Source organism: Alosa sapidissima, chromosome 11 (genome assembly GCF_018492685.1).
Source record: "Alosa sapidissima isolate fAloSap1 chromosome 11, fAloSap1.pri, whole genome shotgun sequence".
NCBI lineage: Eukaryota > Metazoa > Chordata > Actinopteri > Clupeiformes > Clupeidae > Alosa > Alosa sapidissima.
The window spans coordinates 2,286,236-2,400,343 of NC_055967.1; the positions used below are offsets into that span (position 1 = coordinate 2,286,236).

General features: G+C 40.9%; 1 protein-coding gene across 3 annotated transcripts; it reads right to left on the reverse strand.

Moving 5' to 3' along the window:
- Positions 1-29,519: 29,519 nt before the first annotated feature.
- On the reverse strand, positions 29,520-92,850 carry snx1a (sorting nexin 1a). Of its 3 annotated transcripts, XM_042108752.1 has the most exons (16): positions 92,683-92,847; positions 71,819-72,074; positions 70,748-71,767; positions 54,892-55,019; positions 54,705-54,765; positions 53,060-53,103; positions 42,503-42,644; positions 42,335-42,413; positions 37,844-37,919; positions 34,550-34,663; positions 34,305-34,398; positions 33,957-34,162; positions 31,394-31,537; positions 31,127-31,207; positions 30,889-30,960; positions 29,520-30,800 (listed from the first exon to the last, which is right to left on the reverse strand). In XM_042108752.1, the coding sequence occupies exons 1-16, from the start codon at positions 92,794-92,796 to the stop codon at positions 30,750-30,752; spliced, it is 2,682 nt and encodes an 893-aa protein (XP_041964686.1). In that variant the 5' UTR covers positions 92,797-92,847; the 3' UTR covers positions 29,520-30,749. The 3 variants fall into 3 exon arrangements, with proteins under 3 accessions (XP_041964686.1, XP_041964685.1, XP_041964684.1); XM_042108751.1 differs by having other exon boundaries at positions 54,705-54,762; positions 70,748-72,074; positions 92,683-92,850; XM_042108750.1 differs by having other exon boundaries at positions 70,748-72,074; positions 92,683-92,849.
- Between the last annotated feature and the right edge of the window lie 21,258 nt (positions 92,851-114,108).

A 114,108-nucleotide genomic window follows, 5' to 3' on the forward strand; every position in this document is an offset into this window, starting at 1 on the left:
AAGTTGAAAAATACATAGCACCCATGTCCTAAGTAAGACCTACGTAACATAGTTTGAATGAAGTTTCTACGTTAAACGGTTGAAGCTGCATTAACTGCGTTAGAAGAAGAAAAATAACTAGAAAAGCATTTCCTGAAGGAAATACAGTGCATGAAAATGCAAAAAATATGATGTAAAATATCAAACAGAGTAAAAACAAACTATATTGGTTGCTAGGTAGATGAGGTTTAATATAGTTGGAATGACTGAACAGTTAAATAGGCGGATAGTTTATATAGTTAAATGATTTGCTTGGTAGATAAGGTTTAATATAGTTGGAATGATTGAACGGTTAAATAGGTGGATAATTTAAATGGTTAAATTATTTAGGTAGATAATTGACGATAACTGACAGTTGGAATGGCTCTAATGTTTGCTAGCAGTTATGCTAACTATGTTATCAAAGATAATAATGTTAACCAAGTTACTTAACTTAGCTAATGTTTTCATTTTTAGTAGTTATGCTAACTAGCACATAGATACACACAGTTACGGTTCTTCACCCACCACCCTGTTACCACATACCCCACCCACATAGATGTTAACAGCACATATACAGCACATATATCACTACAGCACATATACATCACATTACACCGTGTGACGGGTGCATACCCACCGTCACGGTAGCGAGGCGCTACCTTTAGTATGCAAACAGAGACTGAGTGTAATTGTTACCTGTGTGTGTTTGTCTGACATGTCTATGTATTCAGTTCACCTCCATACTGTTGTAAAATCTTTTGTTAACATTGTCATTCATCATACACCTCTGCCGTGATCCCGTAGCTGTTTAACTAGTCGACATACCATCAAACACTACGGTGATTTATTGCATGCTACCAACCACTATCATTACATCGCTTACCGTTTACAATCATTTACTATTCACGTCACATTTTCTGTTAAAATAACCACGCAACACAAATGTCTTTGTCTTAACTGTTCCGTTTATTTTTAGCTCAATAGATACATGTGTTATCACAGCGTTATGTTTGTCTTACCGGTGTTTCGTCTTGTCTCGTCTTGTTTGTATAAAAGAATGTGTGCCGCGAATGGCCAGTTTAAATATCGTTAATGGACAGAGGTACTTGTTAACCGTCGGTGTTTTAGATAAATGCCCTTACGCGGTGATTCTAGGCCAGGATGTACCTATTCTTACCGATCTTTTACAGAGTGTTAACACGGCTACTGCTTACGTCACAACTAGAGCACAAGCCAAAGTGAAACAAGATCAGGATTGGTCTGAGTTACCGTTTGGTTGCTGCCCGGGTGGCAAAACCAAAAAGTCAAAGGCAGAAAGGCGCAGAGCAAAAGTGAGGGGCACGGCAGTGCAGGAAAGTCTGGACTCCCCACCTCTAGAGGGCAATGAAGTCTTGGTAGAAGATTTCATACAATTCCAGCAAGTCGACCCAACACTTAGCTCTTGTCTTTCTGCTGTAAAAACCCCAGATGAGGCTAGGGAAGCCATTGAGGAGGGTGACACGTGCTTTGTTTTAAATAATGAGAAGCTGTACAGAGTGAGTGCAGACATAGAACAGCTAGTGGTTCCTGAACATCTCAGAGCCAAAGTTCTACATCTGGGACACAGCATTCCTTGGTCTGGCCATTTAGGGAAAGAGAAGACCAAGAGCAGAATTAAGCACAGGTTTTACTGGCCAGGTTTTCAGAGAGACATAGCAGAGTTCTGCAGGTCATGCCCAGAGTGCCAACTAACTGCTCGCTCTAAGAGAGGTTTGAAAGCACCTCTGATCAGCCTTCCCATTATTGAGGTACCTTTTAGTCGAATCGCCATGGATGTAGTAGGGCCCCTAGAAAGAAGTAGGGCAGGTCACCGCTACATTCTGGTCATATGCGACTATGCAACGCGTTACCCAGAGGCATTCCCCCTCAGACATACCAAGGCTAGACAGATAGCCAACTGTTTAATCCAGCTTTTCTCCCGTGTGGGGATCCCTAAGGAAATTTTAACAGATCAGGGTACTAACTTCATCAGCAAAACACTGAGGCAGGTGTACTCCCTGTTAGGGATCCGAGGTATCAAAACCACACCCTATCACCCGCAGACTGATGGCATGGTTGAAAGGTTCAACCAGACCTTGAAATCAATGCTGCGGAAGTTTGTGTCTGAGTCTGGAGCTGACTGGGATCAGTGGCTCCCTTACCTGTTCTTCTCCTACAGAGAGGTTCCGCAGGCATCCACCGGGTTTTCCCCCTTCGAGCTCCTGTACGGACGGGAGGTGAGAGGCCCGCTTGACATCCTTCGTGAGAGCTGGGAGGGGGACGCTCCTCGCCAGCTGACCAACGTAGCGAGCTATGTCATTAGGATGCGGGAGAAGCTGGATCAGCTGAGCTCCATGGCCCACGATCAACTGGCCAAGGCCCAGGCACAGCAGAAGACGTGGTATGACCGCAGTGCACGCAGCCGCACCTTCTCATCCGGACAGAAAGTACTGTTGCTGTTGCCGTCAACTGAGAGCAGTCTGCTGGCAAAGTGGCAAGGTCCTTTCGAGGTGCTTCGCCGAGTTGGTGAAGTTACCTACGAAATCGCCATGCCTGGCAGACGTCGCTCTAAACAGACCTTCCACATCAATCTGCTCAAACAATGGATAGACCGACCATCGTCTGACATCAAAGACCAGCTGTGGGCGCGGACTGTCGAGGAGGAAGAAGAGCCGTTGGAGCAGTACTTTCCCACTGCGTGCGGTGAATCGACCTACCCCTCCGTCACCCACCTTACACCTGAACTTCAGGAAGATCTGCGCAAGATCATCCCCAGAGGCCTGTTTAGAGACCGACCAGGGCGGACTGACGTCATCACACACGACATCCGACTGATATCTCCAGGTCCCATCCGGCAGACGACCACCAGGGTTCCAGCACGACTGATCCCCGCGCTGAAACAAGAGGTGGAGGCGATGCTGGAGATGGGGGTGATTGAGCCATCGCACAGTGAGTGGTGTAGTCCCGTGGTCCTGGTACCGAAAAAGGACGGGGGACTCCGCTTCTGTATCGACTTTTCCAAAGTGAACAGCATATCTGCATTTGACCCTTATCCCATGTCCTGTGTGGATGAGCTGGTGGAGCGTCTGGGGAAGGCTGAGTTTCTCAGCACTCTCGACTTGTGTAAGGGGTACTGGCAGGTACCACTCTCCCCCCGAGCACAAGAGCTGACTGCCTTCAGAGCTCCATCTGGCCTCTTCCAGTTCCGGGTCATGCCCTTTGGACTACATGGTGCCGCAGCAAGTTTCCAGCGCCTCATGGACCAGGTGCTAAGCGGCGCTGAGGACTACGCTGCTGCATACATTGACGATGTGGTGATTCATAGCTCTTCATGGGAGGCGCATCTGGAACACCTGGGAGACGTTTTCCGGAGGATTCATCGGGCCGGGCTGGTAGTCAACGCCAGCAAATGCCAGCTTGCCCGGTCCGAAGTGTGCTGTCCTCAAGTCAACAAGATGGACGCCGTCCGCAGCTGCCAGCCACCCACAACCAAGAAGGGCGTGAGATCCTTTTTGGGACTGGTCGGCTGGTACAGGCGCTTCATCCCTAACTTCTCCAGTCGAGCTGTTGCTTTGACTGACCTCACTCGTAAGACCAGTCCTAACAAGGTGGTCTGGACTCCCGAGTGTGAGACTGCTTTCCGGGATTTGCAGGAGAGCATGTGCCATGAGCCGGTGCTGCAAAGCCCCGACTTCTCTTTGCCCTTCACAGTGCCGACGGACGCTTCAGGCCTTGGCCTAGGGGCTGTGTTGCTGCAAGGTGAGGGGGAGGACAAAAGGCCCGTGCAATATGTGAGCCGCAAACTTTTCCCTCGGGAGACCCGTTACTCCACCATAGAAAAGGAGTGTCTCGCCATTAAATGGGCACTAGACACTCTTAAGTACTATTTGGTGGGGAAGGAGTTTGTCCTAGAGACGGACCATAGGCCTTTGCAATGGCTCCATCGCATGCGGGATTTTAACTCCAGGATTACTCGCTGGCACCTGTCCTTGTAACCTTACAAATTTACTGTGAGGTACAGGGCTGGCAAGGACAATGTAATAGCTGACTTTCTGTCGCGCCACGAGATGGACGCTCCTTCTTAAGGAGGGGGGTGTGTGACGGGTGCATACCCACCGTCACGGTAGCGAGGCGCTACCTTTAGTATGCAAACAGAGACTGAGTGTAATTGTTACCTGTGTGTGTTTGTCTGACGTGTCTATGTATTCAGTTCACCTCCATACTGTTGTAAAATCTTTTGTTAACATTGTCATTCATCATACACCTCTGCCGTAATCCCGTAGCTGTTTAACTAGTCGACATACCATCAAACACTACGGTGATTTATTACATCGCTTACCGTTTACAATCATTTACTATTCACGTCACATTTTCTGTTAAAATAACCACGCAACACAAATGTCTTTGTCTTAACTGTTCCGTTTATTTTTAGCTCAATAGATACATGTGTTATCACAGCGTTATGTTTGTCTTACTGGTGTTTCGTCTTGTCTCGTCTTGTTTGTATAAAAGAATGTGTGCCGCGAATGGCCAGTTTAAATATCGTTGAAACCTCCGGTTCAACCGGAAGTGATTCATAGTTTAGGTGAATTTATATTTTTAGCTGTTTCACAAACGTTTTGACTATGTCAAATGGAGCATGATGACTAATGATATTTTATATGTATTTCTAGTGTAATAGATTGATTGGGTGATGGCTGTATTAGCTTTTTCATGATGGATTACCTGGAACACCCCTGTCTTTTGGTTTAGAGTTGGTATGCGCCAATCTTAGTGGTGATTCACAGGCCTATTTATACTGTGTCAGTCAGTTTATAGAGAGAGCAGTAAGTGACAGGACATGCATCCTATTTGCTCTCAGTGCTGTGGTGACTTGACAAGGTCAGACATTAGTGCCGGCTACAAATTATTGTATTGTTTTTTGACTATCATGTCAAATTTTTGTTTCGTTTATTGAAAGTATTTTTTTCTATTTTTTTTTCTTTTGTTTATTTTTTATTATCTTAATTGCCAAAATATTGGCCTTATTTGGGAAAAGTAAAAATCCCATCCTCAAACTTACTCCTCTGCGTCCTCCTGAGTGTGATCACCTAGCTCAAGACTGCACTTCCACACTTTACCCTTCAACACACCGATACAACAGGAAAACCATCACCAGTTGGCATTACAGAGGAATGAGGGCGGCACAGTGATCCATCACCGCTGTGTGTTGTTGAGTGCTGCTATTGCAGAGGGCACAAAGCTTTTCCCAAAGCGTACTCGCTTCCACCCCATAGCCCTGTATCTGCGTCTTGATGGAAGCCGAATGAAGAAGGGATTGAGGGGGTGGGTGGGGTCATGAGCGATGGTCTGTGCTCTGTTCTTGGTGAATTTACTGTTGAGATCTGATAGATTAGGGGTGGGGAGGCCTATTGCTTTGGCTGCGGTATGAGTGATGCGTGTGAGTCTGTTTCTGTTGGCAGCAGTTAGCATGTTGAAAAAGCAGAGAAGGCAGTAGAGGAGGATGGGCTGGACTATGCTTTTGTACAGAAGGAGCAGGTGACAGGGGGCAACAGAAAGGTTGACCAATGCCTACCCTGCAACGTGGTTCGTTTGTACACATCACTTGAATTCATGACTTCACATGTTAATAGAAAGAATTGTCAGTGTGATTTATTAATGTGTTCCCTACATGCATTTAAAATAAATGATTCATCAATTCAGTATCTGAATATATTTGATTGCTATTTTTCAACTGGGTCAGAGTTTGTGGAAATTAGAAAATTGTAGTTCTGGATGGTCAACATTAATCTCAGTTTAGCATTATTTTTGTGGGGATGAGTCATCAGGTAGTAAATAAACAGTACAAACCAGTGGTCCATTTTTCTGGCTGGAAGATAGTTTGACTTAAATAAATAAATAATATCTCTGATTATTATTGCATTTGATATAACCTCAGCTAACAATTGGTGTTGGGAAACGGCAACATTGCTAAATGACCATAGGGCCACGTTATGGCCACATTGCTCAAGTCACCAAATGGCAACGTTACCAAATGACCATAGCGTCACGTTGCGGCCATGTTATTTAGACCACTGAATGGCAACGTTGCCAAATGACCATAGGGCCACGTTATGGCCACGTTGCTCAAGTCACCAAATGGCAACGTTACCAAATGACCATAGCGCCACGTTGCGGCCACGTTATTTACACCACCAAATGGCAATGTTACCAAATTACTATAGGGCCACGTTGCTCAAGTCACCAAATGGCAACGTTACCAAATGACCATAGGGCCACGTTATGGCCACGTTATTTACACCACCAAACGGCAACATTACCAAATGACCTTAGCGCCACGTTCTGGCAACGTTGCTCAAGTCACCAAATGGCCACTTCATAGTGGCAACGTTGTGGCCACGTTGCAGGAAGGTTGCCAGAAGGTTAGTTGGCCACCAAATGGCAACGTTACCAAATGACCATAGGGCCACGTTATGGCCATGTTATTTACACCACCAAACGGCAACATTACCAAATGACCTTAGCGCCACGTTGTGGCAACGTTGCTCAAGTCACCAAATGGCCACTTCATAGTGGCAACGTTGTGGCCACGTTGCAGGAAGGTTGCCAGAAGGTTAGTTGGCCGTGACCAACTGGCAACTTATAGGCAACGTGGCTGTTTAGTTGTGTGTTAGCTGGGATTACATTTCTTCTCCCGAAATAACTATGCTAGTGTAACATTACTTATAGCTAAGACCAAAGGACTGATTAACGTTGTTTTCATGAGAGGAAGTGATAGTTGTGTAACTTCAAAAAAGTTATGGTAAATTCAAGTAATTCATGTACTTACCTTGATCGGTGGAGAGTTAGCTGGAGGGTGGTGATCTGCTGTTTCCCACGACAAGGTGATATCCAAGAGTCGTTTTTCAGAAAATATAGCTTTTGGCTGAGGATTGCTTTTGACAATGGAAGTGCTACTCTGAGAGCGGCAGGAAGAATAAACTTCTGCTGCAGTTATACTTATATGATGTTTCCACTAGCATATGAGCTAGTTTACAGTTGATTTCACTACTGTCAAACAGCAATACAATAGCATTAGCTAAATAACTCGCAAATATGAGCTAGTTTACAGTTGATTTCACTACTGTCAAACAGCAATACAATAGCATTAGCTAAATAACTCGCAAATATGAGCTAGTTTACGGTTGATTTCACTACTGTCAAACAGCAATGCAATAGCGTTACACTTAAGAAACATAAAAATAGATCAAAGTTAGCTTATTTTCCCGCGATTACAGCAGGGTTAATCAGACAGCGTTGTTTGCAGTCGTAGGTGACGTCACACAAACCAGCCAATCGCACCACTGTTGCTGTGAAAGGGTCCACTTTAAATATTAAAACTTTTACCTCAGGCATCGCTTGAGCAGCTACGCTTCAAACCCCGCCGAATTCTACTCTCGACTTTGGACGAATGAGGTGGCAACACATCATCTATTATGACGTAATCATGCAGATCTGGTAACCCGTGCAGTCCCACCCTCCTTAGTTACTGTTGCTATGCCTGACAAGCTTTAGCACCCTGCACGTCTATTACATAGGGGGAGAACCGGAACTTTTCAATGAAATGTAATTTACAAAGACATCGTACCACACTGAAAGCTAATATTTTGTCACTAGCAACCTACATCTATCCTCTGTCAAATACAGTTGGAATTTCATCTCTGAACAAAACCGTTCATGAGTTATTTAAGCAGAAGTCGAATGTGCGTTTTGTTTCATTCGACTCTCCTGGCCAGAATGAATGGAACAGGCATGGGGGAAGAAAGAAACATACCATTTAAGCTATGTACTTCCCACAACTTCAATATTTGACAACATATCATGAATGGTACTTCAAATACATGTAGGTGTTATTTTTAATAGATTGCTGATGGGCTATACATCTTGGTGAACGTCTGTTAACAACTTCTTGCCGTTATCGTGAAGCGTGTATCTCGCGGTTATGGAAATATCATGCAATATGCCATTTTTTATAGTTAGAACAATATGTGTTCCCAATTATATTATGTTTCTATAGTGTAACATGTTATTTTACTGTGTCTTTATGTGGGTTAGGGCACCACACATCCAAATAAGTGCCCTTCATGACCCACAGGCCTTCAGTCTCCACAGGTTAACATGCCAAAACTCGAAAAGCTTGTCAGACCTCCCGTGCCTAGTGACGGGTTGTGTGGTGATTTTATTAAAGCATCATGCTTGTATGTATTGGTTTATCAGAAATGATTCCATTTATCATAAGAATGTTGTTTGTGCAACTGTCATGCGACATTTACTGGAAGTCATGGGACTGGACTGTCAGAGACTAAGAGTGAAAGTAAACAAGACAGGGCCTGGGAGAGAAAGGTACTCACCAGAAGGGCATAAATAGAAGGAGCTAGCAGAAGAGGAGATGCAGGGACTTTCCAGAAAGAGGAAGCGAAACCAAAGTTGAAGTGACACAGAACCAAACGAAACATACCCTGCCTGGCAACAGCTTACACATAGAACCTGGCTACATGTATTCTGCCTAGCAACACACATTTTTTAATGTTTAGATGAGAGGGGTTTTCCACCAATATCTCAAGTCCAAAAACGGTCTGATTGGCTAAAAGGGGCCTGGTGATGTTCCTGGTGATAGGAACGCCTCCCAGGCCCCTGAGAGCATAAAAGAAAGAGCTCAGGCACATTCAGATCAGATCTCATCGGGGTAGCAGCTGCAACTCATCACTCTATTGCCTGACGGTCCAGTCCTGACGCTGTTTGGATTGTATTCTCACTGCAATACGGTGAATAAAGGATCAACAGTCTTCAACGTTTCTCGTCTTGGTGTTCTCCTGCGGGTCTTTGACATCAGAGTGCTAGTTGGATTGGAGGTTCGGGAAGTGGATAATTTCCACGACAGTTGCTAAGCCACGATTGGCCTGTGGCGGTTTTCGGGTGTGACTTAGCGAAGGGTAATTAACATAAGTACAAGTGTGAAATTTTTCTGCAACACTACTGCAGTGAGCAAATTATCTGCATCTTTAGGATGCAGATAAGGGCCAGGGGAAAGGGGGTTGATATGGATGGCGGTTTAATGAAATCATAGTCATAGACACATAGTCATCCATGAATACGACTACATAAGGAACTAGATGTACCGCATAGCGGTACAAAATATGACCGCCGCTCAGTCCTGTACATACATTCCGTGAAAATAAATCACACTTCAATTTGTCTCCATATTTTACTCCATCCCCCACTCTTGAAACTTTTGTGTATGCTTGTTTGGCATGCCTGAGTGTGTGTGTGTGCGGCTGCACAGAAAGTAGCCTACTGGTGCTGAAAAGATGAATAGATTGTAGAATAGCCAAAGAAGATGTAGCATTGTTATAAAACCTTTAAAATCTCTAAACAATCACAAGTAGGGCAGTTCATCACAGTTCATCCATTGCAACTGGATTGATGAATGGTCACTTACACCTGTAGGCTACATTGTATTTGGGAAAAGCAAAAGGTATCAGCATAATGTTATTTATTTATTTATTTTTTCTGTATTTATAAACAAAAACATCTCTGTCAGTTCCATGCCGTTTTCAACAGCTATCAAAAACAAAGGTCATTTTTGGATGGATGGATTTTTTGTGAATGTTTCTTCTTCTACATAAGATCATAGTCATATTTAGTTCATGTAATACTTTATTGTCAATGCACAAATTAAGTAACAGTAGTCTGAAACGTTATTGTTAATGCACAAATTAAGTAACAGTAATCTGAAACGAAATGCTGTTTTACATCTAACCAGTGGTGCAAATAACTGACATGTCCAAATGGGCCTTAATGAAATGCGTCGCTAGACTGTTCATACACATTTTAACGGGCCAAAGTTGAAGAGCTGTTGTCCATTATGTTTCGCGCAAATATAGGCTGATTCATGTTCCCTTGCATTGTGTAACTGAAGTCCATGACTAGTCTGGCTTTCATCAGACCAAGCTCAATCTTTTAAGAAATCAAAAATTAAATAGCGGGCAGATCAGGCTGGGTTCACCCAGTCCATATGGCACCCGATATTGTTTAATTTTCCGATTGAAATATCCACGCTCTGGCTATTCTAAATGCAAAAATGCATCAGGGAGTTATGACAAAACTGTAACTAACAAACTAGATCCTAATAGAAAGCTGTTAGCTTCCCTAAGCTACAGGTAGGCTTACATAACATAAATTGTCAATAGGCTATGCTGGCGACACAAATAAAATCTCCTTTGGAAACCAATGGTTTACGCCTTACAGTATCAAGCGGACTTAAACTGCCATATCGTGGCGAAAAGTTGTAATAAAATTCACGCAGCTCCATGAGTCAAGGAAAGCGCGAATGAAGCCACTTCTAAATGGGATCCACTACACAGTAGCTTAAGGTGTGTTGCTAAAGCAGCCATAATGAAATGAAGGTGTCATTGTTTGGATACTTCACACACACATGCTTTTTAATTTCACAGACTACAACTACCACATCGATTCCCCTCTCACACCCTGCACGCACTTAAAACAAAATAAACAGGCGCCTCAGTCTCACGCATGTATAGGCAAAACTGTATCAAACCGGTGTAACGTTGGTAAATCTTCCATTGCACAGAATGATTTTGTAGCACGTGCAATAAATGACAGTCGAAAGATACAATTATAGTGCTGCTATCAATTTGCTTGGTATAACCACATTTATAGTTTTCTACAAATGCAATCAATCAAATTGGCCTCCATCACTCAACCAACGCTAACGGTAACATTACCTAGGTCCTTATTGATATTATAAGATTAACGTACCTGCAGTAAAAACTAGGGCTGAACGATTTATTGCATTTGCGATAATATCGCGATATGATGAAACACGATTTTCAAACCGCAAAGGCTGCGATTTGTAATATGTGACGTCACCAAAACGCATTTATACTTGCGCTTGCTGACGCGCCACCGACTCTTCTCACTATGGCAAGCCGTTCAAGACAAAACGTCTGTCAAAATAACGCCTCCACGTGTAGATTTTTTAGTTCTTCAGCAGTAAAAAATAGACGTCTGAGCATCAGATGTCAAATTTTTACGTGTGCCACGCGCAAAAACTTTGCGTCTGACGTCAGAGGTAAAAAAATGACGTCTGGGTGATTTGCTGCAATGCCAGAGCCTTTGTGCCAGAGTAGACACAGCATTGGCTGGTGAAAACAGGAAATGCAGCCGCTATAGTTGCAGCAGAAGAAACAAGATGCCAGAGCAATGTGCAGCATATTCCTGCTCAAATCGGCGCACCATCGCAAACAGGGCTCGGGGGATTACTTTTCACAAGTAAGATTTAACATTATCGTACTATTGGTTGTATTTTGTGAATGCAATATTACCAGAGAGTTGAAAAGGAGCAAGGATCTTTGTTATTGTATGTAAATCGTAGCCAGCTAGCTAGGCTACTTGCTAGATGTTCACCCGGCTATGAACTGAGACTTGATGAGTCATATTCCATAACACTGACTTACTTAAGTTTCCGTGGAAATGCATCGATTCCAGTTGCTGCTACTGGAAGAAACTGGAATCCATGCATTTCCACTGAATTATTTTTGAAATCTGATCCCTTATCATACCTGTTCATTCTTACTCGTCGCTCGACTTATCGTGACTAAATTCAAGATGGCTGCAAACACTAAACTTCGTGAAGATACTGTCTGCATAAATCGTCTTGTAAGTAAACTACCAGTGCTTTTTCAAAGTTCTCAATGTCTCGTTTTAAATGTCAGGGCCCTCGGAAGTCTACCAATGAAGTGTGGAGATACATTGAGCCTCGTAAATGGTGTAAAACAGTGATTTATTTGCATGGCTAGCCCGATGCCGAAGCACCACCATTGAAAAAGCTGTTGGTAGCATCGGCTAACTAGCGCCAGATTTTAGAGTGCAGGGGACAAGCCCGAGATGGGCTATGAGACATACGTTCACACTCGGTATCATGTTTCAACACACTTTAGGTCAATATCACACCGGAATTCTCCTTTAAAGAAGCTTCCTATGTAGTGAACTAGCCTACTGCTGTGTTTGTGTACTAAGCTTGCTACATTTGACTGGGGTGGTAGTTTTGTGTAGTGAAGTTTTATTCATGGCAGAGTAACTGATAGTTTTGCTCACTACAATTCCCAAGTAGCTTGCCCAACACTGTATTATTCACATGTAATTCACTCTAACAAAAATAAGATGCATCTCAAATCCCTTTTTATTCATTTATTTATTTTATATCTCCCCAGAACAACTGCCTTGCTCAAGGACTACCACGAATGACCTGAACGGTCTCCTCACACCCCTGGAACTGAGGAAGGTGTAGCTCTACATTGCATTACTGCAGGGCATCTGCTAGACTGTGACTGAATATTTGATTTATGAGCTCCACCTTCATCACCTTTTTGGTAAGGCAACTGCTCTGCCCATGACCTGAAAGCACTGCAGAGGGTGTGAAAACTGCCCAACGCATCACCGGTTCCTCACTCCCCTCCATCGAGGCCATCCAGGGCAAGCGATGCTTGCGTAAGGCGCGCAGCATCATCAAAGACTGTTCTCACCCCAACCACAGACTGTTCACCCCACTCTCCTCAGGGAGGCTTTACAGGTCTCTCCGCACCTGAACCAGCAGGTTCAGAGGAAGCTTCTTTCCTGCGACTGTCACCCTACTAAACTCTAGCTCTGAATCCCGGTGACATCCAACGAACTTAAGCCCCCATCACCCCCCGCCCCCGCCTGATGCCTCCTTGTCTGTGCTTGTTGAGGTGACCATGACCATGGGGACTCAAGGCTGCCATGGTCATAGAGTATATATGTGACAGAGTGACCCACACTGTCACTATGTTTATAGTTAATTATGTTTTTTGGCATGTTTTTTCATTGTAGGTGGTATGTTCCTTTGGCAAAGTGCATAGATTCTGTTACTGTTATTTTTCTGCCAGTGATGGTGTTATTAATTCAACTGCAGGTTCTTTAATTTAGTTTGTGTAGTTGTGCTGGAGGCGCAAGAAGGGGCGTGTGCCCCTGGGTACCCAAATTGGCTGATTAGCCTAATAAGGAGCAGGCCTGTTTTTTCAATTAGGGGAGGTCACCTGATCACTTTAAATCCCTGTGGAGGGAGAAGGTGAGTCCTCTGGATTGCACATGTTGTGCGTACCTGACACTGCTGTGAGTGTTTAGGAAGATGCGGTTATTTACAGTCAAATGTTTGACTCCGCGTTTCTTTGTATTTTGTCTAGTCTAAAAGTCATTGTTTCTTTTTGTAATTAATATAGGTTACTTTTCACGGGTGTTTTCGGAGTATATCCGCTGATGCAATAAACCTTTTTACACCAAAACCTGTCTGCTTCTCCTGGACCACGAGGCTACATTATCACAATATACTTATACTATATACTATACGACCATGGCAGCCTTGACAGGGACAACAAGGAGACGGACATCCCCCACCCCACCCCCTCACAACTGGACTACCCTATCCCATCCATAGTGTCTATTTATTTACAAACTTATCCATAGCCATATTCTACTGCTCTTCATCCTGCACATACACTTATTCTTAATACTATTATAATGTTACTGTTTCTGCACTACAATGGTGCTGTTACCACACTGCACATATCTGTACATACTGTACATATCTGTTTATATGGTTTATACTAAATATCCATATTTATTCAGTTTGTCTGTAATATATTCACTGTATAATACACTGCATATATCTAATATTTTTCTTACTACTACTATAATGGTACTGCCACTACATTGCACATATCTGTACATGTTGTTTATATTACATGGCCATATTTATTCTGCTCTTCTAAGGTTACTGCTAATACACTGCACATACTTATTTAATTCATACTACTCTAAACCACCTTCTGAAAACAACTGTACACTGTACTATATCTTTTGTCTGTCTATGCACCAACTACTTTGTATATCACATTGCACTTTTCTGCTTTTTTGCACTTCTGGTTAGACACAAACTGCATTTTGTTGTCTCTGTACTTGGACTCTGCACAATGACAATAAATTTGAATCTAATCTAATCACCTGCATTCGCCACTCTGTCTGCCATTTTCCCACTGTTTGGATGACTCGGTCCTCTTTTATGGAGTTTACCCAGTTTCATTATGTACTGCCACCTGCTGTCTGTAGCACTTTTGTTCTCAGTCTAAGTGTATCTAACCAATTTTAGCAAGGTGGACTGGGAACATACAAAATTACATGAACCAGTTGTGCATGTACTGTCACCAGCATGACAGTAACCTCTGTCTCACTGAGCCTGTGAAGACACTCCCAGATTCTTTACTGATTGCATTGAACAGGGCTGATCTCAGCCGTTTTTAAAATGTTTCTTAATTCCTCTTTATTTGATCTCTTCATTGGGGCTGGAACCTGTGAACTGTGAATAACACATGCTGGCCTTTTTGTCTTGTATTAATGAACTGTTACACTTACTTATGCCAAAAACGTTTTTTAACGTTTTTTAAAACGTGTTTTTTAACGATCAGCAACAAACCTACAAACTTGCACTTTTCAATGTTTATGGAACTTTTCTAACAGATATTGAACCCAGTTACACCATTTCCTTTACTTATTCCAAACCAATGTCTGTTTATCCAACTTTATTTTTGATGGCACTTAAATATGAAAACACTTGAAAATGTGTATGGAATTACAACTACATTTAACTCATTAAAACTTGTATCAAACCAGTTTTTGTCTATGCTGTCAAACATTATGGATTATGTTCCCAGTTTTGATCTGGGATGTCATCACTTTATATGATATACAGTATCAGAATATTCTATTACTGTTAAGCCACTATGAATATTAAAATACACACAACCATGTTTCCTGTATCAACTCTTCTACTCTGAGTCAATTTACTCAGGTTTGTCACTCAACCACGTAGCCTACTTGGAATAGCCAACCCCTCAGGTGTCTGAATGGCTGATCTCACACTCGATCAGTAGGAAAAATGTGGGCAGGGGAAGTGGTTGAGCACTGCTCTTCCATGCCCACATCCATGGCTGAAGTGCCCTTGAGCAAGGCACCTAACCCCCTTACTGCTCTCCGAGCGCTGCTGTAGCAGGTAGCTCACTGCTCGGGGTTAGTGTGTGCTTCACCTCACTGTGTGTTCACTGTGTGCTGTGTGTGTTTCACTGATTCACAGATTTGGATAAATGCAGAGACCAAATTTTCCTCACGGGATCAAAAGAGTGTATATATACTTATACAGAAAGGTTCCATAAACATTTACATGAGATCAGCCATTCAGACACCTGAGGGGTAGGCTATTCCAAGTAGGCTATGTGGTTACGGGTGCAGAGAGACCTGTAACGCCTCCCTGAGGGGAGTGGGGTGAACAGTCTGTGGTTGGGGTGAGAACAGTCTTTGATGATGCTGCGTGCCTTACGCAAGCATCGCTTGCCCTGGATGACCTCGATGGAGGGGAGTGAGGAACCGGTGATGCGTTGGGCAGTTTTCACACCCTCTGCAGTGCTTTCAGGTCATGGGCAGAGCAGTTGCCTTACCAAAAAGGTGATGAAGGTGGAGCTCATAAATCAAATATTCAGTCACAGTCTAGCAGATGCCCTGCAGTAATGCAATGTAGAGCTACACCTTCCTCAGTTCCAGGGGTGTGAGGAGACCGTTCAGGTCATTCGTGGTAGTCCTTGAGCAAGGCAGTTGTTCTGGGGAGATATAAAATGAATAAAAAGGGATTTGAGATGCATTTTATTTTTGTTAGAGTGAATTACATGTGAATAATACAGTGTTGGGCAAGCTACTTGGGAATTGTAGTGAGCAAAACTATCAGTTACTCTGCCATGAATAAAGCTTCACTACACAAAACTACCACCCCAGTCAAATGTAGCAAGCTTAGTAACACAAACACAGCAGTAGGCTAGTTCACTACATAGGAACCTTCTTTAAATTGTGCTAATTTCACATGACAAAAGTGTAGCTTGTTTGGCCAAGCTACTTCATATAAAGAAGTCAAGCTATTGAAAAGTTACTTTATTCAGGAAATAGTGAAGCTACCACCAACACACTTATTACTAGCTAAGCTACAAGTAGCAACTGCCCGGTAATAGGCTACAGTCTGTGCCACTTGTGTAAAATTCGCCGGCCAATGTTATATTAGTAATATTTGATTCATTTCTACAATAGCATTCTTGTGTCAGTTGTAATGTAAGTCAGTGTTATGGAATATGACTCATCAAGTCTCAGTTCATAGCCGGGTGAACACCTGAACACCTAGCAAGAAGCCTAGCTAGCTGGCTACGATTTACATACAATAACAAAGATCCTTGCTCCTTTTCAACTCTCTGGTAATATTGCATTCACAAAATACAACCAATAGTACGATAATGTTAAATCTTACTTGTGAAAAGTAATCCCCCGAGCCCTGTTTGCGATGGTGCGCCGATTTAAGCAGGAATATGCTGCACATTGCTCTGGCATCTTGTTTCTTCTGCTGCAACTATAGCGGCTGCATTTCCTGTTTTCAGCAGCCAATGCTGTGTCTACTCTGGCACAAAGGCTCTGGCATTGCAGCAAATCACCCAGACGTCATTTTTTTACCTCTGACGTCAGACGCAAAGTTTTTGCGCGTGGCACACGTAAAAATTTACTCCTGGGGGATATTCCATCAACCTCGCTAATGAAGGCGGCGCTTAACAGAAATAGCCTGGGTTGAACTAGCGTAGACTTCCACTTGGGGCTAAAGCCGTTCCATTAACTCAAGTTAGCGGCATCTTGGCCTCGTTTATTCAAGCGAGGTTAAAGTCAGCTTCATCTCTGCTCGTGCACGAGGTAGAACAGTAGACCAAAACAGTAGATTGACGAAAAGAGGATATATGTCGTAAAATTAATACTAATACATTAATACTAGACAATTTCTGTTCGATTTGGCAAGCGCCATCTACAGGATTTTCATCAAAAGTCATCAAATTTAACATCGAGAAAAAAAAATAGATTGCCTACAGAAATGGGAGAATAATGAAAGCATACATTTAAAACAACAATGCTAATGGTTTTGAAATCAATTGCGAGTTTGATTGGCTTCACTCTTGAACACATAGGTCTATACAGTCTATGCTTCAACAAAACGAGTGAATGAATAAATAGTATTAACTCAAAAACAACTTATGGATATGCATATGGATATTCAAAACTATCTATAGCCTAGCTTATGTTCTTAGATTAAAAGAGTTCACTCCAAATTATTGTCTAGGTGTAGGTGGTCATACAATAAATTAGTATCAACATAATAGCCTATTGTCTCCCATAAGTCCCAAAGTGTTTTGAAATAAAATTATCTGAAATGCAATGGCTTTCAATTCAATTTATGCCTAATATTTCATCTGTGTAGCACACAGTTGATTTGACATTCATGAACAATCGTCGACACATGAAGCAGTTTTAATTATTAGCTGGCTGCAGAATTATCCTTTGGCTTGCATCAGATAGGCTATAGCTATAGCCCACTGGCAAAGCTGTCACTGAACAGCCTACCAAAATGTGCATGACCCTTTATCAGCAGTAGACATATGTCTTTCATCAAAGATTATAACTAAAAATGCCATTATCAAGGTGATAAACTATGGAGCCTTAATACTTTGAATGGGAAGCGAACCTGCGAACACGCAAGAATGTAATTCCTTTCCTATGCCGTCTCGTTGCACGTTACACCACCACGTAAGTGACGCAGAGTAGCAAGATTGCTAGAACACGTATGTGAAGTTAAAACATTTTTAATCGTATAATCTTCATACATTCCTTGGAGCTAGTGAATGTGTAAATCCATGCTTGGTGTACTGTCGGAAAAAAAACATTTCTATAGGCCTACTTCTATTTTTTAAGTTGTAGGCTACAGGTGACGAGAGCACAGGTTGACGGAACCATCTTTTTGGACTCGTTTTCCGACTGATTGTTTTTTTTTGCAACACAGCTTAATTTAGCTTGAAAGTTAACCTGCCACGGAGCAGGTTAGTTCTGTGGCATAAATTCCCATGGTTACCAAGCTGGGATTCACATTAACCTCATTAATGGAACGGAATTCTCACTAAAATTAGCGAGACTTATCGAAATAAGCCAGGTTTGGCCTTTAGCGAGGTTGATGGAATACCCCCCTGAAGAAGTATAAAATCTACACGTGGAGGCGTTATTTTGACAGACGTTTTGTCTTGAACGGCTTGCCATATCTCACCGACCACTGAAGAAGCAAAAAACGTAAACTATAGGACCAGCTAACAGTGTCAAGAAAGGTCTGATCAGTAGAGCTACTTTGGTTAAAAATAAACCTCTTCATTACCTTTTGCCCGAACCTGCCATGTCCCTGGTTCTAGTTCATAATTCCCCTGTGCTGCTACTCTGGCTGATAACTTCGTTCACTTGTCCAGCTGACGATTAAAACTCCACGACTGTTTAGGCTGCACAGCAGCCATTCACCTGTGCACTGGGGACTTTGTTTACTGGAGTACAGTGACAGTGGGGGCATTTGCGATATCCAAGGGGGTTGGCGGCACAAACATTTAATCTCACAGGTAATGATGAATTGATGCATAATGTTATCCGCAAGTAGTTGACACAGCTAACCACCAAAAACCCAGCTGTTCTAACATTAGCTTACCAGCTAAGGCTCTAGGCTACATACATGCTGCTAACTGCTGATAACTTTGCCTGTTTAAAGAGTTTTGTCTCCGCAATGGGCTTTGTTGTGATATGAACAAACTAGTTAATTTGCATGCATGCGTATTGCGCTGCGGTGTTGATGATGCTAACCTTTAGTTAACACCGAGCTGAACGGTCATTCGGCCGCATTTATTTGCGCTACAACAATCTACAGTAGTTTCTTCCGATTCACGTGCAAGTAGCCTACAGAGGAGAGGAGCGGATCTGTGTGTGTGTGTGGGCGGGGGCGCGCGCGTGTATGGAGCGCACAATGGAGAAGTTTGCCTCAAACGTCGACTACTAGGCTGCAGCCTTCCATGCCGCGGTCCATCCCTCCAATGAGCGTCGTCAAACAGTAAACGTCATTGACAGCGCCACAGTTTGTCTGAAAGAGCGACAAGATACTTGAGGTTGGACCGCTGTAAAAGCCGGCGTCTTTGGAGCTAACAGTGCCAAAATCAAGGATTTGACAATAAAAGAGTTACACATGTACACCGATGTTTGGTATTAATGTATCTTACAACCTATTAGCCTACTAGATCAATGGAAATGGGCCTGTGTTGCGCTGTATCAATGTTACGTTATATCCTCAGAAACAGACGATAAAAAAAACGTAATTTCATGGATGTTTATGTGTCTGATTGGTGGGCAGTTGTTTATTCGATGCTAATTGGATGTGATAATGATGTCGTATCTTTCTTGTCACTCAATCTGTGAAATTGTCACTCTGAGGTAAATTGCAGGAACGGAACACCCAGATCAATGCAGTGATTAATTTGACCATCATTCAAAAGGTAATTGACTTGTCAATGTAGCCTGAACAAGTGCAGACGTTACCTGTATGTTACTTACCTATGTGTTGATATTGTGTGGCCCATGGGTTCATCTTTGATCAATATTAAGGCTAAATAAATAACTGTGGAACTGGGATTGGCGAAGAAACTTGATTGTTTGTCTATTCCTAATGGAAATTCTTCTTTGAAATGCAGCACAAGCTAGTGGACAATGGCTAGACTAGGTTATGAAGTAATGGTCTACATTATGTAATGCTGTGTAAGTGTTTATGTGCACAGCAAGACACTTATTAGCTATTCTTCAAATTTCTTAAAGATATTACACTAAGCACTTTCACTCAGAAAAAAGATCAGATGGTCCAAAATGAACAAACTTTATTGGAGATACAGTAAGCAGTGTTGGGCAAGTTACTTCAAAAGCGTAATGCATTATTTATTACTTGTTACTGTCATCTCAAAGTAATTTGTTACATTACAATATTATTGTCCTTGAATTGTAAGGCATTACACTACATTTACATTACTTTCACCAAAATAACAGGAAATATGGATTTGGTGTTCTCAATAGATCTTCATGTGTTCAATGCAGCTCATTACACGGCAGGCGGTGATGTGGTATGGCATAATGACTGAGCTAGGCTTAAAAGAACACTATAATGGTTGCAGTTATGGCTCATGGGGCAACCAGCAATGATGAGAACCATTTAAAGTCAACATACAATTTCACTATGGCTATATTTTACTATATTAAGTTGTGAGTAACCTTTGGCCTTTGGGACCTACATTGTCCCATGAGCCATAACTGCAACCATTATAGTGTTCTTTTAAGCCTAGCTCAGTCATTATGCCATACCACATCACCGCCTGCCGTGTAATGAGCTGCATTGAACACATGAAGATCTATTGAGAACACCAAATCCATATTTCCTGTTATTTTGGTGAAAGTAATGTAAATGTAGTGTAATGCCTTACAATTCAAGGACAGTAATATTGTAATGTAACAAATTACTTTGAGATGACAGTAACAAGTAATAAATAATGCATTACGCTTTTGAAGTAACTTGCCCAACACTGCTTACTGTATCTCCAATAAAGTTTGTTCATTTTGGACCATCTGATCTTTTTTCTGTGAGTGAAAGTGCTTAGTGTAATATCTTTAAGAAATTTGAAGAATAGCTAATAAGTGTCTTGCTGTGCACATAAACACTTACACAGCATTACATAATGTAGACCATTACTTCATAACCTAGTCTAGCCATTGTCCACTAGCTTGTGCTGCATTTCAAAGAAGAATTTCCATTAGGAATAGACAAACAATCAAGTTTCTTCGCCAATCCCAGTTCCACAGTTATTTATTTAGCCTTAATATTGATCAAAGATGAACCCATGGGCCACACAATATCAACACATAGGTAAGTAACATACAGGTAACGTCTGCACTTGTTCAGGCTACATTGACAAGTCAATTACCTTTTGAATGATGGTCAAATTAATCACTGCATTGATCTGGGTGTTCCGTTCCTGCAATTTACCTCAGAGTGACAATTTCACAGATTGAGTGACAAGAAAGATACGACATCATTATCACATCCAATTAGCATCGAATAAACAACTGCCCACCAATCAGACACATAAACATCCATGAAATTACGTTTTTTTTATCGTCTGTTTCTGAGGATATAACGTAACATTGATACAGCGCAACACAGGCCCATTTCCATTGATCTAGTAGGCTAATAGGTTGTAAGATACATTAATACCAAACATCGGTGTACATGTGTAACTCTTTTATTGTCAAATCCTTGATTTTAGCACTGTTAGCTCCAAAGACGCCGGCTTTTACAGCGTCCAACCTCAAGTATCTTGTCGCTCTTTCAGACAAACTGTGGCGCTGTCAATGACGTTTACTGTTTGACGACGCTCATTGGAGGGATGGACCGCGGCATGGAAGGCTGCAGCCTAGTAGTCGACGTTCGAGGCAAACTTCTCCATTGTGCGTATGGAGCGCACAGGACAATGAGAAGCCGTGTCTTCTTCTTCTATTAGGTTTTACGGCAGCTGGCATCCACAATGTTGCATTGCTGCCTCCTGCTGGACTAATGCTCTACAAAATTAAATTCTCCCATACAGCCCAGTATCAGATAAAAACTTAAAGAAGTGGCGCTTTCCCTTTACACTTGTGCCCACATCAAGCACACTTTTTAGTGACACTTCCTTCAGCCCACACCGCTTTAGGCACCTGAACAAGTCTTGCCTATGTGATTCATACTTCCTGCAAAATAGCAATACGTATTCAACAGTCTCCCTCTGCTGGCAAGAACACAGTCCGTCCTGATGCTTTCCTAAAATACACAGTGTGCTATTCAGACATGTATGGCCTATTCTCAGTCTTATAATGATAACATCCTCCTTACGCTTACCACTAGTGCAGGCCGTAACGGAGTCAGAAACACTACCAATAATGGAATAGAGATGTCTGCCCTTTGTGTCTTGATCCCAAAGCTGTTGCCATTTAATAAGAGAATTCTGCCACACAATACTCTTTCCTTCAGACTTAGACAGTGCCAGAGGAACATCTATGGCTTCTTTTCGAGTCGCCTCCTTGGCCAACGCATCCACCTTCTCATTCCATCTGATTCCCACATGTGCAGGTACCCATAAAAATGACACCTTCACTCCCTTTTTGCCTACATTATTGAGTGCCAATAGTATCTCATTAACAATATCCTGCCGCCCCTTTGACATTCCCTTTCCAAGGCATTTGACTGCAGACACAGAGTCACTGCATATTAACACCTTCCTATCTCGTAGTTGATCCGCCCACTGCACAGCCATCAAGATGGCATATAACTCAACTGTGAACACATGTAATGAATCAGACGTTCTCTTTGAGCCATGAACCTTCATTTTCGGAACAAAAAAGGCTGCTCCAGTAACCCCTGACTCCTGATCCTTCGACCCATCAGTGAATATTAAAACACAGTCATGGTATCTTTCTTCTATATGACAGTGAAAACTATACACTAACTCCACTTCAGGATCTTTTTCCTTAATTTCAAGTAGTGTCAGGTCAATTTCTGGAACATGTAGCTGCCACACAGGAATCACAGGCCATATTACTGTTGAGCAAAAGGAACAATGTAGAACATTCATTTCTCGCGCCACAGATTCTCCAGTCCACCCAAAACTCGGCAAATCTGCCACCACACTCTCCCAGCTTGGCTCAATAACATTTCTCACAGGATGATCGGGTCGCTGACCCATCAGATTCACCCAATAGTTGGCCTGCAACTGTCTTCTCCTCACCCCCAGAGGCATTTCCCCAGTAATCACTTGCAAGGCGCAAACAGGAGAGGACCGCACAGCTCCAGTACATATTCTCAATGCAGTAGCCTGAACTACATCCAGCTTGGCCAGCACAGATGCTGCCGCAGAGGCATACACCAAACATCCATAGTCGATCCTCATCCTGATCAAGTATATATAGATCAATTTCAAAGAGGCCAAATCAGCACCCCACTCTTTCCCAACAAGACACCTCATTAAATTCAGAACAGTTTTACACTTGTCTACTACCCTGGAGATATGAATTCTCCACGTAAGTCTAGTGTCAAAAAACACACCCAGGAATTTAAAACAAGGCACCCTCTCCACAGGACAGTTGTACAGTTGCAGTTTCAGACTATCGCATACTTCCTCGTAAAAAAAACATTGCCTTCGTCTTCTCCACTGAAAATCTAAAGCCCCACTTCCTACCCCAGTCCTCCACCGTTGTTAGAACTTCCTGAACTCTCTTCAAAGTGTGTTTCACATTTCTTCCTCTTTTCCACAAACTACCGTCATCAGCAAAGAGGGACTGTCCAATATCAGGCTGTACTTCAGAAAAAATATAATTAATCATTATATTGAATAGGAGGGGACTGACACACTGCCCTGCAGAGTTCCATTTTCAACTAAGCAACGCCTTGATATATCCTTCCCTATCTTAACCTGGATGCTGCGGTTATTTAAAAAGTCCATTACCCAGTTGAAAAGGTTCCCCCAATACCTAGCATATCGTACGCTTTTTCAACGTCCAAAAATACAACCACAGCAATTTCTTTATGTACTTGAGCTTTTCTAATTTCATTCTCGAGACACAAAACAGAGTCGATTGTATTCCGACCCTTTCTGAACCCACTCTGACATCTAGACAACAACCCCTTTTCTTCAACAAAGTACATTAATCTTTCATTGACCAGTCTTTCCATCAGCTTACCAAACTGTGAGGTTAATGCTATCGGTCGGTAGTTTACAGGGTTAGAAGGATCTTTGCCAGGTTTTCTGATAGGCACAATGACCGCCTCTTTCCATCCTGGAGGAATGCATCCCTCCTCCCACACCCTATTATATAAATTCAAGATTGCCATCAATCCCTCATCGCTCAAATGTGATAACATTTTATAACAAATTTCATCCTGTCCAGGGGCTGAATTCCTGCACCTCTCCAACGCATTCTTAAGTTCCAACAACGTAAAGGGAACATTATATTTGTCCTGCAATTTCTCCTTCGTTTGAATAACCTCACCAAAAAGTGCCATTGTCTCCTCTCTACCTCTCCTTTCCTGATCTGAGAGATTATCAGAGCTATGGACCTTGCTCAAAGTCCTCACCATCATTTCTGCCTTCTCAGCATCAGATACAGCCAGCAGGTCACCATCTGAAAAAAATGGATAGTCCCACCCCCTCCTATTACCCTCCATTTTCTTAATCATACCCCACACCTCCTTAATATCCACACTATTACCTATTGTACTGCAGTAATCCCTCCAGTAAGACCTCTTACTTCGCCTGATGACCCTCCTAACTACAGCCTGTGCCTGCTTATATTCAATCAGATGTTGAAAGTTATGTGTCCCTCTCCGCTGTCTAAAAGCCCTTTTCCTGGCTCCCACAGCATTCTCACATTCCTTATTCCACCAAGGAACTGCATTTCTAGCCATCTTCCCTGAACTTTTTGGGATTGACTCCATGGCAGCCATATAAATCCTTCGGCACAACTCACCCTCATGCCCCTCCACATTATCCGTGCTTGGAACAGACCTAAGAAACAGGTCACTTAAGTCCCTAAATCTTTCCCAATCTGCCTTTTCAAAAACCCACCTCCCAGCCCTCCCACCTGGCCTAAAGCTGACATCAATATCCAAAGTACATACAACAGGATAATGATCACTCCCAGTACTGTCTCCATGAACTTCCCATTCACACCTTGATGCTAACCCACTAGATGAGAGAGTGTGATCCAACACATGCCCCGTTCTAACATCAAACCTGCCCCTACCATCATTTAAACCAATTAAGTTCCTTTCACTCAGCAGCTCCTCAATCACCTGACCATTACTATCAGTGCTACTTCCTCCCCACAAAGTACTATGAGCATTAAAGTCTCCAGTCCAAACCACATTTCCCCTATCCTGTCCTTCAATTTCCACTAGCTCACCAAGAGCTAACCGTTTGCAAGGGTTATAGTAATTTATGATGACCATCTTCCTTGAACCCACCCATATTTCCACCACCACATACTCCTGTCCATCCTATCCCTCCTAACAATTATGTAATCAAACAAAACAAAATCAATTACATTACATTCCATTGTAAAATAATCATGAGAGCAAAGTGTTCACCCTTGGCCTACACTCTCCTGGCTTGGAGGGATCACACAGAGACCATCCCTCACTTCCTCCCACTTTAGTCTCACCATACCCAGATGCTGAACCGCTGCCTTTGTAATAATTTGGATCCTTTCAGTTTTCGACTTTACCTCTGCTGCCGCATTGATCACCCCTGCAATAAACGTTACCAGGTCCATTTTCTCCCCCCAGCCATATTCCTTCACAGGTCGAACCACAGTGCTCCCCGCCCCACCTCTAACCACTGGCAAATCCCTACCAGCAGGTCCGGCTTGGTCAACTCTTCTCACCGCCTCTGCATAGGACACTTTATTTTTCCGCTTCACATTATGAATTTTAGTTTCTCTTTTCATAATCGCGCAGCCCCAGTACTTTGCACTGTGTGCCCCTCCACAATTACAACACTTTGGGCTCGTTCCCTCACCACATTGTCCATACTCATGAGCTCCCCCACATTTTGCACATGTTTGCACTCCTTTACACACCTTAGCAGCATGACCAAATTTCTGACATTTAAAACATCTCAAAGGTTTATGTATGAACTCCCTCACTCGATATCTCATGTAACCCAAGTAGAGCTCAGTGGGAAATTCTCTAGTACTGAAATGAATCAAAATCGACTCTGTCTCCTTTTTCTCAGCTCCCCTAGTCAATCGTGTTGCACTCTCAACGGCCCTACATTTCTCTTTCAGATTCTTAACCAACTCACCCATCTGCATTGTCAGAGGAATTCCGTATATCACTCCTTTACTCCCTTCACTACCAACTCTCACCACTTTCGCCTTCCCAACACATTGCAACCTGTCAGCCTTCACAACCTGCTCCTCAGACACACATCCAATCAACAAATTACCGTCCTCCAACACTCTAGCATTTTGTATTATCCCAATCTGACTCTTTAGCACATTCGTCAATTTCATCGGATCCATATTTTTAACGCCACCATTTTCAAACCTAACAACCACAAAGGAACATTTCTCCCTGTCACTTTCACTGCCCTCTTCTCTAGACCTCTTCAATCTCCTCAACCGCCATTCCTGACTATCCACCTCTATGCCCTCCATACCATCACTATCCTCTCTCTGCCTCCCCGCCATGGCGGAGAACTAAGAAGAGTATTGTATACCGGACCTATATAGGCCGTCGGCCGACACCCTCACAAAATTCTCCACTCACAGCCTAACCCTACTCTAATCAAATCAAAGAACAAACAAAATCAAAAGAAAAACAAAAAAAGAAAGGGCCAATGAACGTGATTAAACGCGAACTTTCACAGGACAGTGTGCAAACGCCCAACCCTCCTGACTACCCGAACGTGCTGTCTCCTCAAGAAGCCGTGTCAGTGCCAGTACATGTATTTGTTAACTAACGAAAGAAGGTAATATCTACATGAAATAGAAACAAAATAGAAACAAATCAGAACCATTAAATGTTTACAAGGCTGGAAGTTCAACAAATATAGGTCTACTAATGTGATTAAAATAGTTAAATAAAAAATATTTAATTCATCAATCTTATTCAATGACCTAATGCCATCATAACATAGGCCTGGGCTCCAGGAAAGAACAGTTTATGTTTAACTTATCTAATTTTGTGTTGGTCTTACTATAGAATAATATATTGCTTGTCTTTGTTGAATAAGACAGAAGATAAAGAGCTTAAAAATAATCGCATCGCAATCGCAATATTGGTGAGAAAAATCGCAATTAGATTTTTTTCCAAAATCGTTCACCCCTAGTAAAAACCAAGCATGTCCGATAAACATCCTCAGATTTATTTCGGCTTCAAGAAGAAATGGGAATTACATTTCATGTGAACATCGTCCTATCCTTATTAGATGTTCTCTGCGGTAAATTACAGTTTTTGTAGGAAGCGTCCATTGTTTTTCCAACCCACTTTTAACTTCCAATAAAATTACGTCTCACTGCAACGATGCGCCATCTAGTGGACAAACGACTACTTATCGCCAATACTGGAAATCCAGCCATGATGATGATGAATATTTATTTTGGCTTTCTTTTAATCCTACTGAATTTGTAATTATGTTTTGGCCGTTCTAATACCGATAGTATGTGGGTGCCTGTGTGTGTGTGTGCATGTGTATATGTGTGCACCGCCATCTACAGGCCAATGAGTGTACAGTCACTAAATGTACACATAACCTAATTTTTTTAGACCCCCCCATGGATGAAATTCTATGAAACTTGGCATACCCCCAGAGAATGCCAGGTCAATCATACACATAACATTTGGTGCAGTTCTGAACATCTTAACTGAAGATAGGGGCGATTAAAGCAGAATAATATTGCATTTTAATTTTTTACCGGGGGGGTGCAAATCACAAATGAGTGATTATGGGCCAGGTTGATGTGGGCCCTTGAGCCACGGTTCAGGTAGTTATTTAGGAAAAACTGCTTTTTTTGTGGTTCGGGGGCCCAGCACGGGGGGGGGGGGGTGTGTTGGCACCGGGGACGAAACGAAATTTTTCCGTAAAAATGTCTAGTGGGGCTACATACCCACCAAATTTCATGTGCTCCGGTGGTTCGGTGTCCCGGGTATCGTTGACCAAAAATTCAGGAAGTAGATGACAGGGGGAAAAAAAAACTTCCCTATATGACCGCTTCGCTAGACAGGGTGAAATTGACTGCAATTGACTCGAGTCCAAATGGTTGTCATTAGAACATTCCCTTGAACCTTATTCTTGCTCAAATGGCCAGCAACAGGAGATAGGGTAAGTCTTCCTTCACATAATAATAACAGTAATAGACCTCTGAAGTTCGCCTACAAAAAAGCAGCCATCTTTGACATCCTGTATCTGGCGATTTTTCCTATGGGAAAATAACATATGGATTTTGAATTATCACACCTGTTAAACTCTCGCGGGGATGAAAAAGTCTGAAATGCAGACGTTTTCCTGAACACACTTTTGTCCTCTGCCTTCGAGTGGATACTATGATCTCCGGTACGTGAAGGCGGCACACTTCGATTTTTGCTATTATTAGCTTCAATTAACAACCGGATCTCCTTATATGGGCAAAGATGGCCGTTTCGGTTCTTTTTTATAGGCAAAATTCATAGGTCTATTGTAATCAGTGAAGCAGCCCATCTTGCTGCTGGTGATGTAAACATGACCTGTTGCTAGCTTGACATTTCTGCTTGCTATTAAAAGTGAACTAGGGTGGCCTAGTAGTTATCTGGCCAACTACCACTGAGTAGAATTCATGTTCCAATCACCAAATCATGCATACCATATGCTTCATATATGTGCTTCAAGAGAATTATGGTTTGAAGATTCACCAACTGGATAGATGCAAAGTAAGGTAACGTATTAGGCTTAACAGAGTTGGAACAAGAGACTCCTATACTTCATAAAACCATTCATTATATCCATAGCTAACAAGCTAGCTAGCTGCCAGCTGCCACAAAGTAAGTTAGATCTGCTTTTTGATGACACAAAGAGTTCAAATTTATTTGCAATTTTCATTTACATTATTCTGAAAGGCATACAAAGTTGGAATGACAGATAAATAGATCCATGACTCCCTTTTTCCAAACATTTAACAAATTGACATAAATTGCCTATCCCAATACCAAGCCTTAGGGCTCTATCTTACACCCAGCGCAACGCAAGTCTTATCTTACACCCAAGGCAATGATGGATTGTTCGCCATGCACTCCAGTTAAATTGAACATTGTGCCCATGGGCATGTGAATAAAACAAAATAGGTGTGGTCAGGTGCATGATTAAAAAAAAAATGCTATCTTACACCCACTAAAAACGCCACTGATCAAGAAAAACATGGTGTTAGGCGAAAGGCGCATATAAAGCACAGCTATTTTGAAAGATGAATAACCTTAGGCCGGCTGCAAACTGCCGGTGTGGTGTAAGCGTGTCAGCTGCGTGGCGTGTCCGTTTTCATTTCGGTTTCCATGTTAACAGGTTAGAGGTTGCACACTGCCTACATGACATGCACGTCTCAGGTGCGGCTCGAGCCGCGCTGAAAACGTGTGCATGCTAGAAATAGGACTGGCGCATATTTTTTACGCGACACACAAGTGTGTTTGAAGCGTTTCCATTCAAAAGAGACAGTGAAGATGTTTCAATAGGCAGGAGGGCCGCCGTAGCGCCGCATCAGACACATTTCTGATGTGACATTTCGCACCTGACACACAATAGACATGCCACGCTCACGCCACGCTCACGCCACGCTCATGCCACGCTCACGCCACGCCGGCAGTCTGCAGCCGGCCTTAGGATTTTTATTCAGTCATTCTAACATTATGTTGTTTTTTTCAGGCTATGTTTTTGATTGTAACCCCTTGTCAGTCAGTAGTGAAAGTAAATAGCTATGTGTAGAACTGTTTTGTTGTTGCCTATGAGACCACGGTGAAATTAATGAATGTGAGGGAAGAGTAAATGGCTGGCACCACCAAACGTTGATTTCAAATGGAACTAAATGCCCTGTTCAGAACTAAGGGTGTTGGGCACTCCTGGGAATACAATCCTGGAATATATGATGGAATTGACAGCAGATTAATTCTGATTGATTAATTAATTATGATGTCACATCCATGTAAAACCGAGTTGGATGCGTTTCAGTTGTTAACAAGTTGTAAGAACAAAATGCTACCATTTGGTAGCAAAATGTATTATTATTAGTAGTAGTATTTTACACAAACAAATGTTGTAGCAGCATAGCAACAACTTAGCGACATAGAGGTTGAACCAACATAGTTGGACAGTATTGTTTTCTACAACTGATGTAATAAAACGCAAATAGGACAGAACAGTGTACAGCTCTCATTAACTGTTAAATGGGTGCAGCTATCTTGGAAATTTGAACTCGGGGGGTACTTGGGGTTTGAATGAGCTGACAAGTAGGATTACAACTTCAGGGGGCGTTCCATTTTCCATCCAAAAAGTTCATATGTGGATCAAGGGTGATCCAATCCAAAATAGCTGAGGTAAAAGAAAAACGGATTACCTGGTCTTGAATAGTAAAACATGGAATTTCCAAATCCGGATTACATTTTTTGAACAACTGGGCCCTGGTACTCCCAGCTAATCAAGCTCTGGGCCCTATTGATTCCTTTTACAGTATGTGTTTTTATACAGCTTTTCTTTATCTAGAATAACTAGAAATAAGTGTGTAAAGCAAATATGTTTTATTTTTTTTTCCCAGAAGAACATGCCCCTGAACCCTCCTAATTGTGGTTGGTTTTATTTTTCTACTACTTTCTTCTTTCTAATGTACTCGCCTTTTTACCCCTTACCTGTTTGCCATAAGAAAAGTCATTGTGCCAGGGAGACAAATACGTTTTTCTCTAGTTTCCATCTGTCATTTTGACCAAAAATATCACAATTTTGTCATAAAATATTAATATGTATGGGACAAAAAAAAATCAATTCAGTGCTGAGCATTTTCACCTATGTGTGCTAGACATCTCTGGTTATTTGTGTTAATTTCTTTTATGTTCTGCTTTTAGACAAAACGTAAACAATTGTAAAAGAACCTCTTCTCCTCCGACTTATGCACCATCAAGCAATGGCCTTTGCTTCAGGTAGGAATGACTCCCAGTATTTTGTCAGCTGGAAAATAATAGAAAAATACAATTCAACTATACCACATGTAGTCCTCCTATGCAATGTTATGTATTCCATTGACAAACCAATATACCTGTTCTTGTGAATGTAGTAAGACCTGCAGGTATTTTAGCATCTGTTTCTTAAAATCCTTGGCCTTTTCCTTCTGTCGGAGAAATGCAATAATTTATAGTTTGCCCCTTTCTGAGTGTTTACTTAATACCAGACAGATATATACCATTCATAAAGAAATCAGAGTTATATTAATATTCATAAAGAAATTAGAGGCATGCCTCAAAGTAAATGACTTCTTAAAGAAATCATAGTCACACCTCAAACCAAATGACTTCTTTTCGAACAGTTACTGAAATCCTTTCAAAGTCTCTCTCATACTGAGTCACCCTTGCCTCCCACTGTGAATATAGGACAGACAAAGAAACTGTGTTAGTTTACATGTGTGGTCACATTTTCTCACTTGATAAAATACAGTATCTACAAATATTTTGAATTCAAAGCAGTTTATTACATTTAGTGTACATTATATGAGCATTTCAAAGCCTGACCTCTGCAGAATAAAATGTAAGAGTACAGAATGTCACCTCTGTAATTTCATCCTTAGCTAGCTGTAGTTTCTCTGGCTTGTTGGCCCATAACAGCTTGGCCTCAGCTTCACGTTTCTTCTGAAGTGTGTTCTGAGCATCCTGCCAGCGCTGCCACATCTTAATGCGCTGGTCAAAACACCCCTGATAGAAAACAGACCAGAAATGCACTAAATAACTACTTTTGTATCATTTCACTAACTGTATGTTTGCATAATAACCAGACAAATCTGAAAATGCATTTGAATTTGTATTCGCAGATCCATCTAAACTCTCTCCCATTGTCTGTGATTTCCAAAATCACCACAACCTTATCCTTTATGAGACACATTTTATACAGTGACAGACAGAGCTGCACCCCTGAAGTAGCCTGGCTAACACCGGACCGATACTCAAATCTCATCTGTGGTTGAGAATGGGTCTGGGGACCTCCCATTCACTTCAGACTTCCAAGGGTCCTAACCAGCAGAGAAATTACACTTAAATTTGTATAAAACTTAGATTAGTATACAATTTGTATTAAACCCAATCTTTTCGGAAGTACAACAAATAGATATTTCTTGTAAACTGACGTGTTATTTGCGGTGGAAAGTAACGAATTACATTTACTCACGTTACTGTATTGAGTAGTTTTTTTGTGTATTTTGTATTTTTTAAGTAGTTTTTAAAATTGCAAATTTTATTTTTTACTTGATTACATTTTGAGTGAAGTTACTGAGTAAAAAAAAAAATTGATCAGCATGTACTGTAGTCTACCATAGGGCACAAATCAAGCTGGTGCCAAGTCTTTCTGAAAGATGGAGGCGGATCACAAGATACCTCTTGTGTAACCTAAATTGTATTTTCCGCTCTTTCAATGGGTTGTCTCAGTTCATTTTAAACACTAAACACTAAACACTGTGTGCTCTGTGTGTTCACTAATTCACGGATGGGATAAATGCAGAGACCAAATTCCTTGTATACTGTATGTATACTTGGCCTAAAAACCTGATTTACAGTGGGGTTTCGTGTTTTAACATTTGTGCTCACCTTTCTTTGAAAAGAAGTTTATTAGCAGTTGTTTCCCCTCATTTTGATCTCTCTCTTTTTCCTACTTTTGCCTTTGTTTTTTGGTAACCCGACTTGGCTTTCTTGGTGAAAGACATTGCACCAGCAGCATAACAATTAGCGGTCCACTACTAGCGATGCTCAACTACATAAACAAAATGAGATCGAATATGAATCGTTGTGCAGGCGGACTAAACCATTTTGCGCTTTAGCAAGGGAGAGTGAAAGTGACCTTAGACCAGGGTTGTCAAACTCATATTAGGTAGTGGGCTGGATTTATTGGAATGAGACCTCTTGGGGGGGCGTCATTATCATTTTTCTGCATGGGTATCGGAGTGTTGTTTGATGATATCACTTATGAGCAAACAAGTACAAATAATGCACTGATGTCATATACTGCTCTTTCTCTCTTAAAATACTCTACTTCCATGTTTTTACGCTTTTTCCTTCCTGAGGATGGTTTGTAGTTTAATCAATTTATCATATCATAGAGATATTGCTTATTACACATTGTTGAAAACAACTGGATGTGAATATCTTTTTTACTAATTTTCCCTTCCTACCCAAAACATCTGGCCCCCGGGCCTTATGTTTGACACCCCTGCCTTAGACAGTCTTCACTATTTTTTGTATACAAAATCCAGTCAAACTTTACATTTCCTCTGACATTGATTTTGACATTTAATTTGGAAATGAAAATATTCAGGTAAAATAAAATATATTCGAGACTTTTCAAGGGCCCTCTCCTCCATTGGCGCCCTAGTAATCAGTTCCACTTTCCCCCCAGTCCGACGCCCTTGGATCTGCTGAACTCCTTTCCAAATAGAGTTTCTCTCTGAAACTCAACATGGGCCTGTGCGTGCTGCCTGTGAGCAGCTTTTCAGTTGTGCTGGATTACTGTTCACTGCAAAGCGAGCAAGGATAAGTGCAAGGATGAGCGCAACTAACTTTGAAAATCAACTGCTGCTCAAACTCTTTCTCTTTCACATAGATCTCCGTTTCTCAAGGTGACCAAGTACTGTTGGTATGAAAACCCCCCCGAAAACAATCAGTTTTACCTAGCTCGAGTTTCTGCAGCCAGCAGCTAAGGCACCCAGGCAGCTACAGCGCTACACTCTGGGACATGAACATGGGGGCTCACAACGCTTTATGAATATGAATCGTTGTGCAGGCGGACTAAACCATTTTGCGCTTTAGCAAGGGAGAGTGAGAGTGACCTTAGACCAGGGGTGTCAAACTACAGCCACACAGTTCCAGGTTTGGTGGGTCCAACGAGTTTATTTCACATGAATAGTGTGAGCAGTCAAGTTGTAGCTAACCATTGGACTGTATAGTGTGAGCAAATAAATTGTGACCTTTGGTTTTACGTCGTATGAAATTTACAGTGTGAGTAGGTATTTAACAAAAACATCACTATAATCACACAGTGTATGCCCAGCTTAACTATAATATTTCTAATAATTTTTGAGTTTTCAGTGGCGTCCCATACGTTAGTGTTAATGACGATTATTCATACCCTAACTGCTCCCAGAAGACGAATGTAATCAGCCAGCAACTCAGCAAAAATGAAGAAATCATTTCCAGCCTGCTCCTGATGCAACTGTTCAATCTTGTCTTCCACTTCCGCCAGCTGACAGAGAGCACGTGAAAGAGCTGTATTGTCCTCTGAGCTGCCCAGCATCCCAATACTTTTGGCAAACATCGCTGTATGAGCTGACAAGTCTGATATGTGAAGAAAGCACAAGTTTTATTCAGCCAAACAGTCTAGACTAAAATGATTTACTCATTTACTGATTCATTTTGTACTCTGTGTTCTTAACAGCATTTTCGCTACCATTGAAATGGAGAGAATTGGGGTTCTCACCCTTTCTATGATTGGCAAGTGAATCCACCAAGACATGAAGTTTCCTTAGCTGCTGGTCCTCACCCTCCACTTCCTGAAGTTTTTCCTCAAACCACTGGAGCAGCACAAGGAAAAATACTAACAAAGTAGCCCATCAACAGTCCAATATCACAGGTGAACCACAAAAAGCTCAAGATGGAAAATACATGTGTTTAAATGTTCATTTCAAGGAAAACAGTATAAAAACCGAGCTGAATCTTACATACTATATCTGATTCGTTCATCTTTATGGTCATTTTGGTGACAGCATCTGTGGCTCTGTTTATGATCTTTAAGAAGCCAGCGCCGCTGAATGCTTGTGTGTTCACTGCCCTGGGTAACTGGTGAAATAAAAAAAATCAGCTTATGAAACTGGCAACTGTCAGAACAACCAACCACAGACAAAAGCCTCCATATATAACATAAGTAAGGGATAATGGACGGTTCACAGAAAGAATTGCATGTTCGAGGTGGTAAAACTGTACATAACCGAACATAATATAAACAGAAAATGCACCTCTTTTTGTATTCATAATATGTTGACATAATGATTACTAGGGGCCCAGCACCGAAGGTGGAGGTGGACTTTCTGTTTATGTCACATTGTCATGACAAAGACATCCTCTGGTAATGTCATCCTGTTTAAGTCAGATCAAGTCAAGTCAGATTTATTTTCGCATTTAACATGCACATAGTGCAACCCAAAGCGCTCCACAAACAAGACACATAACAACAAGACAAACGATGCCGGATGGAGCGGCGTAGTCGCCAGCGTACCCATGACATCAAGACATGACAAATACATTTAAAAAATGCCGGACGGAGTGGCGTAGTCGCCAGCGTACCCGTGACACCAACACATACAAGACAGACGACAAAACAAATAAACAAATAAAAAAAGAAAATATATTTAAAAAGGGGGAAAAGTGATTTTAAAATTAGTCCAATTTCCAAACCAGCTGAAAATGTCCAAGGGCAATGATGATCCGTGAAAACTGCGCACAGAGCTGTGTCTTCACAACCGATGCAATGCCAACAAAGTTCTTTAGCAACTGACCAACCCGGTCACTGGCAGTCTAGAGATAACGCTAACGTTAGAAGCTAGGCCTTGTAGACCGCAGTCTGGAGATGACTGGAGCACAGTCCAAAGTACTGGGCGATCGTGTAGATCCGCAATTCGGTGGACTTAACAGCGACCGTTTGTTGCTCCGTGAGATTGCAGCTCTTCACCGTTAACGTTAGTCTGCAGTTGGCAGCAGCTTTCGCAGAGTAGCTAGCCTAGGTCCAGCTGTCCCGAGAGATCCCCTCGACCAGACAGTGAAGTGCACTGTTCACGGATGGATGGAAGGATGTCAGAGTCAGTTGGCATGGCAGCTCGCAGGTCAGCAACAGCTCGGCGGCCACGGCAGATCTTTCGCAGAGTAGCCTAAGACCGTCCAGCTGTCCCGAGAGATCCCCTCGACCAGACAGTGAAGTGCTGCACCGCTCACGGATAGATGGAAGGATGTCCGATGCCAAGCTAGGGCAAAAGCTAGCCATAGCAAGCTCCCAATTGACAAATGTCAACGACATCAGCTGACTTAGAAGAAGTAAAAAGGACTAAGAATAACACGAAAACTATCAAAAATAGCGTAAATAAATAGGGAAAACATTTAACTAGACAAATAATACTCAAAATAAACTAAAAATAAACATGACATTACATAAAAAAAAATTCAGTTTAATGTCAAGTTGTCTTAATAAGGACACTCCAAACAAATTTTTGGCCCCATCATGACAGTCTAAAGCGCATCGTCACTAGTCAAAAGCTTATTCAAATTTAGTAGGATGTTCAGTCCACATTGGGAGTGTTTTCGTTATCAAACGTCGAGTGCATGGCGCAACAAGGTGTTCCTAGGTTTCTTAATCAGTCATGGGTGTGTTTGGGGCGTAACATCACTTAAACCAATGAGAATGACATCTGTCATTCCCTTTAATGGCGCAAAGTGCGACGTCAAAGAATGCATCGGTATTTTGACAGTCAACGGCGCATTTGAAGGAGTCTGCTTGCGAGACCGTATGGAACAGTCATAAACCATGCTTCACTAAAATCTAGCATAGCCTTTATGCATTTGCACTCGTCTATTATTTGAACTCATTCGCAAAGTGAAACTAACTTCACCATGGTGTCAGTCAACGACAAGGCAGTTATACGCATTAAGTTACTTTCACTATTGACTGACAATGGGTTACCATCGAAAACATAGGCTGGAAAAAGCAACACTTTTTCGAATGACTGAATAAATTGAATTTATTGAATTGAATTTATTTATTGAATTCTTGAATATCCCCTTGGGGATCAATAAAGTAACTATCTATCTATCTATCTAAAACGTTTATCCTGCAGAGGAGTTGCTTATATCTCGTGATAGTGCGTCTTCAGCTGCGCCTAATCACTTTTAACAGTCATTACCAATTTCCAAATGCATTGTGAAATGCATTTCGTAATATCTTTATTCTAATTATGTTTCCCATTGTAGCCTAATCGTGTAATTTCTAATGTTTTGCATGGATGTGCGCTGGTGCACGTTCATGGAGGATAGAAGGATGGTGCGCTGTGCACCCGCCAATATGACTGTTGACAATGCGCTCTTAAAATAACATAAAACAACTCGCCATATACTTCTGACCAGGTTTCTCTTGGTCAGTGGCATAATGCATTTTAGGTGGTGTACAATAGCAATTTTTAGACAATGCACTAGGCCAGTCCCTAGGTTGTTAGTTACCGCACCACTGGGCGCATTGTTTAAAAAATAGACGTGCAAAATAAGAAAAGTAAACTTTGCGCCGGGTGCAAAATAGGGGCCTTAATGTTAACTTATCATGACCAAGACAACTTCAACACTTTGATTAATATCAAGTTGTCATAATCAAGACAACCCAAATAATGTCAACTTGTCATGACAAAAACCGAATGACACTTAATGACAAGTCGAACACGTTTATTGTTTATACACGAACACGAACTTGTTTATAATGTTTATGGCACATTCATGACAGTCTAATGTCATAGTTATGACGTCACTCTTATATATGTCTTATGTCACTCTTATGTAGAAACCTTCAAGTAAAGTGTTACCAAAATATGTTGTTCAATATGATGCAAATCCCCAGTGATCAACAATCAACGCAAGTCCAGTTTGTTTATATTGCGCATTTCATACACCAAGGCAATGTGCTTTACATAGACAAAAGTAAATAAAAAGTAGAACCATGAGAGAAAGAATAACTGTAAAATGATAAGAGTAAAATAATAAAGAGTAAAATACTTGTTTAAAAAATCTAAGAATAAGAATATGAAAATGAAATTAAAATAGAGTTAAAATGCATTAAAATCATAAAACACTGAGTGCATCTGATAACAAGTAAGATCAGAATAAGCATTAGATCAGATCAGATCAGGAGAATGAACTGAGAACAGTTTTGTCTTCAGTCAAGATTTAAAAATCAAGGAAAGTGAGAAAATTAAAAACCACTCCTACCTCCTCTTTTTCAAGAAATTCTCTTACATCAGGGTCCTGCAACAGTGATGGATGACACAAAACCCTTTGGAGAAACCTGGGAGAGACAGATGGAGCTGATATGACTAGGTATTCATTCACTTTTAAGAAACCTGGGAGAGAAATATGGAGCTGATAAAGGCTCAGGTGAGGAAGGTATGTGTGACCGAAACGTTGTGTGAAGTATTTGCATGCGTAAACGACAGTGTGTGGGATTTCTTCAACAAACATTGGACAATAACCTCCACCATCATCAAACATGTTCTGAATAGCCGCATGACTCAGTCCACCTCACCGTGGTCACAGAATTCTGAATTTAACCACTACCATCCCTAAGTTTACAGAAACACCTATTCATTTTCATGAGTATGGAAATGAGGAACCTTAACTCTGGCAACAACTGCTTGTCTATTACATGGCCCAGAATACCTTGCATGTCTTTAGAACAAAACAGCTCACTAATACATACTTTCCCATAAATATATGAATTTGCATACTTGTAACATTTTTAATAATAGTTTTGAGATATTGCCACTGCTCCAACACTGAAAGGCACTGTTAGAATCCTTGGATCAAGCCAAGTTCAACGTAGCGTATTCCACTGACCGCTCACGTTGGTGAAATGCACCAAGCAAGCACACTTCGCAGGTCCATCCGGAAATGCATTCTAGTTTTAAATCCAATTTCAAAAGATGTAGACAGTAGGCCCGAGGCAACATGTCTTCTTCTTCAGCAACATGTCTTCAGAACTAGCTGAATAAACTGAAATAAATGCTACAGCAGAAGTGCATGCACAAAATGTACATGTTATAAAGGGCATAATAAACAAAAAATACTCCATTTATTATCTTTGAGTTCAGTTGAAAATAAGGAACTTTTCATATTGAGAAATATGCAGAAGTGCATGTACAAAATGTAGCCTAGGCCTACAGCACATTTCAATGAAGTGCATAATAAACAGAAATAGCCTATCTCCATTAACTAGGCTATGTTCAGTTCACCTGTAACAGTGTAAACAATGTTTAGCTCGTAGATTAAACTTGAAGTGCTTTGGTGATCTTTTAATTCCATGTCGACTGAGCTGACACCGGCGCCGACATGACTGCACTGTCACTTGCCACGCAAATCAGCGCCAACGTTTTTAACTGGCAAACACTGGATGAACAATGGATTGTATGGAGCGACAACGACAAAATAGAAGTGAATCATTATTTACACGGCAGCAGCGACAAGTGCGATACTGGTGTGCGGAGTTGTATTAAGAACAATAGAATCTAATGTAACTGAATGTCAAAAGCGGAGTGTGCTGCACTCATGTCGGCGCTGGTGTCCACAGCACTTTATCACACCATTCAGACAAGGTCAGAACTGCGTTGGTGTTTATTATCTCCATGACTACTGGCTAGGCAGTATCTTTTACTGTCTATGGGCAGAAGCCTACTAGGAAGTGTCTGTGGCAGTTTGAGGACAAGAAACGGTGCATCAAAGGGTCAAAATAGTAGCAGCAGTGTTGAAAAATAGAGTTTGGTTTTGACATGTGTCTGTGCCCTTTGCACTTTGTCTTGCTCAATACTGCACCAATTAACATAATTATGCTCTCAAACAACTGTTTGAACCTGTTAGCTTCTGGAAATAGACCCTAGGTTGTTTTTGCTCTGGAACATTCCTTTAACTAATTGCATAGACAAGACAATATTTGGGTAACAAACATTGTACTACAATTGGCAGGGTATATTGTTCAGAACCAACCCGGAAACTATTGAGCAATTTATGTGTTCCCAAGAGTTTTTAGTATTCTTATCACCATACTACCCACTGATTAAATTTATCAGGATTTTAACTAGCTGGTTAGTACATTTTCACCTCGTCTTGCAGCTTCACAAGAAGCAGTTTATGGTTTATCTTTTAGTCAGTCACACTGTAGGCCTGGCCTTCTTGTCCAAAAAAATTCACAATATCAGATAACTTAAATACGTGTCAACTATTGTGTGATGTCAACTACTGTAATCAGCTCATGCCAGGAACGATAACTATAAAGACTACCTGTAACTATAGGGGAAGATCACAGTTAGAGTTACACTCCCCCTAGATTTTTTGGTGCCACTCAGCAATTATTGAACCAAAATTTAAGAACAATATGTCAGTTTGTATATGCCTACATGTACTTAAATAGTAGCACAAAATGGTCTGGTGAAATTAAATCTTCATATGATTTTAAAGCCAGAAAGTGCTCGGTAATGGAGTTACAGAAAATTAACATCAGTCAACATCAACATGCGGTTCTCAAAATATAACATTAAAAAAACTCATATAGAAGTGTTTCTACACTTGTTTCCTATATTATGAACAAAGATTTTGCGACTGTGACTAGTTTTGATGTAGCCTAGAAATCTAGACGCACCCTAGCGGCAGCAAATGTAATTTGCAGCCAGGGTAGTTTAGAAACTCTCCGTTGGCTTTCGAGCTGGAAAAATCAAACTTCGGTCAGGCCAGCGTTTTTCAAACTGTGGGTCGTGACTCCGTAAATCCAACCCAGTGTTCTAGTCTGTGTAGTAAAATATTGTGATCAACAGTGTCAAATGCTGCACTAAGGTCCAGTAGCACTAGGACTGATGTTTTACCTGAATCTGTGTTGAGGCATATGTCATTGGAAACTTTAATGAGAGCTGTTTCAGTGCTGTGATTTGCCTGAAAACCAGACTGAAAGTAATCAAAATACCCATTTGATGTTAGGAAGGTGGTTAATTGATTAAAGACTACTTTTTCAATCATTTTGCCAATAAAAGGTAGATTGGATATGGGCCTGTAATTGTTTAGCTTGGAGGCATCCAGGTTATTCTTCTTTAGAAGTGGCTTTACAACAGCTGTTTTCAGTGACTTAGGAAAAGTGCCAGACAGCAGTGATACATTTACAATTTGAAGGACATCCGCCGCAATGAGGTGAAAAACAGTTTTGAAGAAATTGGTAGGCAGAGTGTCTAAGACACATGTGGAAGAGCTGAGATTCTGTACCGTTTTTTCAAGTGTTTCGTAGTCTATCAAGCTGAACTCTTAGTTTCCCTCTGTTTGTTGCTGGAAGTTCAGGTTGTTGAATTTGTAATTGAGCAGATATGCTGAGTCTGATTTTGTCAATTTTACCTTTAAAAAAAGATGAAAACTCATTGTATTTATTAGTTGAGAGAAGTTCAGGCGCTAATTGGGAGGGGGGGTTTGTTAACTTATCAACAATTGAAAATAGAATACGAGTGTTATTTGAACTTCTATTGATAATGTTAGAAAAAAAGGACTATAGGTCGTATACCGGAGCAAGCTTTTTAGTGGTTGATCAACGAAAAATACGGTTTATGTGATGTGTTTTAATGCAGAAAAACTGACTTGATCAATTTTCGCTGGAATTACACTTTAAGGTTGACTCACTCAGCTTCAGCTGCTTCCTGTATTTTAAGATAACAGAATGCTTCAGTATGATTCCCACATCAACGTCAGGCATGACTGATTGATAGAGCTATACAAGAGCACAGAACATGTTTGTTACTTTTATTGTTTTAAATAACACAAAATACACCTGAGCCACCATGTTATGTATATTGGACCTGAGGTTAGGTTACAACATGAGTCACGTGATAACCTATGAAGCAATCATAGGGCAGAAAAGTTGAGACCGTTTTCGCCAAACTTTTTCTATCTATAAGTGTTATTAATAATGAATGAAGTCAAATGATTTTACGAGAAAGTGCTAGATAAGTCTCTTTATTTTAAAAACAATACCAACTACATTGTTTACTGTTAATATAAGATTAATAACATTTAGTTAGATAAGCCATTTTTGCAGTGTACAGGCACTGAAGATTTCTAGGAGACTCATTACATGATTTTACTACTCTGCTGGTTATCCAGGGGATCAAGGTAAACTGAATGCAGAATGTGTAGCCAGTTCACAGTTGATGGGTTTTTTCCATCAGCCTGACACACACATTCACTTACAACTATAGCATTACATAACAGTTGCAGTCCAAATAATTAGAAAAGCAAAAAAGATTTTTGCCATGTTGAAATTCCAAAGAAGGGGTTGACTAAAGTTGACCAGTTAAATTGATCTATTCAAAAGACCTTGGCATTGCAATGTTTTATGTGTGTGCCTTTTGTATGTTATGGGGGCAGCCGTGGCCTACTGGTTAGCGTTTCAGACTTGAAACCGGAGGGTTGCCAGTTCGAACCCCGACCAGTAGGCACGGCTGAAGTGCCCTTGAGCAAGGCACCTAACCCCTCAGTGCTCCCCGAGCACCGCTGTTGTTGCAGGCAGCTCACTGCGCCGGGATTAGTGTGTGCTTCACCTCACTGTGTGTTCACTGTGTGCTTCACTAATTCACGGATTGGGATAAATGCAGAGACCAAATTTCCCTCACAGGTCAAAAGAGTACATATACTTATACTTATGTGACATGTGCTGAGTTAAATATTTCAAGATGATACCTCTCCAGAGCAGCTCTCCTCTTCTCAACAAATTCTGCAGACGAGGGGTCTTCTTTCCCTACTTTCAGTTTTGTCATCCCTGTTGTAAAACAAGACACACTTATATTAAACACAAAAGTAATGAAACAAACAGTAGATGCAGATTTTTGTATTAGAGAAAACTTTTACCCAAAATGCTTTTCTCTGGTGGTGGAGGGACGATGTAACCATTCTGAGAGAGTTTCTCCGAGAGTTTCTCATACAGCCCAAGGAAATCACTGAAACGCCTTCTTACTACAAAGGTCTTGCTCTTAAACATTGGTAGTGTAGTCTGAGGAAAAGGCCTTGTGGTTAATTATTTGAGACAACAAGCAGATGTTGCATTATCCAATCATTTTCATAGGGCTAAAATAGTAGGGATATCTAGTAGGAACATGGAAATGTATACAGAAGTACCTCAATTTATGGGTATTTAGTGTACAAAGGGCTAATGTACATAGATAAATACATATACGTGTTACAAATTAAAGTATTTTCACATCACTGGTGTTACACAATTTTTCTGATGTTTTGCCCCACATGCTGGTCATCTGACTTTGAGTTATCTGGAGGTAATTGCTCAGCACATACTTCACACGTCAGTTTGCTTTGAGCAAATGAGGGGGTTCGTCATTGCCTAGCTACAGTAGCATAGCAAATGCAGGTAGTGACAAAGCACATTTTACATTCATTTACATTTACATTTTTTTAAGTTGCCAAAAGTTTGACCAACTAACCAACTAGCTCCACCGGTGGGAAAACGCATGGGACTCATGAGTTGTAGCGTTATCCTATTGCGTGCAGAGGGAATTTGAAAGACAATCGTTCATCCCACCCCTCGGATTGAGCACTGCCAATGGTAAGTTCCCAGACCCAACATCTTCATGTGGGTCTGGCTCGTCAGGCTAAAATTTACAGTGGTGGTTGAATTTGCTGGTACCCACTGAGAGAATAATAATAATAAAAAATAATAATAAGCTTTATTTGTATAGCACCTTTTAATACACAGAATGCAGCTCAAAGTGCTTTACATTTGGAGCATTTAACACAATAATAGAGAGCAACAATGTTATAATTCAAACAAACAAAACAATAAATAAAACATCCAAGATTTAGAATTAAGTAAAAATGAGAATTCACAAGATGGTAAGGAGATATAACTAATGCAAAATAGGAAGTGTAAATAGCAGCAGCAGAATGTAAAATAATGTGAAGAAATAGGCTACAAGATAAAAGTGAGTTAACTAAAAGCTCCCATATACAGGTATGTTTTCAGGTCTTTTTTAAAGATGTTTACAGAATTTGTCTGTTTGATGTACAGAGGCAGGGTGTTTCATAGCTTTGGTGCATAATGCACCAAAAGCCGCTTCTCCTCTTTGTATGTGGAGCACTTTGGGCACAATTAAAAGATTAGCATGGGAAGATCTAAGGTTACTTTGTGGTTGATAAGCTATTAAAGGCTCTATATGAAGGTGCTATGCCATTTAGAGCTTTGTAAGTAATTAACAGAACCCTAAAATCAATTCTATAGAAAACAGGGAGCCAGTGCAGTTCAGCTAACACAGGGGTGATGTGCCCTCTCTTCTTGGTCTTAGTTAAAAGTCTAGCAGCAGAATTTTGTATGAGTTCCAATTTCTTTATATGATTTTTTTGGAGACCAGTAAAAAGGTCGCAGTTTGGCAATGTTTCTCAGGTGGGAATAGGCTGTCTGGGTAACTTTACTAATATGGGGCTTAATTAAGTGATGAAATTTAAAGCTATTTTCTCAGGTATAGTTGCATATTATTTCTGAGAAAATGTTTTTCTCTTCCTGTGGAAGGGTACCAAAAATTTTAGCCACAACTGTAACAAAATATTAAAGGTGCTATAAGCGATGTTGGGTAACGTCACTTCTGTTTGCGTTTAAACAAAACAAAGAGCTACTGTAGCTAGCTTGCTCCTCCCTCGCAATTGAAACTCTCCTGAACGTGTTTTCCTGAATTTTTTTTATGTTTCATGGTCTCATGGTGTTTTTGTTGCCATTTTTGGAGCCTGGGCTGTCTACAGAGACCACATTTTTTTACAGTGTATTGAGGGGATAGGCAGCTAGCGGATGGTGAGGAGATGATTGCTGTATGTGACAAAAAATGTTTTAGCTTAGAAACTGCATATCATTAAACCCAACAGTAAATTAACTAAATTCCATAGCCTAGGTAGGGTAGTAACACAAACTTGAGAGGTGCAAGTCAGCAAATCAACTTAATATTCTACTATTATTTGTTGCTATGTGGCCATAGCATCACACTTGCAGCCATGTCTCCTTATCACATGACAGCTGCAGGTTGAAAGCTGTGTGTGTGTGTGTGTGTGTGTGTGTGTGTGTGTGTGTAAGGAGAAAAAACACATAGGCTACGGGAAGCACTATACTTTGCGCTAGGGGTGAACGATTTTGGAAAAATCGTGCTAAAGAGTCAGATTGGGATAATACAAAATGCTAGAGTGTTGGAGGACGGTAATTTGTTGATTGGATGTGTGTCTGAGGAGCAGGTTGTGAAGGCTGGCCGGTTGCAATGTGTTGGGAAGGCGAAAGTTGTGAAAGTGGTGAAAGTTGGTAGTGAAGGGAGTAAAGGAGTGATATACGGAATTCCTCTGACAATGCAGATGGGTGAGTTGGTTAAGAATCTGAAGGAGAAATGTAGGGCCGTTGAGAGTGCAACACGATTGACTAGGGGAGCTGAGAAAAAGGAGACAGAGTCGATTTTGATTCATTTCAGTACTAGAGAATTTCCCACTGAGCTCTACTTGGGCTACATGAGATATCGAGTGAGGGAGTTCATACATAAACCTTTGAGATGTTTTAAATGTCAGAAATTTGGTCATGCTGCTAAGGTGTGTAAAGGAGTGCAAACATGTGCAAAATGTGGGGGAGCTCATGAGTATGGACAATGTGGTGAGGGAACGAGCCCAAAGTGTTGTAATTGTGGAGGGGCACACAGTGCAGCGTACTGGGGCTGCGCGATTATGAAAAGAGAAACTAAAATTCATAATGTGAAGCGGAAAAATAAAGTGTCCTATGCAGAGGCGGTGAGAAGAGTTGACCAAGCCGGACCTGCTGGTAGGGATTTGCCAGTGGTTAGAGGTGGGGCGGGGAGCACTGTGGCTCGACCTGTGAAGGAATATGGCTGGGGGGAGAAAATGGACCTGGTAACGTTTATTGCAGGGGTGATCAATGCAGCAGCAGAGGTAAAGTCGAAAACTGAAAGGATCCAAATTATTACAAAGGCAGCGGTTCAGCATCTGGGTATGGTGAGACTAAAGTGGGAGGAAGTGAGGGATGGTCTCTGTGTGATCCCTCCAAGCCAGGAGAGTGTAGGCCAAGGGTGAACACTTTGCTCTCATGATTATTTTACAATGGAATGTAATGTAATTGATTTTGTTTTGTTTGATTACATAATTGTTAGGAGGGATAGGATGGACAGGAGTATGTGGTGGTGGAAATATGGGTGGGTTCAAGGAAGATGGTCATCATAAATTACTATAACCCTTGCAAACGGTTAGCTCTTGGTGAGCTAGTGGAAATTGAAGGACAGGATAGGGGAAATGTGGTTTGGACTGGAGACTTTAATGCTCATAGTACTTTGTGGGGAGGAAGTAGCACTGATAGTAATGGTCAGGTGATTGAGGAGCTGCTGAGTGAAAGGAACTTAATTGGTTTAAATGATGGTAGGGGCACAAGGTTTGATGTTAGAACGGGGCATGTGTTGGATCACACTCTCTCATCTAGTGGGTTAGCATCAAGGTGTGAATGGGAAGTTCATGGAGACAGTACTGGGAGTGATCATTATCCTGTTGTATGTACTTTGGATATTGATGTCAGCTTTACAGTAGGCCAGGTGGGAGGGCTGGGAGGTGGGTTTTTGAAAAGGCAGATTGGGAAAGATTTAGGGACTTAAGTGACCTGTTTCTTAGGTCTGTTCCAAGCACGGATAATGTGGAGGGGCATGAGGGTGAGTTGTGCCGAAGGATTTATATAGCTGCCATGGAGTCAATCCCAAAAAGTTCAGGGAAGATGGCTAGAAATGCAGTTCCTTGGTGGAATAAGGAATGTGAGAATGCTGTGGGAGCCAGGAAAAGGGCTTTTAGACAGCGGAGACGGACACATAACTTTCAACATCTGATTGAATATAAGTCAAAGTCAAAGTCAAAGTCAGCTTTATTGTCAATTTCTTCACATGTTCCAGACATACAAAGAGATCGAAATTACGTTTCTCACTATCCCACGGTGAAGACAAGACATATTTTACCAATTTAAGTCCACAGACAAACATACATAAGCAGGCACAGGCTGTAGTTAGGAGGGTCATCAGGCGAAGTAAGAGGTCTTACTGGAGGGATTACTGCAGTACAATAGGTAATAGTGTGGATATTAAGGAGGTGTGGGGTATGATTAAGAAAATGGAGGGTAATAGGAGGGGGTGGGGCTATCCATTTTTTTCAGATGCTGGCTGTATCTGATGCTGAGAAGGCAGAAATGATGGTGAGGACTTTGAGCAAGGTCCATAGCTCTGATAATCTCTCAGATCAGGAAAGGAGAGGTAGAGAGGAGACAATGGCACTTTTTGGTGAGGTTATTCAAACGAAGGCGAAATTGCAGGACAAATATAATGTTCCCTTTACGTTGTTGGAACTTAAGAATGCGTTGGAGAGGTGCAGGAATTCAGCCCCTGGACAGGATGAAATTTGTTATAAAATGTTATCACATTTGAGCGATGAGGGATGGAAAGAGGCGGTCATTGTGCCTATCAGAAAACCTGGCAAAGATCCTTCTAACCCTGTAAACTACCGACCGATAGCATTAACCTCACAGTTTGGTAAGCTGATGGAAAGACTGGTCAATGAAAGATTAATGTACTTTGTTGAAGAAAAGGGGTTGTTGTCTAGATATCAGAGTGGGTTCAGAAAGGGTCGGAATACAATCGACTCTGTTTTGTGTCTCGAGAATGAAATTAGAAAAGCTCAAGTACATAAAGAAATTGCTGTGGCTGTATTTTTGGACGTTGAAAAAGCGTACGATATGCTAGGTATTGGGGGAACCTTTTCAACTGGGTAATGGACTTTTTAAATAACCGCAGCATCCAGGTTAAGATAGGGAAGGATATATCAAGGCGTTGCTTAGTTGAAAATGGAACTCTGCAGGGCAGTGTGGTCAGTCCCCTCCTATTCAATATAATGATTAATGATATTTTTTCTGAAGTACAGCCTGATATTGGACAGTCCCTCTTTGCTGATGACGGTAGTTTGTGGAAGAGGAAGAAATGTGAAACACACTTTGAAGAGAGTTCAGGAAGCTCTAACAACGGTGGAGGACTGGGGTAGGAAGTGGGGCTTTAGATTTTCAGTGGAGAAGACGAAGGCAATGTTTTTTTTACGAGGAAGAAAGTATGCGATAGTCTGAAACTGCAACTGTACAACTGTCCTGTGGAGAGGGTGCCTTGTTTTAAATTCCTGGGTGTGTTTTTTGACACTAGACTTACGTGGAGAATTCATATCTCCAGGGTAGTAGACAAGTGTAAAACTGTTCTGAATTTAATGAGGTGTCTTGTTGGGAAAGAGTGGGGTGCTGATTTGGCCTCTTTGAAATTTATCTATATATACTTGATCAGGATGAGGATCGACTATGGATGTTTGGTGTATGCCTCTGCGGCAGCATCTGTGCTGGCCAAGCTGGATGTAGTTCAGGCTACTGCATTGAGAATATGTACTGGAGCTGTGCGGTCCTCTCCTGTTTGCGCCTTGCAAGTGATTACTGGGGAAATGCCTCTGGGGGTGAGGAGAAGACAGTTGCAGGCCAACTATTGGGTGAATCTGATGGGTCAGCGACCCGATCATCCTGTGAGAAATGTTATTGAGCCAAGCTGGGAGAGTGTGGTGGACTGGAGAATCTGTGGCGCGAGAAATAAATTTTCTACATTGTTCCTTTTGCTCAACAGTAATATGGCCTGTGATTCCTGTGTGGCAGCTACATGTTCCAGAAATTGACCTGACACTACTTGAAATTAAGGAAAAAGATCCTGAAGTGGAGTTAGTGTATAGTTTTCACTGTCATATAGAAGAAAGATACCATGACTGTGTTTTAATATTCACTGATGGGTCGAAGGATCAGGAGTCAGGGGTTACTGGAGCAGCCTTTTTTGTTCCGAAAATGAAGGTTCATGGCTTGAACTTCTATTCAAGATGTTCCTCTGGCACTGTCTAAGTCTGAAGGAAAGAGTATTGTGTGGCAGAATTCTCTTATTAAATGGCAACAGCTTTGGGATCAAGACACAAAGGGCAGACATCTCTATTCCATTATTGGTAGTGGTAATGTTAGAACAGCTGGGTTTTTGGTGGTTAGCTGTGTCAACTACTTGCGGATAACATTATGCATCAATTCATCATTACCTGTGAGATTAAATGTTTGTGCCGCCAACCCCCTTGGATATCGCAAATGCCCCCACTGTCACTGTACTCCAGTAAACAAAGTCCCCAGTGCACAGGTGAATGGCTGCTGTGCAGCCTAAACAGTCGTGGAGTTTTAATCGTCAGCTGGACAAGTGAACGAAGTTACCAGCCAGAGTAGCAGCACAGGGGAATTATGAACTAGAACCAGGGACATGGCAGGTTCGGGCAAAGGTAATGAAGAGGTTTATTTTTAACCAAAGTAGCTCTACTGATCAGACCTTTCTTGACACTGTTAGCTGGTCCTCTTGTTTACGTTTTTTGCTTCTTCAGTGGTCGGTGAGAAGAGTCGGTGGCGCGTCAGCAAGCACAAGTATAAATGCGTTTTGGTGACGTCACATATTACAACTCGCAGCCTTTGCGGTTTGAAAATCGTGTTTCATCATATTGCGATATTATCGCAAATGCAATAAATCGTTCAGCCCTACTTTGCGCACACTAACATGAAATACGTGTCTTATTTCAAAACAACAGACATTCTTAATGGATTTAACTGCCAGACTTTCACAGAAACCCGCTTCATCCCTCTCTGGTGCAACACTAGACCACAGACTGTAAAAGAAAACATTGGCAGCGAAGCATGGGAGTTCGGAGTTCGTATGGGTTTCAGCAAAAGTCTGTGAAATCCTTCCGACAAGTCTGTTTGCTGCACTGCCACATAGATATTGTAGTTGTCGAACAAAACTACAAAAGTGGAATGAATGAATGAATGTCACCGCCAGCAAATTTCTCAGGGGGAAAAAGCAATGGTAGAACCAATGAATGAACGAGCGTATAAAGCATATATTAAGACGTGACTAAATGTAATTTATAGATAGATAGATAGATAGATAGATAGATACTTTATTGATCCCCAAGGAAAATTTCAAGACTTTATGACCTTATATGGAAAATCCGGATGTTTTTTATGACTTTTTAAGGCCAAAAATTGAAGCCTTTTTATGACCCCGCAGAAATTGAAGGCCTTTTATGACCCCGCAGAAACCCTGACTACAGCTGGAGAAGGAATTGTTTCGTCTGTTGTTCACCTCTTGATCTCTGATGACTCTCAGAGAACATTCTCTACATCTCTACATACTCTGTGAGGGTGGATGATTCAGTTGATTGACTAAAGTAGGCTACTGTAGGCTGTTAATTGGGGAACAAGCAGCGAAGCTGCGAAGGCACCCATTGTGTTTGTACGTTTTCTTATTATTACGCATCATCTTTCTTCTGCCATGGAAGTCTATGGCAGCCCATAGAACCGTCTGGTCTATGGCAGCCCATAGAACCGTCCACACTAATTAGGCAGAGTCCCATGATTCATTTCACCAAGTTTCATGCCTGCACCTCAAGCGCTCTAGCGCCACCAACAGGCCAAATTTGGATGTGCGTTCACACACATAACTTTTGACCCGTTGACCCGATTTTCAAAAATCAGGTATCGTTGGAATCCTTGGACCAAGCCGAGTTCAACGCACTCTATGACGTCGTTTTCCGCCATGATGGAATTTCCGCCATTTTGGATATAGTTAAAAACCTTTAAAAAGTTTCACGCCTCACATAAATTGTCCGATTTTCATGAAACTTAGTATATATGATCTTCAGAGCAAGCCGCACAAAAGTTATCCCTTTTCGTCTTCGGAACTAAAACTGCTCCACCGTAACAGCCAATCAAAATTTGTGGCGAAGCCGCCAAACAGGAAGTGAGCTCATATCTCCGCAACCATTTCATGTTTCATAACCAAACTTAGTACGTGGACTCAAGACCTCATCAGGAGAATGTTCAAAAACGGTGGTGACCTTTGACCTCTAGGGGGCACTGCAATTAGGAAAAATGCGTTTTGGCTTGTAGCTGCTGTTGTGTTTGGAATTAAAATGTACTAGTGGGGTCTGTTAATGCTGTTTGAGGTCCATAGGCTGACCTTAGCCAAATTGTGATGTCATCGTAATTGATTAGGCCGCCATATTGGATTTAATCAAAAATACAAGTTTGTCCGATTTTCATGATACTTGGTGTAGATGATCTTTAGACTAAGCCTCATAAAAGTTATCTCTTTTCGTCTTCAAATCTAAAACCGTTCGCCCGAAACAGCCAATTAAAATTGTCAGCAAAGCCACCAAACAGGAAGTGAAGTGATATCTCAGCAAGGTTTTCTCGTATCAAGACTAAACTTACCACATGTGCTCAGGACCCAATAAGGAGGAGGTTCAAGAAATTTGGTACATTTTGACCACTGTGTGGCGCTATAATCACAGGAAGTAGGCTCATATCTCAGCAATGCTTACACATATTGAAACCAAACTTGGTACATGGACTTGAGACCCCATCCTGAAGACGCACAATATATTTGGAGTCTTTTGACCACTAGGGGGCGCTATAATCACAGGACGTGGGTCATATCTCAGCAATGCTTTCACATATAGAAACCAAACTTGGTATATGGACTTAGGATCCCATCCTGAGGACACACAATACATTTGGTGACCTTCGACCACTAGGGGGGCGCTAGAGATACAGGAAATTAGCTCATATTTCAGCAACGTCTTTACTTATCGAAACCAAACTTGGTATATGGACTCGGGACCCGATCCTGCATTGCATTGCATCGCATTGACACCAAACTTGGTACGTTGAGTCGTAAACACATCCTAAGGATCCACAATAAATTTGGTGACATTTGACCAGTAGGGGCTCTATGATTAGCAACACTTTCACCTATCGCAACCTAACTTGGTATGTGGACTTGGGACTACATCCTGAGGATGCACAATTAATTTGGTGTGCTTTCACTAATAGGGGTGCTATAATTATCAACACTTTCACCACTTTAAACCAAACTTGGTATGTGGACTTAGGAGTACATCTTGAGGACACACAATAAATTTGGTGACCTTTGAATCCAGTCCAGTCCAATTCAAACAAGTCCAATCCAATCCAATCTAACACAACACAGTCAAGTCCAGTCCAGTCCAATCCAATCCAATCCAATCCAATCCCAACTCTTACTGCTTACTGCTTGGCCCCCTCATTGCTGCTTGCAGCTATATTTATTCAGGATTATTACTTAACCTTTTCACTGTGCACTTCATCTAAATCAGTGGTCCCCAAACTACGGCCCGCGGGCCGGATATGGCCCGCCACTTCATTTTGGGTGGCCCCCCAAAACATGTCCGTGGTTTATAGCATCTGGCCCGTATGGGAGTACGACATCGTCAAACTATAACCTCCGTAATTTCCCCCATTCATTCTCTATGGCGAGTCTTAACAGTACACATGTAATACTCTTTTTGTCCACTGGTGGTTGTTTTGGCGCTGTTTCGCGTTTGCCATCGAAAACGGAATGAAATGTAGACCTACCTGCAAACAATGTAAGAGGCCTATGCTGACTGCATCAGTGCTCAAAGTATTCTACAAGTTTATCAATTAATTGTTAATAACTAACTAACTTCTATTCAAGTCATATTTCTGGGACTTGCTGGGATATTTTTTTCTATATTTTATTCACTCGTTCAAATGTTCATACAAGTTCTCATCAGGTGAGTGAAAGTGGTCATTTCAGATGTTTTTGCCAGCACTTCATAAAACTCTCATAGTTTGAGAACTTCAAATTATTTGTATGATATTGCTTGTTCACAACTTGAGCTGTGTATGCAAAGACACAGAGTTCAGAGTTCACACATTTTGAATAAAATACACTTTTGGGACTCCCTGCTAATACTTTTGGGAATGCTATTTTTTATTAGTAATATTTCATTTGAGCTACATTTTACACTGATATGGCATGATTGCAATATAAACACAGCTAACAATGGTATTAAATTGCAGTAGCCTATGATTAAATGTAATGGAATATTCAACTAAGGTAGACTGCTGTTGTTCACAGCACTAAGCTATTTATGGTTACTAATATACTCCGAGTCTCTGGCCCTCTCTTAGAGCCAGGCATAGTGAGCTGGCCCTCGGAAGAAAAAGTTTGGGGACCACTGATCTAAATGAATGAAACTGATGTTTCCAAACTAAAAATGTTATTTTCTTCAGACACTATGACCGAGAGAGAGAGACATATTTAAATTTTTGGACTTCTACAGATTTTTCCGGTCAAAGTCCAGTAATTACCGAATAATGGGAACTCTTTTGATGTTAAGTGGCCAAGAGAAGTCTGTGCATACCGAGGAACTTGAAGCCATTTTTCCTTTTCTTTAAACAATAAGGCAAAACATATGTAAATTATTAAAGTTCTGTAATACCTGTGTGGATACTCTGTAGGCCAAATAGGCGTTGATTCCGTCACCTATAAAAAAAATAAAAATAAATAAATAAACAAACAAAGCTATGCTTAATGTAAAAATGACAGCATTTGTTTACATTTGGTAAATCTTTAAAATACCACATATAATTTATTTTTTTTATATGCAAATTCTGTATTGTAGCAGCAAATAACATAATTACTGCCAATAATGTAATAACTTGTCAATAGCATAAAAACAATTCTGAACCAATAACGTAATAACTTCTTGATAATAATCTAACTACATTACTGACTGGTTATTATATAATTGGCTGGGTTACAAAACCCTTCAATAATGTGATAACTGGAGTCAATAATGTAATTATTACATAGGGTGCCTTTAAAGTTTTATTCATAAAAAGCTTTATTACATGGAACATTGTCTAGGTTTAGATCAGGGATGGGCAACTAGCAGCCTGTGGGCTGAATGTGGCCGTCGTCCTCACTCAGTGTGGCCCGCGGATCAATTATCGAATATCATTAAAATGCTGGTTTCACATTTTCACCCTAGCGGCAGCAAATTACATTTGCTTCCAGGGCTAGTCTAGCAACTCTCCGTTGGCTTGTGAGCTCGAAAAATTAAACTTCTATCAGGCCAATCAAATCGTGTACAGAGTCGTTAGGTGGGCTTAACATAATGATTGATGGCAGAGTTGCAACGGTTTGGCTTGAATTCCCTGCTATTTGAAAACAAAGAAGATGGATGTTGCTGTTGGCCAACAGTGTGACACGAGTTAAGCTTTTTTTTAAGTTGGCAAAAGTTTGAACTAGCCAACTAGCTCCGCTGGTGGGAAAACGCATGGGACTCAATAATTAATTAATTAATTTGCCATATTTCTTAAGAAAGAAATTAACATTTAAAAACAAAATTACATGTCATTATTATAATTTAAATGATATAAAACAGTGTTTTTTTTTGGACCATTTTGGACCATTTTCAAAAACCATGTGGCCCTTGAGCCAAAGAGTTTATCCACTCCTGCTTCAAAGTGTCTCCATGGATTGGACTTGTTTGTCCAGCCCATCCTATAGATGCTTGATTGGAGGCCAAGTCAACACCTTAAACTATTCCTGAATTTTTGTTTTCTGACAGGGCACATTATCCTGCTGAACAAGGCCACTGCCATCAGGGAATACCATTTCCATGAAAGGGTGTATGGTATGGTGGTACATGCATCAGTGAGACTTGGCCACCCATGACCCTGTCACCAGTTTTTCCTTCCTTGGAACACTTTTGATAGCCATTCACCCAGACACCCATTTTTCCTACTTCTAACACATCAACTTTGAGGACAAAATGTTCAATTGCTGCCATATATATATCAGCCACTGATGAGTACCATGATAACACATAATAATCAGGTGTTTTTCACTTCACCAGTCAGTGGTTATAATGTTATGGCTGATCGGTGTCCAATTAATATCCATGGCTCACCACACACATTGTTTTCGTTTCCTTCCTACTTTTACAGCGTATTTTATTCTGTTGTAGTGTTATCCAGTTAAATCCAAATCTTTATTTTTCAGTACTGACTAATTTAAAGATTGGATATTCACCTCAATCAGTTCCAGTAAGCTGTGGCTTACCATTTTGTGACACTTACCGACTTTCTCTGGGTTAGTCACAGAGACATTAAGCTCAAACTTGTCTTCTTCTTCAACCTGCTGAAGAGAATGCACACACCGACTTAAATTAATTACAGTTAACATAAATCCCACCATACAATGCAGCACTTCTGAATGAATAGTTAACTAATAATATATCTGATGTGTATACTTTAACTGGGCTACCTCTTCCAGTATTTTTTGCCGTTGTTCGGACATGCTTGAGGTGGAAGAAGCAGATGGCAAGAGCCTGGAAGGTTCAGCTCTCTTTCTTTCAATTGCCGGACTGTCCAGTGATAATTCAACAGTGGCCTCTTTAAGGGGAAGAGTAGATGAAGGTCAAAATTCCAAAAAATGCTACAACATACAAATCTTGTTGCATGAAAGAACATCTGAGGTAAACAACTAATGCTGGCACAATTAGCACAATACCAATACAACCACATGGGTCTGTACCAGGCATGCCTGTAAACACTATCATCACCCCCATAACAGGTGCAGGAAAACCGCCATATTTTCTCTGCTGATAAATGCTTACAGGGAAATGGGTTATAGTAATACCCAGATGACAGAGACCATGCACAGACATTAACCTGTCCAAAATAGCATTTTTCGAGCTCTGAACCTACAATAATAATCAATAGCAAATATTAAAATATTTGTTCATGTATATATATATTTATGTAATATACAATACATAAAGTATATAAATATATATAAATATACTGTGTATATATATATATATATATAGATAGATAGATAGATAGATAGAGAGTTAGAGTGAGAGACAAATATAGAATTACAATCCAGATGTTCAGTGACCTTGAGGAAATGTTCTTATGAGGCCATGAACATACTACAGTGCCTTCAAAAAGTCTTCACTCACAAAAACATTAATGAATCATTCAGGTGGCTAAGCCTGTCAGTATCACATTTTGGTAGGCCAGTTTTTTTTATTTATTGTTAAGCTCATTGTTCTTGCTTGGTGTATATAAATATGACTATCAATCATTCTGCTTACACTGTAAAGACCTGTCTGACAGTGCAGCAAAACACATTTTAATATTGGTCACTGTACTGACCAATAGGCCACTGCCTTCAGGTCATAACTTCTCATACAACTGACATGGGACCTAAGTCAATACTTCAGTTGTGGCAGCAATGAGCCTAAACAATACATGTACGAGAACAGAATAATGGATTCCCATCCTTTTAGTGTTGCTAATCCGCAAAATACACATATGTTCATATACTTTATACATAACCTTGAGAGAATGTGCAGAGATACGCATGTTTTCCTTAAATCTGTCGATTATATTCTCGAAAAATCACACTGCAAAAACTGCTTATTTAATCAAATATAACCAATTATTAATATAAAGAGACGTACTGTACCTAGCGCTTTCTCGTAAAATCATTTGACTTAATTTAAGAAGAGTTTGATTTATTTTAAGATGTCTCATCCTGAAAACAAGCCAATTTGTCTGCCAGTGTGTTAAGCCAATTTGTCCTAAAAACAAGCAAATTTGTCTGCCAGTGCGTTGAGTAAATTTGTCTGGATAAGGCTCCTTAAAATAAGTCAAAGTGTTCTTTCGAGAGAGCACTAGGTAAGTCTCTTCATACTTTTTTTGACACTTTGTTAGATTTTTTATTTATTGAATTTTCTAACCAGTGACAACAAACAAATCAATGTTATATGCTTAACCTTTGGGTGTGTGAGTAGGATGACCCAAGTGGTGGTGGAAAAAAAAGAAAATGTGCCAGTCAGGATGTTAATGAGGATTCACGCTCTTTTATTGGCAGCTCAGCCAAGAACAAAAAAGACAACTAACTTCAATAATTCAAAAAGGAAAACGAAAGAATAAGACAAAGATCATGAATCAATCAAATTGAGTTTATTAACTCAAAATACACAAATCAAAATGTGCTCAAACAGGGCCAATTAAAGTCTGAGCCTTAAGTGCCCTCAAAAGCTCACCCTGCTATGCACTACATTTTTATGCAGCTAATAAACAGTTTTGAATCAGTTTATTGGGAATAAACCAAATATGCGTGTGTCTTGTAAACACCTTATTCTGATTGAAATAAACTGAAAAAGGCCATATTTGGTTTACACTGCGTTCCAAATTATTATGCAAATTACATTTTTCTCAGATTTTCCTAAATAGTTGATGCAAATGAGAGTCAGTATAATTTTCAAGTCATCAACCGTTAAGAGTGTAATTTGAATTTTATTGAACAAACCTCCCAATGACAACAGTATTTAAAAAAAAAAAAAAAAACTCAAAATGCACTGTTCCAAATTATTATGCACAACAGAGTTTCAAGACATTTTATAGGTTGTAAATAACTAAAAATGGTCATTTGTTGAATTTTCAGCATTATGAAATCAAAAGTTATTTCAATCAAAAAACATCTTAACAGGCCAAGTTATATGTTAACATAGGACCCCTTCATTGATATCACCTTCGCAATTCTTGCATCCATTGAATTTGTGAGTTCTTGGAGAGTGTCTTTGCAGGATGTCAGAATAGCCTCCCAGAGCTGCTGCTTGGATGTGAACTGCCTCCCACTCACCCTCATAGATCTTTTGCTTGATGATGCTCCAAAGGTTCTCAATAGGGTTGAGGTCAGGGGAAGATGGGGGTTACACCATGAGTTTCTCTCCTTTTATGCCCATAGCAGCCAATGACCCAGAGGTATTCTTTGCAGCATGAGATGGTGCATTGTCATGCATAAAGATGATTTTGCTATGGAAGGCATGGTTCTTCTTTTTGTACCACGGAAGAAAGTGGTCAGTCAGAAACTCTACATACTTTGTCGAGGTCATTTTCACACCATCAGGGACCCTAAAGGGGCCTACCAGCTCTCTCCCCATGATTCCGGCCCAAAACACGACTCCGCCACCTCCTTGCTGACGTCTCAGTCTTGTTGGGACATGGTGGCTATTCGCCAACCACCCATTACTCCATCCATCTGGACCATCTAGGGCTGCATGGCACTCATCCGTTAACAAAACTGTTTAAAAATTAGTCTTCATGCATTCCTGAGCCCACTGCAACCGTTTCTGCTTGTGAGCATTGTTTTGGGGTGGCAAACTTCTTGAGTATCCTACACCTTGAGGTTTGCGGGACTCCAGAGGCACCAGAGGCTTCAAATACCTGTTAGCTGCTTTGCAATGGCATTTTAGCAGCTGCTCTTTAAGGTAAGACACTACAGGTGAATAGGGTAAACATTTTAACAAGCAGATATCACGATGAAACTTCCCCAGTTGATTACTTACATTAATATGAGAAAAAAATGTATTACAAGTTTTCTGTCACGAAACCTGAGCATTGGATACAGCCAGGTTCAAAATTATGTTTTTATTGTGTTCAGATATTAGAAAGGGAAACATTTACAGAGGGATTTATGAATATCTACTTTTGTTATCCTGTCAATCAGAATAATGCTGTCAATAGCCCTAAAAAATCGATTTTTGCCATGTTTTTAGGCATAAAATGTAATGTAAGTCAGGCTATGAATAATATATCAACAGACCCCTCTGTAAAAATCTTCTACATATAATAGTTAGGCATAAGTCTAGAAAGTTTGGTGTATGTAAGTGCTTCTGAAGTGGAGTTTTCGTGCTCAGAGTAGGAGAGGAAACTCATTTTGAGAAAACAGCCTTGAAAGACAGCCAATGAGATTCTGTTCTCAGTGATTGGTTGCTGATACAAAGGAAGTGTCCATATATGGATCACGTAGCATGATACAGGAAAAGCAGAGCTTTCCAACGGTACCACACATGATATATTTTGGCTCACGGTCGCAGGAGTGCATGCAAGGTTAGAATGCTAACTTTTGCTGAATTTAGGAGAAATATACAGGCGCGAGTAGACACAATATAATGAAATAAACACCTAAATGTGTAAATCTGACTTTTTTGTTGTAGTAGTGTGATAGAATACATGCTAAGGTAACATACTAGCTCAAAATCTCGAAATTGAAAAAAAAAAACAATGTTTTCACCTGCCGTGTCTCGCCTTAAATCCTATGATTTTATTCTGGCAGAAACCTTCCTTATTATGCCTTTGTCTGCCTGTGCTCTGAATCAACGACAAATTTCTTCACAGTACAATGATCATGCGTAAGTTTTCGGGAAATATCCAATGTTTTCATATCTTATCCACAATTTCACACTTTTCAGCAGCAGAGAGATCCTTTTTCTTTTTCATATTGCTTGAAACCTGTGGCATGCTTAATAATGTGGAACATCCTTCTTAAGAAGTTTTCCTTTGATTGGGCTCACCTGGCAAACTAATTATCACAGGTGTCTGAGATTGATTGACTGAGATGATCCAAAGAGCCCTGAGACACAATACCATCCATGATTTTAATTGAAAAACAAAAAAATAAATGTTTATGACACTCGAAAATGTAGTCAGATTGTAGTTTCTAAAAAGACTGCAAAACGGACGTTGACTTGGCTTTGTTGCTGTTGAAATTTTAAGTAGCCTACCCTTGGGTGAACTTCGTCTTTGTAATGTGGTTTGATAGTCTCTTGAACTATTCCCCCCTAGGGGGGTCCGGGGCCATGCTCCTCCATAAGAAAATGTTGTATATTTTAACGTTTAAATGCATCAATCTGGTGCACTTTGAAAAGAAATTCAGAGGTTAGACTTAATTATTTTTATATATGGATGGAAATATTTGTGCTGTAGCCTAAACTATTTTGCGCTTCAGAATTTTAACCATGCAAACACAGGTGGAATAGTTATGATGACACTGCAATAAGTTCACAACCACAAAGCATATTTGCTGAGTTTCAAAATTCATAAATTGTCAAAAATACATTTCAGCACTCCATGAAAGCGCAGTAACCTGGTGGTCATCTGTGTTGTTCAGCTAGTTAATCTAAAATGAATTAATCTAAGATAAACTTGGTTATAGAGTTATATTGGTCATTTTAATGGGCATCTACACATGCTATATCTTACTTTTTCAGGACAGTCTGGGCTACCCATATCTGGGAAAGTATGATGTGATAATATTTGTCTTATGCAATATGTCTTATGTCAGCCTTATATCAAGAAAAAATCATTTGCGTCTTTTTTTTCTTCATATTTTTGCATTAATGTCACTAGGAAGCAGTATATTATATATTATCTGGCAATAGCATAACCATGATGATGGGATACTCTGGTTAAGCAATTTACAAAAATGTTTACTTTATGACATACTGTAGGCTAAAGTTTAGATGAGAATACATTATAATAAATTTAAATTTGGCTACATGGTTGGAGATTGTTTAGAAATTTGTTGCAATTTAAAAAACAGATTACTTGGGAACCGCTTGTTGTACAGATGCATACGTCATATCCCAGTATTCGGTAAGGTCTGCTGTTTATTGTGATATACGGTTTGCCTTGTGTTGAGTTCGTATGCAGAGATTTGTGATATGAAATATATGTATGATATCAAATATGATATGATGAAGTTCAATGTTAAGTTTCTCGCGAACCATTTATCACAGCAACTTGGCATTAATATCATTGGACAACTTAGATTCCGCCCGTTCACGTGATATCTGTATGATATCTGTGTGACGAGTAGGCCTAAGCAGCGAGAAATTTAGTTGAACCTGGACTTGAGAATTTACTGGCGCACAGCAGTTCAATACTAGGTTAGTCTTCCTAATTATTCAGTCTCATATGCCACGTATTTGCCAAGAGATGAAAAATAATTCTAGTGGAATAGCAATATTTGGTGCTGAAGGTGACTGAGCTGAGCTTCGGCAGGGTGTGTTGTGGACCTAAGGAGGCGTAGCTGTGCTCTGGTGCGCTCCGGCCCAATTTAACCTCTGATTGTTGGTATGTTTACACTTTCCAAATGAATTTGGTGATTTGAAGAAATTAGTTACACTTCGCATAGTAAGCTGGCCTAAACAGTTGCTTTTTTCCACACAAATTAGAAACTTGAGGTAAGGTAACGCGAAATCGAGTAAAATGGGTGAACTGTAGAGCCCTGAGAAGGGGCGGGTTCATTGCTAGACAGAGAGAAAGAGAGAGAGAGAACAAGGCAAGGAGAGGTTGCGTAAAGGTGCACATAGCTCTACAATGAAAGAGCTATTAAATGATAAAATTCTTATTTTTTTCTTTTTGCAAAACGTAGTTAAGGCGGGAGGCATGTTTCGCCTAGGTGGCCACCTAAGCTATAAAGCACTGCTGAAACACGGAATTGTTGATGATTAAGCTTTTTTTAATATGAATAAATATATATTTTTGAGCTTTTATCAATCCCTCCAGGAATTTATGATGTTGCGATCGCAACAATTAACACAAATTCAGCAAATCCCAGCGAATTCTGGACGACCTTGCAATTTTGTCCAAACACCGCAACTTTTACGCAAATTTGACCAATCATCGTAGTGTCCCCGTGAAATTTCACCTACCACAACAGTCCCTCGCGTAGAATATTGAACCAGATTCCACACTCACTTTTGCAGACACCAGAGACTGCCATAAGTAAGGGATAATGTATAGAACGCCGGTCATTATTGGGAAAATAAGTCCCGACACGGCGAACCGGACCCCGACGCGCAGCGGAGGGGTCTTGTTCCGCCCTGAAGGGACTTATTTTCCCAATAATGACCGGCGTTCTATACATTATACCGCTTATTAGCCTACACGGCTACTTGCCAAAACGAAACAATAAACTCCCCACGATGTGACTCTTTAGCCTACATAGCCTAGGCTATAGCCTATTTGTTACCGTTTCATAGTGGCTTTTGGTGAGAAACAAATTGTTCGCAACAGCACACGCTGAACTTGAATCAAACATTCTTTAGAACACAGCTGATCAACCGTCTGCTTTCACTTTTGAATGAAGCTCCAGTCCTTGCGCAGTAATATGAAAGACGTAAATTAGAAGCACAAAGCCCATTTTCCTTGACAGCGATCTGTTACACTTAGCAACGGTCTGTTATTGAGAATTAGCAGACCGCCAAACGTTGGGAAGGCCCATTCAAGTGAATGGAGCATTCTGCAGCACTCTGAAGAGCCGTGTAATAACTTGTGACAATAAATAGAAGGCTAACGTTAATGATCTGCTTACTTGTATACTTTATACTTTATGTTTACTGACATTTGAGTAGGCTATGCAACCCATTGGCAAACGTTTACATCTGGAGATGTCCTTTTAGCTTATGTCATGTTTGCTAGCTTGTGGGCTTAGTTTGTGTAGCTACCAAAATCATAGAAATTACATACAAATTTACCTCTTCTATGATCCAAGAATGATTTCATTCGACTTATTTTTTAACATTTATTTTAACTAATGACATAGAAAACATCCCAAATTGCATCCACATATCGTAATGCACTGCAAAAAGTCATTTCCACTCGTAGCCGAACACAGTGAGATGCAAGCCTTCACTCAGAAATGTAATTAGGCTACTCTCACGTCCTTAAAGTGGCAGGCAGTCAATTAGACTTACACCACCAATGTAATGTCATTAAAGAGAAGTGTAGCCTAATAGCTTAAAAATCAATATGAAGTTACTAGATACTTAGTTGGCTATTAGTAATTATGCAGGTCACAGAATATGAATTATTAAAAATATATGAACTTAATATTAATTACAAAATATATTAATGTATTGAAACATGACATAATGCCAGGCTCGGACTGGTAATCTGTACAACTGGGCAAATGCCCGGTGGGCCGGTGACCTCCGGGATTTTTAAAAAAAAAAAATTTTAAGTTATTTAGCCTATTTGCAACCCGTCATGTAGACCTAGGCCTAGCCTATAAATGCAGTTGCATCCATTTGGATTGGGGGGTGACTGGTCAATCATTTTGGCCTCTTCATGACAGGTTCAGTGTGTGTTACGATCACGCCCCCCTGCCCCACCCCTCAAGTGGATTTGTCCAAGCAGCCGCTTGGTTTGTGGGGAAATATAGCCTACGAGTCCATGCATGGTAGCCTAGGCTATACAAGTGCCCTCCGCTGGCTGGTGTTCACATCATCGCAGTTTAACCGTAAACAGCAATCAGAGGTGTCTAGTTTTATTCCATAAATATATTGTTTTTATAGACGTTAGTTGCCGCTACAAAGAGCTTCCATTTACTGCACCATGTAGGCTACTGTAGTGCGGTTTGTCTGTCAACATAAAAAAAAAAACTCCGGGTAGCCTACAATTTTCGCACAACTTGGTGGAAAAGTGTAGCACAGGTTAAAGAAAACCTATTCATGTTTGGACTCAAAAGGAATTTCAAAGTATTTCCCATATAGTAGCCTTTTAGCTCACAACGACAATGAAAGTGAAACTTGGAAAGTGGAAGTCTCTCCACCGAGTGTTACATTAGATGCACAATCAATCGCGAGTCGATGCACGTAAAAAGTATCAACTGGTAGGTTAGTAACGAAGGTAGCCTAATTTTGCAAAATCGATCCAGCAGTTGGCCGGTCCAGGAGAAAATTGCCAGGGCCGAATTTTGTTCCCAGTCCGACCCTGCATGATGCCATCTCTTTAGGGGGTGGCTGTCTTTTCTGGTCAGTTCTACAAAAGGTTATACTGCTTTCTTTGTGAATAACCCCAGTCAAAGCATTTACACAAATAAAGTAGGCCTACTTTGATTTTCTGTAATCCTTACTACTAACCTTTCAGCTTACTTATCATTTTTAATTAGCATCAAGATGATCAGAGTGGTTTTGGTCTTACTAACCTTAGTTGCAATTTTTATCTTTTTATTTTTGCAATTTTCACTTTATTAACGCAATTTGTATCGCTGTGTGGGGCGGAAGCTGCACTGAATACAACAGGAAAGCCCTGCAGCGCATAGTGAACACAGCTGGAAGGATTATTGGTGCTTCACTCCCCTCTCTGAAGGACATTTACACCACCCACCTCACCCGCAAGGCGACCAAAATTGTGAGTGATGCAAGTCACCCCGCTCACAATCTGTTTGACCTACTGCCCTCTGGGAAGAGGTACAGAAGCCTGCGCTCCTGCACTACCAGACTCACCAACAGCTTCATACACCAAGCTGTAAGGATGCTGAACTCTCTCCCTCCTCTCCCCCCTCCACCCTTAGCTACATAACATCCTGGACATTGGACCCACAAATGGCCGCCTGCACTACTCCACTTGCACACTTGCACACTTTACAACTTGTTGTTGTTGTCCTGAAAACACAACACTTCTGCGGCTCTTACATAACTTGCACCACTATGCCACTTTCTTTCTTACTTAGGTCAAACAGAACTACCCAAGCCTTTTATTGGCCTGACTTTGCACTAGTATTTTATTGACTGTCTATGCACAATTTCAACCAAATTTTGCTGCTCTTATTTTTTTCATTATTATATGTGCCCTCTTATTTACTTACTTTTTTTGTTTACTTGAATGTTATGTTTGTCTGTGGACTTAAATTGGTAAAATATGTCTTGTCTTCACCGTGGGATAGTGAGAAACGTAATTTCGATCTCTTTGTATGTCTGGAACATGTGAAGAAATTGACAATAAAGCTGACTTTGACTTTGACTTTGACTTATTTGCAACAAACGGCTAAAAATACTGCAACTTCCATCGCAATTTTTTAGAAAAGTTGTCACGAAATCACTCATTTTATGTCGCAACAATCTCAAAAAATCCTCGCGAAATCCTATAGGTAGGGCTGTAGCTATCGATTCTTTTTGGAATCGAGTATTCTAGCGAATATTTCATCAATTAATCGAGTAGTCGGATAAACTAGATGTACTGCATAGCGGTACAAAATATGACTACTGCTCAGTCCTGTACATCCATTCCGCGAAAATAAATCATATTAATGAATTTGTCTCCATCTTCTACTCCATCCCCTACTCTTGAAACTTTTGTGTATGCTTGTTTGGAATGTGTGTGTGCGGGCCGCACACAAAGTCGCCTACTGGCGCTGCAAAGGTGAATAGATTTGTAGCACTTGCCAAACAATTTGTAGCATTGTTATAAAACTTTTAAAATCTCTAAACAATCACAAGTAGGGCAGTTCATCACAGTCCATCCTTTGCAACTGGACTGATGAAAGGTACACCTGTAGGCTACATTGTATTTGGGAAAAGCAGAAGGTAGCAGCATTATTTATTTATTTATTTATTTATTTATTATTAAACAAAACAATCCCTGTCAGTTCCATGCAGTTTTCAACAGCTATCAAGAAGAGAGGTCATGTCATGGATTTTTGTGAATGTTTCTTCTTCTATATGCATGTTTAGTCATCTAGTTCATATGATATTCAGCTGTATTGTCAATGCACAAATTAAATACCAGTAGTCTAAAACAAAATGCAGTTTTACCCAGTGGTGCAAATAACTGACATGTCCAAAAGGGCCTTCATGAAATGCGTTGCTAGACTGTTCATACACATTTTAACGGGCCAAGTTGAAGAGCTACCGTCCGTTATTGTTCGTGCAAATAATAGGCTGATTCATGTTCCCTTGCATTTTGCAACTATGAGGTCCATGGTTAGTCTGGCTTTCGCCAGACCAAGCTCAACCTTTTAAGAAATCGAAAAAGAAATCGCCGGCAGATCAGGCTGAGTTCACCCAGCCTATAGTCCATGGTAGGCGACCCCCCGGTTTCAGAGCTATTCTAAATGCAAAAATGCAGAGGAGTTATGACAAAACCGTGACTGTTAACAAATAAGGTAGGCCAATAAGGCCATAGGCGCCGATACCGTGGGTGCTGGAAAATATCGAGCACCCACGTGTGCCAGCTTACAGTCCCGGCTAAATTTACATTAATTTAAAATCAAACATCGCAGTTGATGTTAAATTCAGCATCTCTCATAATGTGATTGGCTATGTTGCTGTCAATCCCCTACTCCATATCCTAACCACCAATGAGAGCGTCTCTCGTATGAGTACTAGCATTGATTTTATTTTGATTTTTAAATAATTAAAATATAAAAATCATATTATAAAAAATCTTATATTTTGACCTGTATCTCACCACAGCAAGCTCATAGCTCTACATGCATTTCATGTGTGTGTAGGGCAGACTGTCCTGAAATGAGCAATATAATTGCCATGTTGGAGGGATACTCTGGGGCTGAGCAATTTACAGAAATATGTGGTGTGTGATTTACAGAAATAAATGCCATTTTTTATTTAGCGATGAAAAATGACCATTCTGCACTCCATATCTGTGACACGAACTGATCTGACCTGACTTGACCCAAGTTTGCCTGTTAGCATGTGTGACTATGGTGTATGCACACATGATGATTCTCAACTTTTTACTGCATTGCCATGAACAAAGTAAAGGCAAAAAAGGTGTTTCTTTGTTGAACAAATTGGGATGCAATGTGAGCCTTTGAATTGGATGCCATGCAGGAATTTGCTAGGATCTCAAAACCGGATTATGAACATGTTTTGCCATAGAAAAACACACGATAGCGTTGGATTATAAACATGCTTTGCCACAAAAACAGACAAAAACGTGGGGTAAGTCCAGCTATATGAAGTTATTATTTTGCTGTCACTTTGTCTGTTTTATAACCCAGAAGGATGTATTTGGTATCAAATGATAGCTCTGTGTCTCCTCTTTCATCTAACATACGTGGCATATATATCCGATCACGGGTCCGCGAGTAATTACTCCGAGAGTAATGGGTGTGCAGCGTTGGTTTGTGTACATGACGTTAATATTTTGCAGTCACTTCGTCTGTTTTTATAAGCCAGGAAGATCGATATCCATGGTACCAATGGATAGCCCTGTTTCTCCTCTTTCATCTGATATGCTTGCCATATCTATGCGATCACGGGTTCGCGAGTAATTCAAACGAGAGTAATGGGTGTGCAGGTGAACGCAGAGAAGTATAGACTGTAAATATGATGCAATTTGATTTAATTTCATGATTTTTTTAAATTTTCATACTTGATCGTACAGACAAGTGCGTAGTCTCTTTGGAAAGCCCCACTTCTTCTCTGTCATGCAATAAAGGTTTTATCTCGTTGCGATGAACAGTCGCGGAGCAATGTAACAAGGAAGAGAGGGTGTGTTTTTTGACGCACTTTGCGTCAATCGGGTTCTAAGGGTTAAAGCTTATTGTTTTGTGACACAGCTAAACACTGGTACCTCATAGAACGTCTATAACATAGCCTATTAATGTGATGAGGTGGTCGCAACTCGCAAAAGTAAAGCAGATAGAAAGAACTCACGCAAATCTAGCCTACAACACGCAGACAGCTTCTTGCGCAGGGGAGAGAGAGCGCGCGCACAGGTGTTTTATGATTGTTGGCTTCTGATGGTATCTTGCTAATTCACTGAAGAAAGACTTATGATTATGGATAGAAAGAACATTCTGAAAAGGAAAGGAGTAAGGCAATGAGGAGCAATGCTATAGTGGAATACTCATGTTGCTGATTCAGCAGATGAGAAGGACCTGAGAGTGCCACTGACGACGTGACTGCCTCATAGGCTCACAGGTTGGTGAAGGAGAAAGCTACATCTAGCTGAGCCCAGTGACTATGCTTTTGTGAGAAGGCACACCATTCATAGGCCTAAGAATATCCCTGGCAGATCTTTACAAAAAATATTATAGGCTTACCATACACGCCTTTTACACCAGTGTAGAATATGGCAAAGTTTGAGAACCACTGCCTCCACTACTGTCGGCTAATGCGCGCTTCTGGATGGATAGGCTATATCTCGTTTTTTTAACGGCGTGATGTCAACACGAAATATAATTTCTGTTTATAAAAACAAAGCAAAGTGTTTTTCCTTTTAGTTTGGGTTAACGCAATTAACCTTCTGAGTTACGTAAACTGTTCAGGGGTCAAACGACGGATCATGCGTGATTTAGGCGTAGTGTTGGTGACTGAAAGTGCACAAAAATTGTGCCTTTGCTTAACAGCATTTAAGAAATGTCCTCGGGGGTGACGCCCATGGACTCCCGCAAACTGTATTGGCATTTTGTGTGTTGGCTGCTGTTGATTTCCTAAAGTGTTGAAGTGCATACATTACTTTTCAAAAACCGTATGGCAACATACACATGGCCGTTGGTATCGGGCATTTAATTGTTTGAGCACCCACCGACGGAAACATAAATCGGCGCCTATGAGGTAGGCCCTATGCTAGGCCTATTACACAACATAAATGGTCACTAGGCTATGCTGGCGACCCAAATAAAATATCCTTTGGGAACCAATGGCTTACAGTATCAAGCGAACTTAAGCTGCCACCTCTTGGCGAAAAGTTAATAGTTTTGCATACCAGTAGTAATGCATTTCACACAGCTGTGTTAATCACGGAAAGCGCGAATGAAATGGACACTTCTAAATGGAACCCAACCCACTGTAGGCTACAGTAGCTCAAGGTCTGTGGCTAAAGCAGTCATACTGAAAGCGTTATCATTGTTTGGATACTTCATACACACGTTTTTTAATCGCATAGACTACAACTACCAAGCTGGAATCAAAGCACATAGACTCTCCTCTCACACCCTAAACACGCACTTCGAACAAACAAAAAGCATCTCAGACTCACGGTATAGCCATAGGCAAAACTGTATCGGACCGGTGTAACGTTGGTACTAAATCATCCATCGCAAAGAATGATTTTTGTAGCACGTGCAACAAATATGTGTAGGTACAGCCCTGCCCTGGATATATCTCTCAACGTGCGCTCTAAAACATTTGGTTTAAATGGAGATGTAGATCACTGGTGCGTTAATAAATCTACATTGCGGCGAGTTGACACAAATTATTCACTTTGACGAATTTATGTAGTTTCAGTCCTAGTTACTTTACTTTGGGCCATGCTCTTCCTTACTTGAATCACCTTTGAAAATAAGAGGATTGAAGTAGCCTATATGGGTGTTTGGGAATGAACGTTGACTCGTTGACGCTTTTTGAGACTTTGAGCAGAAATGTCCCCAGCCCGGTGTTTAGGATGCATCATAGACAGGTTATCTTTCAGGTAGCCTATATATTTTCCATTAAAAAAACATCACGTAGCGAACGTGTTGTGGCTAACTCACTTAGCTCCTGTTAGTAGCCTAGGTTATGGTCATAAGCAAATGAGATGACAGTCGAAAGATACAATTAGTGCTGCTATCAATTTGCTTTGTATAACCGCATTTATAGTTTTCTACAAATGCAAATCAAATTAGCCTCCATCACTCAACCAATGCTAACGGTAACATTATTGTACCTAGGTCCTATAGCTATTGATATAATAAGATTAACGTACCTGCAGTAAAAACCAAGCATGTCCGATAAACATTCTCAGATTTTTTTCTGCTTCAAGAAGAAATGGGAATTACATTTCATGTGAAAATCGTCCTATCCTTATTAGACGTTCTCTGCGGTAAACTACAGTCCTTGTAGGAAGCGTCCATTGTTTTTCCAACCCACTTTAGATTAACTTCCAACAAAATTACGTCTCACTGCAACGATGCGCCATCTGGTGGACAAACGACTACGTATCACCAATACTGGAAATGCAGCCATGATGATGATGATGAAAATTTGGTTTTCCTTTAATCCTACTGAATTTGTAATTATGTATCGGCCGATACCGATAGTATGTGCGTGCCTGTATGTGTGTGCGTGTGTATATGTGTGCACCACCATCTACAGGCCAATGAGTGTACAGTCACTAAATGTACACATAACTTAATTTTTTTAGACCCCCCCATGGATGAAATTCTACGAAACTTGGCATACCCCAGAGAATGCCCGGTTAATCATACACATAAAATTTGGTGCAGTTCTGAACATCTTAACTGAAGAGAGGGGTGATTAAAGCAGAATAATATTGCATTTTCATTTTTTACCGGGGGGGTGCAAATCACAAATGAGTGATTATGGGCTAGGTTGATGTGGCCCCTTGAGACCAACATGCCATAAAAGTTTCTTCATCCTCGGTGCCACAGTTCAGGTAGTTATTTAGGAAAAACTGCATTTTTTGGGTTTCGGTGGGCCCAGCGCGGAGGGGGTGTGGCCCCCGGGGACCAAACAAAATTTTTCCGTAAAAGTCTAGTGGGGCTACATACCCACCAAATTTCATGTGCCCCGGTGTTTCAGTGTCCCGGGTATCGTTGACCAAAAATTCAGGAAGTAGATGACGGGGGGGGAAAAAAAAAAAAAAAAAAAAAAACTTTGACAATCATTATATGACCGCTTCGCTAGCGGCGGTCATAATAATTTTGCGTTACTTAAGTGCAATTTATTATTATGCACAAGAATCATGCTGCAAATATTTCCTCCAAAACTACAGTTTTGAAACTTAAAGTAATGCAGTTATTTTTTGGTAAAGGCTTTAATAATTATGTCTGGCTTAGGCGTTAGGTGAGGTAGCCTAACCTAACACCGGGAGTGTGTGTGTGTCTGCGCGCGTGCGCGAGAGAGAGACAAGATGAGTGTGTGTGATGAGTTTTTAGTGTATTGCTCACTTGCAATGGTCACTTACATGCATTCGTTTACTACTTAAAATGTACTATTTAAATTAGCCAACATCAGTGTTTATGTTGCCTTAGCGGCGGCTACGCTTAATGAGCTGGTGTTAACAACTGGATGCTTTCGGTTTAGATGTTGAATCATCATTGCGGTACGCTAGTTCTGCTTAGCAGTGGACATATTGCACCTTGTCTTCTTTTCTAAGTTTGAAATGATCCCAATTTGGGCATTCTCTGCCTTTTACGGACGGTTTCAGTCATTTCGCCCACTTAATTCTGGGGGTGTGCATCAGTAATAACAGTCCGTGTGAAACAATAATCCCCGAGCTGAGCAGACCACGTAACGCAAGTGATAGAAATTAAACAAAGCTTCGAGGCAGAGAATTTTCCTCGATCATTTTTTGCAATCGACTTATTCGAATTACTCCAGTAATCGTTTCAGCCCTACCTGGAGGGCCTGTTTTATTAAACAGGCAGTGAAGACTATACAGGAAATGAGTGGAAGACAGAGATGTGGGGTGGGTTAAGGACCTCATGTCAGACTCGGACCTGGGTACAAGATGCAGATGTTACAATAATTATTTTCTGTATAAAAACATATAATATATTAGAATATTACCTGCAAATATATCTTGTTCCTCATCTCTGGTACGACTGTCAGAAGAAGAGTCAGAGTTTGGACTTGTAACTTTCATCACACAGTCCTCAGATAAAACATCAGATGGAGGATTGTCCAGGTCATCACTCAGAGGTCCAGTGATTAGGGTGTTTTTAGCTTCTCGGCAGATATCCGTTGAGTCGGAGCTCTGTAGCTCATCTGTACCATTGAGCAACTCACTAAAAAGATCGTCAGAAGGGTCACCAAAGAGGTCTCTCTGTTGTTTGCTGGCAGGTTCACTTAACAACTCTGAAAAGTTGTCACAAGGAGGTTCTTCTCTGATATCTGACAGTGGTTCCTTGACACACACAGCTGAGTTTTCACCAACAGCACTCCCTTGCTCAAGGAGGACTTCTACCACTGGTATGTCTTGGCCATCACTGACAGGTTCACTAGTTGGGTTGGTCTCTGTCTCTTGAAACAGGTCATTAGTTGGACCATTGTCTGTCTCAAGTTCACATTCATCCAATATCTTACCAGGGCAGTCAGACTCCGCACTCCCTTGCTCACGGAGGACATCTACCACTGGTATGTCTTGGCCATCAAAGACAGGTTCACCAGTTGGTTTGGTCTCGGTCTCTTGAGATAGGTCATTAGTTGGACCATTGTCTGTCTCGAGTTCACATTCATCCAATATCTTACCAGGGCAGTCAGACTCCGCACTCCCTTGCTCAAGAAGGACATCTACCACTGGTATGTCTTGGCTGTCACTGACAGGTTCACCAGTTGGTTTGGTCTCGGTCTCTTGAGACAGATCATTAGTTGGACCATTGTCTGTCTCAAGTTCACATTCATTCAATATCTTACCAGGGCAGTCAGAATTAGCACTCCCTTGCTCAAGGAGGACATCTACCACTGGTATATTTTGACTATCACTGACAGGTTCACCAATTGGGTTCTCCGTCTCTCGAGACAGATCATAAGTTGTACTACTGTCTGTCTCAAGTTCACATTCATCCAATATTTTACCAGGTGAATCAGAAGAAAATTCATTGATGAGGTCAGCAGATAACATATGCATGACAGATTCACTCTGGACAATAAGGGGAGTTCTGACATTGTCTTCTGGTTTGCTCACAGTACTCTGTGGTGTCCACAAAATGCTATCAGATGCCTTGATTGGTTCTTCCTTTGGTTCGATGTCAACAGGTTGTTCACCTTGTTTGTCAATTGCATCCATGTCTAACTTGATTATGGAATCAGTTAAAGGATTAATGACATTGTCAGTTGGTAATTCAGAAAAGATGTCATCTGGAGCATTGTTGGCCTCTGCTCCAATCACATCCTCCTGCAAATAGCAAAGAAAAGTCATCATTCTCCCAACCCCTGATACTTAAAAGATATCTTAGAGGTACATCACAAGAAATGTCTTGAAGACTTTTCCACAGGGTATTTCTGGAAGGTTGGTTAGAGTATGAAAGTATATCTGGAGGCACTGTCTCTGGTCTTTCTGCTAGTGATAATTTTTTAATTAGGTTTTGAATTTAAAGGGATACTTCACCGATTTGCATTTGTTTCACAGAAACCCGGTAGTATTTTCAAAAAATCGTGCTTCTCTCCCTCATTTTCTCTTGAGATGAGAATTTCTTGCCTGGAAAAAAATCCCCCTACAGTATAATGCAAAAATCATCATTTTAGGAAAAATAGAACAGTAGAAAAAGCCTGGGCCGACTCAAGCTGGGGCGGACTGGTGGTGTCAGTGCTCACGCTGTGCACCGATGGACTAATTTTATACAGTCTATGCTATAGACACACAGGCTGTGAATATAATTTCTTCTTGAAGAAATCGCGAAATCAGCCAAGGAAATGGCAGCACGTGTAACAGAGCACCATAGCTTCGCGCCACACATGGACAGGGGGGTCCCGGAGATCTATTTCAGGAGGATTCCGAAGGCAAGAGACTGGGAAAAGGCAATCGTCTTGTTTTTCCTGCCTGTGTTTGGAACATCAGCCGATACCTGGCTCCCGACGGACAGTAGGTCATCTATAAGATGCTCAGGATGAGCTACAATAAGTTTGACATTGTTCAAGTATAAGTATAAATATAAGTATATATACTCTTTTGATCCCATGAGGGAAATTTGATCTCTGCATTTATCCCAATCCGTGAATTAGTAAAACACACCTCACAGTGAACACACAGTGAGGTGAAGCACTAATCCCGGCGCAGTGAGCTGCCTGCTACAACAGAGGCGCTCGGGGAGCAGTGAGGGGTTAGGTGCCTTGCTCAAGGGCACTTCAGTCGTTCCTACTGGTCGGGGTTCGAACCGGCAACCCTCCGGTTACAAGTCCGAAGCGCTAACTAGTACTATACCTGAATATAATACGCAATCTCTGTGGACAGCCCAGGCTCCAAAAACGGCAACAAAAACAACCTGGGCAAACCTAGGAGAATATTACAAGCTGTTTTATTGGCCAAGTAGGGGTGCCAATAATTGTGAGCGACGTGGTTTTGTTAAAAATATTTATTTCTTTATGAGATTTTCCTTTTTCGCTAAATAAATTTGTTTCCCTTCAAGGTTGGATTTTCTCACTGTTTTCATTGTGAGATTACAATAATTCACCAACAAATAAATTTTTTATAGCAGTTTTTAGTCAACTTTAGCAGAGGTGGCAATAATTCTGGAGGGTACTACATGTCAAAGACTTTGTCTCAAATTTCCTTTTGGTGCGACTGTCTGAACTCCCATACCAGATAGTAGGGGTGTCACAATTCTCCAAATCCTCGATTCGATTAAATTTTTGATTTTATAGGTCACGATTCGATTCGATTTTCGATCTTTTTTTATATATGTGACCCTGCAAGGCGAAACCAGTCGTTTTACGCACGGTGCTATTTTGAGAAAATCCACGATAAACAAACGTACGGGTTAAAATGTCGAATTTCACGTTTTACTATAATTTGACGGTATACAGTCTACACTTTCATATTGTGAACAAATTTCACGGATAAACGTTTTGACAGTTAAACCCTGACTTTATTTAGGTGAAGATTCAACACATTAGCAGTCATTCCCTTTGTCCACGCCGCTATAAGGTTTTACGGTAGAGCTAAAGTTTACTCATTAGGCTACTCATTACTCAATGTGTCAGCACTCTATCGTTCTTGGCAGATGTAACCACATATGAATGTGAAAGACTTGCCTTTCAGGGCACGAACGGTCAAAAGCACAAACATTTAGAAACATCATTGCGTCATTTTAGTGACCAGGAGAAGTTTTTCATTGACGTAGGCTAGGCTAGCGCATTTTAAAAAGTATACACAATCTGTGTACACATAACTTCCTCTCCCTTACTTCCCCCGAAATACATTAATTATATTATATGATGACACCTTATGACGTCCCAGGTACTACTATGGGGCAGAAAAAGACACTTACTGCACGGTTGAAACTGCACATATTCAGTCATCCGCTTCAAAGTCACGCTATAAGGCTAATAATAGCTGTGCCCTCACACTATCGCACGTGACAATGGCGTATCTGGCGTATTGTGACAGGAGAACCATGCCAACTTTGGATGCGATTATCTTAGCGATACTTTTTGCAATACCCTCAATATACATATCGTTGGAAAGCTTCGTTTTTGACCGTTCATGTGAGCACAATAACTTAATTTTGTAAATGTTACCAAAATGACTGGTTTCGCCTTGCAGGGTCACATATTACTATTAATGCATTCCTTATATGTTGTTTACTTTTTTTTTGCCCTTTTCCTTTTCTCTTTGGGGGGGGGGGGCTTTTATTTTGAAACCGCTTTTTATTTTAAGTAAGTATAAGTATATATACTTTTTTGATCCCATGAGGGAAATTTGGTCTCTGCATTTAACCCAATCGGTGAATTAGTGTAACACAAACACCACACAGTGAGCGCAGTGAGCTGCCTGCTACAACGGCGGCGCTCGGGGAGCAGTGAGGGGTTAGGTGCCTTGCTCAAGGGCACTTCAGCCGCAGCCCACTGGTCGGGGCTCGAACCAGCAACCCTCCGGTTACAAGTCCAGAGTGCTAACCAGTGGGCCACGGCTGCCCACTTTTTGAAACCGTTCCAACCGCGAGGTTGTAATGTAAACAGAACAAACATTAGGCTAAACAGAGACGTGAACATAGTGAAATGAAACAACAAAGAATGATAATTTGATTGTTTCAGCACACTCCGAAGAGACCCAAGGTTAGTGTTCATGAAATATGTACCTATCAATGTGCATTTTAAGCCTTAAAGTAATTTTGGACTGTAACTAGCCTAGATCATCTTTTCACTTGCTAAGTTGAGTAGGCTAAGTTAGTGTTAATTGACGTGAATGAACGACAAAATACTTCCACACGGGTGATTTCAAAGTAGCAAGAGGGGCTTCGATTTCGGTAGGTTGATGTGTATTTTAATTGGCTGCAGCCTAAAATTAGAGGAGTGTTGGCTGGGGCACCTGCACCGTACGCCGGCGACCCGGGTTCGATTCCCGCCCCGTGGTCCTTTCCGGATCCCACCCCTGCTCTCTCTCCCATTCGCTTCCGAGCGTAGCCGAGATGTTAGCCTACTTCCTGTTAGGCGGCATCATAGCCATGTGTGATTGGCTGTCACGGGCAAATAAACTTGAAATTAAAAAAATGGACAAGTATCGTTTGTACGGCTCGGTCAGAAAATCATCTCAGCCAAGTTCCTTGAAAATCGGATGAAATTTGTAACCGCTGAAACTTTTAATAGAGTTTGTATTAAATCCAATATGTGACGGGATAGGGGTCGATGAACTCGGGATGGTCCAAGGATTCAGACGCTACCTGAAATGTGAAAATCAGACAAAAGAGTCAAGGATCACGCGCATGAACGCATGTCCAGCATTGAACTGGTGGTGGCGCTAGAGCGTTCAATGTATATGCATGAAACTTGCTGTGAGTGATTGGGACAGTGTCCTGACTAACGGTATCGAGTTTTGTTATGTTAACTCAAAGCGTCACGGAGATGTTAGTCCACTTCCTGTTTGGCGGCTTCGTCGCCGTATTTGATTGGCTGTTACAAGCAAACAAAAATGAAATTGAAAAATCTGGCAAGTATCGTTTGTGCGGCTCGGGCAGAAGATCATCTCCGCCAAGTTCCGTGAAAATCGGATGAAATTTGTAAGCGCTGAAACTTTTCGTAGAGTTTGGACTAAATCCAATATGGCGGAGGTCCAATATTGCGGAAAGTGATGGGATAGGAGTCGATGAACTCGGGATGGTCGAAGGATTTAGACGCTACCTCAATTGTGAAAATCAGACAAAAGAGTCAAGGATCACGCGCATGAACGCATGTCCAGCATTGAACTGGTGGTGGCGCTAGAGTGTTCAATGTATATGCATAAAAATTGCTGTGAGTGATTGGGACAGTGTCCTGACTAATGGTATCGAGTTTTGTTATGTTAGCTCAAAATGCCACAGAGATGTTAGTCCACTTCCTGTTTGGCGGCTTCATCGCCATATTTGATTGGCTGTCACGGGCAAACAAAAATGAAGTGGAAAAATCTGACAAGTATCTTTTGTGCGGCTCGGGAGGAAGTCAAGTTCCATGAAAATCGGAGGAAATTTCTGACCGCTGAAACTTTTCGTAGAGTTTGGACTAAATCCAATATGGCAGAGGTCCAATATGGCGGAAAGTGACGTAATAGGGGTCGTAATACTGCTTCATCATAGTACAGCAGCCATGGGGTCAGACCCGGTTTTGTCGGTTAAAGTTATTTTTTTTTTTGCAGAATCTTGTAGACTATGTATCTCTAAGATTTAGGAGGGTGCCCAGTGATATCCCTTGGGCAATTTTGTATATTAACCCTTTCTTGTTCAATGTGTTGAATACAAGGCGAGACACTACAGGTGAATAGGGTAAAAAAAATGTGCCGAAATCATAAAAAAATAGGAAAAGCATATCAAATAAAAAGCAAATCAACTCGAATAGAATTGACTAAAATACAGTTTGCAGTGTGATAGTTGTTCAGACAATACTTCATGCATTCAAATTGGGACAAAGTAACCCTTTTCTATGTCAAATAATGAATTAATAATTTCAGATATCGCCTGTAATAATTCTAAATATGTACACTTTTCCTCTATAGTTCTTACTATCGATAATTGTCCGTGTCCAGTTCTGGCTCATCCTACCCTAAAACATGCACAGAACATTGTGCAAGGCACAACATTAACCTACACAACTGCATCTGTTAGGGCTACAAGGATTTTCACTCTGATCTCCAAAATGTAGACTGGTGGCCCTCAGTAACGAATCAATGCATCTTTCTTCAAATGGCAGTTGAATTTCCAACTGAAGTATTCCTCAGTTTCCGGTTCCAAATACTTCAATACTTAAAAATGAATATTCTCTTTTTTATTGACGATTTTAGGCTCTGAGCATAGACTGCTACTGCAATAAAGAATAAAAATAAAAGTATATTTTATATAAATTACAACAGTAAAACAGACACTGTAGAAATCAGCTAAAAGAGGGCAGTGTAGGCTATAACAGTAGTCATTTACATAGCTTTGTACCTCCACTCAGCGGCCATATTATAACACTTTTTAGGCACTTATCAGGCATCTACTGTATTTCGGCGTGCACAAGACTTCACGACACCAACCTTGCTCCAGCAGCGAGATCACACCACATGATTGGCATGATGTATTCACAACACACCACATGATTGGCACAATGTATATGTACATTTCTGCTGCAGAAGGGGCGGGATATGTGTAGACAACTGCGTTACAAACTAACCCCATGTATTTATATGGAGGATTTCTTGAGTGCTCTGTCTTCTCATTAGAAAGTCTCTGGTAAACCTCCCTCCACACCTAAGAGACGTGCTAGTCAGAGATGCACCCATGGGTGGACTAGTTTCCTCTCCCACTCTGAGAATGAAATCTGCACTTCAGAAGCACCTACATACACCAAACATCCCAGTCATATACCTAACTATATTTAGAAGGCTTACACAGAGGGGTTTGTTGATATATTATTCCTAGCCTGTTTTATATAGCATTTTATTCCTACAAACATGGTAAAAATTGGCAGGGCTATTGGCAGTATTTCCTGACTTACATAATAACTAAAAGAGATATCCAAAATTCCCTGTGTAAAAGACTTTTCATCTAATATGTTAACACAATGAAAAAGTAATTTTGAACCTGGCTTCATCCAATGTTTTTTATTACTTCAAGTGTCAAAACTGTAGTTTTCTGAGTATGAAAACTGAGCACCTTACCATGCACACATAACTGAAGGACTACTGTTGGACTACTTTTTGCACCTTCACCATGACACTCACTCTCTTGAGCACATTACCATACACACAGAACTACAGGACTACTGTTGGACTACTTTTGCACCTTCACCATGACACTCACTCTCTTGAGCACCTCACCATGCACACAGAACTACAGGCCCTGTCACAAGCGTCTCATGCTTGATCACCCTGAAGCACACTGGATTTTTTTACATTTAATTTATATAGTATATTTAGTATTTAGTTTTAGTTTATACTTATATTTACCATTTCTGCTGTAAGTCCATGTGGTGTGTGATGTCTGTATGCTACTGAGACTCCCTGAATTTCCCCCTTGGGGATCAATAAAGTATCTATCTATCTATCTAAAACAGTTTTGCCGTTTTTGAGGAAATATTTGCTGTTCTCATGCAGGAAATACAGCATTTTGGACACTGAAAACTGGACACTGGAAACTGCATTGTACGGCATAGTAGCCTACTGTACTTTACTGCAGAAATGCAGTATTTCGGACATGAAAATACTAAAGTACTGCACTGTATTGCACTGTAAAAACTGCAGTTATTTTTTGCAAAGGAGGTTATTTGGTAGTATTGATAAATGTTGCAGATGCACAAATCTACATAAAACAGATATATTAACTTACTAAGTTAACTTATCTTATCATAACTGATAAATTAACTTACTAATTTACTTAAGTAACTAGGGCTAGTTTACAGCATGACATTTGTTGTGCATATTAATAAATTGCACTTAATAACGCAAAATTATTTTTTTATCTGATTACTCGATGAAATAATCGCTAGAATATTCGATTCCAAGAAGAATCGATAGCTGCAGCCCTACCCCAGACCCGTTACCGGATGAGAGTAGATTTAGCCAGATTTTATGAATCAGTGTCTCCCCTGTATAATAGGGTAGACCTACTAGTTGATAAAAAAGGATTTTCATATCCAACACTATATATCTGCCTTTTCCAAGTACCGGTATGTATCCTAAATTACTGATGTGTGAAATAACATAGGCTACCAGAGACACTAGGAAAATATCTATAGGCCTATCATGCAGTTGATAGCACCATACACAGTGTTTATTATTATGCAAATTGGATTTTTTAAGTGTCATAAACATTTATTTTTTATTAAACTCATGGATGGTATTGTGTGTCAGGGCTCTTTGGATCATTGAAATCAATCTTAGACACCTGTGATAATTAGTTTGCCAGGTGAGCCCAATCAAAGGAAAACTACTTAAGAAGGATGTTCCACATTATTAAGCATGCCACAGGGTTCAAGCAATATGAAAAAGAAAAAGGATCTCTCTGCTGCTGAAAAGTGTGAAATTGTACACTACTTTGGACAAGGTATGAAAACATTGGATATTTCCCAAAAAGTTATGTGTGATCATCCTACTATGAAGAAATTTGTCGCTGATTCAGAGCACAGGCGGGTTTGTGCAGACGAAGGCATAATAAGGAAGGTTTCTGCCAGACAAATTCATAGGATTAAGAGAGCAGCTGCTAAAATGCCATTGCAAAGCAGCAAACAGGTATTTGAAGCCGCTGGTGCCTCTGGAGTCCTGCAAACCTCAAGGTGTAGGATCCTAAAGAAGTTTGCAAGTGTGCATAAACCTACCATTCGGCCACCCCTAAACAATGCTCACAAGCAGAAACGGTTGCAGTGGGCTCAGGAATACATGAAGACTAATTTAAAATAACAGTTTTGTTTACGGATGAGTGCCGTGAAACCCTAGATGGTCCAGATGAATGGAGTAATGGATGGTTGGTGAATGGCCACCATGTCCCAACAAGGCTGAGACGTCAGCAAGGAGATGGCGGAGTCATGTTTTGGGCCGGAATCATGGGGAGAGCTGGTTGGCCCCTTTAGGGTCCCTGACGGTGTGAAAATGACCTCGACAAAGTATGTAGAGTTTCTGACTGACCACTTTCTTCCATGGTACAAAAAGAAGAACCACGCCTTCCGTAGCAAAATCATCTTTATGCATGACAATGCACCATCTCATGCTGCAAAGAATACCTCTGGGTCATTGGCTGCTATGGGCATAAAATGAGAAACTCATGGTGTGGCCCCCACCTTCCCCTGACCTCAACCCTATTGAGAACAGGCAAAAGATCTGTGAGGGTGGGAGGCAGTTCACATCCTAGCAGCAGCTCTGGGAGGCTATTCTGACATTCTGGCAGCTCTGGGAGGCTATTCTGAAAAGACATTAAAGCAGAAACTCTCTAAGAACTCACAAGTTCAATGGATGCAAGAATTGTGAAGGTGATATTATTGAAGGGGTCCTATGTTAACATGTAACTTGGCCTGTTTAAATGTTTTCGATTGAAATAACTTTTGATTTCATTTATATCACCTCCTAATGCTGCAAATTCAACAAATGACCATTTTTAGTTTTTTACAACCTATGGAACTACTCGTGGCGCCACGCCCCCTCCCCACGATCAACAGACCCACCCTCCCCATGTCCCATCGACCCAGCTTCATGAGAGAGCACAAATTCGATTATTTTGTTTTATTTATTCTAGAACCCTATAGTAAATAATAATAAATAATAATAACATAAATTATAATAATAATTTCACCCAAATGGGCCCTTTGAACAGCAGTGGCTCATTCTGCTCTAAACAAACAGAAAACAACCAAATGAGAAAAAGCACATTTAGCCCCAAAATGGTCTCTTGAACAGTGGTGGTTCTGTCCGTGTGTGTGTGTGTGTGTGTGTGTGTGTGTTTATGAGTGATGTTGTGTGTTGTAAGTGTTTGTGGCAGATTTTGATGCCTTGATGACTGATACTGGGGGCTCCCATTTAAAGCACTGTGGTTCAATGTCAGCCATTTTCACAGTCATGAGGCCATCCTTAAAAATATTCTTGTTTGCAGTAACAGCCAACATTTTTTTTAAAAAATGGGTCGGTAGGTAGGTCAACATTTTTTTTTTCAAGATTCAAAGTAAAAAAAAAGTACAATTTTGGTCATGGTGATTACGTAGATATGAATTTAAACAAATGTGCATATTGTGACGTAACTGACTGGGTCCTCAACCCATGCCTTCAGGTGCATCACTGCAAACCTCAATCTGATGCAGGTTATGTAGACCAGCCTTTCTCAAACTTTTTTGACCTGAGGCCCAGTCATGGCAGACTTTGGGGTCATAGGCTTAATCTACACGTACCCAACCCCACTCCCTCCAAATCAAATTATCATTATCACAATCATTATTATGCCTATATTGTTATACATGCACTTTCACTTAAATGTTTTGTAACATGCACATCAGAGGACTGCTTTACTAATGTACGATATAATTAGTTTCATTGCTTTTGCATGGTTGCATGATGCTTGCATAAGAAAATAAATACTTCTCAAAACAGCAACAATTATATGGGTGCTATTGTTTTGGGATGTTTCCCTCATGCAAGCATCATACATTGGTAGGAAATGGAGAAAAAAAAATACATGTTTTTTAATGAAGTTTAATTTGAATGCCTGAATGTAAGGATTCAGGAAACACAATACCAGCTTTTTTGGCGAGCAGATAGGCGTAAATCACTGATCTGTTGATCTTTACAGATAGAAAGAAGGCTACAATAGCTTTTGGCCACGTTATATTCAAATTTGACTATACAATACTCAGTGCTATACAGTGTATTATACAGTCTCTGCTCTGTTTCTATGGAAGTTCCAAAAATCAACGTTGTTCTATTAAGTGTTGTTAAACAATTAAATGGCATTCAACAGGTTGAAGCGGAGCTTTGATACCAACGTTATCGATTAGTTTCAGTTTCTCTCGCGCAGACGCCTGCATTGAATGAACGCTCATACCACCACTTTATTGTATGGCTCCATGTTTAATGACATCGATAGCAGAAACGTTTGTTTTCTTTTTTTTGTCGGTCCGCGGTATCTTGATCAACTGCGCAGCAGTTTTTGAGAGCACAGGCAAATTGGTTTGATAGATAGATAGATAGATAGATAGATACTTGCATAGAAATTCAAGGTCTCAGTAGCATACAGACATCACACACAACATGCACTTACAGCAGAAATGGTAAATATAAGTATAAACATATAACAAAACTCCACTGTACAATAGACAGTTGAAGATAAGAAAAACTAACAAAACGAAATACTGGCATGAGTTTTAATGTAATTCACACATGCACGGCCTAATTTCACTCCACGACTCCGCGGACCAGCAGTCTCAACGTTGCGGACCCACATCAAAACAAAACTATTTCCTGATTGGTTGAGAAATCCTACTTTCTGATTGGCCGATAGGTTAGTAACTGAACAGCAGCTCTCTGAGCTGAATGAGCGCACAGACAACAACGTTGTGTGACACGTTTGTCAAATATAGCCCTTAGAATTTCTGTGCGGCAAGTTAATAATTTCTCGGAGTGAGAAATGCCATGTGTGGCGTGTGAGCGTGTGAAGTCATTGAAATGCGTGTGTCTCACGCTCAATGCGTGAGACTTGAGAGGTCTGCGTAGTGTTAACCAAAGATTCTAGAAAAGATTCATTTTTAAAAGATGCATTTAATCCAAAGTCATGTAAGACAGCTCTCTATGTAGGGAGGGAGGCAGTAGGCAGCTGTCTTCCGTTTCAAACAGACCCACTGTGTATAAGTATAAGTATATATACTTTTTTGATCCCATGAGGGAAATTTGGTCTCTGCATTTAACCCAATCGGTGAATTAGTGAAACACAAACAGCACACAGTGAACACACAGTGAGGTGAAGCACACACTAATCCCGGCGCAGTGAGCTGCCTGCTACGGCGGCGCTCGGGGAGCAGTGAGGGGTTAGGTGCCTTGCTCAAGGGCACTTCAGCCGCAGCCCACTGGTCGGGGCTCGAACCGGCAACCCTCCGGTTACAAGTCCAGAGTGCTAACCAGTGGGCCACGGCTGCCCTGTGTGTATTCTAATGATAATCTACACTGGGTTAGGCTATTACAGGGCTTAAAGCAAGGACATTTTCTGTGCCTGAAGTTAGGCTATCAGGCATTTTTGAAGATCTAATATTATGTAGGCTAATTGCCTACTTTCAAATCTCGGCCCACGTCTGAATTCAGGCACAGTGTTTTTAACAGTTAGCCTTGATATCTAATGTGCTTTGATTTAAGCTTTAAGGCTGTTAGGCAAAGCTTATAGTTTATTAGTATATAGCTTATAGTATTGTGCCACCGGCCATAAATCAATTTGTAAAGGCAATGTCATTTTTAAAGCAACGTTATTAATCGTTCTTCTCTATAACATTCTAACCGGTAACCATTTAGAGGAGAGGCCTTGGAACACTTTCCCTCTGCCACCTACTGTATGCCTGGATTAAAGACTTCTTAACAAAGCCGCCCACAGACCATCAAGATCGGCACCCACAGCTCCTTCTCAAACATGCTCAGCACCGGCTCCGCACAAGGTTGTGTGCTTAGCCCACTCCTGTATACCATCTACACCCATGACTGTACTCCCACCCATCCCACCAACATAATAATCAAGTATGCAGATGACACCACCTTGGTGGGCCTCATAACTGGGGGCGATGAGTCAGCCTACAGGGATGAGGTGCAGCAGCTACCTGAGTGGTTTGCAAGAAACTTCCTGGGGATTTGTTTTATCTGTGGACCTCCCCTGGGTAGGAAACACCACCACACTGGTAAGGAAGGCCCAGCAGCATGCACTTCCTGAGAGTCCTCAGAAGAAGCAACCTAGAGGAGAGGCTGCTGGTGAGGCTGCTGGTATCATTCTACTGTGCCACCATTGAGAGCATGATGGCGCACCCAATCACCATGTGGTATGCTGGCTGCTCAGCGGGCGATAAGAAAAAGCTGCAGAGGGTGGTCAGGTCAGCCGAAAAAACAATAATTTGCCCCCAGCCCTCCCTGGATGACATTGCCAGCTCCCGATGTCTTTCTAGGACAAAAAGGATTATTACAGACCACCTCCACCCCTCACACCACTTGCTCACCCTGCTGTCCTCCAGAAGGAGCATAAAAACCAGAACAAACAGCTTCTATCCACGGGCCATTGAAACACTTAACATACACATGAACAAGTGAACCTCTGGTAGTATGTAAAGTTGTTTGTTGGTGCGCATATCCAAGGCAGGTGCTGGAAAAAAGTGCTAGGCTATCAAATGGAAAAAAGGGTGGAATGTCCGGACACTTGCTCCCATCAGGAATTTTTAATGACTTTCACCAGTGTTTAACGTTTCGAGCTTACGTTCTTCATCAGACTTGAATATCAGACTGACTGTCGCCATATTTATTTAAACAAGTACAAAAGGTCACATGACCCATCAGAGTGATAGGCTTAAGCCATAATTACATAGATTTACAAAACACTTATACATCAACGTCATAATATCTACAAAATGCATACTTATAGAAAAACATTTATATAATATACTTTGTCATTTTTTTTATAAATAAGTACAAGCTTCCATGACCCTATCAGAATACTTGGCTGTGCATCAGGCCGCATTAGGCAGTCATAATAAGTAAACATGATATTGGCGTCTATTCAGTCTACAGGTTACTAACCAATGCCTAGGGTTGGGCACCGAAACAATGTTCTAATATGGCACCGGTGCCGACGCAAACGGTAGTAACTGCATCGAATAACAACGTGGATTTCGGTGCCTCATTTCGGTGCTTAATAAATAGCGTTTTTTTTTTATTTTTTATACGAGGCATCACTGCATGTCATGCGCCATCTCTAATGTCTTGCTCTGATAGCAACACATCCATATACAGTTAGCTAACATAAACACTGTATAAACCAGAGGGGTGCACCACATAGGCGAGTGGACAGTGTTTGACAGCTTGCGTGAGCCCAAGTAGCTTACTTTAAAGCGATATCGCGAGCTCCTGTCAAAATCTAGCAGCGGGCCTAACTACACATAAGCAAAAGGCTATGAAACAACATCAACAGTAGCCTATATGTTACAAAATATCCTTGCTAATGCGCTAACTGGCATTTATTTGAAATGTTATCAGCAAAGTTGTAAGGTGAAAACTGTATTTCACGGTGTGTTCTAAACAACATAATGGCATGATATTAATCTTTTATGTGCATGAGGCCCATATAGTATCACAATGAATTTGAAGATCATGTTAAAATTTAGCTGGCAAAAACATAAATATGTAGGTTACATACCTGATGTCACTGAGCTGTCAAAGAGGCTAAGAAACCATCTCTGTACGTTATCGCTAATTAAACTCATAGCCATAGTTGCTGTTAAAATGCCTAGGCTAGCGCTGGGAATCTAAACACTTCAACACCGACATGTAGCCTAACATGTTCAAAACTATTGCGTGTTATGGGTTAAGACATGCAATTTCTTGAAGCATCTGGGAACACACTGAATTAACTGGAAAGTAGAATCCCTGTTAGATTAGCTTGCTTGCAAATGCCGTTGTCCATGACCTGGCAGTTTTATGGAAAGCGGTTTTAACATACCTTATGGCAAACCGCCTACACTGGATAAACTAGAAAGCAGAGCTTTAGCCTACCATTGTGTGTGCATGCATGGCAAGCTGTTTTAACATTTAATTATTCGTAGGAGCAATGAGATATTGATAGTAAATTGAATATAGGCTAACAGTTCAATTTCATGTTCAAATTTGTCAATAAAAAAAAAAAAGCAATTCATGCTTTAGACCATTTTAATTTAAAACATTTTAAAAACAAAGTACCGGTACAGGCACCGTTTCGGCACCGGCACCGTTTTAAAAGTATCGATTTAGCACCGGTATCGGATAAAACCCAAACGATACCCAACCCTACCGATGCCTCACGTTTTTTAGGCTAGAAACATTTTATGTCACTAACTGCAAACATCACCTAACCATCCGCTAGCTGTCTGTGCCCTGAATACACCTTAAAAACATGCGATCTCTGTGGACAGCCCAGGCTCCAAAAACGGCAACAAAGATAACCTGGGCAAACCTAGCCCATAAAAACATAACAAACTGTTCCAGCAAATCACAGACGAGATGCGCGTTTAGGAGTTTCAATTGCACGGGAGCAGCACGGGAGGGAGGGGAAGGAAGTAGCGAGCTGAGATGAGTTACAAGATTCAGTTCGATGCCTAACTTCACAAAGTTAAGTGTGAGTCTGCGCAGTACTGGGGGGACCAACTGAAAAAACGTTCAATTTGTGTCAATGCCCTCCCTTTGAAAACAATGGAGTATGTTCGTCCATTTCTTTTACTGTCTATGGTAACTGAACTGCACGCACAGAGATGAGAAGGGTATGCATCATCTAACTTTTGGGGAGACGGCGAATAAGCATATTTCCCAATATGTTGGCGTGTTCCTTTAAGGTCTAGTGTGGCAACCTTGGTCAACATGTAGAATCAAAGTTAGGCCAAAGTAGGCTAATTGTGTAGCCTATTTATTGAACTACTCTTTACTGACACAATAATTGACTGGTTTTGACCATAGAAGATCATATTTGTGTAATTAGTCAATGGGCCAGATGAGATGTCGGTACCACTCAAGGTGGCAAAGGTTGCTTATAATTTTTGAAAAGATACATGTCTGTAGTTAACATTTTTGTATGATAACCACACTAATTTAGCTGTGACTCCAGAAGGGTTAAAGTTACCCTCCCCCAAAAAACACATTTGTGATGCAGGTGCCTATCTTGCTATTGGCCTTTGTTAAAGAAATTTGCATATTTGATTTCATTATGTTTGGTATCATGTTAAAGAGGACAATCTAAGCTTTCATTCAAATCCTTTTGTGAACACTTTGGACAAATACAGCAGACCCTGGAGCTCTTCAAACTTTTAATAATACACATTTTTCTGCCATTTCCGCCTAAGTCATATTTTTTCTTTTAATCCTGTGGCATCAGGGAGCATTAGAGATACAAAATGCAAACACTGCCATACTGGCATGACTAAGGATTCAGAAAATGTATTATTTACCCATATATTATCTCATTCTGTGGTGGTGATTTTCAGCTTTATATCAGACATGGCGTTTTTTCGAAGAAAGGTAGTTTTGCCAACCTCTGAGGTTTCCTGTGCTATTGGACTTTAATTTATACTCAACCATCTTCTGGGCTTTGTGATTTTGTAGTTTATTTTGCTATTGCTGGTCCTGTCAGTACTGTCTGACCACTTCTGATCTGCATCTGTTGCCTGAGCTTCAGAGAGTGACAAATGTATGCTTGTTTGTGTGAGGCCAAAACTGGTGCTTCAACATAACTTCTTGACCATGAGGGGTTGAGACCAGACCAGGGTCAAACCTGAAACCTAAAAAGCCTCAGGGCAGGGCCACAAACACTGACCCTGGTGCTTCACATGAAAATGAATGGTTCTCTATCAGTCAAACTACTCAGCGTTAATTAATGAGAATACACTCCTCGATCACGTGATCACCACTGAGGTCTTCTAATAGGTCCTGTTAAGTTTCTATTGGTTCTATTATTCATTCTTTAGCGATGTCTATTACCACTGGTCTGAGAACGGAAGAATAGGATCTGAAACAACTGACGGAAGACGGAAGAATAAACATTTTCTATGAAAAAAATCACAAAAAAGCAAGTATGTCCTAGGCCACCTAAATGAAGCGGTGTGTCCAAGGGTGTGGGGAGTTCATCCCCGCCCTGGACGCACAACCCATTTGCATAAGCTGTCTGGGTATATCTCATGCCCGGACAGAGTTGGCGGTCCCACAATTCTGCTGCGAGAGGCTGGGGCTGAAGGCTGTCCTCTTCTGGGCTCGCTTGCTTGAGGAGATGGAAGCCAACGCCCCCCCTCCCAGCCCGCCTCTCTCGGGGAGGCGTTCGTGCTTCCTGAGCGGCTGCTGGTCGAGCAGGGGGAGGCGAATTTGCCGGTCGGGCTGGCTGCTGAGACCCCCGCTGGAGATTTTGCTGCGGCCTATCCAGGCAGCTCTCTGGGGTCTCACAATGATGACCAGGTGTCCCTTGTGGCCTCTGAGGGCAGCTCGCTGGAGCAGAACCTGGAGGAGAGTGTAGGGAACGATGCGCTCTTGGGGGAAACCCTATTCAGCGCGATCACCCGTCCAGGGCTTCAAGCCTTTCTCTGCCCTGCACAGGGCCCCGGCAGGAAGCGATCTCCCGTCCCACTCCCTCCACTAGCTCCGATGCCGGTACATCAGCAGAGACAGAGGTGCAGGCAGCACCCGCAGCAGCAGCCAAGATCGGCCGGTCAGCCCCAGAGGAAAAGTTTCCCGCAGCAGGGCGGGCAGCCGATGCGTGGCTGGAAGAGGAGAAGGGAGTGCTCTGCGTTTCGCCTTGGTCCTGCTGGTCAGCCCCAGGCCAGTTGATGGTTGTGGCCGTCTTGGGAGGAAGGCGAGCCCCCCGCTGAATGTGCTAGGGGCCCTTCCTTGTGCAGTATTTTTTGGTCCCCAAAAAAGATGGCAGTCTTCGGCCCATCCTGAACCTCCGGCCTCTGAACGCATATTCATTACAAATTGTGTTCAAAATGCTGACGCTGCAGTGCATTGTAGAGCGTGCAGCAGGGGGATTGGATGGCCACAATAGACCTAAAGGATGCATATTTCCATGTTCCGATTCACTCTCGGCATAGGAAGTATATGCGCTTTGCGTTCGAGGGCAGAGTTTGGGAGTTCTCTGTCTTATGCTTCGGGCTAGTGCTATCACCCCGCACTCTCACCAATTTGTTCAGGAAGCGTTAGCCCCTCTCAGGAGACGGGGTATTCGCATATTAAATTACCTCCATGACTGGGGTCTGCTGGCAGGCTCCAGGACCCTCCTGGAGCTGCATGCAGCCAAGATGCTGGACCATCTACGGCATTTAGGTTTCCAGAACTCAACAACAAGACTGTTGCAGTCAGTTTTGGCAGTTATTTTGAATTTAGGACAGGGTATGCGCCATCCTAAGTTAGGATTCCTAAGTTAGGACATTCTTGAGTTTGGATGATTCTGTAATGGCCAAATTCCTATCTTAAGTTAAGATAGGCCTTTTTCCTAAATGCAGTTAGGAAACATGCTTCTGTAATACCAAAAATCCTAAACGCCATCCTAAACTGAGATAAGATTAGGGTTAGGAGGTTTCTGTAATGAGGCCCCAGGTGAACTGGGCCAAGAGCCAGTTCACGCCCACGCAGACGATCCTTTATCTGGGGCTGGAACTCAATTCAGAGAGCATGATGGTTTATCTCCAATGCGTCAGGCAGGCCTCCGAAGCTGCATCAACAGTTGCTGCTGCTGGCAGCGGCCTCTCATGCAGTTCCCCTTAGCCTTTTGCACATGCGAGATCTCCAAGCATGGTTTGCAGCGTTCTATGCACACCCTATCAGGGAAGGAACAAACGTGTTCGAGTGGGTGGGCTCTCGCCTATTGGTGTGCCCCCGAGAACCTCTCCATTGGGGAGGGTAGCTCGCAGGCATGTAGTGAGAACGGATGCCTCCCTCCTTGGTTGGGGAGCGGTGTGCGAGGGGCGAGCAGTCCGAGGGACATTATTATTATTATTATTATTATTATTATTATTAATAATAATGTTTATTTCATATGGACATAGCAATTACATTGGACAAACCGGATGCATTGTTTGAGTGTTTTAGCACAGGTGCTAATTCACAACACTTGTCCATAGGTGGCTTTTGAAAAAATAGAACAATTAAAATATCAAGAAAGGAAAGAGGAAGAACCAGACAAATATAGAAAAAAAAAAAACAACAAATCAAAGGCAAAAAGAAATCAAAGAAATACAAGCAATTTTCAATGTAAGGAACATAAATAGGATACAGAGCTGAGGCAATCTGAGCAAGCAATCAACCAGTTAAGGACTATTCATGTGAGCACTGTTGTTTAGACTTTAGCCATTGTTTGAGTCCTTTACAGAGAGAGCAGACTGGCAGAAAGAAATCTTGCATCTAGGGACCAGACAATCACCACAGGTGGAGGCTCGTGTGATCACTCTGTGAGAGCTCTGACGCCTGATGCAGAAAACAGTCTTGACACGTGATTATTTAGACATTTAAAAAATAATCTTAGTGTACTAAAATTGATAACATTTTCAAAAGTGAGAAGGTTGTGTTTCCTTTCCTTGCGGCAGTGATGTCATTTCAGTGGTTTCTGGTCCATGACATGGAGCGAGCAGCTGCAGCGGCCTCACATAAATGCGCTGGAACTTAACGGTGCATGTAGCGCTCAAGCATTTTCCCCAGCTAATCGCAGGGCGTGATGTATTGGTGAGGTCAGACAATACGGCGACGGTAGCCTATATCAATCGCCAAGGTGACATTCGCTCCCCACAGCTATGCGGTCTGACAAAAAGGTTGCTGTTATGGGCGAGGTGTCATCTCCTCTCAGTCCACACAGTTCAAGTCCTGGGAGAACAGAACAAGGTGGCAGATATGCTCACGAGGGGCCCCCAATCACTAGCCTGGCTCCGCCCTCCTATGTACTTCCGCTCAATTTTCATTTCCCTTCAGTAAGTCATTTGAGTCTACGGTAGGGAGTAGGAGGGAGTAGCTGAGAATGATGACGTTGAGGTTGTGCACTAGTTTGAGCATGACGTTATGACCAAACGTTAGCGATTGGTTATGGCAGAGTGGCTCTGGGCAGATCCAATAGTTTTAAACTTCAACAAAGTACCCACATTCAAGGAAGTTAACGCTTGGCAATGGAAAGTGGCCAGACTCTCTGTACATTATGAAATATGTACGAGAGTTTGTAGGACCAGGCTACCCTATCACACTGGGAGTGGCGTCTTCACCCACAGGTGGTGGAGGGGGTATGGCAGTGCTTCGGGAAAACTCATGTCGATACACTGTTTGAAGTGGTTTTCCCTGACCGAGGGCGATGCTCTGCTGGGAGTGGATGCTCTGGCACACGAATGGCTGAAAGCCTTGCTGTATGCTTTCCCCCCGAAGGCGGGCACAAAGTGATTCTGATAGCCCCTCATTGGCCTGATCAGATTTGGTTTCTGGTTTGACCCTGGTCTGGTCTCAACCCCTCCACCAATCAGAGGCATCACTGTGGGATTGTTCAGGATTGTGGGTAATTAAGTACTTAGCAAAGAGATCACGAATAAAAGGCATTTATCTCAAAACAATGTTAGTGCTCCATGAACTCTTGGTGTCTATAGGAGCATATACAATCGCTTAGTACATCCGTAGCTGGTTTTAAGTCTACCACGTGCGGTTATGTTTTTATGGCTTATACCGCAATTGTCAATGGAGAAATTGCATTGAATTTTTACATCCGGCATCGGCTGTGGGCGGGACTGTGCAGCTATATTAAATTCAGTGAGGCGCGGTGGTTTATGGGATGAGTAGTTCCTTCGTTCAGAAATGAAAATATGTACACAGTCTTGTACCTTTGACTTTTTTTGGATTTTCTCTTCGTTTTTTCATTCGAAATTATATGTTGTATGCTTATGAGTTATGCCGTAGCTGGTTAGCCTAAGACATGCTGTAAAACTCTTTAGATACGGATTTTTCCAAACGTCAATGGGACAAATTAATGGGAATCTTACATCCGGCACCTAACCACATTTTGGCTGTGGGCGGGACTGTGCAGCTCTATAGCCGATAGAGTGTCGCAAAGAGAATGCAGAAAGAGAAGTGCCGTTCACCCTGTTACGAGTTGATGAACCACGATTGATGAAACGATTTTGGAAACAATATTTTAAGGTACAAAAAACTCTTTGGTGTTGCTTTAAAATGGTAACATAATAAAATCAAATATGCTATATGTCTTTAACAAAGGCCAATAGTAAGATAGGCACCTGCGTCAAAAATGTGTTTTTTTCAACAGGGGAGGGTAACCGTTGATAACACTAATTTAGCTGTGACTCCAGAAGGGTTATCATACAAAAATGTTAACTACAGACATCTTTTCAAAAACTATTAGCAACCTTTGCCACCTTGAGTGGTACCGACATCTCATCTGGCCCATGGACTAAATAGCCTACTATGGACTTCTAGTGTAATACTTTGGACTTCTAGTCTAGTTTGCAAAATACCTCCTGTGTGTGTGAATACTTATATTTCCATTGAAGCTTTTTTTCAGTCTTGGACTGGGACATTAGCCTAAGTCTTTTAATTAATTTGCTTCTGTAAGTGCGGGACTAAACCGCACAGCCAACACATAATCATAAAATCCAAGCTGATAGAACAGAGAGTATCCAGCCTAATCTTGGCACATTTATTATTTATTTATTTATTTTTGTCATTGTCAAAGGAAGTCATTAAACATTTGGCAACTGTTCCGTACACCATTAGACTAAGATGTGCGCATTTATCGGCTCTGAAAACAACTCTGAAAACAACCTAAACAACTAGCAACTTTTGTATTGGTGGCTTGTTAGTTTCCATTATCACTGGAAAAGTTTGTTTGTTTACTCAACTTTCTTCTCAGGCCAATAGTGATATTTTCTGTTGGTCTCAAAGTATTTTAAATAATTGTCAACTGTGGACTTGACAATAAATGTTGCGATGTGGCCATAAATCGTTGTTGTGGCACAAAAAAACAACATTCGTTTCATAGGCGTAGGAGTTAGTGGACTGGCCTGCCGGGCAGTTTTTAGGCTACCAATCACTTCCTATCTCGCAAGTAGCCAAGGCTGAGATATTTGAGCTATTGTGTCGCCTCACAATAAAGTTTCTGAGGAACGAAATTTCTGAAGTTACTCACACTTGCCACAACACATTCGTTTTCGTTGCTCTCCTCGTCTCTCATTTCTGTATCTAAATCCATGTCCTCTGATTCAGGAAAAGGCGGAGGTGTGCGTTCAGAACTGGTCGCCATCTTGAGGATTGATTCATCATTGGCTCGAGGGCAGCGCAAACGTGGAACCGAGTATCATTTTACACCAGGGGGCAGGCTTTGTTGTGATACATTCAACAGGTCTGGGGCTGCTCGATTATGACTAAAATCATGCTTCTCTCTCCCTCTCCCTCTCTGAGCAAGTAAAAGTATTCATGGGTTTCATCAGATTCCTTGCCACATATGTACAATCAAGCACCTACAGTAGGGGAGAGAAAAATCAAACAGTAGTCTACAGTAAGGAAGAGACAAAATTAGCCTAACACGTAGCCTAAACATACATGGCTTGTAATATGGCCTAAAGTTTATAATGCAATTCTTTCACACAAGCTTATGTCACAGACCACTGGAGGTGCAAACAATTTTTTCACACAGACCATTGGAGGTACAAACAATATCGGAGTTTTGGTTGATTTGACCATCAGTTAACTTCGAAACAGTCTTTTTACTTTGGATAGACAACAGCAAAGATTAACGTCAAAAAGTCTAGACTGGAGTAACTCAACAATTGACACCTCCGATATGTTTAGTGTTCTAAAGACGTCAAATAGCCTGCTATAGTTACCAAATTCATAGCCAAGGAGCCAGAAGTGAACACGCATGGGTGGCTATACAAACTGTGCTTTCATTATACAACTAAACATGACAAAATACTTTTATAACCCTTGAGCCAACTCCTTATAGTAGTATAGAGTCTATATGGATATAGACTAAGGATATTCTTTTTCACACACATCATTTAAATTCAACGCAGGATATACACAGCCTCACACATATCACATAATGCCTAACATATTACATATAACATAACACACACACACCATACCTCACACCATCCACCCCTAATCCACACCTAATTGTTGCAATTTCTTTGTATTTCTAAGTAAAACAATATGTTGATTGAACAATCACATGTTTTTTCATCATTTATGCCCGTATGTTTGTGTGAAAGAATATTGGAGTTTTGGTTGATTTGACCATCAGTTAATTTCGAAACAGGCACTTTACTTTAGATAGACAATAGAGTAACTCAACATTTGACACCTCCGATATCTTCTTTAAGAATGGGCCTTTATTTTGGCCTATAATCAAATGCTTGACCTCTTTTGAAATCTGAGACCCTGTAGTTTCTTAGGAAACAATCAGAATAGCTGTGTGAAGTACTGGCACAGTTACGGAGGCTAGAATATTGTTTTTTCTTTCTGCTGGATAACCAGCATCTCTGAATTGACTACATTTCAGCCCTCTAGGCCACACTTTAGAAACACAACTGAGCCCTAGCACCAGGTCTTGTGAAGCTGTGTGCAAAAGTAGATCAATATAGAATTAAAAATGAGTACTTTAGACCATTATTTGCCAAGGTATGCTCATGCGTTTTGTAAAATGCCCTATGGAAACTCCCCATAGGACTTTTGGTTACCCAAAATGTATACTGACAATAAAAGCATTACTGTGTGGCAACTTCTTGGAGTAGAAGCATAATCGACTATTTGAATTGTATATCAGAGGTTCTGATATAGAATGACTACACAAAATATGGGATAATTACACAAAAGTCTCTATTTTTGCATTTTCTTTGTTGGTTCAATGGGTGTGTGTAAGATGGACTATACATCTGCACAACTAATATTGAATAAAACAACATAAACACAACACAACAATTTCTATGGATTCCTGTGAATATTTCAGTACCCAATATGCTGCATCTACTTATTGCTAAGGATACACACTGCAGCTAGATGGTAGGGAAGCACCAAAGGCGGAGGAGGGGGAGGAGGGCACTTTTGATACAAATTAATTGAGACATAGTAAGATTAATCTGACAATGTAAAGCACTATACATATTGTACATGAAAAAGGTTGTCGTAGGCTGGGATTCCTCTCAGCAACAATTATGTTTAAAGGTAGCCTCCTGCTTTTTCAGAAGGGGCAGCAGGCAGGCTACTGACAGAGCGATGTACAGTGGCAGAGCGACGCACAGTGGCTGAAAGTGGTACTAAAGTTTCACACAGCTTCACGCCGCGTAATGCGCGACTGAAGTGGCCATTTGAAAGCAACGCCCACTGTATGGATTCTCAAGAGTCCAAGCATTTAAATGGTGTATAGCATTACTATGCTACAAAGCAATATGGAGCATACAATTGATTTAGAATGTTGGGGGGAGGTGTTCTAAAGACATCAAATAGCCCGTTATAGTTACCAAATTGATAGCCAAAGAGCCAGAAGTTAACACACATGGATGGCTATAAAAGCTCGATGGTGTTTTAAGCCCCCACCGTTGACTTCAAGGCAGCGCTGCGACCGTCAACTTCAAGGCACCGAACCTTAACCTTAACCCTAACCCTTGCTTAACCCTAGTGCGTTCCATGCAGTGCTGCCTGGAAGACAACGTTGGGGGCTTAAAACAGCAAACGCTCGATGGTGTTTTAAGCCCCCAACGCCGTCTTCCAGGCAGCGCTGCCACTGTCGACTTAAAAGCGCCTAATCATAACCATAACCATAACCTTAACCCATGTCTGACGGCTCCTACACACAGTTGTGTGCGTTGCAGTGCTGGAGACGCATCCCATTCACTTTACATGGGCTCACGTCAGCCGTTGCCGAACTGAATTGTGGGTCCGTTGTGTCGCGTTTCTCCCGTTGCTCGCGTTGAGAAGTTCAGCTGTTGCTGCACCGACAGACGGCACCGGCCAATCAAGCCAATCGACGGACGGCACCAACCAATCAAATTACGGTTATACTTCAAGTCATTCAGCTACTATCAGGAACACCCACTGGCAATGTATCCGTATTCTTATTAGTGCTGCCAGATTTATATTTGAGCTCAAAGTAGAATGCGGTGAGCTGGGCAGCCCATCGGTGTTCTGTGGCCCCCAGTTTGACAGGTTAGAGGTTAACTCAACGGGTTGTTGTCCGTAAACACCAAGCACTTCTGCTCAGAACTCTCTAGACTTCTCAGTCATGGCCCACTTGAGCGCAAGAAATTCCAGTTCTGGAATTGTAGTTGGTCATGTTGTGCTCAGTGGGCCGGAGACCGCTGCTGGCATAGGCTATGGGCACATCCTCTTACTCCTCAGAGAGGACTGCTCCCAGGCTGTTATGGCTTTCTGCCAACCAGTTCAGCCACAAGCTTGTGCAAAGGACTGGCCAATTTGGCAATCCCTTCCACAGTGTCTATAGTAGCTGGTAAATCCCAAGGACTTTAGCCTGAATCGCCAGGTTGCTAGCAGTGGAACGTAGCAGACGGGGCGACAATGTAATACAGATAAAATCTGAATCTCACCATGTCACCGAATCAGGGGAGCCCTGAGCTTGTTTCCCCGCAATAAGGCGGTCTATCACAAGCTGATATAAGACAGCGACACCCGCAGTACGTTCCTAATGTCACGTTTAAATGCACACCCAACAGACAGCATCATATTTAATAGGTAGTCCGATTTCTGTATAATAGCCTGTAATAATAATGGGTCTCATTCAACCGTTCTAACGAACAAAATTTGTTCTTAAAACCCATTTACGTAGTTTTTACAAAGATTATGGTACAGTATGTGTGTTTTCTTGTTCAGAAGAAATAACAGAATAGTAAGAACAGAATCTACAGTACAAACACTCAAGAGCACTCTTACGCACATTTGAGAACTGATTTGTTTGTGAAAAATTTAAATGGTTGTTGCATTTTCATCATATCTGCAGGTGTAAAATATAATTGAATTTAAATGACAACTATATATTTTAATATGAAGAAAAATAGGTTACACTTTACTTGACAGTATCGACATAAGAGTAACATGACACTGTCATGAATGTGTCATAAACAAGTCATAAACGTTTAACGCTTCTGTTATTAAGTGACATTCGGTTTTTGAGGTTAGGGTTCATGTGTCATGACAGTGTCATGTCACTCTTATGTCGATACTGTCAAGTAAAGTGTTTCCGAAAAATATCAATTATTTTTTTAATAAAATAAATTCCACTACTTTACTAAGCATTAAGGTATTTTAAAACACAACAAATAACAAAATCACTTTTTATACTAATCACTAAATATAAAGACTCATTTACTGTTCAATTCCTGCAGCAGTGCTTTATTATGTTAATCAAATTGTCTTGCTCATGTATTGTATAATATACGGTAGAAATGAAAGCTGGTGCCTCAGCCTCAATCTGTGTGCACATGGCCCTGCAGTATCATGCACTTTTACAGGGATTGACAGGACGTAAACCTATGCTAATTAAGAACAATTGGCAAGCCCTGTCAACTTAAGAAGAAATGGGATTCAGCATAAGAAAGAAACTGCGAACAATTCTGAGGTTTAAGAACACCTTCGTGAATCTGCTTAAGAGTTTTCATAGGACCTTCTTAAGAACACAGTTAAGAAAATTCCTAGGAAGATATTGATGAATGAGGCCCAATATGTTTATGTTACCAGAAAGCCTAATTGTTTAATTGTAGGCTATACCGTTTTTTCCGTGAGGCCCGGTCACAATTGTCCTGCAAAATGTTATTATTTTTCCATGCGGTCCAGCGCTGGAAAGTAGCCATGTTGAGCTCCCCCACACATTGAGCCCAGAACCGATCTGCAGGGTGGCTTCTGTGAAGGTACACAGTCTGTGAACATGGGGGCATCATATTCCTATTTCGCCCAGGGCGCAGGATTGCCTTCCGGTGGCCCTGCTCATGGCCCAACCGTTGGCGAAAGTAATTCTAATTTAATCACTCAATTTAAAAGTAATTTAGACACCGTACTGTACAATATGTCTGATCATTATTGTGTATCTTTTAATGCCATACTAAATGCCTTAAAAATTAATCCCGAAACTCCAGTTCCTGGAGACTAGAGCAGAGCAGCAGTTCATAGCTCTAGTAGACTCCATAAATCAGATATATTCAATCATTCTATTGACCAAATGGTAGAGGCCTGCAATAGTGAACTAGGTCCCCTGCTTGACAGAGTGGCTCCTTTAAAGACTAAAAAAGGCCCTGTAGCAAATTGATGCCTTGGATGAACGAGAATGTCCATGACCTAAAAATATCCTGTAGGAAAGCTGAGAGAACATGGAGGAAAGCTAAGCTACAGGTTTAACGTGCTATTATAAAAGAAATGCAAACTATAATAATGCTGTCCGGAGTGAGAGATGGATCCACTTCTCAAAGGTAATTGCTGAAAACAGTGGAAACGCTTCTTCAAAAATAAAGTAACTTCTACAAGGATGGCCATTGGTAACACAGATAATACGTTATACGATTTTTTAACACTATTACGCAATCTGAGCTCAGTAAAATTGTAACTTAGACCAGCTCCCCAACATGGCTCCCTTTATTCTCAAGATAATAAATACCTCATTAGTAACAGATATATTTCCGACTGCTTTTAAAATTGCTGTTGTGAAACCTTTACTTAAAAAGTAAAATCTTGAACATACTATCTAGTAAATACAGGCCTATACCAAACCTACTTTTCCTGAGAAAAGTACTTGAAAAAGTTGTTTGTAATCAATTTATTCTTTTAGATTTGAGTGCAGCAATCAACACCATTGATCATAACATTTTAATTCACCGCCTTGTGAAGTGGGTTGGTCTTTCTGATAATGTTTTAAACTGGTTTCAAACCTACATTACTGGCAGAGATCTTTATGTCTGTCTGTGTCTGTGGTGTGGTCCAGGGGAGCTGTCTTGGTCCTCTGTTTTTTTCCCTACATATGTTTTCGTTAGGCAAATTCCCAAGTTCACATTCAAACTGAAAGGCCACATGGGCTACAAACGAACTACAACGTGACGACTAAGGTGACGACGAGCCCCCAACTGGGCAACTCAGGTAGCAAAATCTTTCCCCAGTTTCCCACCTCTTATTCCCACATGGTATGCTACATGCATGCTATTATTCCCATGCTTCCTGATTTTGGAATGTGTGAAAATGTACAAAAATATAAGGGATAGGCTACCTTCTTATATGTGTATTCCCATGCTTCCTGATGTTGGAATGTGTGAAAATGTACAAAAATATAAGGGATAGGCTACCTTTTTATATGTGATTTCTGCAACAGTGGTACTGAATATTGATATTTAGATTTTCTGTTATTTTACGCTGCAGGGTAGACCGATTATAGCCTGATGTTGCAATACTCAAATTCTAGTCAGAATATGAGTCTGATACTGCTCCATTGTAGACAGGGCAAAACCCAGAACGATCTGATTAAGATCACTACCAAACATTTCTTTGATTCTATCAATTGATTCTATAGTACTTTTTCGCGTAGAATCCATTTCTGCTTGGGACATTTTTATATTGTGCATAGTTAATGATAATTTGCATATTTGAATACATTAGCGAATATAAATGCATGATAAAGAAATGTATTGATAATATGGCTGTAAGTAGATAGGTTAATGGCTTTAGGCCCAAATAATAGTCAAATTGTATCAAATATAACAAATGATCATACAAAATGTTTTTGTATGTTTTGAGATAGGATATTGCAGTTACATTATGCAAATTAGGTCATTTTTTACCTTTTTCGTTCATTTGCGACTTCACCTTTACAAGAACATCATGGCAAAGCAATTATGGATGTTTTTACTTAATTAGTGTAAATATACACTCTGTGCATTATTTTGTGAGAGCTAATTTGCATATGGGTAGCATTTTATCAACTAATTTGCATGCGAGGATGGGTCTGTGAAGAAATAGATTCTATTTTTGAGGCTGTATTGTAACTGATCTTCCCTTGATGTTGTCCACTGTGGCAATTTCCTCCCATGCCTATTTAACCAAAGCTAATTTGGGTGGGTTTCTCCCATCCAACCACTCCTGGCGTGCACCTGGCAAATCAGCCATTATAATAGCAATCCGCCATGGGACAAGCGCGCCTGCTTTTAAAGGGAATGTGAGATGGCACTCTAATTGGTTTATTGCATGTGACGCCCAAACCACATCTATGAGTAATGTAGCTACAGACCAACCCATTTTAGATTTGCGTCGGGCACAAGAGTCATTTCGCTACCTTAGAATAATAAGGTTCTATCTGACATTTTTGTCAAAATGGAGTTATTTACATATTTTTTTGAAAGTTTCTTAAGTTCAGATGAGGTGTTTCTTAAAGTTGTGTACATATTTGGACTTTATATCAAAAAGAACTTGTTCCATTTACCATGTAACTCTATGGAATTCTAAAACTTTGAAGCTCAATATCTCAGAACTACTCAAAATGCAGATAGAACCTTATTATTCTAAGGTAGCGATTTATCCCGGCGGTGTAATAGCAACAGCCCCCGAGATCTGCCCACGAAGCTTCTTGCGGTTTGCTTGATAGGCTACTTATGTTTCCGATCTTTAAGATAGGGCCCTAAGTCTTCTTTTGAGTGAACAATCATTTGATGTGTTTGCTGTGTATGTATACTACCATGGAAGCTGCTATTGCCTTCCCTTACAGCCGCTCAGAGACTACACTAGACAGAGAAGAAATGGAAAAATTGAAATATTGGGCTTTATTTTGGCGATCTAAAACGCATGGTCACTGGCAAATAGCTTAATCAAATTTCAGGGTTTGTCCAGTCCTTATTGGGGGTGGTTTTGTTATCAAACGTCGGCGCCTAGAGCAGAAAGGTTGGTCTTATGTTTCTTAATCAGTCATGGGTGTGGTTTGGGTGTAACATCCTTTAAACCAATGAAAATGACATCCGTCATTCCCTTTAACAGCAAGCAACTTCAAACAGTGCATCGGTATTTTGATAGTCAGCGGCACAGTTGAAGGAATCTGCTTCAATGGTGCAATGCTTTTTAGATAGTGTACGATAGCGATTTTTAGATCTTGCGCCAGGCCACACCTTAGGTCGTTAATTGCCACACCCCTGAGCGCATCGTTTTTTTTTGTGTGATTAACTTTTTATTAGGTTTTAGTAAACACAAAGACAAAACAAAAAACAAACAAACAGGGGGGGGGGTCATCCAGTGGGGCAGTAACCAAAGAAAATTGTTCAAGGAGGGGTGCAGATATAACTCAAGAGTCTCTAAGAAGTTCACACACAAAATGTCCCCAAGCATCCACAGTTTCTGGCTTTGCCCGATGGGCTCGAGCTGTGGAGAGTTCCAAGTTAGCCATGTATCTGACATTTATCATCCAGTTGCTGACTAAATTCAAGTTCTTGCTGTATTTTTGTGCTGTAAATGCACAAAAAAGGATCCTCCTGTAAATTATTTTAAAATGCAAGACTGTGTCATCATTTAACAAACATAAACATGGATCTGGGTCTATTGTAAACAAGAGTATCTTACTCATAACTTTACACACATGAGCCCATAACGCTGTAACTTTGTCACATTCCCAGAACATGTGCATTACTGTCCCCACAACAGTGTTCAAACATAAAGTACACTCAGGGCTAGAAAGCAAACCCATTCTATATAATCTATAAGGAGTGGCATAACACCTATGGATTAGTTTAAGATTGATAAATTGGTGGCTCAAGTTCCTGGAGGAGTTGTTAATATTCGTCCATATCCTTTTTTTCAGTTTGGCTCAGAGTCTTTAAGTTCCCTGTCCCAGATGCTTGTGATGGGTAGTAGGTTACATTGAGAACGTGTGAGTTCTTTGTATACTCTTGAGACCCATCCTCGGACCCATTGGAAGGTGCCAAACCACTCTGACAGTGGATGAGTCTGTATTTGCGCATTGAACTTCAAGCCACATGCCATCAAAGAAGACCTTAATCTTAAATAAAGAAAAAATGTATAAGCTGGAATGTCAAATTTTTGCCTCAGTTCTTGAAAAGAATGAAGACCATTGTCACCATATATGTTTTCAAAAGTGTGGATACCTTTCGTTGCCCACAGGGGAAATGTGAATGGTTTATTCGCTGTTAAGATAAGAGGGTTATTCCAGAGGGGGGACAGTTTATGAAACAAGGGCATGTTGCCAAGACATTTCTGCACTTTATACCACACCAAAAGGGAGTATGACATTATACTACCTAGCTTAGCACGGATCTTATGTTTCTGTTTAATTCAAAAGGTCCTGCAACCTATGAGGTGCCGCTATAGCTTCCTCAATAATCCGCCAAGGTACTGCAGAATTCACAGTAGTCCAAGTACGCACTTTTGACCTTCTGGAACACTTTTGCATAATTTTCATTTACAGTTTTAGATACAGATGTGTATACAGTGGGCATCGCTTTCAAATGACCACTTCATTCGCGCATTACGCGGCGTGAAGCTGCGAGAAGCTTTAGTACCACTTTCAGCCACTGTGCGTCGCTCTGCCACTGTACATCGCTCTGCCTGCCGTCCCTTACATAATTGTTGCCGAGAGTAATCCCAGCCTACGAATTCAATAACAAAATAAATCATGCATAATTAAACATTACCTCGATTTAGGCTACTTGGGTATGGCTTAAGGCTTGACTACGACTGCGAATGCGAGGACGATATGAGCCTGTTGCATTTAGTTAGATGTCCGAGTCACACATAATGTTTGAAAACCACTGGCTCGTAATCACAATAATTTAACACACGACAGTTGGATAACCTACTTCATCATGTCCCCATGCCTACATTTTTGTGAGTAGCATAGAGATCGTTAAAAACAATAAAGTATGGCTCTCCGTTTGGGACATCGAAAACTTTTTTTAATTTTTAATAGACTACCGTCGAAGATGCTGACTTGCAAAAGCCTCGGGATAACACGTTATCTCCACTATCATCAGTCATGCCCCTTGATCAAAGTGGGGAATGAAATAAAAGTTTGATAACCACTGGCTTAACAAGTTACCTGCAGTCCAGAACACAGAATCTATTGCAATATTCTGATGATCGGCGATGATATCGGCAAATGTTTGTTTTCCAAAGTAAGAATTTCACTTCACCATGCACCTTCGACAATACCTGGCCTACCTGGTATCATTACAAACATTATTCTGTGTCCTAAAACTGGCATATTTTATGGCATTGTGTCATGTAAGTTCGTTGCAAAATCTAGAGAAATGTGTGAGGTGGTCAGCGGGGGACAATTGAGACACACATTGGATTGTGTTATTACTTGAACATTCCACACTATCCACAGCTGTGGTAGGCCTATCAGGGGCAGGAGGATTACTGTCAGCGCAGGCTTTATATAAAATTCTTCAACAGAAGGCCTCGAATGTTGTCTTGTTTGTGGAGCGCTTTGCTTCGCTTCTGTAATTTCGGCTTCATTGAAAATGAGGGCTTCCCTCAATGACCCTCCGAGAATAAATAAAGGTTGAATGAATGAATGAATGCAGGCTTGCCCAAAATAAAGGCATGTGGTTTGCGCAGCCTACAGTAAATAACAGACCCGCCAGAATGTGCGTTATGATGCTTTTTTACGAGCAAGATGTTTTTGGTACCCTACGCACACTGCATGTTCTTAAATAACAATGATCATCAGTAATATTCGACCATTAATTTGGGTAAATGGGCAAGCGTGACCACCTTGATTGGCTGATTGGCTGATGATTGTAACGCGGGCATGATTCCAAACACCTCCCTTAAACGTCCCACATACTCGACGCACCCGACCAGTAGCGCGACAATGTGACGTCACAGAAGCACCGTAACCATTTATACTCGCGCGTGGTGGTCGCAACACTAGTTGCAATATTCTCCTGAACAGAGGTGTCGCTGTTGTGAAAAGACTAACATTAACTACTTACACAGCAGAAGAAGCTGCAGTAAGAAACACCAGTAGCTAGCCTCTGTGATGGTACTTCAGACTTTGGTTGCTACTATTCACAACTACCATCATCATTATCATGTAGTTTCCAAGGTGTGTGCACAGGTAGATAGATAGATAGATAGAGATAGATAGATGGATATATAGATAGGTACTTTAGTCATCCCGAGGGAAATTTTAATAATTTAAACAGTTTAGTTAGCTAGCTAGCTAGCTAGCAGCTGGCTGAGTTTGTGTAATTTCCTGAAGTGGAAAGAGATTTTGTTCAGGCCTTAATAGATATCCTTTGTTTGAAAATAAATCGTTTCTATTCTTTCCTCTTAACTCCATGTGTTGCAACTCTCACTGGTAACTTTGTTAACTTATCCAGCAAACTATTAAAAATTCACGACTGTAACAAAACACTGCAACTCGCTTGCCCTCGAACTAGTCCATCTTCCTGTTTCCGCCTTGTCGCGCTCGTCTGAAAAAAAATGAGTGGTGCGCTACCTCGCGCTACACGGCCAAAACCCTGGCGCGCCAGAGAGATCTACGTCATTTTGACGTCACATTGTCGCGCTACCGGTCGGGTGCGTCCAAGGGGGCAGGCGAATTCCCGGAAGTAGAAGAATCGACATAGGCTGGAGGGACCACCTCTCTGCTAACTCCCATAGAAGTCCATTCATTCTAGGATTTTTTTTAAATACCATAACTTCATATAACATATATCCTGTGCCGATATTGTAGCTTCTGTGTAATCTACATAAACACTACAAAGGCAAAACAGACTCCATTACCTCGTCTGTAACGTTGGTTACCCGTAAGAAGAATAGTTAGCTTGTTCGGTTGGAGGGAAGCTAGCTTTGACGTAATCGCTCTTTCGCGCCGTAGGGAGATAACCGTATTGTTTGGATAAGAAGCTCAATCCACCTTACTGTCTATGACGGTAACTCATAAGCAAAACCCATAGATATATATATGAGCAAAAACCTAGCATACACGACCGTATGTTAAGGTAAAGCATTACACAGAGGCAACCTAATAATAATAAAAAAAAGTAAACCTATTTTTTTTTAAAAACGGCACTAATCATTTCAGAGGTTTTCGATGGATTGACCGTAGGTTGGAAAAGTGGAAAGATTAGCTTCAAGGCTATAACTTTTTTGTTTTGTTTTAGCATGACTGTTTTTGAAGATGATCATGTATGGTAGCTTCAACATTAACACGACTTGGTGAGAATGATATTAATAATAATACATAAATAAATGTTTAACTTTGATTACTTTGAAGGCGAAGGAAGTGTGAGAAGAATTTCTGTGTATCTATCATATGAGTTACAAGATTCAGTTCGATGGCTAACGTCACGAAGTTAAGTGTGAGTCTGCGCAGTACTGGGGGGACCAACTGAAAAATCGTTCTATTTGACTCAGTGCCCTCCCATTGAAAACGACGGAGTCTGTTCGTCCATTTCTTTTACTGTCTATGGGTGCGTCAGGTATGTAGAAGTCTTTACGATGATGAGTGACAGGTCTCAGAATGCGTGCGCTACACAAGGACGGAAGATGATGAATAACTGGGGCCGTAGGCTATTCACAAAGGCTTTTATCTTACTACTAGGAGTAGGCTACTCCTAAATCGCACTTAAAGATTTTAGATTGGAGTTTTCTCTTAAAAGTTATTCACAAAGCCTTTCAGACAACTCCTAAACTAGGAGTGAGTCTTCGTGGCTATGGATGACGTCATTACTCATGCACGAGCTTGACTGAAGTGACCACCTTGATTGGCTGACGATTGTAACGCGGGAATTCCAAACACCTCTCTTCCGATGATGACTGACAGGTGACAGGTCGGAGAATGCGTGCGCTACACAAGTAGTGTGAAGGACGGAAGATGATTAATAACTGAATAAAAAGGCCTAGCCTAAATGAATAAAGAGTAAGGCAAAACAAATAGCTTAGTAGCCTAATGAAACATAGGCCTATGGATTGATGCAGTAGCCTACCTTTGCAACATTTATTAAATTAATCTGTCACCATATCCCTAGGCTACGTTTGCAAAGAGGAGAACATTTTAATTTGATTCACAATGAAACGTTACATTTCATTTCCATGTTAACAATGAGTAGTTTGTGTTGTTGTTGGTGGCGTTATTGCATCCCTTTTATGAATGCAAAATTGTTCCCTCGCAATTGGAAGCTCCTGTTGCGCATAGGCTATTTCAAAACATCGCAACGTAAAATGCCACAAAAAAGCTGTTTATGAATAGGTCTTAGTGAGTTAGGAGTCCTCTCGACTTAAGCTGTCCCAGACTTAGGTGCTACTTTTAGGTCTAAAATGCTTCGTGAATTACTTTTTGTGAAAAAATTAGGAGTCCTAAAGTTAGGAGTAACACGCCCATTATTTTTAGGAGTTGCTCCTAAATTCGCCAGTTAGGAGCTACTTTTAGCCTTAAAATTCTTTGTGAATATGGCCCCTGAATAAAAAGGCCTAGCCTAAATGAATCAAGGCAAAACAAATAGCCTAGTAGCCCAATGAAACATACGGATTGATGTAGTATCTTGTAACATTATTAAATTATTCTGTTACTATGCCTACGTTTGCAAAAGAGAACATTTTAATTTGATTCACAATAATGTTACATTTAATTTACATGTTGACAATGACTAGCCTAGTTTTGGTTGTTGTTGGCGGCGTTATTGCATGTTAGTTATGCCTACAATGCAAAATTGCTTCCTCGCGATTGGAAGCTCCTGTAGCTGCATAGGATTTCAAAACCGCAGGTTTGTGAATAGGTCTGTGAGTAAGGAGTCCTCTTGACTTCTTTTAAGCTGTCAGAGGTGGGAAGGTGTGATTTTTTGGGGGAAGGGCCGGATTAACTGGGCACAATTGTCTGATGGCCCCCCTTCCCCCCAGCCAACGTGAATCGGGTGGTTAGTTAATAGGCCTATCGTGAAGATTTTTCCTGCCATCTAAGGCACGAGCGCATCTGTGAGGCCAAGCCTCACCAAGTAGCTCGTTTGTTTACAACTAACATTCCATTTAATTAAACTGCTTTATAGGCTATGACGAAATAGTTTTCAACATTTTGAATATTAGTGTCGGGTGAATTGAAATGTTCTCAAAGTAGCCTTATGGCTGAAAGCTGCTTGGGACACCCCCCCCCCCCCCCTTCCTGCACTCATTGTTTCAAAAGGAGTAATTTTGGCTTTGTCAGAACTGAAGAGCTGTGGACGGCACGGCACGGTATGCCCAATGAAAATACATTAACGCAACGCAACACAACACAACACAGACCCCTTCTCTCGCGTCAGTCACTGACATGAACGAAACACAGAACCCGCTTCTCTCACGGCAGTCACTGACAGTAACCTAGAATAAATGCATGGGGAAAAACACTTCCCCATGACAAAGACATCGTAAAACACTGAAAGTTAATATTTTGTCACTAGCAACATTCATCTGTCCTTTGTCAAATGTATTATGTTCCAAGTACCCTATGCGTAATTCTGCTTCATAAAGTTGAACAAATACATTTGCTTATTTCACAGAAAAATATAAATAGCCAGTCTACAGTGCAGAGTTGGTAAGTTATGGTAGGCCAACTTGCAGTGAACATACAAAGAGGGGAAATTATTTCTCTTGCAGCTGAGTAGCCTCAGGTGCGCACGTAGACATAAGGCCGAACATGCAAGCGCCAATGAATCGTGCTCTCACGGCAATCGCGCCGTTAAACTTAAATAGGTTAACATCACTCTAAGTTCGCCTTCAAGCAAGGAAAACGATGATTTGAAGACATCTGTTTCGTTGGAAGGGCAATGGGTAGCAACAGGGCAACACAGAGACAGGCCCGATGGCAGGGCTGTTATGAGAGTATTAAAATATAGGATATTCTACGGGAAAACATTAAAACGGCAAGACAGCGGGGAAAGTTAAAATACGTGATAAACACGGGAAAAGTTGGCATGCATTGTTTCGGTCCCCGTGCACAGGGATTATTTGTCATACTATTAATCACATATGATTATTTGTGAAATTGTGCAAACAGGCGCAACACATTTGAAAAGGAAGGACTGGTAGCATGCAAGCTCACGGGAAAGATTGATTTAAGAATGTTATCACAAAGTGTGTGGTTGTGGCGCGGGCGGAAGACAATTGGCAGGGGAGGGTCATGTATTTTTTTAACAATTCTGTCGGAGGGTCATTGAACAATTTCTAGCAGGCAAGAGAGGGTCATGCAACTTCCAACTGAAGCACTCAAAATTCCTCCGGTGGCCCCTTCAATAAATAACGATCAGTCCCTAGATTGCTGCTGGGCTATATGTCTTTGTTCTGTTAACAACTTATTGTCAAACGCATAGCCTATCTCGCGGTTGCATCCATTACAAACAAACATGCAATGTGAACGTCTGGGATTGGGGAGAGCACTAAATGCTCTTCTGAATAAGCACGAAGTCAAACCTTTAAATGAAAAACACTCTTTAATAATCCAAAAAAATAAACCGCTAATGAAGTAAACTTGTGACCATCAAAAATCGTTTATTGCTCGTAACTCCGTGATACCAGGACGTAACAGGAAGGCATTTGGCTGAGCAACGGAGGTTAATATGCTCCATGTTTTGTCCAAATGATGACTGTCTATCATCGTTGCACTCGGAGAAAATGAATGTTTCATTCGTCCCCGTTTCAATCGTCCCGGTTGTACCTACTCAAAACGCAGATAGAACCTTATTATTCTAAGGTAGCGAAATAGCGTTCAGCATGATTCATGCCCAATTAATTCCCCCTGTTAAAGTGTTCGCCTTTGTAGTTTGGTTTCGTGATAGCCTATGATAAACGGCTTATGGCCAAATATGTGAAAACGTTAAAATACAGTAGGCGATAAACCCTGAAAAAGTTGACAGTGATTTTTTCATAATCACTTTGGAGGGTCATAGAAAAATGTATTGCTGGCGAGGGAGGGTCACGTCTTTTTGGACTAATGCTCCCCAAACTCCTCCGGTAGCCCCTTAAATAAATAACGAACAGTCCCTAATGAAGTAAACTTGTGACCATCAAAAATCGTTTATCACCTGTAGGCCTAACTCCGTGATAACAGGACGTAAAAGGAAGGCATTTGGCTGAGCAACGGAGGTTAATACTCTATATTTTGTCCAAATGATGTCTGTCTATCATCGTTGCACCAAAACCAGAATGTTTCATTTGTCCTGCGTCTCTACGGCTGCAAACGGGATTCACTCGCAGTTAACCAAATATTTCTTTATTAGGGCAGGCATATTTCTGGCTATTACATTATTGAGTCTGTAGTGAAGTCTGTGTAGGGTTTTCCAGGCTCCATTTCTTTTTACGAGACACCCTGCTCACTTGAGCCATCTACCGGTTGTTTGGGTTGTTGCAGCGTTTCACTGGAAAAATACAAATTAAAGTCGCGTGATACCGCGTGATCCCACGCGCGGACCGCGAGTGAAGCTGGCCAATTCGAAGCACTGCCCACTGTATATCCACACCAAGATAGCGCATGGTAGAATTAGAAGGGATACCAGGAGGAAGTGGGATTGTTTTTGCCTGGGAGTTAAGAGGGAGTAAAACCGATTTTGAGCAGTTTATCTTATAACCCGCTATATCTTTGAATTCTTCAAATAATGAAAGCACATGGGGGATTGAACTTCTTATATTAGACAGAAAAAGTAGAATATCATCGGCATAGAGAGAAATTACATGTTTAGAACCATGTATAGTGATGGGGTGAATATGGTCATGTTCTCTAACTGCCTGTGCCAATGGCTCCACAGACAGTGCGAATAAGAGTGGAGAGAGAGGACAGCCCTGTCTTGTCCCTCTCTGTAATGTGAAGGCTGAGGACTGATGATTACCTGTTATGACAGACGCCAGGGGAGTCTCATAAAGGGTCTGACCCATAGAAATAAACTTAGGGTCAAATCCAAATTGCTTAAGAACTTCCCACAAAAAAGGCCAGGAAATTCTGTCAAAAGCCTTGACCGCATCCAATGAGAGTGCTGCACAATCATCTGGAAGGGTTTGTGTGATATCGACAATGTGAAGAAGTCGACGTAAATTGTCTGCAGCCAGCCTTCTTTTCATAAAACCAGTTTGGTCAAAGTGGATTAATTTATCCATCACAGTGTCAACCCTGTTGGCTAATACTTTTGCATACATTTTTAAATCTCCACAAATCAGAGAGATAGGGCGATAACTTGAACAGTCGAGTGGATCTTTACCACTTTTCAAGAGAAGGGTAATTAGAGCAGTTTTTGATCCCTATGAAATGAGTTGTTCTTTATTGCAAAATTGATAGAGTCTAAAGCAAGATGTCCCACATTATCCCAAAGCGCAACATATAATTCGGGAGGTATCCCATCATAGCCAGGAGATTTATCTTTATTAAGTGATTCAGCTGCCTTCTTAAGTTCCTCTAATGTTACAGGTGCTTCAAGGAAATCAGAGTCAGAGGGGTCAAGCCTGGGTAATGACAACCTATTGAGAAAGTCTGTGCATTTCTGGTGATTAAAATTAGTATCTGAAGCATAAAGGTCTTCATAAAAAGAACAAAAAATATTATTCACCCCCACAGGATTAGTAATTATCTTGCCCTCTTTGTCTTTGATGGAATTTATTGACGCTCTTCATTTTGTTTTGAGCGCATTGTTCAATAAAAGAGACGCGCATGGTGAAAAACTTGAGTGTACAATCAGCTTTGCGTTGTGATAACACGCTTTGCGCCACGCTTTTGAACATCATATTAGAGCCCATAATGTTACTGAGGACGTTCTGAAATTGATCGAAAGGAAAGTGAAGGATATGGAAGCTTATCTGATGAAAGATCTGCCGGACGACATTGAACATTTGATCACTGAAAAAATGGGTTGCAAGAGCTTGCTATGTGCTTACTATGAGACTGGATTGGCATTTTTGTTAAATGTGCATTATTTATGTAAATTTACTAATATAAACATGACCAGAATTTACACTGCAGATAACTTTACACCTGAAAGAGATTCTTTAACCAATCATAAAATGTCACCAAAACATAAGTGGGACAATCCATGCCCTTTATTTCTGCTAATTAGTAAAAATATGCAAAATAGCTCATTAACTATGCGTGATATAAAAAAATGGATATTTACATTTACTGTATACATGCAAATTAGTCAACAAAATGATACCCATATGCAAATTAGCTCTAACAAAAATAATGCAAAGAGTGTATATTTGCACTAATGAGGTAAAAACATTCATAAATGCTTTGCCATCCTGTTCTTGTGAAGGTGAAGTGGCACATGAACAAAAACGGTTAAAAAAATCTAATTTGCATAATGTAACTGCAATATCTAAAAACATACTTTTGTATGATCATTTGTTATATTTGATACAATTTCAATATTATTTGGCCATTAACCTATCTACTTACAGGCATATTATCAATAGGCCTACATTTCTTTATTATGCATTTATTCACTAATGTATTCAAATATGCAAATTCTCATTAACTATGCATGATATAAAAATGTCCCAAGCAGAAATGGATTCTACGCGAAAAAGTACTATAGAATCAATTGAGAAAAGTTTGGTAGTGACCTTAATCAGATTGTTTTCAGGTTTTGCCCTGTCTATTGAGACATAATTATGGGTGTTTTTCAACCAATACAGGGGGGAAATGGCTCTGCACTCAATTGGATAGACCTAACCAATCAGAGCAACAAAATAACTTATATGTGAGACGTAGGAAGAACACACAAACCATCCTTCTTCTCCACAAATGCCTTAACATTGTTTTATACAACACTCATTAGCGATACGTAGTAGGGTAGGCTATTAGGAAAAAACTGATAGCCTATATATGTTTTTAAAAATAATTTCGTTGAACACTGATATGCTACAAACATGTTATAAACACCTGGGAAAGGCTGTTGCAAATCCCTCAAACATGTGGTCAGAGATTTCAAACGAACCAGGGAACAACATGTCACAATGCAACACACTGTTTTCCCTTGATGAAAGTGAAACCATGAGTTTTCCCACATCTCAACTTTGGCCAAAGTTTTCAGAAATAATCATTTTAAGTGATAAAACCTCATTTAACTAATATGCATTTTCCATATGGGGTCTTAGAAGCCATCTGTCTCCTTCTATACACAGCGTTTTTGTTTCAAACATAATCAACCTAAGTGTGCTCAGATGACGTGATAGAGGAGGCGCTGTTGCTCACCTCACTGCAGAAAATGAAATCTAACCAAGTGTTATTAATCTTATAACAAGATAAAAAAAAATCTATTTGGTATTGTTTTTAGTATGAAAAGACTTACCTAGTGCTCTCTCGAAAGATCATTTTGACATAATTTAAGAAGACTTTGACTTATTTTAAGGAGTCTTATCAAGACAAATTTACTTAACGCACTGGCAGACAAATTTGCTTGTTTTTAGGACAAATTTGCTTAACACACTGGCAGAAAAATGTGCTTGTTTTCAGGTTGTCTTCAAGATGTCTTAAAATAAGTCAAACCTTTCTTAAATTAAGTCAAATGATTTCACGAGAAAGCGCTAAGTCTCTTTATACTGAAAACAATACAAACTAGTTTTTTTTTTATCTTGATATAAGACTAATAATCTTGGTTAGATTTTATTAGATAAGCAGTTTTTTGCAGTGCTGTTAATCATCGTAAAGCCCGATATGATTGGTCCGCCCAGCTCTGGTCCGAGCATACTGTAGTTGCTCCACAACGGAGCAATGCCAGACCAAACTTCCCGACCTCAAATGCTGTGGGCGGGACTAAGTTCGGCTGGCACCCAGGCTACATTACACACATACAGAAAACACTTGATACTGAATTGATGTGCTATAATGCTGACTTGTTATGCTAGCAATGGTTTATTAAAACATCACAGTAATGTATTTCGTCAGTCCTCATGTTCATTTGGTTTATTTCAACACTTTACTTGACGGGTGACTTCATAACACATTCATAGCAGCGGTCATAAACTGCACATAAAGCATTCATGACTGTTTCATGAGACATGACTAAACATTCATACCAAACCTTTCAAGAATGTGGAAGACAGAACGACGACAACTTGTCAAAATAAAAGTACAACAATCGCAAGCACCATTGCCATTTTTGTTCCAAACCTCTTACCTGATCACGTCACATCTGAGTCAATGGGCTACTCCAGTGCCAAAAAGACAGAACATGGTCAAGCAAATCATTTTTGTTTCATAAAAATGTATTTGTTTTATGATGTAACCTTTGCAGATGACTTCTCATCTTTTGCTACTGGGAATGTCCCAACCATTGACCTGTCCGGAATAAGTCCCACCTCCGAAACAGCCGTGTCCACCAAACTTCCGGGCGTCGAATGTCTATGGGAAATAACATGCCGTTTCAAAATATCATACCTGTCAAACATCTGTAGGTGGCGAAGTAGAAAAAAATGGTGGGCCGATTGGCCTACACACTTCTGCTATCTAGTTTCCACTGGATTTTTTGATTGTTGGAAAACGAATCAGAAAAGTCGAGACAGGACCAATCTTCAAAATTTCGGTGTCCACCACTCTAGTTCATCCAAAACAAACCAGAAAAGGGACTCAAAGTGCTAAATACCGGAATTTTCCTTTAAGCAAATTTGTCCTAAAAACAAGCAAATTTGTCTTTCGAGGGAGCGCTAGGTCTCTTCATACTAAAAACAATACCAAATTGATTTTTTGATCTTAATATGAGATTGATAACACTTGGTTCGATTTTTTTTTTTGCAGAGAATAAAAAGCTGATACCGAGAAGACATGGACAGTTAAAATAAGAGTTTGTCCCGCTATATTCCCTATAGACAGTAAAGGTATGATGAAATTAACACTTCTGGAATCACACTGTATGACACGTTTGACAGACTTCAAAACCTCGTCTCTGAAAGACTCTAAACCGTACTGAGCAGCCCTTCCCCTTTCTGTCAGCCTCTTGCTAGCCCCTGTGAGCCTATGGCCCTGGTCCTTGTTAGTATTAGGCTCCTAGACCTGTAGGGCCTCATGCAATATCTGGGTGCAGTCTGCTGGTCCCATTGTGTACATTGTATGTGAATATTGTGTCCTGTTGTTGGATTCTTGATTGTACTCATTGAAGTGCGGCCCATCTTCTGTCCTTGTCAAGTGTAAATAAAATCTAATATTTATTTTTATAGAACCATGTCTCTGGTCTACTAAGTGTTTTGCGAGCCGGAGTGCCTTATTTGGGTTTTAAAAGTTTCTAACTTAGTTCCTGGGAGGGCATAACTCCATAATTCAGATGGCGTAATCGACTATCAAAATTTTAACCTCCACCGTCGTCCTGTACACAAGCAAAGAATGTTCAACTACCATCTGTTTCTTTTACTTAAAAAAGTTGTTGTAAACTATGCAGTTTAAACATATTTACATTGGTGTAAACATATTTAAAGATATCATCCATCATAAACGCTAATATCGATATATCGGCTAATAGGGCTATAATATCGGCACACCGATTTATCAGTCTGGCTCTACTAAAACCCATCATTAGGGACTCCTGATGAGGGAGAAAATATTTACAAGGTTTTTATACACAGAAATAACAATCATACTGTTTGAATATAAAAAACACAGTGTAAG

Coding starts and splice junctions, on each gene's coding strand:
- snx1a (XM_042108750.1), bottom strand. CDS start 92,796: ATGGCGACCAGTTCTGAACGCACACCTCCGCCTTTTCCTGAATCAGAG. Junction 37,920..42,334: donor AGGAGAGCTGCTCTGGAGAG/GTATCATCTTGA, acceptor TGTCTCTCCCAG/GTTTCTCCAAAGGGTTTTGT. Junction 31,208..31,393: donor CTAAGGATGAAATTACAGAG/GTGACATTCTGT, acceptor CTATATTCACAG/TGGGAGGCAAGGGTGACTCA.